This window comes from Pseudorca crassidens, chromosome 1 (genome assembly GCF_039906515.1).
Source record: "Pseudorca crassidens isolate mPseCra1 chromosome 1, mPseCra1.hap1, whole genome shotgun sequence".
Classification (NCBI taxonomy): Eukaryota; Metazoa; Chordata; class Mammalia; order Artiodactyla; family Delphinidae; genus Pseudorca; species Pseudorca crassidens.
The window spans coordinates 26,625,845-26,769,249 of NC_090296.1; the positions used below are offsets into that span (position 1 = coordinate 26,625,845).

The 143,405-nt window shown below is 46.8% G+C and overlaps 2 protein-coding genes and 1 long non-coding RNA gene across 4 annotated transcripts; 2 read left to right on the top strand and 1 right to left on the bottom strand.

The window, feature by feature from the left end:
* Window positions 1-853: 853 nt before the first annotated feature.
* Window positions 854-22,906, top strand: ANGEL1 (angel homolog 1). 2 transcript variants are annotated; one of them, XM_067729768.1, is made up of 10 exons: window positions 854-999; window positions 3,785-4,360; window positions 5,277-5,503; window positions 5,961-6,030; window positions 6,632-7,065; window positions 9,388-9,514; window positions 9,806-9,916; window positions 20,892-20,961; window positions 21,485-21,648; window positions 22,598-22,906. In XM_067729768.1, exons 1-10 carry the CDS (start codon window positions 936-938, stop codon window positions 22,756-22,758), a joined length of 2,004 nt encoding a protein of 667 aa, XP_067585869.1. In that variant the 5' UTR covers window positions 854-935; the 3' UTR covers window positions 22,759-22,906. The 2 variants fall into 2 exon arrangements, with proteins under 2 accessions (XP_067585869.1, XP_067585877.1); XM_067729776.1 differs by lacking the exon at window positions 9,806-9,916.
* Window positions 22,907-30,378: 7,472 nt separating this feature from the next.
* VASH1 (vasohibin 1) lies at window positions 30,379-49,267 on the bottom strand. Its single transcript, XM_067729788.1, has 8 exons — window positions 48,403-49,267; window positions 47,593-47,979; window positions 41,057-41,145; window positions 39,790-39,846; window positions 38,153-38,227; window positions 35,078-35,459; window positions 33,194-33,306; window positions 30,379-32,269 (listed from the first exon to the last, which is right to left on the bottom strand). Exons 2-8 carry the CDS (start codon window positions 47,893-47,895, stop codon window positions 32,197-32,199), a joined length of 1,092 nt encoding a protein of 363 aa, XP_067585889.1. The 5' UTR covers window positions 47,896-47,979; window positions 48,403-49,267; the 3' UTR covers window positions 30,379-32,196.
* Window positions 48,072-77,669, top strand: LOC137220143 (uncharacterized). The gene is made up of 4 exons (XR_010941498.1): window positions 48,072-48,364; window positions 50,818-51,105; window positions 70,246-70,403; window positions 74,140-77,669. It is a non-coding gene; the product is annotated as an uncharacterized lncRNA (long non-coding RNA).
* The last annotated feature ends 65,736 nt before the right edge of the window (window positions 77,670-143,405 follow it).

A 143,405-nucleotide genomic window follows, 5' to 3' on the forward strand; every position in this document is an offset into this window, starting at 1 on the left:
TCTTTACAGTGGCAGAAGATTGAGAGTGGGAAAGGGAAGGAGAGAATTAAAGAGGTCTGGGTAGCACAGAGCTGATGGAAGAACTGGCCTTCTTTTAGTGATATATATTTTGTTCAGTCAACAAAGGTTTATTTGGTCCCTACTATGTGCCTGACACTGTCATAGACACTGGAGAGAAGAGATACCTCAAGGAAAGCCAACCAACCAACCAGACTTGGTCCCGTTGCCCTTGTGGAGGGTTCACCCCCTCCCCTTCTTGGCCCCCTTATCAATGGGACACCCCTTTTTTCCAGATTAGGGGAAAAAGGGCCCATTTGGAACAGGATGAGGAGATAAAATCTTATGTGCTGAAGCAAGGTGTGGACTCAATGTTTGACCTAAATCTGAGCTGGGGAAGAGAGTTAGGAAAAGGAGAAAAATGGGAAAGAGCTGGCTCTCTCCAGTCTGGGCTAAGCCGGTCAAGATCATAGAAGTCAGAGCTGGGTGAGGCCTTAGACAAGGTCCAGCACCTCATTTTACAGATGAGGGAACTGAGGGGCGGAGACATTATGTGGTGGACCCAAGGTGGAGCCGTAATGAGGCGGCAGAAGCGGGAATAAAACTGTGGACTTTAAATAATACTATGGTGCCTCCAGGAGGGGTTTAATTTCAAATCCCGGCGCTTCTGCCGCAGCTGAGAGCCAGGCCCGGCCCACTATGCTCCGTTGCCTTGGGAACTGGCTTCCCCGCCCAGCGGGCGCCCGCTTGGCCCTGAGCACCTAATAAAGTTGTTGTTGAAGCTCAGTGGTACCATGTGAGCCGTCCCGGGGGCGGAGCCGGGGGTGGGGCGAGCTGGGGGCGGGGGCGGGGCCGAACGGAGGGCGACCTGGCGGGCGGCGGCGAGGAAGGGAGGCGGGCACTGGAGCGGGCGCGAAAGCGGGCGCAGGCGGCCGGCCATGATCGCGTCGTGCCTGTGTTACCTGCTGCTGCCGGCCGCGCGCCTTTTCCGCGCCCTCTCAGGTACCGGCCCTGTGTCCTGACGGGCGGGTGCCAGGCCCGGGCGTGCCTCGGCGGGGCCCCGCGGGGCCTGGGACGGCGTGCGTCGCGGGCGGCCTCACGACCACTTTCCCCCGGCAGTGCCAAGGTGTGGGGAGGCGGCCCTCGGCCCCGCCGTGCCTGTCCTGGACTAAACGAGGCCCGGGCCTGGCCGGCGAGCGTCGTGGGCGGGCCCCTCCTCACCCCTGTGACCTGGAGGTGTCGGGCCACAGTTAACGTGAGGCGGCTTGGGGAGGGGCCAGAGCTGCCCTTCTCTGGCCCCGGGGTTGCGGAGAGGTTCCGGTCCCGCTGAGTCACTGCCCTGGGGGTCGGGGAGGGTTGGCCGCTCGGGGCCTAGGCTAATGTCCGAATTCTCTGTGGACAGGGGCCAGTCGGCCCTGGGGGCGGATCTGTGGACTGAAGACCTAGACGTACCTGTTTTTCCCCTGGGTCAACTCCACACTCACGTTTCCCAGCCGCCTCTCACCGGAGTCTGGTTGAAAAAACGGATGCTCAGAATCCAGAGGCACATTGAAACTTCGGCTTTGAAGCAATGTCCCGTGCGTTTAGAGATGTGGTGGGGTGGAGGCAGTGCCCAGCGGGTACTTAGAGAAGAGTTATTGTTTAACTTTGCCATGATCTGCCTGCGCTCCCCACTCCTGGGCTCTTATGAGACCATCAGTTACTCTGGGAGATCCCACAGAACCCCCAGACTTTTCTCTGGCATTTTAGGGAGCAGGACAGACCAAGAAGGACTTTTAGAAATAAGATGTCCAACTGTGTGCATTCTGTGCTTTTCCTTTCTGGAACTTTACACAATATGTGTGTGTGTGTTTGTAATTTCTGTTCCTATATATTTCATATAAAACATTTAATGTATGTATGTGTATGTTTGTATCTGCCACTAGAATGCGGGCTCCAGGAGGGCAGGGCCATGTCTGTTTTGCTCACTGTATCTAGTGCTAGCATACTGCCCAGAATGCAGTAGTCACTCAGTTCGGGAATGTCTTGTGTGTACATACTTCTCAGAAATGAGGAACTCCACAGAAGTCATTGTTTTCAGAGAACTAAGGCATATTCTTCTAACCATGTTGCTGTCATTTCTGGAGCTCTGCCAGTGTCCATAATGGCAGCCATAGTGACATATACTAGTCCAGAGGTTTCTAGACCAGTAGTCAGAGTTTTAGGTATGTCAGAGGAAGGGCCGCCTCCCCCCACCCACTTGCACACAGCTATTAAAGTAGTCCCATTTGTATTTGTACATTTGGTTTCTACAGATTTTCTTTTAATAAAAGAATTCTGCTGCTGAAAAACAAACCACCACCACCAACCAAAACCTGCTGAGTTTGAAAACTAATAACCTCACACATATAAATCAAAGAACTTCTGCCATGCGATACACATAGAGGATGTTTCAAAGGGCAGGGAATTAATAAGTTCCTGAGACTAAGGCCAGCAACCCAGCCCATGGGTTTAGAGCAGGGTTTCCCAATCTCAGTACTGTTGACGTCTGGGCCTGGGTAGTCTCTTGCACTGTTAGGATATTCAGCAGTATCTTCATCCTATAACCACTAGATGCCAGTGTAGCATCCCCACAGTTGTGACGACCACTGTCTCCAGACAATGCAGAAATGTTCCCTGAGGGCAAAATCACCCCTGGTTGAAAAACCACGGGTTTGAGGGATGTAAATCCACATAGACCCTAAATAAGATAGTGTCTTTCAACGTTTGAACCATTTTGAAGTTTTTCTTGCCTTTTAAAAAAAAGAGCTGATAAAATAAATCTCTGGTGATTGAGGGTCATCATCATACATGTCACTTGTCCTATGCTAAAAATAAGTGACTTAGTGTGTGTTGGTGGGCGGAGGTTTTGTTTGCACCAAAATACTGTGCTTGGATTTTGGGGGCTCCAGTTTTGTAGTTTTTCCCACCTGCTTTTTGCCTGTTGGCTGTCACTGTGGCTGCCGTAGCAGAGAGGCGGCAGCTGTCTCTTGCTGTCAGTTGTTGGCACCTTCCGATGTACAGCCGCTAGAGTACTATGGAATGGGAAAGATGATAATGAAGTCTGTGAAGATTTATGAGTAGAATAAATAGATTTGAGAAGAGGACCCAGGGCCTTTGCTAAGAGAGAGATTGTACAGATTTGAGACACCTTTTTGTCTACTTTAGGCCTTTTTCTTTTAGAATGCATTCATAGATTAGTGGCTTTATAGAACTAGAAAAGCTCTTGGGGATTATCTAGTTCAAACTTCCCTTGTCCTCATTTTACAGTCAAGAGTGAGTCCATCTCACTAGGGCCATTGTCCAAGGTCACATAGCTTTGTTAATTTCAGTGCTAGGCCATAACCCACAGTTCTGACTCATGGTCAAGTGCTGGTTCCAGTGTAATGCGGCTCTTAGAACCAGAGAGTTGACGTTAATAGGAATCTTAACCTCCAGATAAAAGGAGTGTGGTTGTATGTGACCATCGCTGTCCTAGATTATGCGGGATAGCCATTCTTTCATTCACACATGAATATTTATCAGATCCCTACTATATGAATTAGTTGATACTTGTAGAGCATTTAGAACAGTGCCTGGCACATAGTAAGCACTTTGCTCTGATGATGAGGATGTTCCAGGCACTAAAATGGGCAGGCTCAGTGATGGTACAGTGATGAGCAAGGTGGACATGATTCTTGCTTGTATGAGACTTACTAGAAGTTGGGAGAAGAGCATGGGTTGGGTGATGCTGTCATCTTATAACATGGTATCTTGGCTTTCTTCTTAGATGCTTTCTTCACATGTCGAAAAAATGCCTTCCTGGCGAAGAGCTCGTCCCCCCAGGTAGACGGCGACTTTGCCATGGCCCCTCGGGGCCCCGACCAGGAGGAGTGTGAGGGCCTGCTGCAGCAGTGGCAAGAAGAAGGGTCAAGCCAGGCACTCTCAACTGTGAGCGAGGGTCTGCTTGTAGATAAGGGAGTAGCCGAGAGCAGCCTGGCGCACCTGATGGATAATCCTGGAGAACAGGATGCTGCTTCAGAAGACAAGTGGTCCAGCAGGCAGCTGAGTGACCTGTGGGCAGCAGAGAACCTGGAGGAGTCTTTCCCTGAGGTGCTAGGAGGGGAGCCACTGCCAGAGGTCGAGGGCCCAATGTGGGCAGAAGTCCCGGTGCAGACTGGCCCCCAGTATGCAGACTGTGCTGTCCTCCCAGTGGGTGCCCTGGCTGCAGAGCAGTGGGAGGAGGACCCCGCAGTTGTGGCCTGGAGCATAGCACCGGAGCCTGTGCCCCAGGAAGAGGCTCCCATCTGGTCCTTTGAGGGCCTGGGGCAGTTGCAGCCTCCCCCAGTGGAAATCCCATATCATGGTGAGTCTGACAACCGGCTGGGTGAGCCGGGGCAGCAGGTTGTCTCGGATGTGCACACAGTCACTGCTAAAGTTCTCTTGTGTGGAGCTCTGCTGCTGCATTCTGTTTTTCTGAGACTCCTGCAGTGGCAGATCCAGAGGGGCCTTAGAGAGCATTTCATCCAGCCCCGTGGCCTTTCAGATGAAGTGATCACGGCACAGAGAGGTAGCAGGACATGCCTAAAGTCACATAGCTAGGTAGTGGCAGAACTGAAAGCAGACCATAGCTCTGATTCTCTACATTATTGGTTCTCTGGAGGTGACCTGGGGTAGCGGTGGAGAGTGCTTAGGGCTCCATTCTCTGCCTCGACCAGGATGACTCCATTTTTATCTGTGTTATATGTCAGGCTTCCATTAGACTTTGGAGAGCGAGTGCTGTGGCTCACATAGGTTTGAACTCCACTCTGCAGCTCCCTGCTCGAGGGCACATGGGAGACACATTATGGTTTCTGGCTCTGTAGGCATTTTCAGGTTTAGAGGTCAGAAAACACCCAAGGCTGAGATTACTCTAGAAATGTCTTTAATCTCAGATGACTGTTAAGCACATTCATCTGAGTGATTCCCCAGAGACCCATGGATTTATCAGAAGTGAGAAATTGTTGGCCATATTTAGTGAACTTGTACTAGGTGCCAGGTACTATGCTAGGTACTAGGGATACAGTGATGAACAGGCCAAGATTATCTTAGGCTTTGTGGAGTTTATTGTCTCATCTGAGAATGTCCTTAGAGTGTTGTTCAAATCACCACAGAAAGGGATGAATGACAGGGAAAATGAAAAAAGGAACTCGTCGCAGTATCATGGAGTCAGGAGTGGAGATGGTGGGCCCTGTGAATAACATGGACTTACCATGGACCTCTTCTTCCCGACACCTTTGCAGAAATCTTGTGGCGAGAATGGGAGGATTTCTCCACTCAGCCAGATGCTCAGGGCCTGGAGGCGGGGGATGGCCCTCAGTTCCAGTTCACTCTGATGTCCTATAACATCCTGGCTCAGGACCTGATGCAGCAGAGCTCAGAGCTCTATCTGCATTGCCATCCAGACATCCTCAGCTGGAACTACCGCTTTGCGAACCTCATGCAGGAATTCCAGCACTGGGACCCCGATGTGAGTGAAGATGGGGAGATGTGCCATCCTGCATTTGCCCTGGACCCTGGCTGTCCCAATGCTCTTAGAAAATGAATTGAACCCCACAGCTGTTCATATGATTGGCCTCCTGCCTAGGACTGGTGCTTGCCTGCCTGGTGTAATGAGTTTGGGGCAGATGCTAAGAAGACTGTCCGTGGGTGCACACTTTCTAGCACCTTTGTGCAGGCAGGGAGACGTGAGGGATTCAAGGAGCAGGAAGATCCAGCGCATGTATCTGATCTCAGCTTAACTCTGGGCCTGTTGTTGCTGGTAGTGGCTATCAGGGAAGAGTCAGCACCAGGGGAAGTTTCAGTGTGACCCAGCCTGAGACCCACAGCAGCTTCCCATGTGGCTTCAGTGCCTGCTCCTGGGGTGGGAGTCGTACTCCAGGGCCCTCCATTACTCTGGAGTGATTGGATTCCTTGTCATTTCCCAGATCTTGTGTCTCCAGGAAGTCCAGGAAGACCATTACTGGCAGCAGCTGGAACCCTCTCTGAGAATGATGGGTAATGCCGCTCCCTGGCACGTTTGCCAGTCTTTCTTCCTGCAGCCCTGTCTGCTCTCTCCTGAATGCACTGTATCTTTCTTTCATCTCAGTAAACCCTCAGTCTCATCTGTGAGCTAGCTTCTTTGTGTGGGTGAGGAGAGTCCTGAAGTTTTAGAGCAATTCTGACATATATTTCCATTTAATCCTTGAAGTAACCAACCCTGTGAGGCTGAATATTATTATCCCCATTTTACAGTGCGGAAACTGAGGTTCAGAAAATTTGTGTGACTAGCTCAAGGTCACAAAGCTATAATATGAAACTCATAGGTTGTGGAGCCTGGACTCCAGCTTGTCTGACCCTAGAGTCCATGCTTTTCCTGTCAGGTTATTGCTTCATACCCTTCTGTCCCTTCTTCCCCTTCTAGCCACTCAGTCATGTGGTTACAACTGTAAGGGAGCCTCTGCAGAACCAAGGAATCGGCAAGGGCAAGGACTCCCCTTATTGAACTGCAGGAGCAATGCATTAGGCACACATGCCTGGGCTACTGCCACTGGGTAGAGGGACCCTAACCCATCTTCAAGGACTCTGACCCATCTCCTTGGTGGGGTGTTCCTTGCAGGCTTTACCTGTTTCTACAAGAGGAGGACCGGGTGTAAGACAGATGGCTGTGCTGTCTGCTACAAGCCCACGCGATTCCGTCTGCTCTGCGCCAGCCCTGTGGAGTACTTTCGGCCTGGCTTGGAGCTCCTCAATCGGGACAATGTGGGCTTAGTGTTGCTGCTGCAGCCACTAGTCCCAGAAGGCCTGGGGCAAGTCTCAGTGGCCCCCTTATGTGTGGCAAATACTCACGTCCTGTACAACCCACGTCGGGGCGATGTCAAGCTAGCCCAGATGGCCATTTTCTTGGCTGAAGTGGACAAGGTGGCCAGGTTGTCAGATGGCAGCCACTGCCCCATCATCTTGTGTGGGGACCTGAATTCTGTCCCTGATTCACCTCTTTACAACTTCATCAGGGATGGAGAACTCCAGTACCATGGGATGCCGGCCTGGAAGGTGAAATGGGAGAGGCCACTGTGGGGTTGGCTTAGGGAGAGATTTTGGTGTTGGCATCTGGTGTTGCTTCTGTGGCAGGGACCTCAGTTACACCTGTTCTGGCTTCCTCTGGCTTTTTCTTGTTCTATTGATATCTGGTACCCAAGCCTGGAAGTTAGGAGCTCGTGAGTGCCTTTGGTATATTGGAATCCTTTCAGTTTTTATCATTAACTTATGTTTAATTTACAAGTACATAAATATATATGTAAGTGCATGTAAGTACACAAGTGCATCCCCTTAAGGATTCAGACATTTTAAAATAAGACCAAAGCCCCCTTTATTACCTACATTTCCCACGTCTCCACTTAGAGTCAAGTAATAACTGTTCAAAGTTTGGTGGTGTTCTTCCAGGTCATTTTCTATGCATTTGCAGTAGTATCTAAGCTGTTGTGATGATGTAATTATAATCTACATTTATTAAGCACTTACTGTGTGCCAGGTGCTATTTTAAGCACTTTACATGTATTAATTCATTAATTTTCACAATTTCTATCATTCCTTCCATTTTATAAATGAAAAAGCTAAGGTGTAGAGAAGTTAGGCAATTTGCTTACTCTAGTTTTTGCAGGTAGTGAGTGGTGGAGCCAGGATTTGTAACCAGGTAGTCTGGCCCCAGAGCTCTTGCCCTCCAATACTATGCTGTGATTGCTTCTAACAGCTGGTATATAATGTACTGTGTGTGTTTATAAATGTGATATATTATGTATATTTCATTTTGTAGCTTGTTTTTTTTCACTCAACAATGTACATATGTATCTGTCTCATTCCTTTTAACTGCTGAATGTTTATAACCTAGGTATCTTATAGTTTTATTGTAGTTTATTTAGCCCTACTGAGGAGCACTCAGCTTGTGCTGATTTCTTTACATGTCACTTAATCTCCTTGTTCCTCTCTTTTGCCCCTGCTGATCCAATTTGTTGCTTAACTTTTGGCAAGGCACAGGAGAGAAAAGACATAAAATGACTGAATTATTGTTGAGCACTTTGGGCTTTTATTTTAATGAGGTTACTCAAGTGCCAGCGATGTCCTGGTTGCTACATGCGCAGAGAAAGGCATTATCCTGCCAGGAAGCTGCTGTTATGAAGGGGCTCAGGGAATGGGAAGAAGAATTTACTAAGTGCCTACCACGTGACAGCTGCCGTTAAGCATAGTGATTAAGAGCACCATCTTGAAGCCAGATAGTCCTGCGTTCAGATGCCTGCTCTGCCACCTTGGGCAAGTTACTTCACTTCCGTAAGCCCCATTTGCCTCGTCATACACTGGGGATATAATGGGACCTACTTCAGAGGGTTTTCTTTGGTGGATTACATAAAATAATGCACACAGTGTTTTCCAGTTTCTGCTTCAAAGGAAGCAGTCAGTAACTGGTAGTAGTTATGGTTACCAGGATTCTTAATTGTATGTGGTATTATTATCCCATTCAATAGTAGAGCATGTTGAACCTAAGAGAGTTAACTAACTTGCCCAAAGTCACACAGTTAGTAAATGGCCATTAAATTGAAGGTGTGTTTTACTTCTGATGGCATTCTGAAAATGTGTGTCCTCGAGGGGCAGAGAGATTGTGTCTGTCACTGCTCTCTCCCCAGCACTTAGCTAGTGTTTTGCACATAGTTGGCATTCAAATATTTGTTGTTGTTAAATGAAATAAAGGGGGTTTTGCTACACACGTTGGAGATACGCAGATGACTGATGTTGCCGAATGTTTCCCCTACTACGTTCTGTCCGTTCCCAGGCTGCTCATTGGCTTTGACCGAGGATGGTGACGTAGATACGGTAAAGTGCTTTGGTGAATTTCCCATTTGGTTTGACCCCGTGGTTTCCCACTAATAGGCTTAAGATGCTAGACTTTGATCCAGAAGATCCAAAGATCAGGATAAACCTTTTCCCACTGCAAATTAAAGCCCCTGAAAGTTGACATTCCCTGGGCAGAGTAGTGTAGATTTTTCTGAGCTGAAATTTAGGGGACCATATGTTCATATAGTTCTGTTCTCTTTGACTCACATACCTCACTCTCTTAACCCCTTATTCCTGTCTCATAGATATTTCAGTGTTTCTAGTAAAAAAAATAAAATAATGGTTTTAAATAGCTCCTTATTTTTAACTTTCCCCTGAGACTTATGTGTTTTGCTTGTGTTACGTACCTAGTATGTGACTCTGTGTGTGTGTGTGTGTGTGTGTGTGTGTGTGTGTGTGTGTGTGTATGTTTGTCTGCATGTCCCAAAACATGGGCTATTTCCTTTTTCCATCTCAGATTCCTTATTCCCATCTGCTCTTTCCTTGTAGGTATCTGGACAGGAAGACTTCTCCCATCAGCTTTATCAGAGGAAGCTGCAGGCCCCACTATGGCCCAGCTCCCTGGGCATCACTGATTGCTGTCAGTATGTCACCTCCTGTCACCCCAAGAGATCCGGTAAGCACATGCCACATTCTTGGTTGGTTGTCCCTCCATGCCCATTTTTCAGTGACAAGAGAAAGTGTAATTCCCTCAGTTCTCTTAGCACGTTCCTTTGTTTTTTTCATTGTCCTCCTCATGGTCACCCAATGAAATGGACAACTTTAAATCATAGCCATTGGAAAATCTCCTTGTCTTCAGAGCCAGACTTCCTCTGTGTCCCTACTTGTAAGCTTCTTGGTATTAAGGAAGTCTCAGCATGTGGCTCCTCTTCCTGTCTTTCACTGTATGGCTTTTCCTGGTTTACAGAGAAACGTAAGTATAGCCGAGACTTCCTGCTACGTTTCCGCTTCTGCAGCATCGCCTGTCAGCGACCTGTAGGACTGGTTCTTATGGAAGGAGTGACAGATACTAAGCCAGGTAATGGGAACTAAGCTTGTTCCCTAACTTGTTCCAACTAAGCTTGGTCCTCTTTCCTCTGCACCTCTGATATTTGTCAGTTATGTGGTTTCTTAGTCTTTTCTAGGTATAATTCTTAGAGATCAGCTTCTGGTAATAAGTATGCTTAGGAGGAAGGTCAGTGGAGTTCACCGGCCATGTGCAGTGTGTTCAGAACATGGACCAGGAATCAAGAGACCTGGGTTCTAACTAGCTCTGAGACCTTGAGTAAGCCACAAGCTTTTTAGTATTAAGTTGCTAATAACTAGCATGTATACAGCATGTTTAAGAGAGAAAATACACTTGATGGCTTTGAAAATCATAAGGTGACAGTACTCCTGGATGTGATAACAAGTTACTCCTACTGAGAACTTCCAGATTGTAAGTAGCAGAGTATGCTTGATGTTCTCCCCTTCTTGTCTCTGAAAACACTCCAAAGCAACAAGGAGAATGAAAAAGAGAAATGCAAACTCCATCTTTGAGAAAGCTAGGAGACCTGAAGATATTTGAAATCATGAACCACAGCACAGGTGGAATGGTTGCAAGAAGCACTGGAGGTCATGCAGGGGTGCTGGAGCAGGTATGGAGAGACTGGTCTGTGGGGCCATATGGATCTCCAAAAGAACCAGCAGTGTGCCTTTCTCCAAGGTGAGGAGCGTACCCCGAGGCACGAAGTCAAAATCCCTTGTTTCATCAACAAGAATAAGATGCACAGGTTGTGAAAGGATATTGTCTGAACCTCTTTTGGTCCAAAGAGGCAGTAGAGGAAAGACTGATCAAGGAATCAAGCCAAATTTGCACGAAGCAGACTGTTTAAGTGGTGGGGGGAGGTGTAATACTTAAACTGCATATTTCTTTTGTCTAGGGGGAAGTAAAGATGAACAGGACTCACACACAACCCTGCGTCATAAGGAAAGATGCCTGTTACTTGGAATGCGTACCCAGGTCTTCGCTTGTATAAGCTTTGTACCAATAGCTTGTACATAAAAACCTCAACTAATTCCAAGCTGGGCTGCCCAAAAGGAGCCAGCGTGAGATCTGTATTAAAATACTATAAGAAAAAGAGGTGGAAGAGCAGGAAAAGTAAAAGGCAGATAAAGAATACTTCGAAGATAAAAATTGTTGCCATGGAGCATATAAACATTATGATTATTTTCCCATGAATAAAAAAAATTAAGCAATTGTCTTTATAACATAAGAGTGCAAAAATAAAATAATTGCTTTTATAAAATAAGTTCAAGCACATGGCAAGACATCAGTAGATGAAATGTAAACTGCAGAGCTCAGGAAAAAAGTGGAATAAAAAATTTAAGAATCACATAATGAATACAAAATTAGAAGCAGTCCAAGAGAGAATAGGCACTGCTGAAAACAAGGCAAGAGGCAGAGGCCAGGAAGGATAAAAAGCACTAGAAAGAAAATAACAGTAGTGGAAGTTAAAGAGATTCAACATACACATAGTTCGAGTTCACAAAGAAGAAATCCAGTATAATAGCACAAAGGGAATATTTAAAGGTATGGTTCAGGGAAGATTTTCCCAAAATCAAGAGATCTGACTCCACATTGAGAAGGATATACCATGTCTCAGTAAAAAATGACATAGGAGAGTCAACAGTAAGACATCTTAGTGAAGTTAACAGAAGTCAAAGATAAAAGAATCGTTTGGGCAGAACCAAAAAAATTGGGCTATTTTTAAAGGTAAAAATAATCAGGTAGGCTTCAGATTTCTTAACATTAACGTTCGACTCTGGAACACAGGAGAGCAAGGTTTCAAAGAAAGACGGTATGGTCAAAAATTTTATACTCAACCCAAAGCCTTTCATGAAGAAACTGCTAGACAACCAAGAAACTTAAGAAACTTAAGACAACCAAGCAATGACTGAAAAAACTATAGTAAAAGGACTGGTGGTAAGCAATGAATTCATTTTTTTCTTGAAGGAATTTAACTTGAATTGGCATTTTGCAAAGAGCAGTGAACATTTCAATGGCTTGGTTTTTTTTTTGTTTTTTTTTTAATTGCAAAGCTAGTGTATTATTACAACTGTGGTGATAGCAATAATAATAGTGGTGGCCACCATGCATAGAGCGACTGGCGTGTGCTAGGAACTGGGATAAGTGCTTGGATCACTTGAGGGAAGCAGTGGCTCAATGTTTTAAGAATACAAAATCCTGGGCTTCCCTGGTGGCACAGTGGTTGAGAGTCCGCCTGCTGATGCAGGGGACATGGGTTCGTGCCCTGGTCTGGGAAGATCTCACATGCTGCGGAGCGGCTGGGCCTGTGAGCCATGGCCGCTGAGCCTACGCGTCCCGCAACAGGAGAGGCCACAACAGTGACAGGCCCACGTACCGCCAAAAAAAAAAAGAATACAAAATCCTAAAGTTAAACAGTAGTAGGATCCCACATAGGTAATTCCATGTTAAGAATAGGTTATTTTTAAAAAATCAGTACTGTACTTGAAACATAAAATAAGCATTTCAATTTAATAACAAAATAAGAACCTTTAAAATACACTGACAATCACTTTGTAAGTAGAATCATTATATGGGGGAAAATATCCAGTTCACTAACAGTACCCAGTAATAGCAGTATTTTCAAAATTGAGATTAAATTTGGATAAACACACCCATCCTCCACATACTGTGAACGTACCCTTCCGTTTGTTTAGTATCCCCATCCAGGGCCGAATAGGGTCCTGATGAATCTCTTTTAAGGACTCCAAATCTAAAAACCTACCACCAGTTTTAGACCATGAGTAGAAAGACTTCAGGTGCAGTACAAGGAGATCATAGTGTGTGATCTTTTTTTCTAGAGGATTTGTTTAGATGTGCTAACAAATAATATTTCCAGTCATCCAACTCAACTGTAGACAATCAAACTTGCCAAGTTGACTGTGACACTGACTTTAATGGGAAGCATCTGAATTGCCAAGGTAGCTACAGTGCTGGGGAGTGATGGTCTAACTTTCCAGCAAGTTGACGTTGCATTGTGCTGGAGTGTTCTACATCACACAAGTTGTATAATAAAAAAAAATTGTGATTCTCACTCTCCCCAACTCCCTTTGTGAAGGAATAATTCATAAGATGGGAATCTAAATTTTAAGTCCCCCTCTTGTAAATATTTTTAATTATTAGTGGTTTATTCTTTCCAGTATGGTTCTTAAAGACATTGAAAGGGGTTACTCTTTTTTCTTTTTCATGAGCACTTGCACATTTCCATTTATCTCCAGAGCTTCAGGTCTTTTAACATGTAAAAATAAACCATGTGCCCAATTAAGTGCATTCTAGGAAAAAACAGTTGCTAATAAATGACTTCCGTAAACTATTGTTAACAAACTGACCAGATGGCCATAGAGGAAAGGCTGTCTGATCAGTTTTTGAACCAGGAAAGTTCTGAATCCAGCTCCTCCACTGGCCCATCCCTGCACAACTTATTATCCTCTTCCCAAGTACACTTGCAGAAGAACTTACTTGCTTGGCTGCTGCCAGTGCTGAATGGTCCAGGAAGATGTTGCAGCTCAGGTAGAGGCAGTTGTGGCCCATGTGCTCATGTGGCCTGGTGGGACAGGCAGAGGCCTTGAGTCCCGTGTAACTGCTGGAGCAGTGCCGTTTGTACATAGTGCTGCATGGGTAGAACCTGGTGTTGAGAGAAGCAGTTTTCTTTCTTTCTTTTTTGTTTTTCTTTTCATGTACTAAAAAAAGACTTGATTTTTTTTATCCTCACACTAATATGAAAATTTGCCAAGTGTAAATGTCTAGTTTGGAAATCAGTCCATTGTCTTGCAGGTTCCAGCATTGCTAATGAGAAGTCTGCTGCCATTTTGATTCTTGATCCTTTCTTTGTATATCACCTATTTTGCCTCTCTGAGACTTTCTGGTTCTTATCTCTAATCCCTTGATTTCTGAAATCTCATGATGGTTTACCCTACTCAGGGTGTTGGTTTCATTCATTATTTTGGATACTCCACAGCCCTTTCAAATGGAAACTAATTTATTTCGAGTCACATAATTTTGCTGGTAATATTTCTTCAATAATTTCCTATCTTCTGCTTTCTCTTTTTGGAATTACTGTTAATTGGATATTAGAATCTACCATCTGTGAGATGCTCTCAGCTTGTTCATTCCTTCTAGTGATTTTAAATTTCTGCCATTTTATATATATATATATTTATTTTTGGCTGTGTTGGGTCTTCATTTCTGTGCGAGGGCTTTCTCTAGTTGCGGCGAGCGGGGTCCACTCTTCATCGCGGTGCGCGGGCCTCTCACTGTTGCGGCCTCTCGTTGCAGAGCACAAGCTCCAGACGCGCAGGCTCAGTAGTGTGGCTCAGGGGCCTAGTTGCTCCGTGGCATGTGGGACCTTCCCAGACCAGGGCTCGAACCCATGTGCCCTACATTGGCAGGCAGATTCTCAACCACTGTGCCACCAGGGAAGCCCTGCCATTATATTTTTAATTTCCAAATCTCCTTTTAAAAGTTCCTTCTTTTTTTATACCATTTTTTTTTTTTTTTTTTAATGAATGCAATATTGCCTTTCTACTACTGAGGATGATAATTTTTAAAATTCCATCTGTTCCTTCCAAGGTTCTTTTAATTAAGAGTTAGTTTCTTCCTACCCCACTGTTTGTTCCCAAAGATTCCATCAGGTGTCCATTCACATTTAGGAATGAGACATGAAAACGTAATGGCTCTGTGTAAGGGATGGTTCTAATTGACTGGTGAGTTCATTGTGCCAGTTTTGATTTTCACCTCCCACCTCTTTTCTGGAGTAATGGTACCTCTGATTCCTGACCTCTTACATGATTCAGAAGCCTAAATTAGCTTGCCTCTTGCTGAAGAGAAAACCATTTTCAATATCCTGCTGGTCACTGTGATTTTTCTGATTCAAAATGAAGATATTAGTGTTAGGAACATTTATGTTCCAAATAACATCACATCAGTCATCACAAAGTGAAACTGCAGTATTTAACAGGAATAATAGTCAGAAAATAACTAATGGTTGAAGATTTTAATTCGTCTTTCTCAGTTCACAATAGTTCAAGTAGATAAAAAATAACTGAGAATATAGAAAAATAACATGTTGTATGGTAAATCTGATGGATACATATCAAACTCTGAGCACTGAAAGCAGAGCAAAGACATCTTTTAAAATATCCACAGGAAATTCCTGAGAATTGACCATATATTAGACTATCACAAAAAAAATCAGTAAATTTCAAACAGTAGAAATAGTATAGCCAACTTTCCGTGATCACACATGCATTAAAAATAGAAGTTAAAAGAATGCTATCATCTGGACATTTAAAAAATTTCAAACAACTTTTGGGTCAAAGATGAAATTTAAACAAACTGCACAGTGTGTAGAAAATAACAATAATGAAAATACCATATATTTGTAGTATATAGCTAAAATAGCGTTCAGTGAAAAATTCATAGAATTATATAGAATATCTTGAATCAGAGAATTATATTGGTAAGAAAAGATTAAAGTAAGTAAATTAAGTATCCCCCAAGTTAGAAAAGAGAACAAGCTGAAAGAAAGCAGAAGATGAAAATGAAAATAATTTAGAGAACAGAAAAACAGTAGGACTAATAAGCTCTAAAAATCGGTTTTTTGGGTGAAAAACAGCTGTCAGATTAGCTAACCTATTTAAGGGGGCAGGGGAGGAGCAAGTAGAAGTATTCAGATGCAGAAGAATTAAGAGGATTATAAGGGGGTTCTTTTCTCAACTGAGTGCAAAAGAAATTGAAAACTTAGATGGCCTACGTTAATTTTAGAAAATGTAATTTACTAAAACTGATTGTGAAAGAGAGACATAACATAAATAGATTACCACAGGGTGAAAAAATAGTGAAAGTTCTCAGAGATACAGTCCCACAAAAACACCATGTTCATGTTGATAGGAGAACATCATCAGACCTTTAAAGAACTTGTAATTCCATTACTGTTTAAATTGTTAAAGAGCACAGCAGAAGGGGGCCAAGTTATTTTTACAAAAGAAGTATTTGACACCAACACCTGACAACAGTTACACAGGAAAAGAAAACTACAGACCTTAATATTCTCCACTTACGAATATTGATGCAAAAAATGTACATAGAAGATCAGGAAACAGAATCTAACATCACATTTCAAGAGCAATATACTATGCCCAAATAGAGTTTATCAGAAATATGAAGGTAGTTCAGTATTGGGAAATCTATTAATGTATTTATCATGCTAATAAATATATGAAATCTATTAAAAAATAGAAATGCATGTCATCCTGTAGATGTCAGAGACATTTGTTAAAATTCAACATCTATTCCGGATTCTTTTAAAAAGAACCTTCTTAAGGAAAAAATAGATAATTCCTTATACCCTTAAAATACATTTATCTTGGTCAGTCAGCGCTTTGGTGCACCATGGAGGAAGGGGCGTGGAGCCGCCAGATGCCTGAAAAAGAAAAAAAAACAAAAGCATTCATCTCAATCCAAAAATGAGCATCTTGCTTAAAGAAGACAGTCTAGTAGCATTCCTGTCAAAGTGGGGAACAAGATAGGGATGACTACTGTCATTCAACTGTGAGAGACACCAGCCACAGAATTAGAAATAGAACATAGAAATATAGACAAGAAAATAGAAGTAAACAATGGAAAGGAGAGGGTAAACTATTACTTGCTGTTAATATGGTTATATAACTGGTTATCCAAGAGAATCACCTAACAACTATTATTAGCATTAATTCTGGAAAGTGGGCAGAATATTAATATACAGAAATCAATAGTATTCATATAATAAAATAATGATATATTTGTTATAAGATGTAATTTTAAGAAGACCCTATTTATAATAGCAACAAAAAGAAAACAATTTAACAAGGAAAATGTAGGAATATTTCATTTCATATAAATTAACAAATTTATTGGCATGAAGTTGTCCATAACATTCTCTTACCTTTTTTTAAAAATAACTTTATTGAGGTGGAATTCACATACCATTCACCCATTTAAAGTGTACAAATCAGTGGCTTTTAGTATATTCAGAGTTGTGGAACCATCATCACAATATAATTTTACAACATTTTCATCACCCCCAAAAGGAATCCCATATTCATTAGCAGTTATTTTCCCTTTACCCTTCCCCTTGTAAAAAATCAACAGTGGACCTATGGGTTTCTGGACTCTCAGTTCTACTCCATTCATCTATATGCCTAGCCTTATGCCGGTACCACTCTGCCTTGATTATTTTAGCTTTGTATAAGTTTGAAATAGAGAAGTGTAAATCTTGTAACTTCATTGTTGTTTTTCAAGATTATTTTGGCTATTCTGGGTCTCTTATACATTTCTATGTGGGTTTTAGGATCACCACGTCAATTTGTGCAAAAAAGTTAGTTGGGATTTTGGTAGGGATTTACAGATCTGTAGATCAGTTTGGGAAGTGTTGCCATTTTAACAGTATTATCTTACGATCAGTGAACATGGAAGTTTTCCCATTTATTTAGATCTTTAATTTCTTTCCATGTTTTATAGCTTTCAGTGTGTCTTATACTTCTTTTGTAAAATTTATTTGTAACTACTTAAAATTCCTTTTGTTACTTTTATAAATGGAAATATTTTCTGAATTTCATTTTTGGATTGTTCATTGCTAGTGTATATAGATGCAATTTTTGTATATCAGTCTTGTATCTTGCAATCTTTCAAACTCAATTTTTTTTAAATGAATAAATTTATTTATTTTTGGCTGCGTTGGGTCTCCATTGCTGCACGTGGGCTTTCTCTAGTTGCGATGAGCAGGGATTACTCTTCGTTGTGGTGCACAGGCTTCTCATTGCGGTGGCTTCTCTTGTGTGGAGCAGGGGCTCTAGGCGCACGGGCTTCAGTAGTTGTGGCTCGTGGGGTCAGTACCTGTGGCACGTGGGCTCAGTAGTTGCGGCACGTGGGCTCCGTAGTTGCAGCTCTCGGGCTGTAGAGCGCAGGCTCAGTAGTTGTGGCACATGGGCTTAGTTGCTTCGCAGCATGTGGGATCTTCCCCGACCAGGGCTCGAACCCGTGTCCCCTGCATTGGCAGGCAGATTCTTAACCACTGCACCACCAGGGAAGTCCCTCAAACTTATTTATTAGTTCTAATAGTTTTTTAGTGCATTTCTTAGGATTTTCTATATATAAGATCATGTCACCTTGCAAATAGAAATAGTATTACTTTTTTCCATTCCAATTTGGATGCATTTTATTTCTTCCATAATTGTCCTGGCTAGAACTCTCATTACAGTGTTGAGTGGTGACAGCAAATATTCTTGTCTTATTCCTGATCTTAGGGGTAAAGTTTTCAGTCTTTCAGCATTGAGTATGATGTTAGCCATGAGGTTTTTTTGTTTGCTTTTTATTTGTTTGTGTTTTGTGGATTCCCTTCACCAGATTGAGGAAGTTCTCTTTTATTCCTAGTTTTTTAAGTGTTGTGGGTTTGTTTTTTGGTCATAAAGGAGTGGATTTTGTCAGATATTTTTTCTGTGACTATTCAGATAATCACGTGGTTTTTGTTCTTCAGTATTCTGTTAATATGATGTATTATATTAATTGATTTTCAGATGTTAAACCAACCTTACATTTTTAGGATAAATCGTATTTGGTCATAGTATATAGTCATTTTTCTATTTTGCTGGATTTAGTTTGCCAGTATATTGTTCTGAGACTCGTTTTCCAACATGGGAGAGGAGGAGTTTCCCCCAACGCCAACAAATAATTCAACTCAATTCTGACACTGTCTCCCCAGCGATAGTATCAGATTCCACAGCTTAAGGGCTCAGTTCTACAAGACCCACCCCTCCAACACTGCAGGTGCCTGTCAAAAGACCAGGTTGTTCCCTGTGCTTCTTCTGACCGACTGGCTATAAATCAGAGGTTCCCACAATCCCCTCCTTCCTTGGGTTAGATTAATTTGCTAGAGTGGTTCACAGAACTTAGAGAAACATTTCACTTGCTAGATCATCGGTTTATTATAAAAGGATATAACTCAGGAACAGCTGTACAGAAGAGATGCATAGGGCAAGGTATGTAGGAAGGGATGTGGAGCTTCCACGCCCTCTCTGGGTGCACCATTCTCCCTCGAATCTCCATAAGTTCACCAACCTGGAAGCTTTCCAAACCCTGTCCTTTTTGGGTTTTATGAAGGCTTCATTACATGGGCATGATTTATTAAATCCTTAGTCATTGGTGATTGATTCCACCTCCAACCTCTCTCCGCTCCCTAGAGGTCATAGGGTGGGACTGAAAGTTCCTCTGATCACATGGTTGGTTCCATTGGCAACCAGCTCCCAACCTTAGGTATTTTCCAGAATTGCCTCATGAACATAACAAAAGGCACCTTGCTCACTCTCAACACTCTAAGGGTTTGGGGAGCTTTGAACCAGCGACTGTGGACTAAGACTGTATATGAAGACTGCCTATATATGAGAAATATACGCTTGGCCATCTGAATGGCCAAGTACACATTTCTTATAAATCACAGAGCTGCAATCGTGGGGGCATTTTGCACCTGCACTCATAGGCGATGTTAGTCTATAGTCTTCATTCTTTGTGATGTTTTTGTCTAGTTTTGATATCAGAATAAAACTCATAGCATGAGTTGGGAAGTGTTCCCTCTTTTATATTTTGGAAGTATTTGTGAAGGATTCATATTACTTTTTTAATGCTTAGCAGAATTCACTAGGAAAGCTGTCTGAGCCTGGGCTTTTTGTGAGAATTTTTAAATTGCTAATTCAGTCTCTTTAATTGTTATAGAACTATTCAGATTTTCTTCTTTTTCTTGAGTCAGTTTGTGTAGTTTTTGTCTTTTTAGGAATTTGTCCATTTTACCTAAGTCATCTAATTTGTTGGTATACAATTGTTTATTGTATCCCTATAATTTTTTTATTTCTTAAGGTTGGTTGTGATGGCCCCCTCTTTCACTCCTGGTTTTAGTAATTTGAGTTTTCTCTTTTTTTCTTGGTCAGTCTAGCTAAGGGTTTGTCAATTTTGTTGATCCTTGTTATCCTTTTCTTAGTTTGGATTGTTATACCAAAACACTACAGCCTGAGTAGTTTATAAACAACAGAAATTTATTTCTCACAGTTCTGGAGGCTGGAAGTTCAAGGTCAGGGTGCCAGCATGGTGCATTTTCAGTGAGGACCCTCCTCTGGGTTGCTGATTGCCAGCTTACTGTTGCATCCATACATGGCAGAAAGGACAGCTCTCTGGGATCCCTTTTATAAGGGCATTAATCCTGTTCATGAGGGCTTCACCCTCAAGGCCAAATTACCTCCTAAAGGCCTCACCTCCTAATGCCATCACACTGGGGGTTAAGATTTCAACATATTTTGGGGAGAGACAAACATTCAGTTCATAATACCTATTAATGTCAGTAAGATCTGTAATAATATTCCCTCTTTCTCTCCTGATATTGGTAATGTGTGTCTTTTTTCTTTGTGTATGTGTGTGTACATGTATAGGTGTGTATAAGTATGGATACGTGTGTGTGCTTACATATGTATACGCATACATACACAGATACATATATGCACACAATGGATGGTGGGTGATAGAAAATCTCTGGAGGAATACACCAGGAATTTGTTAACATTGGTTGCCTCCGGAGAGAGGAATTGAGTGGCAAGGTCCCAGAGTGGGAGGGAGCCTTTTCACTGATATTTTTCTCTACATTTTGATTTTTGTACCATGTGACTGTGTTACCTAAAGAATGAATTTAAATTTTTTAAGAAGTTGCTGAGCCAGGGAAGAGATGTCTGTGTTAGAGACCTCTGTCTGTCTGCTTCCTGAGGTTCTTGACTTTGGTCCATTGTTTTCTTCCTCTCCTCAACTTTTCTCTTTCCCTTTTCCCTTCTGGAACAATCCAGTCAAGGATCTGAGTGGGATTTCAGGGTGCAAGGTTCTAACCCTGCTTCACTGTCTGTGATTGATAAAACCCTTTGTCTCCGGTCTTCTACAGAGCGACCTGCTGGCTGGGCCGAGCCTGTCATTGAGGAAGACATATCTGAGCCTGAGCCTGACTTCCCCAGGTAATCTTCTTCCAGTTCCCTTCTGCTTGCATTCCAGCCCCATCGAGGTGTATTAGAGAGATTCCTGTTGGCTTTCCTGGGGCTGATTTGGGCGAACACATTTTGCTGAGCTCTCTCTTCCCCTTGTGTGTGCTAAGTTTATGGAGGAACATACTGGTGTGCAGAGGCCAGAGGTGACCCACCTAGGTTCTTGCAGATGAAAAGCCCCTGCCCTTTTCCTTTGGGAGTAAGGCCTCACAGAAGAGCTTGCTGACCCATGGACAAGGGTACATTAGGTATACTTCACCAGGTAGCAAGAGGAGGGGGGGGTGAGGAATGTCAGCAGGACTGTATATAAATGTGTCTGTTTCTAGGCTAATTTTAGCTGAGACTCTCAGCCTCTTAATTAGCATGGGAAGGCATTTGCTGAGGTTGAGTTATTTGGGATCATCCCTTAAAAAACTTGATAAAACCCACAGAGAAGTGACCTTGGGAAAAGTTCAGTAATGTTTGTTGACTGACATCTTCCCCTCCATCCCCGAAGGACTGTAGGCACCATCCAGCACTGCCTCCACCTGACCTCGGTATATACTCATTTCCTGCCCCAGCATGGCCGCCCAGAGGTCACCACAATGCCCTTGGGTCTTGGAATGACAGTAGATTACATCTTCTTCTCAGCTGAGTCCTGCAAGAATGGGAACAGAACTGGTAAGCTTGGTGGATCCTGGATTCCTAGAAGCCACCCCCAAGAGTCCCTGGGAACTGATGGTAGGTCAGGCATTTGATCACATGGCTTGGGCTGCTGGGACCTGACCAGCAAAGGAGCAGATCTCATACCTACCTGACACTGGTCATCCTCATCATACTTCCCTTAGGCCATTTGCCCGCCTTCTCTTTTATCCTTGTAGCATTAGAGAGATGTGGGCAGAACAAGCCATCCCTCCGTTTTTTGTTTTTTGTTTTTTGCGGTACGCGGGCCTCTCACTGTTGTGGCCTCTCCCGTTGCGGAGCGCAGGCTCAGCGGCCATGGCTCATGGGCCTAGCCGCTCCGCGGCATGTGGGATCTTCCCGGACCGGGGCACGAACCCATGTCCCCTGCATCGGCAGGCGGACTCTCAACCACTGCGCCACCAGGGAAGCCCCGTCCCTCCGTTTTAAAGATGAAAATAGAGCACCAGGAAGTGCTCTATTGGATTTGTTCAGTGGCAGCTGGTTAGTAAGGCACTTGGTTAGGTTAGAAACCCTATTTCCTGTCTTCTCACCTCTCACAATAGTCACAGTATAGCAGTCTATCAGCCCCATGCCTGTTTTGTTTAAAGCATGTCTTTTAAAATGTTTGGATTTTCTGTTGAGAAATCAAATTTTACATAGCAAATCTGGACTTCGGCTTCTCTTGGAAAATCAGAAGATCTTGTAATGCTGGGCTTGGACGTGCACTCTAGTTTGCTGCAGTCCCACCGAAGCCACCTGGCTTCTTTCATTGACATATCATGGCATATCTGAGAAAATGAGCCCTCCGCCAGAGGCGGCAGGAGGTGAGGGAGGATAGGGCCGCCTAGGAGACGCAGCCTCCTGAGGTGTGGCTCCCACAGGGCCCCCCACCCCATGCAGCTTGGCTGCGGCTGCCTTACCCACCGGCCTCCGCTTTGTGCTCCAGATCGCAGGCTTTGTCACGATGGAACTCTCAAGCTCCTGGGCCGGCTCTCGCTCCTCTCTGAAGAGATCCTCTGGGCTGCCAATGGCTTACCCAACCCCTTCTGCTCTTCAGACCACCTCTGCCTACTGGCCAGCTTCGAGATGGAAGTCACCGCCCTATGACGGTCTCTCAGGGGAAGAGAGCTTCTCTTCCAGAAGAGCCACCTGGATCAGAGACTGTGGAAATATCCCATGCTTCTGGAAACTTAGCTCCAAGAAACTTACGTCCCCTCCCCTCCCCTCCCCTCCTCGTTCCCTTTCTCCCATGGCTAGATTTCCTCCAGGCCTGTCCACATTCTCTGCCTGTGGTCCCTGCCCCGCCCCAGCCTCTTCCTAAACCTGTGCCACATACTGGGTGGCCCTGGGAGAGGCAGAAGGGGGGGTTCCCCTTCCTTCCATGTATCCAGCGCTCCCCCTTGATTTTTAATTACCAGGGTTGCGGGAGCTATTGATCTCATTGGTTATTTGTATTCAGGCCGTTTCTTGGTGGGGTGCCTTCTGACCTGACCTTCTCCCTGCCTGAGACCCCTGGGCCCAGCCCTCTTGCCAGACACACACGCGTGAGATGTGTGTTGTGTGTGCATCCTCTCGGGGTGGGACTGCTCTGCGTAGTCATGCCTGTCTCTGACTAGCCCACTTTCCACACTGGGGCTGTCAGCCTAGGGGCAGGTGGAGGGCGTGACCGGGTAGCTGTGTGCTGCCAGGCACATGGGCACCTGGCTGCCAGCGGCAGGAGCGTGGGCCCGTCTCTCCTTTTATCATCTGTGTTTCGTTAGGTGTCCATCCTGCCAACCAGAGCATCCTCATCGTCCGGGCTCTGGTAACAAGTGGGCCCCACGAGCTGGAGCAGTGGATTCAGGGATGCCCTTGACCCAGAGCTCCCCACAGGCCTGGCATGCTTCCTCCAGGGCTCATCCCTTTCCCCAGGCTGCCCTGTGGGAGGCCAAAGTTTGAACCCTTGTGTGGGGTCGGTGGGCAGGGGTAGTGGACTGAGGTGCCAAACTCTCTAAGCATGAGGAGGAAGAACTGTCAGGGAGCTCCTATCTCACTGGAGGACTGCAGCGAGGGCGGGAGTCCCAGCGGGGAGAGAGCCGGCAGGTTCTGCAGCTGCCTCAGCTGGGACGCAAGACCTCAGGGACTTGTTCCCTTCCCTCTGCACAGCTAAGTTGCAGCTCTCTGGTCCTCTCCTCCCACTGCTTTTTACTCTTTGCTGCCTCCCCCATCCCCTTCCTTTTTTCCACTAGAAAAGCCTGGTATTTAGCTCAGGCCAGACCTTCTCAGCAGAAAGGTGGCCCTGGGCAAACTGGAGGTGGCGGTGCCCCACCTCCGGCAAGGCGGCTCATGGCCTCTGCTTTCCCTCTCCTGGTGCAGGAGCACCCTGGGGCCTCCAGGGGGTGCTCCCTTGCCCACATGAGTCACCTGCATGCCTGAATCCTGCATCGCTGGGTGTAGCTGCTGGCCCTGCAGACTTGACTTGCTGTTGGCCCATTTGGCCTCCAGAATGGGACTGGAGGATATAGCTGAGAGGCTGGAGTTCGGGACAGTTAGCTAGAGGTTAATGTTTTCTCCTTTTTTTTTTTTGAGAGCCGAAGACCCAGCTTGAATAATTCTGCTGCTGCGTTCATGGTTATAAGCTTTCCATGCCTGGGTTCTGGGGAATTTATCTATTCATGTATATTTTTAAACATTGTTTCCTGGGTACTGGGCATGTGCCTGTCTGAGCCCCAGGCCTATCTGTCCACACTCCACCATCCACTCTGTTTGTCTCTCCCTGGGCATCTCCTGAGATGGTCTCAAGACAGTGCCCTATTGGTTTGTAGGACTAGGGCCCATCACTGTTTTTTTCTGCCAGGAAACGTAGTTTAAAAATGGCTAAAGATGGCAGAGGGCAGGAGCTTGATAGATGATCTTTTCCTTGTTTTCTTATTTTCTGTTTTGGAAATGAAAGGGGGTTTTAAATGGTCATTTGAACTCTCTTTTCCAAATAAAGGTTTACCTTTCCCCCCTACTGTTGGTTATTTTATTAGGATCCTGAAAGGCATGGGGGAGGGAAGGCCTGGGGAATGAGGTGGGCAGAGAAGAAGAGACTGATCCTGGGGTGGGGCCTCAAACCTGAGATCTAGACCAGAGAAAAGGGTTATCATCTCCCTCTGGTAACTGAGCAGATGCCCACTACTCTGAGGCCTGGGAGGAACGGCTTGAGCGCAGCCTCCTGCCCGGACTTTCGTGGGGTGCAGCTCTCTTCTCCATCCTCGCCAAGCTAGAGGAGAATACTGCTTTCAGCTGCTCTCATTCTTATTCCATCTGCTGCCCCTGTACCTGCCATACCTCCGCCTAGTCCAAGCAGAGGAGGATCTGTGGCGAAAGCAGGATGAGAAGTGTTTTCCTGGTCAAAGCTATGGCAGCTGCGTGAGGCACGATGCACGTGGCAGATGCCTCTTGCCGCGCTTCTATTTTTGATCATCTCTTCTGTGTTCAGGAGCCAGGGCTGAGCTGTGAGCCACCTGTTGCTGGCAAGGTTTCTCATCTTTCCTGGGCCTCACTGTGCTGGGACTTCTTCCTCCGGCCTTCCTGTGCAGCAGGTCCACCAGCCCCTGTGCCCGTGGGAAGAAGCCCTGAGACAGGTGTGGTTTTCTGCCTTACCTGAACAGAATCCCAGACCCCACACCTCTGAACAGTACCTGAGAAGCTGGGTTATTTAAAGCTACCTGGGTACCAGTTGAACCGCCTGGGCTGGGATTTAGCCAGGGATTAGGAACACCACTTGTCATCTTGGCCTGGTCACTTGGTGATTGTGGGTAAGTTAACCCCTCCCTATGTTGCACATATCTTGGTGAAAGAGAAATTAAAAGTAATATTCTTTTCCACGTGTGAGGAATTTTCAGATCTGAAATTACGTTATTTGAAGGGATGCTAAAAATCCCAGAGTATTATTGGTAATTACAATAATTGGTAATTACTGGTTACAATAGGAATTGAGGGTGGGTAGTTCTCCCTAGTCAGCCTGGACAGTTGGCCCTGGGGGCTTGGAATTATTTTATAGCTCCTAAGCTTTGAGGTATGTTCCCAGAGACCCCTTTCCTGGCCTGGAGGGCTTCCCCCTGGTTGAGGTGAGTCATGTAGCATCTGCACGGCACTTTGATTCAGTTTCGAGTGCTTCCACTTCCATGATCAGTAGACAGTTGCACTACAAGGTGGCAGTTCAGGTGTGCATATCTTACCTTTATATCCAAGGAAACAGAGATCCCAAAGAGGTAAACTGAGAACCACCTTTATTTCTTGCCACCCAACTCCTCAGAACACAGCCTTTCTTGGGAGTAGAGGAGACAGGTTGTCTTCTAAGGCAGATGCATGGGGCTGGGGCTGGGAGAAGAGAAATGACAAACCAGTCCTCTGCTGGCTTGTTTTTAAACCCTGGTTTTTCTCCCCAGTTCTTGCCCTGGTGTAGCTGCTGGACTAGAGGATTGTTTTCTGATTGGTTACATAAGGCAAAGCATGGCTTCCCGTCTTCTGGGAGCAGCAGGGGCCCACCTCCTCTAGTTTCCCCCCGGGGAGAGAGAGCAAAACAAAACTATCCCAGGCAAGGGCCAGGCAGCCAGATGAGAACCTGGTAGGGTGATCTCTCCCAGGTGAGGAGAACGTGACCTTAATTGGGAACTCTGCCTTCTGCCCCATCCCTAGTCAGTTCCTGTGCCCATAAGGCCAGAGGCCTCACACAGCTGCGGAAAGAAGAGTGGAGTCTCCACACTTAACATTCTTGGAGGTTCTGTCTTTCCCGTGACCAGGTCCTTTCTGGCTGGGGGTTGGAGGGAATGCACATTCCCATGTGGGCTGCTCAGAGCGCTGTCCCTCAGCCCACCTGAGGTGGCCCATCTCCAACCACCTGCCAGGCCTCAGCGGGCCCCTCACCCCCTTGGCAAACACTGTAAGGGTTACCAGGCAGCCTGCACGTGGCCCAGTCGGCTTGGTCTTTCGTATGACCAGCACTTCCTGTCACCACTGCCCTCCACAGTCGTGGTCAAGATGTCAGATCCTGGCAGATGTGGGTGCAGAGCTTCAATCTCTTCGCGTCCAGGGCTCTGAGAAGTGCCACCTGCGTTTAAAGGCCCGACCCACTCTAGTCATGTGCCTAAACTAGGCAGGCACATGCCGTGAGCTTGAAAGAAAGGGAGCAGAAGGAAGTGCGGTAATGCCCCCAGCAAGCTGCGTTCGGGTCCTATTGGGAGTCCACAATTGGCACTTACCTCTGCGTCAATTCTAAGAAAGTGGCCAGGCAGTGTCCACGGTGAGCCTGGTTGACTCATACAGACTCACCGCACTTAACCCAGCCCTCCTTCCACGAGAGCACTCCAGGGGCCTACTGTGTATGAGCCCATCTCATTGCAGTCCACCCACAAGGCCCTTTACTTGGTACTTTAGCTGGACTTGAATGTGTAAATTTCAAGACTGCCTTTGTGTAAAGGTGTATAATCCGAGTTATTCACAAACTCTGGTTTATTGAAAGGCTCTTTTTCGTTATCGTTTAAGCTGGATTTAAATGAACCTGTAATTAACATAACTGCCTCTTTTTAATGGCGTACAGTCTAAGATGTTCATGGATTCCACCGGACCACCCCTCCTCTTCCCAGTGGCCATGCCTCACCACCACGCTACTGAAAGTGAGGGACTCTTGCTGTGCTAAACAACACTTCTAGTTAGGACCTTATGGGGATTGGCTGCGATAAGAAGTAGGAAATATACTCCCTCCTCTTATAAATCTAGGTTTTACTCCCAGGCTGAATGAAAGGAGACCAGAGAAACAGGGAGGAAGGGTTAAAGGTGAAAAATGCTGTGGGGTCTAAAAGATATTTCTGTGCAGGTCTGGTTGTAATTGTTTGGACTTGCCTTAAAGCATTGGGAAGAGGTCCAGAGCTGGAGGGACAGTGTAGAGGAAGAAGGGTGGAACCAGCGGTGTTTTCCAAAGCTGTGGCTTTAACCACCATAGATTCTGCACTGGCAACTGTGATGAGAAGGGACTGCAGATCCCTGTTGCTATGGTTTCCTGAAATAGCCTCATCTCCCAGGAGATGAGGCTTCCTCTCCTGTTCCTGATGGACTGCTGTTCCTGATGGACTGCTGTTCCTGATGGACAGCCTTCCTCTCCTGTTCCTGATGGACTGCTGGGGACTAGGACAGGAAGAGCAGGGCTCTGGAATGCATCCTGCGCCTCTGGGGGCTGAACTGGCTGTGTGAGGGAGAATGCATTCATTTACAGCCAGCAGGAAAGATCTCCCAGATTAGGATTAGCAAGAGCTGAGCGGCTTCAGCAGGCTGAGGGTGACAGCCTGGGACCCCAGAAGTTTTATCATGACTGCAGGGGCTGTGAGGTGTCCTGTTGGCTTGTTTGGGGCTCTCCTCACCTCTGGGGAAGGTTCTCTCCGGAGCTGCCGAGGCTGACACTGGTGGGTGGGGCAGCTCCAGCCTCAGCTCCCAGAGAGAAGAAGACAAGGTTTACAAACTGGGGCTTCCTCCCAGCCCACAGAGCTGAGCTGGGGAGACTTTATTCATTTCAAGGAAAAAGTGAGAACAGGAATGAGACGAAGTGTAAAAGTCAAAGGGGGACGGCCAACACTGATATGAGAAGAGGGGGAACAAAGTCCAGTACAACATGGCAGCCAACACAGAGCTCGAGGGAGGGGCCGTGCACCATCACTAGGCCCCAGGCCAAGCGCACCCGATTTCTTCTCTCATCAGACTTGAAGAAAAAGGGGAACTTGGGACTCTGGAGCACCAAGATGGGGCGAGCGGGTCAATACTGATGGACTTGGAGCTAGCACCGCAGCAGCCCTGCCTGGCCAGGGGCAGACCTCACCTCCCACCCCATGCTCCCCCAGAGGATCTCCCTGCCCTTCCCACTGGTTTCTCAGTGGAGCAAGGGAAGTGGGGATTTCAACACAGCCCACTTCTGGCACACAGAACGTGGTCGATATGCTGGGCCCAGCTCACACCTCCCTATACTCAGAGGCCGGGGGGCGGTGCCTGGGGAAGCCACTGTAGCTAAGCTGGAAACCACCCAGGCAGGAGACCGAGGCACGCACAGGCACACAGGCCTCTGGGTGCCACCAGCCAGAATTAGACCCCGTCCCTGGGCCGGGAAGTCCAGTCCGAGCTGGAAGCGTTGGCATAAGATGGGGGCATAAGCGGGGGGCATAAGATGACAGAGTGGGCCAGAAACCAGATACGGCCAACCTCCAGGCTCTTTCTGCTGCTCAGAACCTTGGCCCTAGGCTTCATCATGGCACCTGGGGGCCGGGGGCGCCGCTCTCCCCACTTGGCCACGCCCAGGAAGGATGGGTTGGCTGGCGAGATGGGCGAGGGGACCATGACCGTACTGAGGCCACGGGAGGGAGAGGACTGGCAGGTAGGTGGGTGGGAAGGCTTGAAACCCAGTGTCCCAGTGTTCTGACCCGGCACCCAGCACAGAGCACGAGCAGCCAGGCCTTGGGGAGCAATCACTGCCCGCCCTTGCCGAGCCCCCTTCATCAAGCAGCTTTCTCTGCCCTTCCCTTGACCCCTCCCCAGCCAGCAGCCCCTACCCCTGAGGAACCCACGCTGAGAGCTGGAAGGCAGTCCTGAGTCGGGAGGAGCGAGGCCTGGTCCCTCACAGGAATTGAGATGAGGTGATACTGAGGATGGTGACTAAGGCCCTGAAGTCCCTGCCTCTGCCTCCCCAGAAACTCTGCAGCCAGGCCAGCCCTGGGGAGCAGAGCCTGTGTAAACACGCCCAGGAGGGGAGGAGGGGTTGCTACATCTGTGAAACAGTTAAATTAAAAAGCACCGCTGTATCCTGTGGGTGTCCACAGGCCCGAGGTCTGAGCGAGGAAGGGGGGAGTGCTAGGGGGTTATCAGCTGTGGGTGGTCGGCTCCCTCCCTGGAAGACAGCAGTAGGGGTTGGGGCTTCGTCCTGCTTCCTTCTCCCCAAAGGGCTCAGGAAGGAGCCAGAGGGTCAGAGCACCCTGCTGGGCTCCCTTACCAGGAGCGGCTCCCTCACATCTCACCCTCAAGCCCTGTGGTCCACAGGGGCATCTGGGGTGTCTGCCGATGAGCAGCCTGCACGAGGCACCCACATCCAGACCCACAAAAGTCCTCACTTTCAGCCTCACGCCTCCCAAACGGATCCATCTCTGCCTCAGGCGAATGTGTGAACGTGGGGACCCACCACCCCTCTCCCTGAAAACTGGGATGGGATGGGATGGTGAGTTAGAGCTCACAGTGGCCCTCGGATTGGTCTGGCTGGGGTGTAGTCCGGGGGACAGGTTAGGCACCTCCCCAGGGCCCAGTGACCCATGAGAAACCCAGGGGACTGAGCAGCCAGCTTCCCTGTTGGGCCTGGCTCTGGGCCAAGAGCTGCTGGTGTTAAGAGCTGCCAGCCTGGTGCCTTCCCTGGCGGGCACTTGCGTCAGCAAACACATCCTGTCTCCCTCTCTCCCTTTCTTTGCTTCTCAGGCACAATCCATCTCCCTGGCAGGCTGAGAATTGCACTATTTCAATTCCACTCCACCCCCTCTGGTGTCTCAGCAACCACAGGGAGTTCCTGGTATGTCTCTGGTCCTCAGGGAGAGCGAACATGAACGTGGGGTAGCTGCCCACTCTGAGCAGCGTCAGCAGCGAGGACGCTGCCCTGGCCCGGCCTGCTCTGAGAGGCCTACAACTCTTCACGCTTTCCACCTCAAAGTACCTTGGTGGACCTCTCCCCAGCCCAAGCTTTTTCACGTTGGGCTTTACAATTTTCTGAACTGACTGCCAACATTTAAAAATCAGCATATTTCACATAAAAATTCAGAGTTCTGGCCTCTCAACAACAAAAAAAATCAGGCAATCTGATACTGCAGGGCCTGCGCTCAGAATGGCTGAGCAACAGCGGCTGCTTTAATGGGGTATGTCTTCATTAATTGGCCACAATCCCCACCCAGCCCTGCAGCCCTCCTTTTAGTCATCTGCCTGGCCCCGCAGGCATTTGAGTTTACAACTCTGGCTCTGGTCCTCCCTCTTCCAGGCCCCCAGCCCCGCTGCAGCCTTACTGCCAGCTGCCCCTGGCTGAATCCTAGCCTCTCAGTATTAAGAAAACTTAATGGTCATCTCATCCAGTTATCCTTCCGTAACCTAAATCCTTTCTATAGCTTTCAAGATGACAAGCAGCCATCTAGTCTTTGCTTGAATACCTCCAGCAATAGGGAACTCACTACTCCCCAAAGCCGCCTGATTCTAAACTCTCCCCCACATTCTTTTCTCACTTACATTCCCCAGTTCTCGGGCCCTGCCTCTCCTCAGTGGCCGCACTGCCCCCTTGACCTACACCTCTTTGTTACTTGGGCCTCCAGAACCTTCCCGCAGGCCCTTCAACCTCTCTCCACAACCTCTCACCTGCCCGCCAGGTATCTCACACCTGCCAGGCAGGCTGTGCAGACGCCAGCAGCTCAGCTTCTTCCCTGATGAGCTGCCTCACACAACAGGCCTGATCATCACTGGGCCCTCCACACCTACCCAGGCTGCTGAATGAGGGGAGGTAGGGCTGGGACACAGGCAGCCTGATCTGGTCTTCATTTCCCCAGCAAGGGCTAAGGTAACAGGAAGGGGGAGCAGTCCCTGGGGACTACGTACCAGGGGGACAGACCTAGGCCTGAGTGGCCCACCCCATCCCCAGCCACGGTTCCTGGACCCACCAGGTCTACTCAGTCCCCACAGTCATGCTGAGCCCAGTGCATATCTGGGCCCTTGGCACAGCCCAGCCCCTCTGCAGGGAGGCCCCGGCTTCAGCAACAGGCAGAGCTGGGCTGAGCAAGGAGGCCAGGTAGGGGTCCGGGAACCCTTCCCCCAGTGGTTCTCTCCTGGGCTCTCGTCCAGCCCATCCCAGCACGGGCCCTGCCACGAGGCACTGTCAGCCCACAAAACACTGTCCATGGGGCTGCAAGGGCCCGAGGACCCTCTGAGCCACGGGCTCTGGCTCTCGGGGCAGATGTGGCCTGTGCTGAGCTCCTGATGTGGGCCATACAGCCCTTTCTCAGGGTGGTTCCTACCCTGCTCTCCTTTCCCTGGGTGAAGATCTGCCAGGGCAGACAGGACTGGAGAAACATCCCTCCCTCCATCCTGCCACAGGCCTGGCAGAGCTGGGAGGTTTCCCATAGATGGAATGGACCCAAATCCCAGAGAGACCTTGGGGCAGGGGTACCAGCAGAGCCAGCAACCCCTCCTCACCCAGCCCTGTGGCGCTTAGATCCTCTAAGCACTGGCCTTCCAGCCACTGGCAGATCCATTAGTTTTAAGTTTTTTCCCAAATACCTTAAATTTCAGTTGTTGAGTTAAAAACTCAAAATTAAACTCTTCACTGCCTCGTGGTCCAAAGTGAGGGGGCTTGGCCCAGCGGGAGGGGCAGCATCTTGGGTGGCTGAGCTGGGACACGCTCTTCCCGCTGCCCCTCACCCTGGCCCACCATCAGCCCCAACTTCCCCAGGAGCGAGGCCGGTTCTGGCAGGTAGATGCCGGCCCCCACAAGTGGGTGCGGCTGGGGCACTGCCGCCTGCCTCACACCCGGATCTGGTACCCATTGAGGTCTGGCATGGCTTTGGGCTCCGAAGGCTTCTTCTCACCAGAAGGCCTGCAGGGAGGAGAGAGCAGAGGAGGGGGAAGGGGTGAGTGGCCCATCAGGGAGGTGCGGGAGCAGGGAGCAAGGGGTGGCTGCCCCTGCTGGCTCCCCACCTCCCCAGTCTCCAAGGTGTCCCAAAGGAATCGGTAGAGCCCCTGTGGAAGTGTGCTTCTGGAGCGCCCACACGCCTTGCTGTCCTGAGTGTGGTCCCTGCACTCTCTTGCAGGGTACTGCTTTTCACGGAGGCCAGCAATTCCGGCTGCAGTTAAGTAAGAAAGTAACAGTGTAATGCGTCCGTCTCTGTGAGGGGAATCTGTTCTCTCTGAAAACCTCCTAGGTCAAAGTGAAGGATGCTGGATATTGGAGGCCAGCTTGGCGGCCCTTACACCAGAGAGGTGCTTCCAGAATGACAACGACATTTAAAGCAAGAGCCAGGCCGACGTGTAGGAGACAAATCTGATGAGGCAGCCTGGTGTCTTAACGGGATGTTTCTGCAGAAACCACAGACTCACAGGGGCAAAAGTTTCGTTCAAAGCCAGCCACCAGTTGCCATCTGACGTCAAACCTTTTCCAGTGATATTCCTGGAAGGATTCACTGTAGGCAGGGCCCCGCCCCTCCTACCCTCCCTCCCACAGAGCCCATTCTGCAGCTGGCCTCCAGCCTTCCCTGTGGGTCTCCGGCTTGGCATCTGGGCCCCGCATAGGATGACCAGTGGGCCAGCAATGTCTTCTCTCGAGAAATGGGATCGCATTGCCTCCATATCAACACACAAACAAACACACCATCCTAAGTTCCCTCCAGCAGAGGCAAAAAAGAGAAAGGTGAGAAAGAGAAGAGGTGGGGGGAAGAACAGAGGGATCTGGAAGATGAGAGGGAAGGAAAACGCCTTTTGCTGTCTCCCCAGCCCCCCACCCAAGGCGAAACCCTTTTCTCACCGCCTTTCACTGCGGCTGTTCCTGCGGTGGGGGCTAGACTGGCCCCGCTGTGGGGAGGACACATCCTTCTTGCGGTCCTTGGTTGGGGAGGGAGGGCCGGTCCCTTTGCCAATCTTGGTGGGGAGGAAGAAACAAACACTCATTCCAGGACTGCCCCAGAGCCCGTCCTGCCCGGCACGAGCCACAAGCCCCAAAGCTGCCCTGGGCAGGGCCCAGGAAGCCTCAAGCCATGCTCTGCCGTCCCAGGGTCTTCCCAAACCCGTTTCCCAGGCACTACAACTGCCAGGGCAGTGGTTCCACAGCAGGGCTGCCTAATCTCTGTTGGCCCCTGAAATAGCCAAGGATATGGGTGGAAGTTACTGAGGGTTCATGGTGGCCCTTGAGAAAAGGGCCATTTACCCATGCCAGGTAGATGTGCCGGCTGGGGAAACAGCCCATGTCTGAGCTATGGGCGGGGATCCTACCAGACCCAAGGGTGACACTGGTTATCTCGAGTCAATCAGAAGTTCAGACTAGCAGCTATATCTCTGATTAAGGAAAAAAATGAGAAAAGCAAGTGAATTTATGCAGCACTGTCCGTTTGACCTGAATCTTCAAAACTTGGGGTATACGGGAGTGGTACTGGAAGGGGGCAAATAACATGGGAAATGTACAGCAAAAAACAGATTGGGAAACACAGCACAAAAAACTAGGTAATAGTGCCTCCAACTCTAGATCCAACCTGCTCCCCTGAAGATGCAGTAACACTCCAGCAGCTGGGCACCCAGAGCTCTGCAGGGGAAGAGGGCAGCCCCTGAAAGCGGCAGGGTCAACTACAGCCCGCTTCTGCCCTGGGGAAGGCACTGTTGCCCCACGGTCCTGGCCTAGGGGCTGGCTGGCGGGGCAGGGCTGCCTTAGCTCTGCCACATCCCCGCTGGGACACCTGAAAGCACCTGTGATGTGCCTGGGTTCGCCATCCGGACACTGAGCCCCAGTCCCATCTGCCTCCCACAGCCCGCGAGCAAGTCTCTGGGCTGCCCGCACCTCACTTCCTTACCCTGAAAAGGGAGCACCCACCGCTGCCCGCTGCCCTCCCGGCGTTTTGGGGAGCAGCAGTGGATGCAAAGTTGCCACAGTCATGGCTGCGGCCCCAGGCTACCCGGAGGGGCAGCGCACAGGGCTGCAAGACTGGGCAATGGGGAGGGGCTGGCAGGCCCCAGAGGAGGCACCCCCATCCACGGGAAACCAGGGAGAGGCCAAGATTTTGCTCACCCGTAAGGCTCTGGGGACCAACTCCTCAGCAGCTCAGCCCGACTACTTCTGGGTCCAGCAGCCCTTCCCCCTCCTCCAAGACCCCTGCTCAGTGGGTGTGGGAAAGCGGGAGAAGGGACCACCCCGCCTTGTGTCCCCACAGTCTGAACCTCCTCCTTTTTCTTACTTCCTCCTAGCCCTTCACTGGGGCTAGGGGTCAAGAGTCAGGATACACAGGGGTCATGGCTGCTGCTGCCCACCCCACACGACCATTCCCTCCAGACAGGCTATGATTTCCCTCCAGTCCTTACGCACAGCCCCCTCCACCTGGCCTGTGGCACCCCTGCCCTCCTCTACGTGCTCAGACCCGGCTCGTCTGCTGCCCCCTCCAGAGCCTCCCCTGGCCTGCTCACCGGAAGGGACTGTCTCATGGATGACGACCTTTGAGCAAAGCCCGGAAACTTCTCCCCCTCATCTCCCTTAATCCTGGCACCACCTCTGCTGGGGCGGGGGCGGGGGACAGGGGAGGAGGGAGGGGGCTTCCCTGGAAGAGCGACCCCCTAGGAAGCGGAAGCCCTTCCGTCTCCACCCCTGTCGGCCCCTGGACGCTCACACCCCTGGACGCTCGCGGGCAGGGCGGCCGCTCACACGGACCTTGAGCCGCATGTCGCGGGCGTGCCGCTCCAGCTCCTTGCGGAAGTCCTCGCGGCCCAGCCTCTCCACGTCCAGGACCGAGTGCTTCCACTCGATCTGCTCCACGCTGTGCGGGTCGTGGGACACGCACTGGCCCAGCTTCACCTTCTTTAACACGTGCCAGCAGCGGCTGTAGGCGGCCTCGTAGTCCAGCACGAGCTCGGTGAGGGTGCGGAAGGCCGGCGGCTTGTACATCAGGTCCTCGCGCCGGCTCATGCCCAGCGCCCCGTAGCGGCCGCCGAAGTTCACCCCCAGCACGATGTGGCGGAAGTAGTTCCCTGAGAAGTAGGTCTTGAAGCTGATGGGGAAGCGTTCCAGGGTAGGCATGCTGTTGGTGAGGTAACTGGCCGCGCCGCCCCAGCTAAGGAAACAGCCAGGGAGAGGCCCGAGGGCCAGCGCGCAGGGGCGGGACGGCGACGGCCTCCACCCCAACCTGGGAGGGGCTAAGTGAGCGGCCCTGCACCCCAGCTCCTGAGTGCTGGCAGCAGGTCTTGCTCACCTCCACTTCCTGTCGTCAGGGTTGGGCCTGGCGTAAGTAGGTGCTCAATAAACTCAATCTCTATGGGTCAGGGCGCTCAGTGGTTACCAGCTGCTGCTATGACCTCAAGCAGGGCTCACCAAATAACACCTTAAGAGTGAGGCCGGCACTCCAAGCCACAGGGCCCTCCAGAGTCCTGGGCTGAAGGAAGGGTAAGAGGGCCCTCTGCCCACCACCCCGTCTCCCTCTCTCCTCCTGTCAGTCACACAGCCCTCCTCACCTCTACCTTGCCTCTCACACCGTCTTTCTCTCACACACACTTCCTCACAGATGCACTGCCAATCCTGTTCTCTCTCTCTCCACCCCCTACGCACAGACATACTGCCTGTTGCTCTTCAAATAAAACCAAGCTTGCCCCCGTGGCCTGGGAGGCCGAGAGCCTGGTCCAGCGGCCCACTGCAACCTCCACGGGGGACCTTCTGTGCCAGCTCTTTCCTCTAGCTGCCCCTCCACCCCCCGCTGCAGCTGCCAGCTCGTCCTCAGGCCTCAGGCTTGGCCAGCACCGCTGACCTCCCTTTCTAAAGCAAGTCTGCCCTACGTATTTTCCCCACAGCACATCACCACAATCTGTAATTATTTTTCTTACTTCTTGGTTTACTTGCTTATTTTTTGTCTCCCCGACTAGAATGTAATCTTCTGAGAATGGGGACTTTGTCTGTCACGTTCTTTGCTGTATCTCTGGGGCCCAGCACAGAGGTGGGCACATAACAGTCACTCAAAACTCTTCTTGAACAAACGGGTAGAATGAGATAAACAGGATAAAAGCTTGGAGGAGAGACCACGGAGACACTGCATCCAGCGTCCTACACGCACCCGCTCATTCAACTGTCCTAACAAACTTGCAGGGTGGGATTGCCATCGTCCCCTTCTGCAGAGGAGGACTCCGAGGCTCAGAGATGTTAAGGAACTTGTTCGGCGTCACACAGTGAGGACGCGGCAGAGCTAGGATTCAGGTCCAGGTTGGCCTGACCCCGAAGTCTGTTCTCTCAGTCACCACGATGCTTACGGAGCCCGACTCCTTGCAAGCGAGTGACTGGGGACACAGATGAGCAAGGCGCAGGCTCAGTGTGCAGCGAGGATGAGGCCCAGGGACAAACCCAATACAGTGCTCACCACGTGTGTAGGAGGGACCCGTGGTGGTCCTGTGGGGACAGTGGGGAGGGGTCCCCCCAGATGAGGGCTGCTCCTGTTTTCTTCCCGCCTACATATGAGCCAGCAGGTAACCCCTGAAAAGCCTGCAGGACCACGTGATCCCGTCTGGACCAGCTTCTCTGTGTGCTCAGGGGAAGGGGAACTGAGTCTCCCTCTTACAATGGGGTGGGAACCTCCACTTTGGTGTGTGGCTCTGAAGGGGTTGCTGGCAGCAGCCTGGAGTTCTTGGGCTGGCCTCACACTCGTCCCAGCAAAGAACCCTTTGGACAGGGCCATGCTCGTGGGGCTCTTTGGTCCATAGAGGACTGCCACAGTAGGCTTAGCTCTGAGGACCCCTCAGGGAGGGGGACCGGGGGGCACCCCTTCAGTGTCTTCACATAGTTTAAGGCAGGTATGCCTACGGGGGTGGGGAGTGTCCCCCTCAGATCACAGTCCTCCTCAAAGAAGCTGTGCTCCTGGCCTTTGACCGTTGTCTTCTCCTCCGGGACCTGCCCTAGCGAGTGGACTCCTCCGTCCCATTAGGCACCTGCCACCTTGCCCTGCTCAGCACAGAGCCAGGTGCCTGCACCAGGGGTGGCAAACAGAATATTTAAAAGCCTTGGTAGGTGCAGGAAAGAGGGTGATGTGAGGGGTGGTGGGCAGAGATGGATCGAGATTGGCCTTCAATTGGTACAACTGAGTGACGGGCACATGGGTTCCATTATATTAATCTATGCTTCTACAAGGTTAAGATTTTCTGCAAAAAAACAAAACAGGGTAGGGCTCAGGCAGGGTCCACTTATGACAGAGGACTGGCCATAAACACCTGTCTCCTTACTTTGCTCTAACTGGGGATATTGGGGGGCTTATATGTCCCACTTAGCTACTCTTGTAACCCAGCCATAGGTCCCAGTTCTACCCTTTGGGTGGGGGAGACTGAGAAACCCTGTTTGCTTTTTTTTTAATAGGCAGTTTTATATCAAAGATCCCATCCATTATCTCCACAAATTAACATGTCCCGGAAATGCCAACATCTGGGCATCCAACCTGCTTCTTCCAGACTCTGGTTCTGGGAAATAGCACAACAGCCTTATGAAACAATGTGCCCTGATCTGTGGTTCTGAGAACAGGGTCACCGCGTCCACGACTCAAAAAAAGCTGCCCAGTAAGCCTCGGAAGTTAGCAACAGATGCAAGGGACTGAGTCCCCGTCAAGCTCGTTCACATTGGGCCAAGTTCATGACTGCTGGGAGAGGGAGCTGGGAGGGCCCTGGAGCTCACTCAGCCCTCCTCTTCCAGAGGACGAAGCTGGCCCAGAGGTGCTGAGCACGTGCCTACCCCCACCCAGGCCTCTCAGAGGAAGGATACATTCCCAGGATCACGGCTTCCAGGCATTTGATTGGCAGAGCCTCTTTGGTCATTTCCTTGGCCAGGTCCATCAGCCTGGGGGGAAGGGAGGCAAGAGTCATAAGGACAGAGGCTCCTTCCGGTGAAGGAGTATCACGAGGTGGACTAGAGATGCTAGATGGACAGAGGCTCCCCTCCCTTCCAAGCTGCCTCAGCTCAGGCCCAGCACCTCCCTCTCCTTCCCCTCACATCCTTCCTGAGCCTAAGGGGATGGGAGAAGAGGCAACCACTGAAGTTAAGGAAAGAGGCCTCTTCCCCCTCCCCTCAGGCTCTGCTCCAAGACCTCTGGCGGGGAGGGTGAATGGGGGGCATGCAGTGGTAGGCAGATCTTTGACAGCCACTGGGCTAGGGGCCCTCTGTGAAGGTGGTGTTTGGGGGGCCCATGGGAAAGCATGCCAAGGGTGCTGGAGACATTGGCCTTGATCTTGATCTTGTCTCTTCACAGCACAGTGGACACCCCTGACCCAACTCTGACTTCTCTGAAGAGTTTGTAATTGATTGTAACTGCTGCCCCGCAGCTGGCCAGCTGCCTGGGGCCTGGACATGGGATCTCAGGAAGTTAGCTGCCCAGTGACTCCCCTGCCTGCTTCTTGAACTTGGAATTCAGGCCACTTTAACACAGACTATCCCTGAAGCCTGGTTCCTCCCTCCTCACCGAATGCTGCCCTCTGGGCCTCGGAATGCAGCCTGGCCACTGGCTTTGCTGGGGAGGGTGCTGGACTCCTCCATCCCATGAGGCTGGAGCTGGGCCCCCACACACAGCGGCCACAGGACAACAAGAGCGAAGCTTTGGGGTGAGCAAGGCTGCATTCCACCCGGGGGCTTGGAAAGGGGGTAATTAAGTAATTAGCTAATAGGCCATTTAAAGCATTTTTTACAAGGCAGTGAACATGGACAGATTATATGTGGAGCAAGACATAAAATTCACATTAATTTTAAAAGCACAGGGTTTTAGACGCCTGGACAGCTTTGGGCTGGGCCCCCAGACCCAGCTGTGGCATTCAGTCTCCATTCTGATCTGCCCTAAGGGTTTCTTCGGGGTGGATCCAGTCAGGGGTCAACACTTAGGGTGTAGAATGGGAAGTGAGAGATGCAGTGTTCTCTCCAGTGGGGTCCCTGTTGCTCAGAAACTGGGCCTTGTATTAAATGACCAGAAGAGAGTCCAGTAAGGCCACTGGGGTGACATGCAGGTCCCTGCCGTGGGGAGTGCACAGGCAGCTCCAGGGAATGGAGAGAGGCGGAGGGCTCTCCTGCGAGGCCCACCTCTCTTAAAAAGAAGACGAGGCTCACACCCAGACATCTACCTGGGACTGCCCTCTGTCATCACCAAGCTGGGGGGCTGCCATCACCCTCCTGGCTCAGCGTGGATGTCAGGGTTCCTCATCCTCAAGGGAGCCCCGGCTGCCCGTCTTGGCCAGAGTCCCCTCTTTAGGATGTCCTAAGGAGGGCCCCACGGTGGTACTTGTCCTGCTGGCGGGCTCCCCTGGGAAGAGTCCCTGCCTGCCTCATAAGCTTCCACCCACAGGTGCCCGAGGGGCTCCAACTGGACCAGGCGCTGTTACCTTGGTGCAGAGGGACGAGGCACTCCCCACACTTACCCTGTCAGAGGTCTGCTCTTCTTAATTTCAAAGAACTGCGTCCCTGTGTGATTGTACCTGTGGGTGCCGGTTAAGGGCTTCCTGGCTTGACCTGGAAGAGGTGTGTCCCTCTGCCCTCATCCAGACCCTGGGGATCCAGCACTCCCAGGGGTGCAGGCTGGATAAGGACCCCACAAAATGCTTCTGTAAGGCACCTGGGAGGATACTCAAGACCTGACTGTCTGAAGGGAGAAGGGGACGCAGCACGCGGCTTCTCCTCGCCCCACAGGGCCCCTCTGCGTCCGTCCCTCTCATCCTCTGCTGCCACCCTTGCTCTCCTAGGGAGGGAGCCATGGGGCAGGCAGCCAGGGCTGGGAAAGAGGCTGAGCCCTGGACAGCTCTCTGCAGTACTTCATAGTCCAACCAGTGAGAAGCAGCGCGAACTGGGAGAAGGCTGGGGTGGGATTCCTGCACGACTGCGTTGCTGAGTGCCGCTCCCAAGCCAACCGCCTCCCTCTCTGGGCCCCAACGCCCCCCCCCCCCCACGGCAAAGGAAGGGCTGGACCCAGTTTTCAGTCACCAGCCTGGCTTTTCTTCTGCTCAGGACCTGCGCCTGGTGCCTGGTCCTGCCATCTCTGACCGAATCTGCAGCTAGGAGGGCGGGGGAGAGCCTAGGTCGCATAGCTCCAGGCAGGGCACAGGGGTGGAGGGGCCCAACTCAGGGACACCGGGGAATCCTGGGCTCAGGGGAGGCTCTTCCCATGCTGGGCAACTGGCCTCCTGCCAGGGAAGAAAAAGGTGAAGAAATGGGAGAAACTTCCAAGATGGGGAAGTTACCTCCCAAAGCATAAAATCCTTTTTCTCCATCTACCTGCTGCCCTCCCACCACATACCCATTTTAGACCAGTTTTTAAACAGCCCCAAGGGAAACTCCCCTCTCTCCCTCTGCTGGCGCTGGATGGTCAGCAGAGAAGGTCTGGCCTGGCGGACCTGGACTAGGCTTCCACCAGCAGGTCGCTCAGGAGACATTTACCCCTCACACAGAGGAAGAAGCAGGTGGCAGAGAGGCTGGAGTGCGTCTGGCATTCATCAAACTACCTCCAACACCCGGGCGGACACAGGCTGTGCTTACACGACTCCGGGGCACAGAGATGCCATGGGAACGGCGCCCCTGGAGTTGTGGAGTGAGGCTGCTCTGCCGGGCCCTCTCTGGCCCTGTCCGTAAACAAGCCCCACTTGGCCTTTGGACCAGCCGGACGGTGGCCATGACCCTGACCAGGGAGGATACTGCAGCTCCCTGATGTAGCGCTGCACGGCTTCCAGGCGCTCAGGGACGGGAGTAGAGGGCTGGAACGTAGGCACACTCGGTATGGGAATCTGGGGACGGAGAAAGAGCTCTGGTCACAGAGGGACGCTCACCGTGGAGCTTCCAGCCCACCCAGCACTCAGATTAGCCCCCAGAGAAGCCACATCCCACGGAGGGCCACCCCGGTTCTCTCCTCGGCCGAGCCTCTCTCCTCGGCAGCCCCTTCCAGAGGCTCCCGTCAGGCCCCCACCACAGCCCTTCCTCTCCCTCCTGGCACTGGACAGCATTTCTAATTTGGAGCTTACGTCCATGTGCCAATTTTATGCTTCTTTAATGATTTCAGAAAAACACAGGTTGACTCACCTGACTCACAGGTGTTTGAATTTTAAATTTCATTAACTTCAAGGCCTAACAGGCATGTCAGTATTGGGGTGGTGTTCACTCTGGTTCAAGGGCCGGATCAAAATCGGTTTATCGGGTGTCCCTGTCCTGGGCTGGGGGAGCGCTCCGTGAGAGGCGGACACACCCTCGGCAGGTGGTGTCACGCACCACCCCCCCGTATCACAGCACAGCGACCAGGCCTTCCAGCTCCAAGCTAAGCTGTCCAGGAGTAAGTGCAGGGGGCACGTGGTTTGGGACAGGTCTTGCCATGGAGTAGCCACTTTGAAGGGGTTCCACGGCAGCACAGGAACTCCAGTTCCCCTTCAATAGCCCCCTGTCCTACCAGCTCCACACCTGTAATCAGCACAGGTAACCAGGGAACTGTACAGTCCTCCTCACCAGAAGAGACTTTCCAGAGCCAGACCCAGGAAGGGGAGAGGTGGGGTGTCAGGGAGGGGCCTCCTGAGGGCTGGGAACCGCCAGCCTGGGCTGCCTGGATGCTGGGAGTCAGGTTAGGAGCTGTGGACCCCCAGGGCTGTCCCTCGGCAACCAAGCCGTTGCCAGGAAAGAGGCCACCACCAGGTGTGCACCCCCAGGCCACCCTCTCTGGCCAGGGGAGCCCGATGGCTGGCGGTTTGGCTGCCACAAGTCAGTGAGGCCTCAGAAGCCAAGGGAAGCATCAACCGGGTCCTCGGGGTTACAGAACGGCCTTCACTGGGTAGAAGAACCAGATTTCCAGGGCCAAGGCCCACCCCTCTGGGGTCCCCCTTGGCTACCAGCACTGCCAGCTGTGAGGTGGCCTCAGGCTCCTCACACGAAAAGGTCCCACGCTCTTCCCCCCAGACCTCTGCCCAGCCCCCCAGCAGGCAGGGGCTGCTGAGAGTGTCAGTGTGCACAGGTGGGGAAGGGAAAGGGCAAAGCAGGAGCCCACAGGTAGGGCTGGGCTGGGGGAGGTGCTCCCTGTGGTGTGGTGAAGGCACAGCCTTTTAAATAACGCGGCTACAGCGGCTGGGGCTCTGACATGAAGGGAAGTGACACACCAGTGATCACAGATGGCAGGGGGACACAGCACAGCCTCTAACAGACATCTACTTGCCCCAAGGGGCCAAGGCACAGAGGGAAGGCCAGGTCCAGGAGGCAGCTCTGCGGGAACTTCCTCCCCTTCCCTGCCCGTCCCCTCCTTCCGGCCTGGGCAGTCCCCTCCTTCCGGTCTGGGCAGTCCCAAGCCACTGACACCTCATCGGGAGGAAGCTACTTTCCCTTTCACACCACCCCCTGCTGCCCAAACTGTCGCCACCACTTACAATCAGCAGGGGGATAAAAGCCCCGGACAGTGGGCTCTCCCCCTGCCTGCCTGACCACCCTGTGCCAGACGGGCTCCAGAACTCTCTGAGGGCCTGGCTGGCCTCCCCGTGTCAAGGATATGGGGTGGGAGAGGAATTACTGCACAATTTACTATAAACAGCATGGCACGTGGCTTCTTCAGGTGGAAGATCGATCCCAGGCACGTTATTCCCACTTTCCGTGAGGGCATCCAGTGACTTCGAGGAGCCTGGGTAGGGACTGTAAGTACACCCTCCCGGGAGACACTCCAAACAAGGAGGGCACTGTGGTCCAAGAGTCCTTAGACTAAGCTCACAGGGGCCAGCCCTGGGCCAGGGCCGGGCGGTACCCACGAGGGCATCCCCTGCCACCCAGACAGAGGACCCAGGAACTGGCGGCTCTGCAAAAACTAAACGGCTCCAAAAAAGTTAAAAAAGACCTGGGATCCATGAGCAGGGGCTTAAAGGCCACCATCACTGAGGCTTAGCTGGAGGGAGCTGTCCAGCGGCTCAGTGACACATTAACTCACGTTAACCATTGCCAACAGGCCGGCACCTTTCTTCTGAATGTTCACACAAGCGTACACTCATTCATTCAAAACAAACAGGCAAGATTCTGTACATCCAAATGATCGGGCCTAGTGGAGGGCTGGCAGCCTGGCTTTGCCCACAGCCCCCAACCCCAAACCAGAAGCCAGGAAATGCGCCCTCACTGTTGAGCTGTGGGGTTAAGTGGGGTCACAGTGGAGGTAAGTGATAGTGGCCCAGATCAATTCAGGGATGACTCCTCCTCCACTACCAAGGCCAAGGGTTACCTTTGCTCCAGGAACCCCCTAAAGTCCTGAGTTCTATTAAGACATTCTCCCCCGGCGGAGTCCATCTCAGACTAGAACAGAAAGGAGGCTTGGGGGAGGTGGGGCAGCCTGCAGCTAAGTGTGTGGACAAGATGTACGATGGCCTAAAGGCTGATGGAGCTGGAGCTGGAACCGGTCCATCTCTGTCTAAATCCCAAGCCTGCCGTTCACTGCCTGGCAGCGAGATCCTAGTGGGTTCCATAACAGAACCAACCTCAGAGCCTAGATGAGACACTGCATGTCCAGGCCTTAGGTCAGGGCCTAAAGCCCTGCACACAGTCCTCTGTACACAGCAGAGGCTCGGGTCCTGCCCACTGTCACTGTTATTCCTATGCGTGCCAGCCCATGAGGACCCTGGCAATGCTGGCTTTTTTGGGGGAGATGTCCAGATTCGCATTTTGCAGGAGCTCGGTGTCCAGAGCCCCACCAGTGGCCACTGAGCTTTCACAAAGGTGGTGGCAGGGGCTTCCCTGGTGGCTCAGTGGTTAAGAATCAGCCTGCCAATGCAGGGGACACGGGTTTGAGTCCTGGTCCGGGAAGATCCCACATGCCGCGGAGCAACTAAGCCTGTGCGCCACAACTACTGAGCCTGCGCTCTAGAGCCCGTGAGCCACGACTCCTGAAGCCCGTGTGCCTAGAGCCCATGCTCCGCAACAAGAGAAGCCACCGCAATGAGAAGCCCGCGCACCGCAATGAAGAGTAGCCCCTGCTCACCGCAACCGCAGAAAGCCCACACGCGGCAATGAAGACCCAACGCAGCCAAAGATAAATAAATGAAATAAATAAATTTATTTTTTTAAAAAAAGGCAGTGGCAGCTTGAAACATCAAGGAGACATTCATACAAAGGGGCACAAACTGCTCCTGGATCTGCGATCCTTTTAGAAACTGCTGCCCTTTAACATACTGGCATCATCCTTTTAAAGGACGTTTCCCCAAAGTGCCTGTGGGGTGGTCTGCTGCACCCTCACCTCCTTGCTCCATTTGCTGGGTACGTATTACATGCTCACCCATTTCACATGCTTTACTTCATCAGTTCCTCCCAATAACCCCTCAAAAGTGGGTATTGCTATTATGCCTATTTTATATTTCACAGCTGAGGAAACTGAGGCACAAGGAGTTTGCATACCTTCCACCTACAAGTAGTTACGGAAGAACCAGGATTTGAACATGGTGGATGTGATGTTTTATCACACTACATTGCAGGGGCCGTACAGGTAACCACAGGGAAAGCAGGCTGAGAGTGAGTGGTGGGGACCGTGGCCACCTGGGGGAGTGGAACCAGCCCTCACCTCCAGCTGCCTGCTGCCATGTGGGGTCACAGATTCTCTGTTTCCAGATCTTCTCATTTTCTGAAAAGATGCCAAAAATCTGGACCTTGAATGTGAAATCTCCCTATTTTAAATTTTGGCTCAAGTGGCCTTTTAAAACATTATGCCAGGGCTTCCCTGGTGGCACAGTGGTTGAGAATCCGCCTGCCAATGCAGGGAACACGGGTTTGATCCCTGGTCTGGGAAGATCCCACATGCCGCTGAGCAACTAAGCCCGTGCACAACTACTGAGCCTGCACTTTAGAGCCTGTGAGCCACAACTACTGAGCCTGCATGCCACAACTACTGAAGCCCGCGCTCCTAGAGCCCATGCTCTGAAACAAGAGAAGCCACTGCGATGAGAAGCCCGCACACCGCAACGAAGAGTAGCTCCTGCTCGCCGCAACTAGAGAAAGCCAGTGCGCAGCAATGAAGACCCAACGCAGCCAAAAAAAAAAAACCAACAACACAAAAAAACCAAAAAAAAAACCCATTATGCCATCCCCAAACTCTTAGTCTCACCACAGTGTAATCTCTTCTGTGAATGCCTCTGTGTCAACTCCAAGGGCATGACCACTCAGGGAGGGGCCAGCCCAGCACTGGGTTCATACTGCTGGGACCTGACCCTGCTGCCTCCCGGCCTCCTCCACCCTGCCCAGACTCTGGGGCTCCTTCCTACTCTGGGCCGAGGTGGAGGAGGAACCCTCCTTTGGAGGAGGAACACTTTCCCTGTGGTTTGAGGAGGAGAAGTTTCCATTTTCCCAATCCTCTCACAAAATTCCTTCAGGACCTGCACACGCCTGTCAGTCATGACACCCCCCGACAGACAATAGCTTCATTCCTTCATCAGTATCTTTCCTATGCACGAAGCTTGAAGATGACAAGATGACATTACCAAACCAGTTGCTAATGAGGTTGTCAATTTTTTTTTTTCAGCCCCCAGGAGTTGTGACAGTTCTGCAGGGGTCCATTCACACTCTCTCGTAGCCTGATTTAGACATCAGCAGGATGGCTGGATAGCCATCTGCTAATCCCCAACTTGCTCACGTGGGAGAAGCATGTGGCTCTAGCTTCACTGGAACAAATGCTGAGTGAGATCTAGCCTCCTCTCCTGATGAAGGATGTGAACAGAGGTAATGAACATCCAGTAACCAGTACTGGTTTGAGGCTTTACAGTTTCTTAAATGCTTTAAAACATATTCTCTCATTTAAGCTTCACTACAATCAACCCCATTCTACAGATGAGAAAACTGTGGCTCAAACAGGTTGAAGGGGCCTGCTTGAGTTCATAGCTAGGTGGGTGATCAGAACAGATGTCCATATCCTCTGACGTCACACTTCCTTTTCCAGGCATTTATCCCAAGGAAATAATCAGAGATGGACACCAAAATTCATGTTTTAGAATGTGCAACACAGTGTTCACTTTAAGAGTAAATTATCGGAAACAATGTCCAGACACAGGGAATTTAGCTAAATTCTAAATTAGTACAGAAGGCGATTAGGTAGCCTTCAAAATCAAACCACATTTGATTTCCCCTGGAAATATATGGCAGTTCCTCAACCTTCAACCTCTGAATTCAGCCTGTCCCAGAAGATAGTCTCTGATGGTTCTACCAATAACTTGGTAAAAAGAAAACAAAATAGGCCACCTGTCTCCATGTCTAATCCACATTAACTGTTGCTCTCCCTGGCCCCCTCCTTCTCACCTGAGCAGGCAGGACCTGAGCCTGGGGCTCTGACCTCTGTCCAATTGGCTTTTCTTGGGGGATTTCAGGACTCTGCATTTGGGAGAGTGCTTTCTTAGTCTTAACCATAACGTTGGGGAAAAAAAAAATCAGGCACGTTTTTCCACCTAGCACTATAGGGCACAGAAAGTCTCAAGAACCCTTTCATTCAGCAAACACTTACAAGTGCCTGTTCTGTACCAAGCACACAGGAGGTCTTGGAAAGACAAAGATGAATGAGACAGCCTCAGCCTCCAAGGTGACACAACTGAAGGAGAGCTGTCATGGAGAAGTTCCAGGCATACACAGATAAATGACTGAACTTTGCCCCTCTCCACAGGCCCTCTTCTAACTGCCCTTGAACCTCGTGTCCCCCCAAGCACAGGCCCTGGAACCGGAAGACCTGGGGGTGAGACCCAAGCTCTGCCACTTACTGGCTGTGGGACCCCTAGTTCCTACTTGAGTTTTCAGCATTCTTGTCTGTAAAATGGGTCCCCAAACTGCACTTAATGCACAAGGCTGTTGGAGAATTCAGCAAAACAACACATGAAAATATTTTCTCAACATCTTAAGCCCTGGAGCCTCCTTAGTCATTCATTCTCTCTCTGCCCACAGTTCTCTGACTTAGCAAATAAGATGTCAGGCCACTTTAGTGTACTCGTTAGTTAATTTGCTGCTCTGCCCACAAAACATGGGCTTTTTAGAAGAGACAGAGGAGGGCCTCCTGGAAACAGGGCAGGTGGACCTCACAGAACAACCTCAACGGCAACTGAAAGTTCTTCTGGACAGGTTCAACCTACCTATATTTTTAACATATTACCATGCCAGTAGTTCCCCACCCCAACACAGAAAGTGTCCCTTTGCTCTGGAAGCCCCAAGGTCACTAAGATCTTAGCTCTCCGCTCCCCTCCCACACACAAACCCCTCACCTTGGGCAGGTCCATGGCCCCACGGATCCGCTGAGCCACCTTCTCTCCATCGGGGTGGATCTTAGCCACGTGCTTCCACATCCTCTCCCAGGTGGCCTCGTCGACAGGCAGCCCACCCCGGTTGATAAAGAAGGGGATGCCTCCATCTCGCAGGTCCTCTTCCCCTTCTTCTTCTGGCTCATCATCTCTCTGGGCTGAGGCTCCTTCGCTGGTCTCCAAACGCCTGGCCCCAGAGGGGACAGCAGCGGCAGTGGGGGCAGCACCGCTGCTGCTGCCCCCGACCACCTTCTTCCCCCCTGGCATCCCCAAATCCTTGACGGGGGTGGGAGGATGTCTCAGCGGACAGGGGTAGAAAAGGTGGCTCACAGGAGGCCTCCCACACACCAGCTGCAGAGATAACACATGGCCAAACAGAGTGCAAGGCGCCTTTAAGAAACCAGGGCGTGGCTCCCGTACAATAAAATACTACTTGATGGGGGGGAAAAAAAATCAGTGCCTCAACGTGAAGTGCGGGGCAGAGAGGGTTGGTTGTCCCGGATGAGCCTTAGAGGCCTTGTTCTTTATGAAAAACGGGATCTAGAGAATACTTCCCAACTTGGCAGCTTTCACAAAGCACCCCCATTTGACGGCGAGAACAATAACGGACAACAGTCTGGGCTGGCAGAGGAAAGTCAGACGGAAACTGAGGCCAGGCAGCTCAGATCTGCGGCCACGAAAGGGTCAAGGCACGGGTGCCCACGCCGACTGGGCGCCCCAGCTCCCAGTTTTGAAGGCAAGCAAATTCCACTACAAAATATCGTACTCTCACACCTGCGCGTGCTCCGGGGTGGGGGACCGACCCGACTCCAGGCCGCGTCAGCTCCGAGCCGGGACCCCCGGACCGGAGGGCGGTGAGGGGGCGCGATTTCTCCGACGAGACGAGTCTGGGAGCCAAGATTCGCAGCTGGCGGGGCGCGGGGAGGGGGCGCGCGCCGACGCGCACATTCCACGCCCGCAGCCAACTCCCCGCACAAAGTGGGCTTTGTCTCGGCCCCCTGTGCCCTCGCCCCCGGGAAGGAGCGGAGGAGCCCCCAGAAGGGGGAAGGGCGCGGCGGGGAAGAGAAGCGGGGAGCGCCAAGGCCCCGTCGGTACCCAGCCGGGCGCGTCTCAGCGGGCGGATGGCGGGCACCCGGCGCCAACCTGCGCCAGCCGAGCCATCACGGGGCGCGGGTCCCGCTCCCGGGCCCGGGGCTCAGCGGGGAAGGCTCGGGCGGGGCGCAGGGTCACCGAGCGGCGGGCTGCGGCCGCAGGGTCGCCGCCCTGGACTGGCTGCAGCATGGGCGGTGGCGCGGCCGGGACGGGCGAAGGATGCTCCGCGGCTGTTAGCTCGGGCTCCAGCTGCGTACCCCACGCCCCCAGCTAAGGGCTGGAGGCAGGACAGCTGGGCGGGGAGAGCAAGCCCGGAGGCTCGCGCAGCCACGGCCGCGGATGAAGCTAGAGGCGAGTGACAAAGCCTCGGCGAGAGCGGGCTGCGCTAGTCCCCGGAGAGCAGCCCGCCGAGCGCGGGGTCCACGCGCAGGTCGCTTCTCCGAGGCTCGGCGAAGATCAGGCCACCGCCACCCCCGCCGCCTCAGGACCCAGCAGCTGCCGGCGGGGTCCACTGCCGGCCCGCCGCCCACCTGGCGCGACTCCGGCCCGCGCCGCGCATGCGCTCCGTCCCCCCCTTAAAGGGCCAGTGCGTTCCCGCCGGGGCCTCCGTCTCCCTCAGCCATTCCTCTGCCCCCAGTTACCACTAGGATGCCGGTGGGCTTGCGCTCCCCTCTCACCCCTCTCTCAGGACGCCGCGAAGCCGGTGCAGAGCTGCAGGCGAAGTTCGCAACGAACTCAAACTCCATGGAGATTCCGGGCTCGGAAGGCCCGCGGTCGGGAATTTCCTAAGGGGACTGCCTGACTGAATTTCCCTCAGGGTGTAGAAACCAGACTATGGTTTGAAAATCCAGGGTTCTAGATCGTGTGGGACATGCAACAGATCACTGCCTTCTATGGGCCTTGGTTTCCCCATCTGTCAGCCGAGGTCTTCACACTGGGTGAGCACAGAGATCTCCCGGCGCGCGTGTTCCTTAAAGGAGGCTATCAAGGGGTCAGGGTCACTACCCCTTGAAAATGAAAGGGTTAAAAGTCACCCATTTCCACCCCATAACCTGCACCAGTGATAGCGGGGTGTGCTGACTTCGCCCCTGTGGGCCTCCCAGGACCCGGCTCTGGGCGCCGGGCGCACACGGCAGGGGGATGCTCCGCCCGAGTCTTAGGACCATGACCCAGGCGAGGCGATGGCTGGGGAGGGTCAGCCGGTCCAGAAAAAGGCGAAAGTACGGCTCACTGTTGTATGCGGGGCCCAGGACTGCGGAGACTCAAGGCACCCTCCCCTTCCCCCTTTCACAGAGTGGTGGAGCGGAAAAGCCTCGAACTGGGAGCAAAAGCAAGGAACTTGACTAAGGTGAGACAGCTGGGGTACGTGCTTTAAGACTCCTCCCCTCCCCCCAGCAGCAGTTAGTGTGAAAAAGTAAATGCAGATCCCTGGGCCCCGGCAGGCAGAGTCAGATTCCTCAGGTCTGTGACTGCTGCGTTTCTCACCTCTCCTGGGCTGGGACTGAGAAGACCTTGGAGAATCCCGAGGTCCTCAATGGTTCAACATCTGTTCCTTAAAGTTGCCCCTGGTGTCTGAATCCTAGGTCCCCTAGCTCCAGTAGCAAACTCTTGCTGCCTCCACTGTCAGAAACCAAGGGTGATCAATGATGGGAAGGGTCAGTGGATGTCAAGAAAGTTACGAGGGAATCCTTTTAAGATGACTGAGGCAAGAAGACTCCAAGCATGTAAATACCACCAGGGACCAATAACTGCAACCTACTGATTGTTTAGATAGGGAAACCCAGTCTCAGAGAGTCATTTCCTCACGTTCACACAGCTAATAATTTGACCTGAATCCCTGCTTCTTCAGACACTTAGCTTTCACCATGCATTTTGCCTCTTGTGCTAGCTAAATGGTTGTAATGGTTTTAAAATATGTTTGCAAGCTCTTTACCACTTCTCTCAAAAGATGGAGTCTAATCCCCTTCCCTTTTAATGTGGGCTGGACTTAGTGTCTGGCTTCTAATGAATAGAAGGTGGTGGAAGCGATAGGATGTACCTCTCAAACCTAGGTCATAAAAAGGAGACATTCCTCCTGTCTCTTTCTTACTGTCTCAGGACACCCACCCTTGGAACGCAGCCACCATGTTGTGAGGAAGCCCAAGCCACATGGGAGAGGTGACATGAAGTGGTCTGGCCGATATCTCCAGCTGGGCTCTCAGGCAACAGCCTGCCTCAACCACCAGCTAGGTGGTGAACTGAGACAATTCCGGCCCCCAGCCTTTGAGTCTTTCAGCCAACGTTCCAGATAAGGAGCAGAGACAAGCCAACCCCACCGTACCCTGTCTGAATCTCTCTCCCACAGAAATTGGGAGATAAGAAGTGATCGTTGTTGTTTTTAAGCCGGTAGGTTTTGAGATACTTTGTTACACAGCATTAGATAATGAATACTGTGGGTTTCCTGCAATGATAAATAATGAAATAGATAGATTTGGGGTATTCATTCAAACAGTAAGTACTTACTCAGCACCTTTTATGTGCCTGACCCTGTACTAGGCACTGGGGATACAGTGGTGAATAAGAGGGACATGGTCTTTGCCCTAGTAGGGCTATGGTTTACTAGTAGAGGAGATGTTTAAACATGTTTCCAGTAAAGTGCCTTGCCAGACGCTTAGTACAGGAAGGTACGGGAGTGCTTACCCCGGGCAACTTTCTGGTCAGGTGGGTGTCGGGGAAAGAAGAAATGAGTTGGCCAAAAGGCCAGCATGGTCTTGGCTAGAGAGTTTTCTGGGGGGTGTTCTTAGAAGTGGGAAGGGATAGGTGTCAGTCCAGGTGGGAGGGGCATGCAAATAAGTTAGAAAATGGAGAAACTGGAAAGGGAGTTGTCTAACTCAATCTCATTTTAACTGAAAGCCCAGAAAAGACAAGTGTCTTGCCTGGTGTCACACAGCTTGTAAACTGGGCCTAGATACTGTGTCCTGCATCAAATCCTCTCATGATTCCCCCACACTAATGCCCAGAGAGGGAAACCTTGGGTAACTCCTTATTTGGCTCAAAGCTCTTATGGACCTGATCTGTTTTCACAAAAACGCTGGAAGAGGTTAGGAGGAGTTAATTCCCAATTTACAGATGAAGAAATGATGCACAGGGAAGCTAGGCAACTTAAGTACTTAGTTCAGAAGCTGGCACATCAGATCTTCTAGGTACCAGGGACTTTGATGATGACAAGGATGGTGATGATAATGCCTAGCCCATCTCATATATCACTGTTGTGATCGTCAAACTCTGGACTAATGTTCTGGAAACCGATACACAGTGTCTTAATGCCACTACTAACATTGGTATTTATCTACTCCAACTCATTTTCTATTCTTTTTTTTTTTTTTTCTTCGGTACGCGGGCCTCTCACTGTTGTGGCCTCTCCTGTTGCGGAGCACAGGCTCCGGAAGCGCAGGCTCAGCAGCCATGGCTCACGGGCCCATCCGCTCCATTGCATGTGGGATCTTCCCAGACCGGGGCACGAACCCGTATCCCCTGCATCGGCAGGCGGACTCTCAACCACTGCGCCACCAGGGAAGCCCATCATTTACTATTCTTGTGACACTGAAGCTAGAGTAAAATTTCTGGAGAGGTTGATGTAGCTTGTGTCCTGGGCTCACCCCTTGGCTGGAGAAGGGCAGGGCAACTTCATTAGCTGTCCCCAAAAGACTGCAGGTGGTGATGACAGGGGGCTGCCCTAAATGAAAATGGGGTGCTGTTGGTAAAAGAGGGACGTGGAAGCACACAGCTGTAGATGTGTTCATGAAAGGTACATACTCTTCGTTTGCACTGTCCAGTGTGGTAGCCAGAAGTCATGTGGCTATTTAAATTTAATCAGCATTAAATAAAATTTAAAATTCAGTTCCTCAGTCACACTAGCCACATTTCAAGTACTCAGTAGCCACAGACCGTTTGTGGCTACTGTACTGAGCAGCACAGATTATAGAACATTTCCATCATTGCTGAAATTTCTACTAGACAGTACTGCTCTAGGATTCTTACTTGGAATTCAGCTCTTTTTATTTTCTTCTTTCTTTTGGTGAATATGGAAATAGCAAAAAAGATGAGTCAGAATCTTCATCCATTTATTCAATAAACATATACTAAATGTCTACTCTGAATCATACGTTATTGTACACACCAGGATGCCTGGGGGGGGGGGATCATGGAGATCTCTTGGTCCAGTGGATCTCACATGAGAAGCATCCAGGGAGCTCTTTAAAGTACTGATACCTCACCCTACCTGGCAGAGATTCTGGTGAAATTGCTTTGGGATGGGGCTTGCACACCCATAGGTTGGAACAGCTCCTGGGCTGATGCTAATGTGTAGCTGGGCTTGAGAACCATTGTAATCTGGTCAGACCAGTGAAGTGAGCTGCTTGAGATAACCTGAAAACCTGAATCAGCATGGGTCCCATGACCTCCATTCTGGGCTTCCTACAACAGAATCAAAGTTCTCCATGCATTTGGCATCTGTCTGAATTGAATGAACGATTCTTAGAGAAGAAGAAGTCTGCTCTTCCTTAGTCCAAAGGGAATCCGATTCACTTCCAATAAAGTGCCAATAGAACTCTGGTTTTCAAATGCTTCTTTTACAAATTGTTTTGAGTGTTTTGTGCCTGGAACTGTATCGCTCAGCCAAGTTGGTGAAACCCCTTATAAAAATAGCGTTCTTTCCCGAGCACCTAGGGTAGGTCAGTTCATTTAATCCCCAGGACACTCTTGTAAGGTAGGTTTTGCTAATATCAGTTTACAGATCTGCAAATTAAGATGCAAAAAGACTGAGGATTATAAATTGTCCTACTTGGCACAGCTGGGATTCCCACTCCGGAGTTGGTGTCCTTTCCGCTTCCCCACCCTGAGCCTCCCCCGTAGCCAAGAGTGCAGGGCAGCTGGCAGACAGTTGTGTACTGCTCTGCATCGCATAGGAAAGAAAGCTTTGTGCAGGTGAGATGCAGTCCTTTGTGTGTCAGGGGAAGCCCCTGAGCTAATGGGACCCAGACACTGTACTCAGAGAGGGTACTGGGGCCTGGAGGGAAGAAGATTCAGGAATAGGACAGGAGAGGGGATTTGGAGTGGAGTTCTCATTTTTGTTGATGGTTGTGCCTAGAGTCCTTTTATCAAGGGATTTGGAGAAAGCAGCCTAGAGCAATGTTATACCTGGAGCAGTTAGCTCTTAGACACCTAGCAATTATGGTGCCTGCTTGGTGTCAGCATTACCTGTTCTTGGCCAGGATTCCTGGAGGTTGGCAGAGTGTCTGTGTCACCGTGTATCTTTGCAATCTGAGTCCCTGCCTGATACTTCCTGGGCAGCCTGGCCTGGCCTCCGGGGTGGGGGTGGGGTGCTGAGGAGGGGCAGGACTATTGTGTCCATTCCAAAGAACTCTAAGAGAGGGGGAGATAGGGCTCCCCTGCCGTTCGCTGGGGGCCACCTGGTAAAGTAATAGGAGATCCAGGCCTTGGAGAGCAGCAAGGGCTGGACTCGGAATGGGTCAGCGTTTGTCTGCGTGGTATTCAGCAGGTCTATGTGGGAGCAGAGCCACGACTGGCCATAGAAAGAGCATAGGATATCACAGCCGGAAGGGCCCTTCTTGTCCAGGTTTCATTTCATAGTTGGGAAACTGAGGCTCAGAGAGGTGACAGGACTTGTTCAAAATGACACAATGTGCTATTGGCAGGGATCACACCTGCATTCAGGTCTCCCCCCTGGTCCAATATGCCTTCCCTGATGTCTTCTCTAGCAGGGGAGAAGCTGGTGGTAGATGAACCCTTGAAAGCTTTTCAGTGGAAAGGGATAGAGATGGTCTTCTCACATCTGCTTCCCGCTCTGGCCGAGCTGTGTGTGTCAGCGGGTGGGTGTGGGCAGGGTGTGTATTTAGGAAGGCTCTGTTCAATCTGGAGGACTGGGTGATGGCCCCTCTCATTTTCCAAGCAAATCATACTCATCCAGACTTGCATCCCTCCTTTGTTAGGAAACTGGCATTTCCTTTGACTTATTTCTCCAGGTACTGTGGCAGGTATTTGGCTAATGGCAGGTTATCGAGTTGGTCGGCTGGGAATGGCTGGACTGTGGTAGTTGCTCCCAAGCAGTGGCCAAGGCTCTGGCTGTCCCTGAAAGAATCAAAGGCCAAGCTCAGCCTCCCTGCTCACTGGAAGGACCCAGGACTTGGTGACAGGGAGAAACAGATCCTGTTCTGAGATACGGGTGCATCCTGAGGACTGAATTAAAACCATTTACAAGTGGCAGGACTATAGGTCCATGAGGTGGGCTAGGTTTATTTCCTGAGCCTTGGCTTCCAGGCAAGACTTCACTGTAGTTCAACAACTTCTGAGCACCTACTGTGTGCATGGCATAGCCTGAGATGCCGTAGGCAATGTAAAGATACGCAAGACATCACTGTGGCCCTCTGGGTTGTATCTAGGAAGATGTGACCCTATAACTTACTGAGTACTTACCGTGTGCCAGGTGCTCTACACAGGGTATTTTGTCTAATCTTGACCATAACCTTGCAAATTAGGATTCTAAGTTCCATTTTCAGACGAGAAAATGGCCTCAGAGAAGCTAAATGACTGTTTCTGGGTCCCAGCCAGTGGGTGGCTGAGCCAGGTTTCAGAGCCTCTGCCCTTTCTGCTGTTCCAGGAGGCCAGCAGCTAACCACCACACCTGGCAGAGTCCGGCCAGTGCCCCAGCACAGGCTCAAACGAGGTGTCTGAAGAGCATAGTGGAGGGAGAGACTCGCTTAATATGGGCAACCATGTTTGGTTTTAGGCACTGTTGGCGCTTGGGGCCGCACCATTCTTTATTGTGAAGAGCTGTCCTGTGCACGGTAGGATGTTTTGCAACATCCAAGGCCTCTACCCGCTAGAAGCTAGTAGCAAGTTCCCACTGGTGACAATCACTGCCGGTTGGGAACCACTGGTTTTAGGTAAGCAGTGGCCTTCCACCTGGACCTAGGAGGATCTTGTTAAGACAAGTATTTTGGCAATGAAGAAAGGAGGAAAAAAATCATTTCATTAGTGTTTTCCTGCTTGACAAAGAGCGTCCACTCAGATTTCCCTCTTCCCACTGGCCCTGTGGCTCACTCTTGTCGTACACAAAGCAAAGGACAGTCACAAGAAGTTGCCACGGGACCTCAGTGCAGGCTGGGGGCTTCTCATTGATGGAGCGGGTCCTCTAGAACCAGCTCCTTCCTGGCCTCAGTTAGTTCAGCCTGCTTTTCTTCCTATGGCCCCTACTCCCCTTCCAAGGGGCTGTTAGGGAATCTATTTCATCATCACACCCCACCACCAAGTACAAACACCCACACTTATTTGGGGAGTGGCTCTGTGTTAAGGGCGTTATAATCATAATCCTCAGTTCATTTAGTCCTCACAGCACCCCTAGAGGAAGGTGTTTCTATTATTTGCATTCTACCAGGGGAACAGAGGCTAGAAGAGGGGAAAAAAACGTGTCCAAGTTGACCCCTCTGCTAAGTGGCAGAGTTGGGGCTGTGGTAGTGAGGAGTGGCTAGAGTGCCCTTCCCCATACAAGCCCAGAATGGAGGTCAGACCCATGCTGATTCAGGTTTTCAGGTTATCTCAAGCAGCTCACTTCACTGGTCTGACCAGATTACAACCATGGTTCTTAAGCCCAGCTACACGTTAGCATCAGTTGTGCAGATGAAGGGGATCCTCCCCCCAGTGAAGGGCAATTATCGGGCTTGTATGGCATTTGGCTGTCAGGGAGGGCTGCCTGTGAACAGGGCAGAGCGCCCGGTCAGGCTGCAAGACAAATGGGTGGCATATGTGCTCCAGATCAGCACACAAAGGGCTTGTTATTTTGCATCTGTCAGCAATGAAATAACACTCTATTATTATTGCAGGAGGCAGAGAATAAATAAACACAACATTTGGGGCTGGGTTCTGAGGTAGCTTTTTCCTTCATGCTCATCCCTTCTCTTTGGGGTAATGGTCCCTTTGGGACCATTAGTTCCTAAGCTTGAGGGTTTTAGTCCCACAGAGTCAGACCAGCAGGTGCCAACGGGCCCTAAACGAATCCTCTCAAGGAATCTTGAATTTTATGTTCTGTCCAGCTCACGAAGGACCCTTGTTCCATCTCTTGGTGCTGCAAGGAGACAGGGAGTGAGTGACGGGACAGCTGAGGCATCCCTGGAGATGAGAGAGAAGGATGGCCTGGCCTGTTCTCATCTGTCACAGGCAGAGCTATGTTAGAGACCACGTAGACTGTCAAGTTCCAAGGTTTCAACTGAGTCAGGACTAAGGTAGCATCTTGGTAGCGTTTGATGGAAGTGCTAAAGCAGTGCTTCTCACACTTGAGTGTGCATTAGAACCTGAGGGCTCCTAACAGCACAAGTGGCTGGCCCCCACCCCCAGAGTTTCTGATTCAGCAGGTCTGGGTGAGGTCTGAGAATCTGCATCGAGTTCCCAGGTGACGCCCCGGTGGCCCAGGACTTCACTCTGAGAATCACTGTGCTAAAGCATACTTTTCAAAAAGCTGAAAGTAGCTCTCATACATGTGTAAAATGAATTTGTGTTAAAGATTTATTTATTTAATTAATGAGAGAACTAGGAAGTCGTTAAAACCAGTTAAGGGGAAAATTTGAACAGACCTATGTAATCAGTAATACTGAAACGAATTTGCCGATGGATGTAAATCTAGTTAATATGCTATAGGGCAATGAACTGGAATGGGGTTATTGTTTTCTAAAAACCAATGTATCTCTACTGGAAAAATTAATTTGCATTTCTATGGCCAAGAAACATTTGCATTGCTCTCAGTTTTTCTACAAGTAAACTTTTATCCTTACAGGGTTGTAAACTAGCCAAGGCCATAGAAAGACAGCTGTAAATGCAACGTGCACCCTTGTGGGATTAGATAGTCTCCAGCGAGCCCCTCGATCATTCGGAGGGCTTGTAGAAACAGCTGGCTGGGGGCCGCCCCCAGAGTTTCTGCCAGGGTTGAGGAGGGGTTTGAAGCTCTGACTTCTTAAAAAGACTTTTGGCCAATCTTCCTGTTCTTTGCCCCACCTTCACCCTCACTGCCAGAGGTGTCTGGTGCCTAAAGTTTGGGGCGAGCTACGTTCCTTCATTCCCTAGCACTATTTTAGTATTTAATTTGCTCTGCTGGCTAAGCCATTTGCTAATTGGCCGTTTACTTTCCGGCTTCCCGAGTTTTGTTGCTATCGTTTCCTCTCCTGTTGCCGTGTCATCATGGGTTTATGATTCCCCCCCCCCTTTAAAAATCCACATCCCTTTTTGTCATTTTTGTAGAGTTTCAGAAGGAAGTGGCGCACGCTACATCCATTATCTTGCCTCATGAGCCCCATCACAGCACTCTGAGACGTGTCGTGGCCTGATTATCATTGTGCCTGTTTTATAATTGAGGAAACACACACACAGTTGACTTGACCAAGAATCTACTTTTTCAGACCACATTCCATATTCCAGGCTTTTTCCACAAGAAAGATAGTTCTAGCATGTTCTGGTGTTCCAAAGCACTTTCACTGCGTTTCTTTTATTGGCGTCTCATCACAGTCCAATGAGGCAGGCAAGGAAGTTGCTAGAGTCTCCTTTTTATGGCTGTGAAGATTGAGATTGGAAGGGGTTAGGGACTTGCCCAAGATCATTAGCTTAATGTGCCTGGAGCCCACTGTTGACAAGTTCACGTTCAGGGCCCTTTCTCCTGCTGACTCTGGGACAGCTTTAAAGGCATCTTCAGGTGATAAGACACCCAGTTACTCCACATATATTTATTGAGTGCCTGCCGTGCACCTGAAACCACACTAGGTGCTGGGCATGTCATGGAACAAGATGACTGGGAGTAGCGGATGCCAACGGTGCCACCCACATCCCCGGAGCGCATCTCAGAGGTGACCTGCAGACAGCTCCTGTACATGCTCGTGGCCTCCAGCCTCTCTCTGCCAGAGATGCCAGGGAGTTAAGATCCTAGGAGTGACCCTCGACTAATCAAGGGTGGGAGTTGGTGGATAAACCCCTGAGCTTCCTTGTCCTGCAGAGGGATACTTTTGAGGCACATTTTATATCTCTATGAGGGACACCCAGGACTGGGCCTCAGTCGCCCACAGCTTTACCCCCCTCATTAACAAACTATGGCTTTCCTTCTTTGCTGTCACTTCCCCATTTGCTCACCTATACTTCCTGGGATCACTCCCTCAATAAGCAACCTGCTCTCAAATCCTTATCTTAGCGTCTGCTTTGGGGGGAACCCAAACTATGACCTCGGGCTTCTAAAATCCTTTCGATTTGCAACTGATGGCCCTGTTCCCTGCCCCTCTCCTCCTTCCCTGGGGACACGGTCACCCCTTCCCGCAGTGGTATAATCTGCACGAAGGAAGGGACTTTAGTTGTGCTGTTCACTGCTGTATCTCGGGTGCTTAAAATACTGCCTGGCATGTGGCACATGCTCAAAAAATATTTGTTGATTCAGTGAATAATGATTATTGCTACACTGATGAATGGAGAGAGGAGTCCGAGAAACTGGAATGGAATGATCTGGGGGTAAATAACAGCAAAGTCTGTCTCCTTTTTGTATTTTATAAGTACTCTTAATATCCTGAAGATTTCATGCTTGGCCACTGTCTCCTCCAGACTGGGGGAAGGAGGAAGGAGGTGAGAACCCGAGCTGTGTCTGTGGCAGGCAGCGCTTGGCAGGAGGGGGAGGGTGCCTGTGAGGCTGGGCTCAGAGAAGCGGCTGTGAGTCACTAGTTCAGACTCAGAGGCAGCTGAAAGTGAGAGCGTCAGCATTGCCAGGGACTGTGCCCAGGAAGAAGCTAGATCTGCCCTTCGTTGGTTCTGTGCAGAATTCCTGTGAAAATGAGAAGCTGAAGCAGGACCTCAGCTCCCACTGAGGGCTGGTCTATGCTAATTTTCAGCAACAGTGTCAGGAGCTCATAGACTGAATAAGATCTTGTATCAAGTCCCTGAGTTTTGAATGAAGGATGTGCTTTTTGAGCTCTCTTCCCCCCTGAGGCCATCTGATGGCTGTTGGGTAAAATTCAGACTCAGACTGAGAAGTTGTTTTTTTCTAAGAGTTTATTCCAGGCCAGTAATTCTCTTCTTTGGCCTCTGATGTCACTTTTTGGCAGTTCCTGGTTCTAGAGCCTTAGCGTCTTGGTTAATCCATAGCTACTGGGAAAGATGCCTTACGGGTGTGTAGACTGGCTTTCCAAAGTGATGTGCTCAGTAGTGTTGGTGAGAAAGAATATCTTGGATTTGCATAAAGTTTTACATTTTGCAAAGTACTTTCCCCAGACATTACTTCCTTTAATTAGCATCTCTAATATTTGCCCATTACAATCACCTAAAACATCGCCTATCTAGGAATAGATCTAACAAAACATATGCAAGACCTCATCACTGGAAACATCATATCATTATTGAAAGAAATTACAGAAAACCTAAATAAATGGAGGGCTAGACCATGTTCATAGATTGGAAGGCTTAATACTGCAAAGAGGTCAGTTCTTTCCAAATTCATCTTTAGATTCAATGCAATCCCAATCGATATACTAGCAGGTTTTACATTGTGGAAATAGACACGCTGATTCTAAAATTCATATGGAAATTCAAATGGCCAAGAAGAGTAAAGATAATCTTGAAGAAGAAAAAGAAAGATGGAGGGCTTCCCTGGTGGAGCAGTGGTTGAGAGTCCGCCTGCCGATGCAGGGGACACGGGTTCGTGCCCCCGTCCGGGAAGATCCCACATGTGGAGCGGCTGGGCCCGTGAGCTGTGGCCGCTGAGCCTGCGCGTCTGGAGCAAAAGAAAAAGAAAGCTGGAAGATGTATGCCAGCAGGATCAGAGGTATGATAAGTCTGTAGTGCTTAGGACAGTGTGGCATTCCTGCCTCTACTCCATTTTGTTTTAAGATGTCCTTGTTTGTATGGTTCTGAAAGCTGTGATGGGGAGTGTGGGAAGCATAGAAGTCCCGGTGGGCATCTCTGCTTCCTTTCAGTTGTCTAAACCAGGCTGCAGTAAGCCTTTCCATAGGGTTTATGCTACACAACAACCATCACTCATGACTCAGGGCCACTACTGGAGATTCAGGCAATCCATTCTCCACCTGGGAGCAAAGCACCCCTTTGCTTAAAACTCTGTGATGCTTTCCCATTGGAGTAAGGACAGCCTCAGTTTCTTAACTGGACTTAAAATAACCCTTCACATTCTGGCCCCTGCCTGCCTTTCCAGCTTGACTTTCGTCCATACTCACCAACCCTTTCGGACGCCTTCAGTTCCTTAGCTACGCACAGACTGCAGTCCTAGGTTCTGGCCATTAACACATCCTTCTGCCTGACGCATTCTTCTTCCTCCTGATCCGCCCCCCACCCCCTGCCCTTTTTGGCCCACTCCTACTTACCTTCCATGTTTGGGTTTAAACTCTGACTCTTTGGGGAGCATGGATCCTTGCCTCCTTAGACTGGGTGCAGCCTCCTTTTCACACACACAATGCACCCATTGCTTCTCCCTCTTCAAAGCCCTCTGAACCCTTGTTCAGTGTCTCTCCTTCCAGCAACATGAGAACAGGGCCAGTGTCTGTCTTGTTCACCACCATGTCTCCTGCTCCTAAAACAGTGCCTGGCACTGAGGAGATGCTTAATCCATATATATCAAACACAGAAATAAATACGTGAATGTATAAATTAAAAATCCATACTTGAAAGGCTGACTTTGTAAAATCGAACCTCTTGACAAGCTTCACAGTTGGGCAAACATCACCGGTTTATGACACGTTCGTGCCACGAGTGAAACTCTAAAAGTGCTGGTTAGTGCCTTTCCAGAGTTACCAAAGCCTGCCCTCTTTGCCTATATGCTTGTCAGACCGGGTCAGAGAGTGTGGCTAGAACATGGCTAACCATCTCCACCCCGGAAGAAATAAAGCCAGTGTGCATTGGTGGTGTCATCTTTGTGGGTGAAGGACAGGGCGTGGACCCATTCTCTTTGGTAAGCAGGAGAGTGACGTTTTCTGAAAACCAGAGGTTCTGTCTTGTTGGTTGGTTATAGCAGGAAGCCATCCTGCTGGGCTAGACCAGCAGTGCTGTGGATGCCAGGCTGTGTCCAATGGGGATGCTTTAAAGTCCCTGGAAGGTTATAATGACGCCTGTAAGTCACCCTAGGACTTTATCTTACCGTTAGTGACCGTGTAGCAGCCTCTCCTTGCTTTAGGATGGACACATCTGACTGTTGATCACGGGAGCCTGGGGAACCACCATGTCCTCAGGTCCCATCTCAGTGTATGATGTGTTTTTCAGATGAACAAATGTATAGTTGAATGTATGTATAGATGTGTAAATGAATGTATAGTTGGTGTGAATGTCAGCTCACAAACTCAGATGTTCAAAAATATTAAACTTCTTTGTATTAAGTCATCTTGGGTTTATCCCACGTGTTGAACTGGTGGGAAGTTAAGTTTCAGTGATAACTGGGTCTTCCCCACAGTGTCCCACCTTCTCCAGGTTACACGAAGACCTTGAAACCTTAAGCTCTAAAGCCTCATCTGAAATATTCTGCTTGTCCTGAGTCCCACTGGCTACTCTGGGACCCCTATGTCCCTGTTGCATGTTCCTTTAGGCCCTTGCTGTGTCTGTGCCACATGTGGGGCAAGGGACTCTTGAGAAGACTTGAAGCCTTGGTGTCTGGGGCTCAGCACCCCTAGGTGCACCAGATAGCTGGCTATCCCTTCAGATCTTGCTGGAAAGCAATGCATGGCTCCCCAGTGCAGGCTGGAAGATTCTCTCTTGCTACTCTTACTCCACTCTGTGGACACACCTCTTTACTACATTTCCGTAGCTCTTGTCTCTCCCCTCCCCAACCCCCCACCTCCCAAAAATGTAAAGGAGTCATTGATTTGCAGCTTCCTTGCTTTCTGCTCAGCAAAATCCAGAAAGTAAGCCATTCCAAAGGGCCTGGCGACTGGCTCGAAATCAGAGGAAGGACAAAGCGGAGAGCAAACCCGAGCTATAATCTGTTGTAGACGGAATCACGAGATGTTACTGTTAACAGCGATATCTTAAAAAAGAGACTCCTCTTTATAGTAACTGAACTGCCTTTGGGACATGCTCAGTAGTACTGCATCTCAGCGCTGGAGAAGGGAGAAGTGGAACCCTGCGGTCATTTAAGTAACTTCTGCATTTCGGTAACAAGTACAAATTCCACAGATGCATAGTTAAGCAAGAAAGGTATTTTTCCTTGTTCAGTTTTTTTTTGATCTCCCCCTCGCTCCCATTTTGGGATTGATATCCTCCTATGCAAAGCAGATCAACATACCTCTATTCTTGCAGATTTCCTCTGGCTTTGAGTCATGCAGGGGTGAGACAGTTGGAAACGGTATGATTTTGAGAGGAAGCTGGCTTTTCCGAAGGCTTCGGTTTGGGGTGAGCCTTAACTGCACCTGGATTTCTTGCAGTTTCTTACAAAGAAACTTCCTTTTGAGAGTCAAAATGTTTCAACTAAAGTTATTTTCAACCAGAGGGAAATGTTTGAGAGCTCAGCCTTTGTTAGCCCAAAGAACATTGTTTCATCCATAGTGATTGAAATAGTAATTTCCTTTGGGAAGCCTTTGCCATTGAAACAAACTTTGATTTTGGAAGCAAATATTTTGACTTTAAAGATGGCATCCAACAGTTACAACTCGTTCTAATAGCTCCCCAGCCGTTTATTGTAGTGCTGTGACAGTAAGGTTCTTTGAGTTTGAACAAGGAAACTTGCTTGGCTGATGTTAAGAGGAGGTGTAGTTCAGTGGTGGGGAGCAGACCCCTCACAGCCAGGCTGCCTGGGTCTGCAGTCCTCACTGTGCCACTTTCAAGCTGGAGTCTTGCCCAAGTTATGTAATTGTTCTGAAACTCAGTTTCTGCATCTATAAAATGGAGGGTGATGGTAGTATTGGGTTGGCCAAAAAGTTAGTTCGGGATTTTCCATAACATCTTAGGGAAAAATCCAAATGAACCTTTTGGCCAACCCAATATTTACTTCCCAAGATTGTTATAATTACTAAAGAATTAATGTAATAAAAAGCCCTTAGAGAAATCCAATAAGGGCCGTAGCTTAGTATTGTATCCATGTTAATTTCTTGGTTTTGACCATTGTACTGTGATTACATAGGGTACTGTCATTGAAGCAAGCTGAGCAAAGGGTCCACAGGAATTCTATAGTATTTCTAGGTGAATCTAAAATTATTTCAGAATAAGAAGTTAAGAAAAAAGCACTTAGGGAACTATATTTGATTGTGTGATTCTTTGAATAAGGTTTGTCTTTGACATGAGGCAGTAAGCTCTCTGAAGTTAAGCTACGTGACTGCCTCTCCCCCAGCACCTAGCACAGTGCCTGGCACGTAGCAGGCCTTCAATAAATATTTATTGACTGACTGAATAAAGAAGGTGAGATGCTGAAGGCCCTGGCCAGTAAGCAACAAAAGAGAGACAAACCACTTCCTGTATCTGGGGGGTGGGAGGAAAGAGGAAGCAAGAGGCCATGCACTGATTTATTTTCATTTATTTATTTATTTATTTATTTATTTATTTATTTTGAAATGGTCCCTTGGACTATATTGGTTGTAATACTGAGGTAACCAATTGACCTTGCTCAGTGAAAATACCTCTAACACAATGAAAAAAATCAACTAGTTATAACATCCAATTCATATATACAATTCAAATAAAAATAGATATTATTTGCTTCAATGTATAGCAAGTTTAATACATTAGTGTTTACAAAATAAAAACTGTATTCTACTGAAATTTTTCTTGTGCTTCCCCCTTATCACTAAGCATGAAAGACCAGAAAAGTATGATACTTAAGGAAACTTATTTATGGATTTAAAGATGCAGTTTGTGCGGTCATGAAAGACAGATAAGTATTAGTTGGAAGATTACCACATCTTTAAACATTTTTGCTTATTAAAATCTACAAACTTGAACCATAAGACACAATTAAAAAAAAACCCACAGAATTTCTCAAAATAGATGAGAATACAGGAAACGTTTCATTGAACTACTGAGATACTAACCAGTTCTATGGCTAATATTAAAAACTGAACAATCTATGTAAATCGTATTCATACTATTTCTACGCACAGTGAACAATACAATCACAATAATCAACCTGAAGCTAGCAACAAAGTTGCAAGGTCCATAAAAAGCTTCTTGGCACAATTAAAACATTTAGGAAGGGAAGAAAGCCTTTTAATAGTCTAAAAGTTGTTTGCTGGTGTTTCTACTGTAAAGCTATTCTACAAATCAAAATGAAAAAGGAATTATACATGTGACACATGCACTGATTTTTAGTAGAGCCTTCAACACACGCACACACACCCCAAACTGGGAAAGTAGTTTGAGTATGTGGGAGGGGGAAATTTCTCCCTTACCCCTCTTGCAGTTCTTTGGCCTGGTCATATAATTAAATGGACACAAGACAGATTAACAGGAGAACAAAACCAATTTAATTTGTATGCATGGAGGTCTCATAGAAATAGGACCCTTGAAGCGACCAAAGCAGGCTGTTTCTATATCATTTTTCGACAAGGAAACAATTTTTTGTGTGAAGATTTAACAAAGGGCCTTGTGCTTGGGATAGCAGACTAATGAAGAAGTAACAACGTTTGTTTATACAGTTTTCTCAGCCTTGAATTCCCTAACTCGGGTGATGAGGATACTTTCTACCCTCCTGATGTAGGGAGGTTACTTTTACATGGGAGATTTATTTCCTACTTTCAAGGGGAAGGAGGGGGTGTCATTGTGTGTTTTTATATCATTTTTCCCACGGGCTGTTTCTTAAGTAACTTTAACTCAAAATAATCAATGTGGCATGTCTTGGGGCAGCCTGTTATGAGTCCCAGCAAGTCCAGTGCCTGGGTCAGTGGTATGCAGGGCACTGGCAATATGAACAGGACAGCCAGATTATTCCGAAAGTCAAGTAACGCAGCTGAAGCATCCCAGAGGCGAGTGACCACAAGAACGTGGGATGGATGAATGTCACCCAAATCTTGGGTGGCTCGGTTTGGTAAATAAACGTAGATCATTGTAGGGGAGGCATAACTTTATCTCTACCCTTCTAGGGTCTCTGCTGGTCCTGAGAATTAAATTGACATAATACAGAATAAGAGGAGACAAGCATATAGATTTTTGCATGTACATGGGAGCCGCCAGAGGAAAAGGAAGACCCAAAAACGCTGATAGGCCCAAGTGCTCATATACTAGGTTGAATAAAGAGTAGCAATTGTGGAAAAGTTTACTAAAATATATGGGGATACTAAAAGGAGATAAGAGTAATCCTAACAAGGTCTGTTTGTATGGATTTCTCTCTGCTTTGACTCCCCATCTCTGGTGATGATAATATTTCTTTCCTCCTGGTATAGGGAGTGTTACCAAGTCCAAACTCATACTGCTTGCTGCAAGACAGGCCAATAAATTGAGAGATGAGTTGGTGGGGCGAGGAATAGTGACTTTATTCAGAAAGCCAGCAGACTGAGAAGATGGTGGACTAGTGTCCCAACAATTTATCTTACCCAAGTTAGAATTCAGACTTCTTTTACACTAAAAGGGGCAGGAGTGTGGCCGATTGTTGCAAACTTCTTGGTGCTGAATCCTTCTTTCTTGCAGCTGTCTATGTAGGTCTGGTCACAATGTTCCTATAAACCTCCAATAAGACAAATATTATTCCCTGTTCTGCAACTTTTTATCTCTGTGAATGGAAGAGTGTTATACATTTAAAGGTCAGAGCCTTGAGAATGGGCTATCCTGTGTATATCCTGTGTACTTCCGTCTATAGGCAACATTCTTTTACAAAAGCTGCAGAGCCAGCATGACTAAGCATAGGCAACAAAGCACAAAGGTTAGAGCTAAAGGAATAGATCCAATATGGAGGCAGGTTTATTCTTCTCTGTTACAGGAGGGCATCTTTCACATGGGAGTATTAACTCCTGCCTTCAGGGAAAAAAGGGAGGTCAGAATGACATTCTTGCATCTGCTGTTCTTTAGCTCAAAATAGCCCTTATGCCAAGGTGGCATTTTTTTTTTTTTTTTTTGCGGTACGCAGGCCTCTCACTGTTGTGGCCTCTCCCGTTGCGGAGCACAGGCTCCGGACACGCAGGCTCAGCGGCCACGGCTCACGGGCCCAGCCGTTTCGCGGCATGTGGGATCTTCCTGGACCAGGGCACGAACCCACGTCTCCTGCATCGGCAGGCGGACTCTCAACCACTGTGCCACAATGGGGCATATTTTGAGGTGACACATTCTGCCACCTTTCACCATCTTTTTCTGTACTCAAATGTTAAATGCAATCACAATTATTTTAACGCTGTCTACGGAGTGATGGGATGCTACCTATGTTGCTAGAATATACTGGAAAACAGGGAAAGAAGGTCAACCTCCGGAACTAAGTTGTGCCGCGGGCAGCATCAGAGTCACACCAAGTGAGCGATAAGCCAATCAGAATATCACAGAGTTTCAACTGATAACACTTTCTATGATTTGAAAGTATTTTAGATATCGAGAGAGCCTTTGATGTATTTGTGCCTCTGAGAAATACAAAGTGTTTTGGTGGGAACTAGGTTTCTATATTATAGACGGAATGTTAAATCAGACTTTTCAAACAATTCCCAGGCAAAAGCCTGGAAAAGAGCCTGAAAGCATTTCCTAGAAGTTATTCACAATGCCTGAATTACGTACTCTGTCTATACCACGTACAATACAAAAAGTTTTGTTTAGAGTTATTTTCCACAATGTCAAATAGTTACCACTCAGTGTTTTGCTCCAGTATACATCCTATCATTGGGGAGGGTGAGATGTGTGATGAATATTCTACAGCTCATAGAACTGGACAGAACCATTTCAGAAACTGTCTGAAACCATATACAATCCCATGTCCCTGTCTTTTGAAGTAAAAGGCTTTAGTCTCCCAGGCCTCCCATGAGTCTCAAAAGGGTGACTCAAGAGTTAATAATTAGGAAATGTAAAGATGTAGAAACAAAGAATAGCTCCTGGGCTGGGAAACTGGTATTTAGACTATAAATCTGCCACACAGCAGAATCACTGAACTCCCAGTTCCCTGAAGGATATAGATATACAGGCCTGGCACACACTCCTAAGTTGTTTTTACAGGAAGCCAACCCCTACCATATGAAAACTGCTGACTGTAAGCACATAGACCCTAGACCAGCTGAAGCCAGAAGGTTGATGATACTTGGAACCACATTGATGCCAACCAGTCGGAGAATTGTTCATGAGCTGATCCCACACCCTGCAACCCCTCCCTCACACTGCCTTTCAAATCCTTTCCCTGAAAGCCATTGGGGAGTTCTGCTCTTTTGAGCATGAGCTGCCCATTCTCCTTGTTTGGAGCCCTGCAGTAAATACTCTACTGTTCTTTACCACCACCTGGTGTCAGTAGGTTGTCTTTACTGCATATGGGTGAGTGAACCCAAGGTTGAGTCCTTAGTGCCCCCAAGTTGGGACCTGGTTCTTTAAAGCCATGAACTGTGTCTGGGACTGTGAATCATCTTTGTTATTCTAAACCTCCCTCCTCATATACCATATTGTTCTGCAAATTGTTGGTAGATTTTGTAAAGCTCTCCATGGTGTTCTATTAGTATATAGAGACTTACTGATCAGTTGCATTTCTAAACATTCTGAGTGGACTTATTATAAAATAAATATGTGTTTATTGCAACGAAAGCAAAAGATACAGAAAGGCATAAAGAAAATAAAGCTCAATCATAATTGCACTATATAACAATAAGCACTGCTGACAGCTTCACATTTAACCTAGACTCAGAGATGTTTTTCTGCACAAGAGTGGATTTATTTAATGCACAGTTAATAACCTGGTTTTTTTTTTAACCCAATTTTTGTTTGGAGAATGCCTATAATTAAGTATAGATCAACATCATCATCTTTAATGATATTATGTATGGGCTGTAATTTCAACCTCTATTGTTGAACATTTAGGGTATGTCCATATTTTCTCTATTATATGTTAAAGTTCAGTGGATATCTTTTAATATACTTTGGGGGAAAAATTCCTGGGAGTGGAATTGCTGTGACTTCAGTTTAAAACTTGATTATATTCAAATTGTTTAATTTTTAAGGACATGGTACATGTGTACATATGTCTAGTTTCCCCACCTTGACCGTAAACTTCTAGAATAGAAGGAAGAGACTGATGCTTGGATGTCTCTGTGTCCTTTACAAATCCTAGCACAGCCCTGAGGGTTGGCAGTACTTTTGGCTGCAAGTTATAGAACACCAGCATAAGAGTAGCTTAAATCAAAAAGCTGCTTAGTTAAATCTCCCATAATTAGAAGTCTGGGCATAGACAAGTAGGGGTTGGTGCAACAGCTCAGCAATGTCACCAAGGACCCAAGCTCCTTTTTCCCTCCATCTTCAGCACGCTCCAAGGACACTACATCCTTGGGCTTGCATCTCGCCATGGGGGATGCTTGCCCCAGCACCAGGCATGTTATCTTCCCACTCCCTCATTCAGAGAGGAAAATATTTCCTAAAAGCCACTCAGGAGAATTTCCCTTCTCCCTTTTTGCCCAGAACTGGGTTGCAAGGCTCCTTCTAGCTACCAAGGAGGCTGGGAAAGTGAGTCTTTGGTGTTTGCAACTCCTCCTATGAGAGGAGGGAGTCAGGGAAAGGCTGTTGTGTGGGTCACCAACAAATGGGGGCACTTTGTCAGGGCTCAAATCTTCTCTGAGTTGGCATCCCAGAGAATGTCTTTTCTCCCCTCCTCTTAGTCTCTCATGAAGAACTAATTCACGTGGTGTCACAATAGCTGTGGGACCCTCTGGGATAAAGAGGCTGTGACTGACAAAGACTCCTTGACCAAACTTGAGTCAGGCTCCTCTGAGCCCACTTCACAACTATGCCTCGACCTCAGCCTGTCCTTGCTGGGCCTGCAGAGCCCAGTTGCAGTAGCAAGGATCCTGCTAAGTCAGTTTAGGGAGAATACCGCCACCCTTGAGGGCCTATCACCCTGGCTGCCTTGAGCAAGAATCCTGTTTAAGTTGGTTTAGCAAGAATTCCTGATCAGCACCCCATGTCTCCTCTTAGTAATTCTCCATCCACTGATACCCCCTCCCCCTCCCGGCTCCTTGGCTATAAATCCCCACTTGTTCTTGTTGTATTAGGAGTTGAGCCCAATCACTCTTCCCTCTTGCAATAGTCTTGACACCTACTATGATAGTCCTAAATAAAACACTCCTTCCCATTTAACAGGTGTCAGAATAATTTTTTCTTCAACAGTTATGGTGCCCTGACTGCTTCCTTCCTGAGCGTTTGGAGGGGCTGTCCTTGTTCTCGTGGGCGACCTCCAGGGGAAACTCAGGCCCCATAGAGGCTTAAGGCTGTGAGAGGTGGTACCACAGCCTCTCAGGGACTGAGGGAGACTTGGATCACTTCTGGTTTTAAAGCCTCCCTGTAAATTAAAAAACAAAGAGCAGAACCCTAACAGCATTATAAAATTTGCGATTTATTTTAAATGTTTGCCTTCAACAGATTAGTCCGTTAAATACAAAGAAAACATTGCAGTGAAACTGGACAGGAGGACCATTGTATCGGTTAGCAGTACTGACTCATGGCACACGGCATCTGGGGTGACCAGGATGAAGACAAGCTTCAAGCTGAAGGTTGAGCAGCATCTTCTTAAAACGCAGGTCTGTGCTTCTCAGTATTTCATTTGGAGGTCTTTGTAAATCTAAATTTGAGCTACTACATGAATGAGCGACACCGGAAACAGCCCTCCTGAGCTCCCTGTGATAGGACCCTGGGCGAGAGTTGACCAAAAGGGCCCAAGGCCTCAGGTGCCACCATTTCACAATTAGTTACTCATTTTGTTTCCTCCTGTCTGATTTCCCCTTCCCCACCAATGCCTGCTTTGCTCCTTGCCTAAACCCTCCATTCTCTTATGAGCCCTTCTTCCCCTCCCCTTCTTTCCTTCCTTCCTTCCCCCTTTTGAAAGTTGGGTCCTCTTGGGCACTGGAAAGGACTGGAATCTGGGATCTGGCTGGAGGCCAGCAGGGGAGAGGGGAGCACCGGGGGGGTCACACCGGGGTCCCATCCGCTGCTGCGTGGGAAGAGAGGAAGTGAGGCTGTGTGTGCTTCCTTGCGCCTCCCCCCTGATCCCCTCTGGTCCCAATTCCTGGCTGTGGCAACAGTCAGCAAACACTGACATAAAAGCACTGACAGTGTCCACCATCCCAGCATCATTCTGCCCAGGATTTCTCTTTGTTGAGAAGTTCCTTACAACCTCAACTCAGGAAGAATTTTTTTCTTTCTCCTATGACCAGAGTGGGTTGGAGGGTGGGTGGCCCCCACTTCGGGAGTGGCCACCCCCAGTGCTGGTTGGGAGTTTGATTAGTCTGGGCGGAGAGTGAGGAAACACTGTCCTCTTGACCCGGATCTGGGGAGAAATCCTGGAGCCTCCTTGGCTCTGAGCGCCCATCCCTCTGTCTGCAGCACCAACTCCCCCTCCCCCCCTTTTTAAAAAAAATTTCAGAGTCTTAATGGAGCCAAGACCCTAATGGTGCCAGGTCATCCAGTCCTGGTATTGGTTCCCCAGGTCACTCCTGAGCTGTCCCTCAGTCTTGTCCGCATGGCCTTGGGGAGGGTGGGGCTCTCCACCGCTTTGTGTCGCAGAGACTCGGAGCCCTCCTTGGGGCCCTGTCCACACAGGCACTCCCTCCTGCGGCTCTGCTGTGGGCATCCCTGGGGCTTTGCCCCAGACCAGGGCACAGCCACTCCTTTCTTCTCCCCTCTGATACTAGCTCAGGGAAAACCTTTGCTGGACTTTTCAGTCGTTACCTATAGGCTTCTCTGTTCTTCCCAAGTGTTTAGACTTCGGGGATTGGAAGCTGAATGTTCTCACAGAGGCAGTTCTCAGCTTCCTCCCCTCTCACTACTTTCTTGAGAAAAAAAACATGGAGTCCAAGATTTGCCTAAAAGGGACAGAGGGCCACGGGGGCAGATATCTCAGAAATGAGACCCCACTTCCGAGCGTTCATCAGATGGCACAGTGCCCAGCCTTCAGGAAATGGCTGTTGAAAAACGAACGAGTGAGAGAATAAATGAATGCAGGGCACCTGGCCCGGAGTTGCAGGGTCGAATTCATATCCCAGCCCCTAGCTGACCTATTTCTGTGGGTCCCAGTGACCTCATCCATAAAGGAAGGAAGGAAGGGATGAGATCATCCCCTGGATCCCTTCCAGCCCCCTAAACTCTAGATTTTGTATCCACATGGGAAAACAAATGCCACCATCCCACTGAACTTGACCCGGGCAGAAACCCTCCTGAGGGATTTAGGCTTAGTGCACAATTGCCTCCACATATATTTTCCCTTCTCTCAAATGCCATCTCCCCAAAATCACCAAAACAAGCTGTTGATAGGGAAAGGCTGAGTTTATTGCTCACGGTGATGGGGAGAACCACAGCCATAGAGGGAGGGCCAAGTTGGAGGATTTACTGAGACTTTGAAGACTGGCTTTGGGTGGCCCTTTCAATGTGGAGGTTACACATTTGATCAGGATTGGTAAGAATTGTGATATAACATTAGAACATTTTCAAAATATGGTAATTTTCAAATAAAGCTAAAAATCATGACACTCATACAAATATAAATGAACACATGTTAACGTCTTTATTTAGCTCGTTATTAACGAGAGCTAGTGAGATGTTACAACCAGTTCAAATGAGAAGTTAAAGAAGCCTCAATGTATATGGAGTAAAGGAATGTTGAAATACATTTACAAATAGATGAAAAATGGCTTTTCCCTTGGGGGATTGGGAGGGAAGTCAATGGCATTTCCATAGGACAGAATTTATTTGTATGTCTATAAACAAGAATTATTTGCATTGCTATCACTTATCTACAATTTACAGAGTTGTAAAATAGCTCAAAGACAGTGAAAGAGTCCCTGTAGCATCACATTCAGGTAACCTGGGAGTGCATATGCTCTAAATGATGAATGGTTTTCCACTGAAGCACATTTCTTTCCCTACGCAATATTTATAAAGCACTTAATATTTGCAAGGAGTGATTGAATACATTGGAACTGATAGTCTATCTGGAGATTTAAGTTACAAAGACTTGAGCTATTTCCCTTCATCATTCTGATACGTGACATATTGACTATAGTTCCTCCAAGTGACATAGGATATTTACAAATTGAGTTCCATCATAAAGGTTTCCTCAGGGGAAAAACGAAAGGTTCCACTGCTTTAAAAAGTTTGAAAACACGGATCCTTGTCCAACGGCTGCATTTTTGTAGAAGACAGAATTAAGGCTCAAAGGGGGTAAGTGACCTGCTCTAGGGCACACAGCTTGTTAATTGACCTCTGGTTGCAAGATGGGGTTTGAGGGCCAAGAAGCGTTCCTTTTGGCATTATTAGGTGACACAAAGAACTCTCCTGGAAGGAAGGACTTAGGAAGCAGGCTGAAACAGGTGGTTTTCATCTCCTGTGCTCTGGGAAATCTGCTCCCATCCCTCTAATTGGATGTTGGGAGCTTCAAACTTGCCATCTATGTTCTATCATTGCTTAGAACCCCTAATTATACCTTGGAATTTGGCTCAAGTGCAGCTTAGAGGATGTTCATTAATAGTGCTGACAGGGACACTCAGCATTTATAAAATTCTTTACAGTAATCTAAGTCCCAACATTGTTCTGGTGCGTTAAGGAAGCATGTTCGCTCCCAGCTGAAAGATGACTTAAATTCAGAGGATGGAGACTGGCTGACCGTGAGTTGTTCTTCTAGTGTCCCAGTTTGAATTCAAAGCTTTACAGTCCTTGCTTTCATCAGCCCAAGGAAGCTCCTTGCTGAATTACATCCAGGGCTTAATTCACCAAAGTTGGAGGGATCTGTCCTTGGCATTTCATAACCAGTCTCAGTTTCCTATCTCTTGGCCATCGTGTTGTCAAAAACCTCATATTCTTGTTTGCATGACCAGTTTATAGAGAAGCTTTGTTTCCACAGACAGACTGTGGTTCCATCTGGCCCTGCCACCGACAGCCTTGTGATTCCAGATGGAAAAATCCCCATCCCTCCCCCTATTTCCAAAGCGGCCCCTACCCTGATTGTTTTATCTACAGCCAGCAACACAAATCCTCCACAAACAGTCTCTGTAGGGGTGGAAAGAGCCACTAATGAGGGAAACAGCTCATCCCTTCTTCCATCCTTAAACCCTGTGCTGTGTGAATAGAAAAAATCACACATCTGGCTGGATTGGTTGAAAAGAGGGGCTTTAGGGCAAACAAGCAGGGTAGGGCTTGCTTTCATCAAAGAAGATGTTAGGAAAAGGGCTGTTTGTTAAGAATAGCAGTAACGCCAAGGAAAATGATAACTTTCCATCGTGGCTGTAGCTATTCAACCATGTAAACTTTTTTTTTTTTCTTCAGAAGACATCCTTGAGGAACCCTAAGTATTTAGCTGGAATCTTGTGCTGGTGGCCAATTGTCTCCATGTGTGTGCTTGGGAGAATAAAAGGAAACGAACTGGTTTTCTTTCAACACTGTCCTCACTCACCTGGCACCTGAGAAAGAAAGAGGGAGAGAGGAACAGGAGGGGAAAAGGAGAAGCTTTCTGAATTTGAGGAACAAAATTTCAGCTGCCCAGAGACTGTCTAGAGGGGTGTCCGCTTCTCCCGCCCTTCCGTCTCTCCCCTCACCACCTCCCCGGAGGCATCTGGGGCCTCACTCTCACCACTTACCTCCTCCCCTCTCTGCTACAAGCGAGTCCAGATTTTTAGTAATCTGTTGACCATGTTGAAGTTTATCTGAGCCCCGTGCTCCCAGAGAGCCGGGGAGCTGGGACAGTGGAGAAACTGCAAAGGACAACCCTGCCCTCACGTATTCAGCTTATTCCCATCCCACTCTTCAGATGAGACCCACCCCACTACAGATGAGATCCATTCCAGCCTTCAGATGAGACCTGCTGTCCACTCTCCTCCCCACTCTCTTGCCTCTGTAAAACCCCTCCTGCCTTTTCTCGGAGATATTCTGCATTAATGAATGACCTCCCTCTTGCTAGACCCTGAATAAGATCATCTCTTTAATTATCCAGTGTATTTCTTTCACACTGTGCTGCCCATCCTGGGAGTCTGAAATAAACCATAAGCACATTTGGAGTTAGGAAGGGGAATAACCCCAGCTGGTCTTGGGAAAGATGTGAACAGCACCCAGTTAATGGACTGGAGGTAAGGGTTCCTTGAAGCATGCATCCTCCTTCTGGCCATGTTTTTCACTTCAAAACCTCAGAAGCAGTTGGCTTAAGACGGAGTTTATAGTATGCCTATGAAGCAAAACATAAATGCTCACTGTGAGTGTGTGGGGGTGGCAGCGCAGGAGAGGAGGGGTGCCGGAGACCCTCTTGGTGAGGGGCAGATGCAGTTTTGTTCCCTTCACAAAGACTCCTGTTTGCTTGCTGACCCGCTGAACGCCAGACCACTTCCCATTCAGTACTGGTTCTCTTCAAGTGTTGCTACGGCCAGGGCAGTTGTGTTTTGTACAGATTTGCCATTCGTCAGAGGTTGTTCCCAGAGGCCTGCGAGACAAGGACTTTTGTTGGGGGTCCGCTGGAGGAAGTTGGCTTTTCAAAATCAGGAACCTTTTTGGCTTGTTAAATGGAAAGAGGCGATGGCCTCTTTGGCCCTAGTGTGGGAGACCTGGGGAAGCCAGGTCTTAAAGTGCTCACTTAAAAATGCTGTTTTAAAAAATATGCAGTGAAATGCTAATAGCCAATAGTTTAATTAAAGAAAGACAGCACCTATAGTCTCAACATCCCAACATAATATAATAGGTGTTTACTGTTCTCATTTTATATATCAGATTCCAATCTCATATTTTTACAGTTAGTGGCAATACCGATTTATGTTTTTACACTCTTAACATGATGTCATATAATCATTTTATTGTGCAATACTATATGATATAATTCCATTGCCTTAATGGAGCATATGTTATCATATTAGACATTCAGCTTGTCTTTTTTCTTTTTCTTTGCTAGTGTTGATAATGCTGAAATTAACGTTGTGAGATATAACTTTCTGTTTTTGAAGAATGAAACATAAATAACCGAGAGCTAATAAAGGGATTAATTAAGCTCCTACAACAGCAGTTCTCAAATCTTTTGTTCTCAGGGCCCCTTTACACTCGTAAAAGCAATTGAGAACCCCAAACAGCTTTTGTTTCTATATTCTGATATTTCCCATACTTTATTATAAATTATAACAGAAAAATCTAAATACTTAATATATTTTAAAATAACAATAAGACTCCATTGCATGTTAACATAAATTACATAATTTTTATGAACAATATATTTTTCCAAATTAAAGAAATTTATAAAAATGACATTGTTTTACATTTTTGCAAATCTCTTTAATTTTAGTTTATACATTCTCATATCCACTTCTGCATTGAATGTCTTGTGATATATTGTTTTGATGGAAGTATATGAAGAAAACCATCCTCCCACCCTGATTGTTTTATCTACCGCCAGCAGCAAAAATCCATGAGGATCTGTGAGGACAGTGTTGAAAGAAAACCAGTTCATTTCCTTTTATTCTCCCAAACACACACAAGGAGAAAATTGGCCACCAGCACAAGATTCCAGCTAAATACTTAGGATTCCTTAAGGATGTCTTTTGAAGAGAAAAAAAAAAAAAAGTTTACATGGTTGAATAGCTACAGCCACGATGGAAAGTTATCATTTTCCTTGGCGTTACTGCTATTCTTACAAACAGCCCTTTTCCTAAAGGGTTGGGAAAGGGAAGGGGAACCCTTAGGGGTCCTTGGACCACACTTTGAGAAACACTGTCTTATAACATTTGCAGCACTCTACTAGGTATTTCTCGGATTTATTCTGTACTCAGAGATTAGATGATAGTGTAATTCAGCACTGAATTTTTGAAATTGAGGTCCCGAGGAGCAAGTCCCTTGGCTAAAGTCACCCAGCTGGTTGCAGTCACTTTAATTTATTCCAAACAATTCAGATGCCTCATCTGTCCTTTTGTCAGTTGTTGCATAAGGCTTGTGGGAGCACAGAGCTGCATAAAGGATCCCAGACTTCAAGTTGCTCACCAGCCAAGGGCTAGCCAAGCTCACAAATAAACAAGACCAAATCTAGGCAAACATCCCACTCCATTTGTGGAAGAGTTACTCTCTCTCTCGCTCTGTCAGTATTACGTACACACAGAAAAGTGCACAAATCATAACACGGCTCTACGAATTTTTCAGAAACTGAGCATATCCAGATCATATCTCTTTTTAAGTCAATTTTTGGATGGCTTTTGTCAAGAGGCAGGGTGGCCCGGGAGAATTTGTAAACCTGGGATCTACTGATCTCTTGGGCTCTCTCTTGTTCTGTTAATGTAAGGTCTGGCTAAAAAAACCTCACCAAACTGTCGGCCCGTAACATTCTGAGTCTCTATGAGGGTACTTTGGAGGATTGTTTTGTGGCAGGGCTGATTGCGGATCATTTCTCAATTTAATTGGACTAGCTGTGGAATAAAGCAGGAAGCCTGCCATCTAGTGGCGAAAATAAATATTGGTCTCTTTCTCAACCCTTGGGCTGAGCTTTCAGAACCAGTCCTTTTTTTCTCACCCCCACTTTCCTTAATTACATGAGTTTTAATTGTGCCACAGTCACCATACTTAACTGTCTTAGCTACATTATAATGAGTGAAGGGAATACACTTGCGGTTTGGCTGACCACATGGGAGGGGAGGTCTCTTGCGTTCATAGTTAAGTGCTCCAAAACTCTGCCTTCGGGCTCAGGCATGCCCTCAGGGTGCACTTGCAGCAGACCAACAGGAAGCCGAAATTATAAGTATCCGTAAGATTCTGTCTGTGCCGCAAGGCTTCAGCTTCCAGGGAGGGACGCCAGCTGGAGTTCCTTCCTACAGCATATCTTTAAAAGTGGGACTGCCCACCTGCTGAGGCAGGGGACATGGGTTCGTGCCCCGGTCCGGGAGGATGCCACATGCCGCGGAGCGGCTGGGCCTGTGAGCCATGGACACTGAGCCTGCGCGTCCGGAGCCTGTGCTCTGCAATGGGAGAGGCCACAACAGTGAGAGGCCCGCGTACCGCAAAAAAAAAAAAAAAAAAAAAGTGGGACTGTCGGAGCTCTCCCCCTGTCCATCGACATAACAAAGAACAAAACTCTGGGCAGAGGCCCTGGGCATGGAAGAGGTCTGAGCTGGGGAGTAGCACTGAGAGCTGGGTTTCAGTGGAAGAAGCGGCCGGGTGCTGGAGGTGAGTGTGTGCAGTGACTGCGGAACAAACACACATTCTGTGGGTTCTTGAGAGTTATACCTCCTTCATGTGTCCCTGCTCAGGGCCTTGTGGTGAATCACAGAGGGATGAAATCTCAACAGATAATCCATTCCTGGTTGGTAAAGAAACTGCACGGCATGACCAAGGTTCGGCAGGGGAAACTGCAGTTGTGGTACCCAGCCTTGAGACTCGAAAAAAACCAGCCTATATAATATCATGTGCCTGGCCCCAATTTATTTATTTTTTGGCCATGCTGCCTGGTTTGTGGGATCTTAGTTCCCCCACCAGGGATTGAACCTGGGCCACGGCAGTGAGAGTGCCAAGTCCTAACCAGTGGACCGCCGGGGAATTCCCAAAAACTTTTTTTTTTTTTTTTTTTTTTTTTTGTGGTACTCAGGCCTCTCACTGTTGTGGCCTCTCCCGTTGTGGAGCACAGGCTCCGGACGCTCAGGCTCAGCGGCCATGGCTCACGGGCCCAGCCGCTTCACGGCATGTGGGATCTTCCCGGACCGGGGCACGAACCCGTGTCCCCTGCATTGGCAGGCGGACTCTCAACCACTGTGCCACCAGGGAAGCCCCCAAAAACTATTTTTTAAAATAAGGATAAAAGATGCTTTTATGTCTACCTATCTCTTAGGGGGATAAAACAGGAATCGGTGGGTTATGAAATATGAAAGGCTAATAACCACTGGCCTACTAATTATTAATTTAAAATAATTATTGGACATTTCCTAGGGGCCAAACCCTGTACTGGGTCCTGGGGTTAAGGGTGGCAGAAACGCACAGTCTCTACTGTGGTGGAATTTATGGTCTAGAGGTGAAGACATTGAATGGATAATTGTATGTATACATCTGTGGAGCTGATGACACTGGTGATATGTGTGAGTTAGGGAGTGTGTGTGTGTGTGTGTGTGAGTGGTACAGGAAGTAATAAAAGCAGGTGTAAGGTGGTGACACAGGAAGGAGCAGGGTGCATTCAGGGAACTGAAAGACAGTAGGTTCTTCCTGAGAGGGTGGGAGAGTGGAGGAGATGAAGCTGGAGGGGGTGCAGTGCTCACACAGGCTTGTACCACTTTATTCTCAGAAGAATGGGATGAAGAAGAAGGGCATGATCAGATTTGCATTTTGAAAGCTCACGCTGGCTGTAGTGTGCTGGACAGACTGCAGGAGGGCACAGGAGGGGAAGGAGGAGAGGAAGGGAAGCCAATTGGGAGGCCACTGTAATAGACTGGGAACAAGGTCATGGGGGCCTGAGCTAGGGACATAGAAGAGAAAGGAGTGGAGAGAGGCCTCCCCAGGGACTGCAGCTCCGGGCTATTGTAGGCTCCTGGAGTGAAGGGTTGTGATGGTCAGCGTTACTGAGTCTAAGCTGGTACTGCTCGCTGCCTGATGGGCCAATAAATCGAGAGACGAGTTGTCGGGGCAAGAAATAGTGACTTTATTTGGAAAGCCAGCAGACTGAGAAGATGGAGGACTACTGTCCCAAAGAACCATCTTACCTGAGTTAAGAATTCAGGCTTTTTATGAATGGATAAAGAAGATGTGGCGCATATATACAATGGAATATTACTCAGCCATAAAAAGAAGCGAAATTGAGTTGTTTGTAGGAAAAATAAATACCATATGCTAACACATATATATGGAATCTAAAAAAAAAAATGGTTCTGAAAAACCTAGGGGCAGGACAGGAATAAAGACGCAGACATAGAGAATGGACTTGAGGACAAGGGGAGGGGGAAGGGTAAGCTGGCACGAAGTGAGAGAGTGGCATGGACATATATACACTACCAAATGTAAAATAGATAGCTAGTGGGAAGCAGCTGCATAGCACAGGGAGATCAGCCAGGTGCTTTGTGACCACCTAGAGGGGAGGGATAGGAAGGGTGGGAGGGAGACGCAAGAGGGAGGAGATATGGGGATATATGTATATGTGTAGTTGATTCACTTTGTTATAAAGCAGAAACTAACACACCATTGTAAAGCAATTATACTCCAATAAAGATGTTAAAAAAAAAAGAATTCAAGCTTCTTTTATACTAAAAGGGGAGGGGGTGTGGTTGATTGTTGCAAGCTTCTTGGTGCTGAATCCTTCGTTCTTGCAGCTGTCTATGTAGGTCTGGTCACAGTGTTCCTATACACCTCCAACAAGACAATTATTATTCTCTGTTCTGTAACTTTTTATCTCTATGTGAATGGAAAAGTGTTATACCTTTATAGGTCAGAGTCTTGAGAATGGCTATCCTATATATTTCAGGCTACAGGCAACATTCTTAACTTGTAGCAAAAGCAATAGAATACAAAGATTAAAGTAAAAGAAACATCCAATATGGAGTCAGATTTGTCCTTCTCTATTGCATCAGGACCTTGGTAACCTCCTGGGTAGGGGGCTACAGGACACAGGCTCCTTCTGATTCTGAGCAGTGCCTGAGAGAGTCGTCCATGTAATATCAGTAACAGGACAAGTTTGTCTGTTATCACTGCTAATGATGAACAGTTTTAGAGATTTTCACTAATGAAATAAGACAGGAAATGAAATAGTCCATATGAACATTATTAAAGAAGGGAAAATTATCTTTTTGTCAGGCCAGATTGCAAACCTAGTCTCATAGCAAATGATTAAAATGAATAACTATTAAAATTACCAATAGAATTTTGAAAGGGGGCTATATACAAGATAAATATACAAAAATGCGTAGCTTTTCTCTATATTAACAAATGGAGAGATTCGCTCCATACTCATAGATGAAACAGCTTATTATAAAAATATAACTCCTTCTAAAATTAATATATAAGTTTAATGCCCTTCTAATCAGAATGCCAATATGTGTGTGTTTGTGTGCACATGTGTGTGCTCAAATCAGGATTAAATGGTTTTAAAGGCCTACACTGTTGATTAGGTTGTTTAGATTTCTATGTCTTTGCTCAATTTTTGTCCATTTGATCTGTCTTATACTGAGAATGGTGTGTTAAATTCTCCCTACAGTGTATTTCTCTCCATTTTTCTTTTCTGCTTTACATAGGAGGAACATTCACTATCCCCATCCAAGGATAACTGCCATCTTTACTTTTGACACCATAGATTAATAATTTTCCCTGTTCTGTTCTTAAATAAATGGACTCATATAGCATGTGAGCCTTTTGGTTTCTGTTTTTTTTTTTTAACTTGGAATTATGTTTGTAAGATTCATCTATATTTTTACACACAGTTATAGATTGTTCATTCTCATTGAGGCATTTTTTCCCATTATGTTGACATGTCACAACTTATTTATCCTTTCTACTCTTTGGACTTCTGGGTAGTTTCAGACTTCGGGCTATTGCAAATAGAATTGGTATGGACATTCTCATATGTATCTTTTGGTGCATGTTTGTGTGCAGGTCTGTGGAGTGGAGTTTCTAGGTTTCAGGGTACTAACTGACTTTTAATGTCTTGCTCCTAAATGGGAACAGACAGCCAAGGTCACCAAACATTTGAGGAAAGCCTCCTGTGTAAGGAAGACACAAGCAAACACACATGCAGCAAACCAACCAATAAATACAAATGTGTCTAGTTTTTCTATCTCCAGCCCCAGAGGTTTTATCCTCTGGCATGGCCTGACCCTCCTGTTGTCTTCCTCACACATGATAAAAATCAACATGGTAGTGGGTCCAGTAGCCATCACTGCCCATGTACAGTTTTTGGACAGTTGGACCATAGTGCAGGTTGGTCACATTTCACCACTTCTTTTGGAACTGGAGGTGATGTACTGTTCCTTTTGGGTTTCGGTGGCATATACTTAGACTATTTCTTCAGTTTTGGTGGACACCATCCTGGTCATAGACAGCATACCACATATCATGAAGGCATTGCTGGCCATTGTTTTCCCAGAACAGGGATGGTTAGAAAATGGTCTCATTGATTTTGGCTGGGATGGTGTCACCTCTGGCTTCTTCAGTTGCATGTATGACCCAGAGGCTTGACTTATAGACAGAGATGTTCAGTTCTGGATAGCAGGAAGAATCATAGGCAAAGTGATTGTTATAAAACTGCATTTGGCAGTAGGCTGGCTTGGACCTTGTTAGAAGTGACATTCGCCGGCACATACAGTTATAGTGAAGCTGGTTCTTGTCATGACCATTCCGGAGCCATGTCCTTGAGAACAGGAAGTTTATCTGCAGCTTTTATAAACATTGCTCTTCTACCACCTAATGTAAAACTCAACTCCTAGCAATTACATAATACACATTGCTGACTGAAAGACCGGGGGTTACATGTTAGGAAAAAATGATGTAGGAAGTGAACACCTGGAAAAAAAGGTCAGCCTCATTATTTAAAGATAAATAAGTTAGAATAGGTGTCCCTATATACTTATTAAATTTGCAAATATAAAGTAGTAAAATCCAATGCTGGAAAGCTGTGAGGAAATAGGTTTACTCACAATACTTACACATTATTGTTGTATCGTATATGTGCCGACTATATGTATGTATATAACTGTTCATATTGTAACTCAGTGTTATCCTTGAGGAGAACAATTTAACAATGTTTAGCACATGCTCTAAGACCATTAACAGACTGTGACCTCTATCTTATTTTTCTGTCAAATTGTGAGTTGCTTTGCAGGAACAAACAAGCAAAAGCAAAACCAGTTTGCCAGCTGTCTCTCTTACTGACGTTGGCTCTCCCGGCCCTGGGGTGTGTGTGAAGGGGGTGAGGGGTGTCTTTGCAGTTTCTCTTGCAGTTTGGTGCATTCATTTTGGAGCTCCAAGACATGCTTGCTGTCAGAGCATTCTGGTGCTTCTTGCCTCTGAGTGAAGGACAGTTCTGGGGGGAATCTCAGGGCCTGGGCAGAGGAAACCAGGACCCTCTCCATGCCCTGCTTTGTCACTGGCCCCCAGGCCTGCCTGGACCCAAGCTAAAGCTTCAGAAAAATGATACTGGGCTCTTTGAACTGAGCGAAAACCAAGGGATCTTGAGTTAGTCTTGGGACCTCCTGGACTTCAGTTGTTTCTGGTCCAGATGCCTCAACAACCAACATGGAAATAGCAGCAGCAGATTCCTTACTGAATGCCAGGTGTGGTCCTAGGGACTTTATATATATTGATTTATTGATTGAATGATTGAATTCTCTCAACAACATTATGAGGTTAGTAATATTATCTTCCAGATTTTATAGATGTTGAAACTGAGAGGTGAAATAACTTGCCCCCAAATCACACAGCTAGCAAGTGGCAGAGCCCAATTCAAACTGAGGCCATCTGACTCCACACCCTTCACCCTCAGCCACTAGGCCAGGGGCTTTCAGACTTTTCTGAGCATGGTGCACAATGGGAATCATTTTAAGGTGATCACCTTCTATGAATATAAGTTTCATCAAACATGAGATGCACATTTTTTTAAATTATTAAAGTGTAGTTGATGTACAACAGTAGCAAGTTATTTAGGCTCCATATAATTGTTTTTTTCTCATTTCTCTTTTTGTGGTTGATTTCTAGTTTTATGCTGTTGTGGTCAGAAAAGAAGCTTGAAATAATTTCTATCCTCTTAAATTTGTTGAGGCTTGTTTTGTGTCCTAGTACGTGGTTAATCCTAGAGAATATTCCATGTGCACCTGAAAAGAATGTGTATTATGCTTTTTTTTTGATGTAATGTCCATGATCATCTCAATAGATGGAGAAAAAGCATTTGATAAAATTCAACATCCATTCCTGATCAAAACTTTTACCAAAGTGGGTATAGAGGGAACATATCTCAATGCAATAAAAACTATTTATGACAAACCCACAGCCAACATAATACTCAATGGTGAAAAGCTGAAAGCCTTCTTACTAAAATCTGGAACAAGACAAGGATACCCACTCTCACCACTTCTATTCAACATAATATTGGAAGTACTAGCCACAGCAATCAGACAAGAAAAAGAAATAAAAGGTATCCAAATTGGAAGAGAAGAGGTAAAATTGTCATTATATGCAGATGACATGATGCTATATATAGGAAACCCTAAAGACTCTGCACAAAAACTACTAGAACTGATAAACAAATTCAGCAAGGTAGCAGGATACAAGATTAACATGCAGAAATCAGTTTTGTTTTGTTTTTGGCGTTTTGTTTTTTAATTGAAGTGTACTTGATTTACAATTATTTTTCTTTTTGGCCACACTGAGCAGCCTGTGGGATCTTACTTCCCTGACCAGGGATCGAACCCGTGCCCCCTGCAATGGAAGTGCAGTGTCTTAACCACTGGACCACCAGGGAAGTCCTGCACTTCTTTACACTAACAATGAAGTATCAGAAAGGGAAAATAAAAAACAATCCCTTTTAAAATAGCATCCAAAAAATACTTAGGAATAAACCTGACCAAGGAGGTGAAAGACTTGTATGCTGAGAACTATAAAAAATTGATAAAGGAAGTTGTAGGGAATTCCCTGGTGGTCCAGTGGTTAGGACTCCATGCTCTCACTGCCAAGGGCCCAGGTTCAATCCCTGGTCAGGGAACTAAAATCCCACAAGCCGTGTGGTGAGGCCAAAAAAAAAAAACCAAAAAAAAAAAAAAGAAGGAAATTGTAGATGATTCAAGGAGATGGAAAGATATCCCAATGCTCTTGGATTGGAAGAATTAATATTGTTAAAATGGCCATACTACCCAAAGCAATCTATAGATTTAATGTTATCCCTATCAAATTACCCATGACATTTTTCACAAAACTGGAACAAATAATCCTAAAATGTCTATGGAACCATAAAAGACCCAGAATTGCCAAAGCAATCCTGAGGAAGAAGAACAAAGCTGGAGGCATAACCTCCCAGACTTCAGACAGTACTACAGAGTTACAGTAATCAAAACAGTGTGGTATTGGCACAAAAACAGACATATGGATCAATGGAACAGAATAGTGATCCCAGAAATAAACCCACATGCCTATGGTCAATTAATTTTCAACAAAGGAGACAAGAATATATAATGGGGAAAAGACAGGTTCTTCAACAAATGGTGTTGGTAAAGCTGGACAGCCACATGTAAATCAATGAAGTTAGAACACACACACCATACACAAGAATAAACTAAAAAAGGCTTAAACTCTTAAATATAAAACATGACACCATAAAACTCCCAGAAGAAAACATAGCCAAAACGTTCTCCGACATAAATCATACCAACATATTCTTAGGTCAGTCTCTCAAGGCAATAGAAATAAAAGCAAAAATAAACAAATGGGACCTAATCAAACATAAGCTTTTGCACAGCAAAGGAAACCATAAACAGAACAAAAAGACAACCTATGGACTGGGAGAAAATATTTGCAAACAATGCAACTGATGAGGGCTTAACTTCCAAAATGTACAAACAGGTCATATAATTCAATAACAAATAAACAAACAACCCAATCAAAAAATGGGCAGAAGACCTAAATCGACATTTCTGCAAAGAAGACATACAGATTGCCAATAGGGACATTTGTTTTATTTTTAGATTCCACATATAAGTGGTATCATACAGAACTTGTCTTTGTCTGACATTTCACTTAGCGTAATACCCTCCAAGTCCATCCATGTTGAAGGAAATGGCAAAATTTCATTTTTTTTTAATGGTTGAGCAGTATTCCATTTTATATATACACCACATCTTCTTTATCCATTTATCTGTTGATGGACACTTAGGTTGCTTCCATATCTTGGCAATTGTAGTAATGCTACTATGAACATTGGGGTGCATGTATCTTTTCAAATTAGTGTTTTTGTTTTTTTCGGATATATGTCCAGGAGTGGAATTGCTGGGTCATATGGTAGTTCTATTTTTAGTTTTTTGAGAAACCTCCATACTGTTTTCCACAGTGGCTGCATCCATTTGCATTTCCACCAACAGTGTACGAGGGTTCCCTTTTTCCACATCCTTGCCAACGTTTGTTATTTATGTTCTTTTGGATGACAGCCATTCTGACAGGTGTGAGGTGATATCTCATTGTGATTTCGATTTGCATTTCCCTGATGATTAACGTTGTTGAGCATCTTTTCATGTGCCCATTGTCCACCTGTGTGTCATCTTTGGGCATGTTGAGTTTTTGATGCTATTCCATTTCATATCATTCTAAGAAGTCCTGGTCTTGATGCACTATATTAATCTCAACTGGTTTGAGGGTGCCACACGATGTGAGGAAGTCACTGTACTGTCCCGTACTACTATTCAGAGACCACAAGTCTTGTCATGAATTGTTCAAAGTCACATACCCAGAAATGGCAGAGCTAGATCAAGAACTCTGGTCACCAGGATCAAAGGCCAGGGTGCTTTCCCTGCATCATTTTGGAAGGCCTGCGAGTGCATCTTGTGGGTGTGAAATAACCTCTTCCTGAGAGGTCACTGAGTCAGAGTGCATATGGCAGAGGTCAAGGCTCTGCAGAAACAAGCAGTGTATGAAGGGCCCCCATTACCTCACTGAAGGCCTTGTAGGGGCACCTGCTCCCAGCCCCCACTGCTTTGCTCAGGGTCAGGCTCAGGTGCTGCAGCAGCAATAGGTCTGCTCTGCAGCCTGGTGTTCACAGCGGGGAGGGTGTCTGGCTTCATTTCAAGCTCATCCACATGCTTAGTTAGGCTAGTGATCTTTTGCACATATTGAACAATTATTTTCTCATCACTTTCCAGCTGTTAGAGAAATGTGCACCAGACCCTTCAGTTGGCTAAGGTGCCCTGAGTCAGCTGAGGCCAATCTCAGGTCTTTGCCTGGGTGCTCCGGACCTCATGGATTCATTCACTGTCATTTTTGCCATCCTCCTCCCCTCCTCCATCCTTCAAAGTCCAGCCAAAGGCCCACTTCTGCCATAATTTCTTCCCTGCCCATTCTGGCCTCACAAATCCTTCCCTTCTCTGAAGAACTTACTGTTCCCACTATGCATGTGATATGTTTCAGAAACTGTCTTGTTTCGTGTTACATTTTATTTTATGAAGGTTGAGACCTGAGCTTGTTTCCAGGATCCACCACCTACTGTGTGTCTTAACAAGTCACTTAACCTCTCTTTCCCCATCATAAATTGCACCTTTTAGGGCTTTCATGAGGACTGTAGGAGCTAATGTCTGTAAATGTCCAACATGTTGTATGATCCTTATTATTCACCCAACAAACATTCATCAAGTCCTTACAGTGTGCAGATACTGTGCTTTCCTAATTGAAAAATTAGGGTGCTGGGGTTGTGTTAAGGACTGTGGAAACACAGTGAAAGAGATCCTGGTCTCTGCTCCCCTGGGGTTTATAATCGAGTTGGCATTCCCGAGCTTCGTACTGCTCGCCTCACGACAGGCCAGTAAATGGAGAGATGAGTGGGTGGGGCAAGGAGTAGCGACTTTATTCGGAAACCCAGCAGCCTGAGAAGATGGTGGACTCGTGTCCCAAAGGACCATCTTGCCTGAGTTAGAATCCAGGCTTCTTCTATACTAAAAGGAAAGGGAGTAAAGTCAAACATTTCCCGGTTCCGGTCAGCCTCCAGAGGCCATGTATTAATTTCTTCCTCCCTGCAGTCGTTCACAGGTGAGCCTGGTCTGGATGTTTCCTGTGAACTGAACAAAGGTATTTTAGCTTAATGCTCATTGCCTGAAAGGCAGGGTTTCCAGAGATGGGCCATTATGTATAATTTAAGCTTATAGGCAACATCCCTTTAGTGATTAACTTGTAATAGAATACAAAAGGTTCTTCCATATTACATTGGCAGGTCAGTTAAACTCACATGACAGGCGGTGTGTGGTTACGTGCAGAAAGCAGCCCTGTCTATAACAGGTGTTAGAGAAGGTCAGAGCTCCACATGCTTGGGAAGAAGGTGAAATGCCAAGAAAATGGGGATTTTGCTTCATTCAATGCTGTCCCCAGTGCCTGGAGACATGCCTGGCCCCTGTGGGTGCTCAATAAGTAAAAGTGAATAAATGAATAACTTGGAGAGACATTTGATATGCCTGGGCCATGCTCCTCATCTTACAGGTCAAGAAATTCAGTCCGGGGGGGACGGATGGGGGCTGACCCCTTACGAGGTCCCAGGGAACTGGGACAGCAGGGGTGAGAGCCTCCTGGCCATTTTCTCCAGGACACTCTGCCCTCTGCCACAGGCTGGGGTGGACAGGTCAAGCCAGATGTGCCCTGGAATCGTAGTACATGGGTTCCATGAATTTGTGATAACTTGGATAAGGGTTAAGCTGCTTTCCCTTTTAAACTATCAAAGGATTTCCCCAAATGGTAAGGAATATGAACAGGATTATATGGAAAATGTTTAGTCCATTTGAAAGTAGTTCCAGAATTTTAGAAGCACTCTTTTCAGAACAATCAACTTGCTGATCATAAATTATTCGTATCTATTTTATCACCATTAATTAATTGGCAGCTACAATAGCCCAGTAAGTTCCACACGGCTTTCTCTATAAACACATTGAATACTCACCTTCAAGACTTAAAAAATATTCTGTGTTCATATTGATATTTTCTTGAGCTTGGAATTTGAGAAAGACACCTTCTGTTCAATCCTCTCTACCTCATCACACACAGAGAAAATTTGGAAAATGTAAAAATCATAAAAATAGCCCAAATCCCACATCCCCACATTCTCCACAATCTCATTTTCCTGTGACTACTATTGTTAACCTTTTGGCCTAATTCTTTCTAGTCTTTCCTTTTTCCTATGCTTTCCCCCGCAAGTTTAGTTGAGTTTACCCTGCATATTTAATTTTGTCATCTGTTGCTTTAACTAGCGTTAAAACATAAGTTTTTCTCCCTTCACGTCAACCTCTTTGTAAGTCTCATGCTAAACAGTGGCACAATACATTGCATGCGGCCAGTGCAAGGATTTTAAAGCCATGGGAAGACAGTTTCATCTTTGCTGGAGAGATGGCTTCTCTTACCTCGTGAGTGGGGGGCCCAGAAGAATTTTGAGGATGCTTCCCTTGGTCCGTGGGGGAAGCTGATCCTGGGAAGGCAGCTTTGCACAAGGAGTGTCTCTGGCCCCCAGCATCCCCTTCACAGGGCTGGCATGCCCTTCATCTCCCACAGCCTGAAAGGACAATGCAGTGACTAGGATGAAGCCAATAGGACTAGCTTGGGAACAGAGAGGAGCCTGTCAAGCCGGGTATAACACAAGCTCTTGCTGGAGAGGGAGTGGAGAAAAGGGAATCCTTGTACACTGTTAGTGGGAATGTAAATTTGTGCAGCCACTGTGGAGAATGGTATGGAGGTTCCTTAAAAAACTAAAAATAAAGCTACCATACGATCCAGCAATCCCACTCCTGGGCACGTATCTGGAGAAAACCTTAATTCGAAAGGATACATGCACCCCAATGTTCGTTGCAGCGCTGTTTACAATAACCAAGACATGGAAACAACCTAAATGCTCATCAACAGAGGAATGGATAAAGAAGATGTGGTACATATATACAATGGAATATTACTCAGCCATAAAAAAGAATGAAATAATGACATTTGCAGCAACATGGATGGACCCGGAGATTATCATACTAAGTGAAGTAAGTCAGACAGAGAAAGACAAATATCATATGATATTGCTTATAAGCAGAATCTGAAAAAATGATACAAATGAACTTATTTACAAAACAGACTCACAGACTTAGGGAATGAAGTTATGGGGGGAAGGGTTGGGGGGAGGCATAGATTGGGAGTTTGAGATTGACATGTACACACTACTGTATTTAAAATAGATTACCAACAAGGACCTACTGTATAGCACAGGGAACTCTGTTCAATATTCTGTAATAACCTAAATGGGAAAATAATTTGAAAAAGAATAGATACATGTATATGTATAACTGAATCACTTTGCTGTACACCTGAAACTAACACAACACTGTTAATCAACTATGCTCCAATATAAAATAAAGAGTTTTAAAAAAGAAAAGAAAATCTCAAAAAAAAATAGTACCAATGAACTTATTTACAAAACAGAAATAGAGTCACAGATGTAGAAAACAAATTTATGGTTACCAGGGAGGAAAGGGGAGAAGGATAAATTGGAAGCTTGGGATTGACATATACAACTACTATATCTAAGATAGATAACTAATAAGGAACTACTGTATAGCACAGGGAACTCTACTCAATACTCTGTAATGACCTATATGGGAAAAGAATCTAAAAAAAGAGTGAATATATGTATATGTGTAACTGATCCACTTTGCTGTCCACCTGAAGCTAACACAACATTGTACATCAACTGTACTCCAATTAAAATTAAAAAAGAAATAAAACAAGCCCTCAAAATATATTCAAATGAGCAGGAAACAGCTGTCCATTAGAATCCTAATATTCAGAAAGCACAAGACACCAGCACTTTATGTTTCTCCAACAACTTGGGTGAACTTGGGAAAATCACCTCATCCTGTCCTTCTGGGCTTTTGTTCTCTCATCTGCCAGGTGATTGGTGTTTCTCAAACTGGGGTACCTGATGGCATGCCAGGGGGTCCGTAAGGCCACGGAGCACATCCATGGCCAACCTTTTGGAGCATTCATTTAATGTGATTATTCGGAACGTCATTTTAAACATGAAAGCAAATATGGATATCTCGGGGAATTGAATGCAAAATCTGCTTTTGTTTCAAAGCTAGAACGCACATCTTCAAAAAGCAAAACTTCTAGAAACTCTGGGGATATGTTGTTATTCTCCTTTGTCAGAGAGAGTTCCTGAGTTTGAGACACACTGGACCAGAGGCTGGCTGAAGACCCTGTCACCTGTGACATGGGAAGTCCCTCTAGGCATAGGTGATAAAGATCTTTCGGAATCACTGTTGACAAGTTCAGCCATTGTCAGTGCACGCGAAGTGTACTTTATTGTTATCTAGTACTCTCGATTTTGTCCCGTCTCCTCCCCACTCACCATGCTCCAGCTGGCCTTCTTCCAGTTCACTAGGTCCTGCCTCAGGATCTCCACTTGTGCCTTTGCCTGAAATACTCTTCCTCTCTGTCTTTACAAGGTGGGTGGGTCCTTCTCATCACTCAGGCCTCAGGTGACATGACCCCTCCTTTCCTGACTCCCCACTAACACACTGCCTGGCATAGCATTTCCCAGTAACATTTATCAGTATCTGATATTTTCTTGTGCATTTGGGGTCTACTTGTTTGCTCTCTGTCTCCTTCTACTGAAAAGTAAGTTCCATGAGAACAGGCAACTCTCTCTCTCTTTCACTGCTGTCTCCCAGCACCTAGAACAGCGCATGGAGTCAGGCACACAGCAGGCATCCTGTAACTGTTGAGTGGGTAAGCAAACAAGGCACCTTCAGTAATGGTGGCCATTCTACGCATAAGGGTCTGCAACATGTCAGGACACTGCATTCCTTGAGCATTCTAAAGAATTGGGACATGCTTGTATTGGCCTTGAATTGTGGGATATGCTGACCACAAAGGACACTGGGCAGATTCTAGTTTCTGAAGGCTCGAGAAACACAGAGCACCCTCTTGCCTATTCAGTTCTCACTTTTCTTCAATTTCTGCCATTCTGTCCCTTGTGGTCTAAGAAATACTCCCATCTGAGAGGTGGGCTGACAAGAGAAGACCCAAGATCAGGCAGAGGAGCTGCAGTTTCTCTTCCTGTCTAATCCCTTCTTTGTGTTTCCCCATAGATCAAGCCCCTTTATCCTGTGAACCCAGCAACTGCTCCAGAGCCCTCTGGCAGGCAGGCTCCCGATCATGACAAATGGGAAGGGAAGACAGAGGTCACACTTGGGTGCATCTCTTTCTTTGGCAACCCCTGCCAAGGTCATGGAGCCTTAGGAATAGAAGGGTCTACAGGTCAGTGACCCAACCAGCTCCCTTGTTTCTGCATTGAGGAGATCCCAGGGCCCTTCACTTCACACAGCCAGTTGCAGCATACAACTCAGTTTAATTCCCAATTATTTATGCGAAGCACTGGGCAAGGTATTGAGGGTTGGTGGGAGCCACAGATGAACAGAGTGTAGTTACAGAATGAGTATGAGGAAATGCAAACTCACAAATGACTATAATTCAAGACAGAATACAATGAAAACAAGTTGTGAAAAGTTATTCTTTTGGGGCTTCTCTTTAACCACAGAAAGAGTGGTTAAAGACAAGATCTCTATGCAATTTGGGGATAATGACAGTGTGGTGAGCTCAGAATGGGACACCCTAATCTCAGCAGACCTCAGACCCACTTTGTGACTTTGAAAGAGTTATTTCTCCTGTCTGGGTTTAATTTTGGGGGAAAATGCTGGATCCCTAACAGTCTTCACACTCAAAATATTTTATAAAAGTTCTAGAAGAAAGTAAGTAGTAGGGGAGCCATTCTCAGTAGGGCATAAAACCCCAAAGCCATAAAGGAAAGACATTAATAGTACATGATTACATAAAAATTAAAAAACATCACTCTGGGAAAAAAATACCATAAACATACCTCAAAGACCAGGGGCAAACTGAGGAAATACACTTGCAAATATATCGTGGGCAAAGAGCTAGTTTCCTTCTTTCACAAGGAGCAAACACAAATCCACTAGGATGGGACTCAGTTTCCTCATCTGTGACGCAGGGGATTGGGCCAGTGTTCACCAAGGCCTCTGCCTTCACCCTCTGAGTCTTCCTGGGAGCCCCATGTTGCTCACACATGGCTTGGAAAAGGAGGATTCCCTTTGAGGTCTCCTGGGGGTAGTCTTCCAGTTGACCCTTGCCACCTGGTTATCCCCAAGCCAGAGTGGCTTCTCATGGGAAGGTAAAGTGGGGCAGTGTGGCGTGAACAAGACGAGGGCTGTACCCGGGTGACTGTCTCTGACTTGACCTCCCACCCTGCTCAGGGCCCCTGAAGATGATTTTCCAGCGGAGCCTGAAGCTAATTGTTCTGGCTTGTTGATAAGTTCTCCACACACGACACATGTCTCTCCATTTATCAAGCTCCTACTCTGAGCCAGACACTGCTGGGTGCCAGAGTGATACAGGGTGAGTAACACGTGGTTCTCAGCCACAGGGAGCCCACAGTCCTTGCGAGGAGACTGAAGGGCACAACTTACCTTCCGAGTGGGTGGTCAACTCGTCCCAGTTTGCCCAGGATTTTCCCACATCCTGGGAAGCTTCTTAGTGCCAGACAAATCAGGATGGTTGGTCACTCTACTAAGCCCGGCTGAGCACCCGTACCACCTGGACAGGTTTTAAAAAATGACAGACTCCTGGGCCCTACCCCAAGACATTCCAATTCATTAGGCTAAGAGTAAGTTATCCTGAGGCTAGCCAGGGTTGGGAGCTCCTGCTGTAGACACACAATTAAAATACAATATGGGAAGTGCTCCGAGCCATATAAAGTGATGGTTAAGAGGCCAGGGCTTAAACTTCAGAACTGCTACTCACTAGCTATATACCCTTGGTCAAGGCATGTAACCTCTCTGGGCCTCAGTTTCCTCAGATGAGCTAACAGTAGGACTGAGCTCACAAGGTTGTAGGGTCAGTGAGCTAATACAGTAAAGTACTTAGCAGAAGTTCTGGTGTGTAATAGGTACTCGGAGGCTCAACTTGTTTTTTACAAGAATCCATGTAGGTTTGATGTGCTTTGAGAGCCCAGAGAAGGGGGTGCATAAATCTGTCAGAGCAACCTAGGAGTCCGGATGGCATTCAGGTGGGGAAGGACATGTGTCAGAGTGTGGAGGTTGGAGCGTGCGTGCGTGGTGAAACAGAGGCTCTGTGCACAGGGAAGAGGGGACGAGGATGGAAACTTGGACGGGACGATGTCTCCAGCCTTTGCGTGCACAGGAGAGGGCTGGCAAGTGGGAGTCATCAAAGGTTATAATCCAGGGGAAATGCATCAGACCTGTGACTTAGAGAGATCACACTGGTGGCTGGGGGTGGGACAGGTGAGAGGCTGCTGGGAATTTCCGGGTGGGAAGGGATGGAGGCACGAGCTTACTCTGGTCAGTGTAGCCAAAAGAGGCACAAAGAGTGTCATCCTGCCAACCAGCCCAGTGTGAGCTGGTGAGCCAGAGTGCTGCCTTGCCCTGGACCACATCACGGAGAGTGACCGTCCCTCTGCCAGCGAGTGCCCCGGGCCTCTGTGATCCGGGCTTGGCTGGCCCTCTCCCTCCATCTTGGTGCTCAACCAGCATCCAGTTCAAGGCTGTTCTCACCATTTCACTTCTCACCCGATGGCTCCATTCCAAGTGCACCTGTGGGGTGTGTATATTTCCCTGAAGGAAGAAGGCTTGCGTCACATTCCTCGTGATAAAACTCATGAAATCTCCTTTTAAACATCTCCATTCCTTCTTCAGTTTCCTTCCAGGTGCCAGGCACCTGTTTCCTCTCTTTCTCTCTTTATGCTTTTATGGCCTCTCAACTCTTTTTTCTTATCCTGAGCAATTGAACTCCGGCTCTCAGCTTGGGTGCCGTTGGGTACCCTTTGACTGTCTTTGTACACTCAGACATGTGTCATATTAAATGATTTCCAAAACACACAGAAAGGCAGATGAACAGCAATAGTGATGACAAAACCCTCATGCTCTTCCAGGGGTGGGGATGGAGAGTAGCGACATACTGTCCTATATCTATGCATGCTCCCAGCTGGGCCTTGCACTCCAACTGGCAAGATCTTTCTCACCATGTGGGGTAGGTTTGTCAGAAGTGTGTCAATTTAGAGGAGAACTTACTGTACTTACGGGAATTTTTTTACAAAACTGGTTTTTAGACCTTGTAGATCTTGAGAATGAACCATATGTGTACCAAAAACAGATAAATCGTAAAATGAAGGTGAAGGCCAGTCCAAAGAGCAATTTGCATTTTTGTCTCCAAAAGGACATTGTCACATTTCAGTTCTGTGTTTTGTGAGACTGAATCAAGACCTCTGGAGTGCTGACCTTCTCCTCACAGTAAGCCCACTGTCAGGCATGGAGGTAACTCCAGAGGCAAAGCCAGAACTCTTTCAGCTAAAAAGTTCACATTTGGGGTCCCCTTTGGGGGGTATTCATTTCCTGTGACCCTTGTAACAAATTACCACAAACTTGGTGGCCTCTCATAATTCTGGATGCTACAAGTCTGAAATCAGTATCACAAACAGAATAAAAATGTTGTTGGCAAACCAGAAAAAAACTATTTGCCACAAGCATGACAATTTGGTTACCAATTCATGAAAAAAAAAACCTAATAATCTAAGGGCAAAAATGGCAAAGGACATGAAAAAAATTCATAGAAGAAATAAAGTTGATTGCTGAGATTAAAAGAAGATTCACTCTAATAATCAGAAAAATACATATTTAAAAAAGACAATTTTTATCCATCAACTTGACAGAAATTTAAAATACAGTGTAGACAGGCTTCCTGGGTAGCACAGTGGTTAAGAATCCACCTGCCAATTCAGGGGACACGGGTTTGAGCCCTGGTCCAGGAAGATCCCACATGCCACGGAGCAACTAAGCCCGTGCTCCACAACTACTGAGCCTGTGCTCTAGAGCCCGTGAGCCACAACTACTGAGCCTGCGTGCCACAACTACTGAAGCCCAAGTGCCTAGAGCCCGTGCTCTGCAACAAGAGAAGCCATCACAATGAGGAGCCTGCGCACTGCAACGAAGAGTAGCCCCGCTTGCCACAACTAAAGAAAGCCCGCGTGCAGCAACGAAGTCCCAACGCAGCCAAAAATAATAAATAAATTAACTAAATAAATTTTTAAAAATAAAAAATGAAATGTAGAGAAAGATGATGTGAAACAATTTTGTAGGAGTGTGAACTGCTGTTCTTTCTGGAGAGACTCCTGGCAGTATTCATCCAGAGCTATTTAAAAAATGGTTTCCGACCTAGTAACTCCCTCCATTTCTCAGAATGTTTTCTAAGGAAGCAATTAGTCATTCCAGTGAAGATGTTCATTATATTGTTTGTGAGAGTAAAAAGAATTTAAAACAGTATTAGAGAATGACTAAACATACCACAGCATGTTCAGATAAAGGAATATTTCAATATAAGAATTTTGCTTTAGGAGAATGCCTAATTACATGGGCAATGCTACTTACATATATAAAATCAAGTGAAGAAAGTGAGATAATAAAACTGCATATAGCAATAGCAAAAAATGTGCATAGGAAAATAATGGAAGGCAATAAAGCATTGTCATAGTTTCCATCAGAGCAGTTTATATTTGCTTGTTTACTTATTTCTTTTTCTTTCATCAGACTATGAGGCCCCAGTGGTTAGAAATCAGGCCACTTTTGTTCCTGTTAACCAGCACCTTGTTCTATATTAGGCATTCGTTAATAGTTGAATGATTAAATGGGGTGGGATTTAATTTTCTTCTTTATATCTGTTATTTCCCTAATTTTACGCAATCAACATTATGTTACAACACTTTCTGCAGCAAATAGTAGAAATGGAATTCCAGCTAGTTAACAACACCCCAAAATGGGCTGAATAATGGCCACCCAAAGATATCAGGTCCTGATCCCTAGAACCTGTAAACATTACTTATTTGGGAAAAGGGCTTTTGCAGGTGCTAGTGAATTAAGGATCTTGTGATGGGGAGATTATCCTGGATTATCCAGGTGGGTTCTAGTTGTTATCACAAGTGGCCTTCTAAGAGGAAGGCAGGGGGAGATTTGATGCAGGCTGGAGAGGGGGCAATGTGAGCACAGAGGCTGAGATTGGAGTGATGTTACCACCAGCCAAGGAATGCCAGCAGCCATCAGAAGCTAGAAGCAGCAAGGAACAGACTCTCCCCTGGAGCCTCTGGTGGGAGCACTGCCCTGTTGACAGCCTGATTTTGGTCCAGTGATACTGATTTCAAACTTTGGGACTACTGAATTATGAGAGAATAAATTTCAGTTGTTCTAAACCATTAAGTTTGTGGTAATTTGTTATAGCAGCCATAGGAAGATGATACCCCCAAATATGTAGACTTTGGGGATTCCCATGCTAAGAAGACTTGAGTGGAGCTGGCTTTAAGGTCCTCATGCAATGTGGTCCCACAGTGCCTGTTCTCCCTTCCTCCCATTACCTCCTGCCTCTGCTTCTCTTCTACCCTAGATAAACCTCCTCAGTGAGGTGGAAAATTGAGGAAATATCTATATGGAAGGGTGGTGGTAGTAGGGATGAGGGTGATGAGAGAATATTTCCAGTATATATTTATCAGTCCTACAACCCCAGGAGTCAGTTCATTTCTTCCCCCTGTATCCACCCATAAACATTGAGGGAAAGATTCTGATTGGTTTTCTTGAGTCATGTGCCCAACCTTTGGGCCAATCACTTAGGCCAGGGGTAGGGTCGGTACTGTGATTGGCAGCCCCATCAGAATTCCATGGAATGTGGGAACAATAATGCATCAAAGGAAAGACAGGGGGGTAGGAGCAGGGTGCTAAACTCAGGACACAAGCGGTGTTGGTAACGCAGCAGAAATCCAGACAAATATCTATGTGCTCTGTAAATGGAAAACTATAGTCTTTCTTAGGCTTCACGAGCTTTCCTAGAATCCCTCTATGAATTTTCGAATCCTAGCCAGGATCATAGACTTTGAATATGAAGCAACGGCAAAGATCCCTCGGACCCGTCTCCTCATTTCACTAGGAAACTGAGGCCCAGAACAGGAGATTAACTTTCCCGAGGTCACACAGCTAGTAGGCAGGCTCTAGAGCTGATTTCCAGGGCACTTTTGGTTTCTCTGTCTCTGCCAACAGTTAGCACACTACCTACCTCCAATACCTGCTACCCTGAATCTGGCCCAGGGTCTAGGCTGGTTCTTCCGGGGTCTTTGTCTCTTTCCTCATCTCCCCACCTAGGAAGGTAGCTGTGGGAAAGATGCACTAGGACCATGCCACTCCTATCACATGACTTTTGGACCCAGTTTCTTTACCTGCAGATTAAGGGATAAGAATTTTTACTGGAAAACATTGTTGTGAGTGGAATATGTCTGCAGTTGCCAGCACTGCAAACATAATAGTAGTAATCCATACATGTTTGTTGAGTTTGCAGTTGCCGGCAACGACTGCACTTAGTTTCCTAAGATTCATGTCTCAGCTCATTCAAATGAATTTTCTTAGCTTCTGACCTAGCTTCAAGCCTGCAACTTTGTCCTTCCTTTCTCCAAGTCCCTGTGTTAACTCTGCTTTTCTGCACCTTATCATTTTTTTTGATATGGATCAAGCTCATACCAGATCAAAATATTATTTCATATTTTTTTCCTATCATCTGCTACTCATTCCTCTCTGTCCCCATCTAATAAAGAAGCAACATTTTCCTTTATTCTCCTCTTTCTTGCACTATCTTTGAAGACTGTTTTTCTGTGACTTTTATGTACTCAAGTTCATAAATCATGTGTCATTTTTTGCTTTGGTTTTCTGGATTTTGTCTTCCCAAGTCATCACCCATGTACCTTTTTTTTCTTTTGAAAAAGAAGGTTACACTTAAAAAAAAAAGTCATTTCTAGGGTAATGCGTTGCCTAAAACAATAAGCAGTTCATGGAAAACAACTATTAATTGGTGATAATGACAGTTAATTTAGGTTTTTTGGTTTTCATGAATTCACTTACTCAGCCCTGAATTTACATCGAAGTTTTCTTGGTCTGATTTAGGGGAGAAATGTATTCTCATCTGAGGTTTTAGTTGCAAGCTACAGAAAGTGGCTCTTTTGGAAGGGATGTTGGGAAACCCCTGGCTGTCTGGGAAGGCTGGGCAGTCATTTTGGGCATATATGGAGACCAGGCACCCAGAAGTGCAGAGATAGCACCATGGACAAGCCCAATGATGACAGAGCTGTCACCACCACTGTTAAACACTGGGCGCCCCAGTGCCAGACACGGGTGTGGGGCTGTGGGCATGGCCGTCTGCTGGCCCTGGAAACTGGATGTTGCCACCAAGGCAGGATCTCCATGGTTCTGACTTCTCTGTATCCTCACGGGCCAGAGATTAGGTCGCACGTCCTCATTCCAGCTTCCATGGTGGGAGGTGAGCCTGGCTTCCCCCAAGAATAACTATCAGATACCCATGGCAGATGCCCCATTATTTAGTGGCGAGTGGTGCATTACCTGTTACTTCTGTGTGTCTGTGTGTTGGGTCGGGGAGCAGTGGATGTGTAAATTGGTCATCTCTCAGAAGGGCCAGTTAAAACTTTCTGCTCTGTTACTGAGGGGGTAGTTCAATGGAAACATTTTCACAAGTGTGACCTAATAGAAACACTTCTTCCAAAAAATTTTTTAGTTTTTGAAATCGGAGAGCTGATCTCTAAAATTTGCAGGCAGTCTCCTGTTACTGGAAGGTAGCTGTCAGTTCCTGAGGTCCAGCTGTGCAGGTGTGGGACCCTACTGCCACTCCCATGTATGCATTGGTGGGTGGAGCTTAGCAGTTGCTGCCTGAGACGTGGCAAAGTTGGAAAGGAAGGGATCAAGACTCAGCCCTCTTTACTTTGAGATTTTGACACGGGTTGGGATGGACTGGGGCAGCCATGATCGCTGGGGTGGCAAGAAATGGAAATGGGAACAGGTTTTAAAAGGCCTTATGATAATAATTCACTGTGCTATTATCTAGTGATGCATAACAAATTGTATCCAAAACTTAGTGATTGAAGACAGCAAATATTTATTACCTTAGATTCTGTGGGGGAGGAACCATCCACTTAGCTGGGTGGTTTTGGCTTATGGTGTCTCATGAGGCTGTGGTCAAGATGTCAAGTGGGGCTGTATTGTCTGAAGGCCTGAACGGGGAGGGAGGAGCTGCTTCCAAGATGGTTCACTCAGGGTCATTGACTGGAAGTCTCTGTTCCTTGCTGGCTGTTGGTAGGATACTTCAGTTCCTGGCCATGTGGGCCTCTCCTCACAGCCACCTGATGTATCTTCACAACATGGTATCTGGTTTCTCTCAGAGTGAGTGAACTGAGAGAGAAAACAAGAAGGGAATCCCAATGTCTTTTAAGACCCCAGTTTCAGAATCACACTGTTCACCAGTGATTGGCTCAGTTACCATTACACCTTGTTCCTCCCTGCAATAATTCTAGTCATAACTGCATACTTTAAATTTTTTTGAGGTTTTATGAGTATATGTGGCATTCATTTGAGTCTCTCTCTGAGCCTCAGTGGGCTCATCTGTAAAACAGGGATTTTAGAATGGATGATCTCTTAAGGGGTGGTGAATGTGCACCTCACACCACATATCCATGTATCATAGCTAACATTTGTACAAGGCATTAATATTTCTAAGTACTTTCTTGAACTGATCTTGGGCCCACAAGCTCTGTGATCTATTACTCTGCTCTTTACACTGGGGGCTGATTCCTGCTGTTTCCCAGGGTACCCCAGATGTCAATGGAAGCAGAGTGAGAAATCCAAACTTCCACTCACACCTGGCAGTATTGAGGTAGTACCCCTTTTTCCCCACTGGAGCATTGCCTTCAAAAACAGAGGAGTTAAATACGATTTAGAGTCTCTCTTTTCTCTTTAAATTTATTTTATTGAAGTATAGCTGATTTACAATATTAATGTTAGTTTAGTTAGTGTTAGTTTCTGGTGCACAGCAAAGTGATTCAGTTATACATGTATATATTTTTTGATATCTTTTCCATTATGACTTATTACAGGATATTGAATATAGTTCCCTGTGCTATACAGTAGAACCTTGTTGTTTATCCATTCTGTATATAATAGTGTGCAAGATTCAGAGTCTCTTAACATTAAAAAAAAAATGATGCTGGAGCAATTGGACATCCATAGGCCAAAAAATGAAGCTCACCTTGTTTCATAACTTACATAATTAATTCAAAATGGATCATATATTTTAATGTAAAGTCACAAAACTTTTAGAAGATAACATGGGAGAAAATCTTTGGGACCTAGGGCTTGGTCAGGGTTCTTACATATGACACCAAAAGCATAACCCATAAAAGAAATAGTCAATAAGCTAGACTTCATGAGGATAAAATATATATATATCTCAAAACTCAACAGTAGAAAAGCCAACAGTTCAATTAGAAAATGGGCTAAATACACAAAGAGACATTCCACTGATAATTATATACAGATGGAAAATAAGTACATGAAAAGATATTCAATAGCACTAACCACAAGGAACTGTAAATTAAAACCACAATGAGAAACTTTTGCACATGTATCAGAACAGCTGAAATACAAACTAGTGACAATATCAAAAGCTGGTGAGGATGCAGAGAAAGTGGACTTTGATAAGATGATTTCCAGGCAGAATGTGGACAGTCTTGATTAGTTTCTTTTGGTTGCCTATGATAAGGTATGAGAAGAGGGAGATAAGCTGAAGAAAGAATTATTCAGTTTGCAAGAAGAGTTTAGAGTGACTATAGAGAAGCCAGGACTTAATGGACTGGGAACCAAAACTACATCTTAATTCCAGTCCCTGAAGCCAGTAAATTATTTTCAAAGTAATGGCTTCAGGGTAAAGATTGAGTCAAGAGTGTGGCTATAGGACCCTTAGATAAGACTTCTGAAGTTTATGATGATTTTATTAGACCAGCTCAGCTAGACAAAAAGGTTTTAATTTTCCAAAAATAGGGAGAGCCCTATCTAAAAAAGAATTGTGAATGTAGCTCTATGGCATGAAGCAAACCAGAATCAAATAAACTGGAAACCCACAAAGTCTTTATGAGAGTTTTATTGGCAAAAGCACTGCCAGCTAGAACTAAAAGGCACTAAGTTCACAATACTCTACATTAATAAAAACTGATTAATTGTAGCTACATACATTAACATAGATAATAACTATTGGGTTTTTCCTATGAATGCAAGGTTGGTTTAATGTTAGACAACTGAATAAGGTAATTCACCTTAAGGAATTAACAGATTCAAGGTGAAAAAATCATACAACTTTTTTTTTAAGCAGAGGAACTTTTGGCAAATTAAAAATTCAATCATGATAAAAAAAAACCTCTTAGCAAATTATGAATAGAAGAAATATTCTTTAACCTAATAAAGGAATCTTAATAATGTATTCTTTAAAACCTACGATAGCATAATTAATTGTAAAATGTTGAAAGCATTCTCTTTAAGATCAGGAGCTAGACATAGATGTCAGCTATCATCACTTCCATACAAGTTCATATTAGAAGTCTTAACAATTGTAGTAAAATAAGAAAGAATATATATAAGAATTTGAAAGAAAGAAACAAACATCATTTTCAGATGATATAGTTGTCTATAAAAAAATACCAAATAATTTACAGGTAAAATTCTCTAATTAATGAGAACATCTAGCAAAGTTATTGGATATAAAATCAAAGTTTAAGCCAACTGCATTCGTACATACCAGTGACAACGTAATAGTTCCTCATGCAGAGGACATATGTACCAGGGGACTTATAGAAGAATGTTCATAGTGTCCTTGTTTATAATAGCAAAAAACTGGAAACAACCAAATATCAATAGTTACTAATGGTGAAATGGATCAATAAATTAGGATATTGTTCATACAGCAGACTACTATACCTCAGTAAAAACTAATTAACTGTAGCTACATATATGAATGTAGATAATTCTCAAAAAACCCACAAAAGGTTGAATTAAAAAACTCATAATACTGCATCACTTCATTTATATCAAATTCAAAACCAAGCAAACCAAAAAAGTATATAGTTTAGTGAGATATATATGTGGTAAAATTATAAGTAAAAACAAAGGACTGATTAATAAAACATAAGTATTATATCAGAAAGGGGCACGCAGAGGGACTTCAAAGGTATGGAAGCTGTTCTATTTCTTAGGCTGGGGCATAGGTTCACAGATGTTCATTTATTATTTTTAAAAGGAACATGTGCATCATTTATATTCATTTCTCTATGATGCATCACACAGTAAAAAAAAAGTTTTAGGAATGATCTATTTTATGGGACACTCCTATTATGAGGCCTTCCCCAAACCAACTTCCCCAGTGGAACAGGTGGGGACCCTTCTTATCTATGTTCCTATAGATTTACCTCTGTTAAAACGTGTGACGATTTTTCTGTCATAATGTGCTTGTTGACGTTGCTACCTAAATGGTGAGCTCCTTGAGGACAAGGATTATTATTTATTTGTCATAGTACCTTTGGCACTTAGCATGGGGTCTAGTTCATAGTGTGAGCTAATAGAGGTTTGTTTTTGGAGAATGAGAGGATTAGTTGTTGCTGAAAGTTGTAAACAGTACACATCACATGCATACATGTACACACAATGTTTTTCCTTTCAAATTTGCCCTGTATTCGAATCTAGTGGTTTTTCAAATCTTGTTTATTACATCATAACCTTTTCTTTTTTGCTTTTTTTAATTTGGAGGTCTAGAAGCTTTGAGGGGTGTGTGTGTGTGTGTGTGTGTGTGTGTGTGTGTGTGTGTGTGTGTGTTTCGGGGAGAGGAGATTGGATAGAAGATATAGGGAGGAAAAGGAGGTGTAGATATTCAAAAGCAAATAATCCCCTCTCCAAGACTAAGGGTCAGCCTCAGCAAAGCGGGGGTGTGGGTAATGTTAAACACTCTCAGGGTCCCCCACTTTGTCTTTTAGCCCTTTTTCCTCTTCCTCTCCCACTCTATCCCTGCTCCCCACTCCCCCTCTTGGCTTTGATTTCACTCTCAAAAGACTGACTTGTAAATCTCTTTTTAGATGTTAGTTGAGACCAAATGAACTCATGAATATTTGTTTTTCAATAGGGGACACCTTAAGTTGAAAACCCTGCAAGAACCCCAAAAATGCACCTCCAAAGTGCTATTTTAGGCACTATAACAGACAGATACAAGATTAAAACATGGAAAGATTTCACCTAAGGGTAGCTGCCTTTCTGATCTTCCCACCTTCCTACAAGGCTACTACTGCAGGGCGCTGAGAAGTAGCCACTCCTTTAGACAGGTGGTCCACCTGAGGCCCTCTTCATCCCTGTGCATGACCTGTCTGCTGGAGCCGCTGAGGCCCGGCCCTACAGCATCCATACAATGTAGGAGAGAGGAGAAAGTTCTGAGAAAGTGCATCCAGAGAGCTTTAAGCCCTGCAAGAAACTCTTATTGTCTCTTTTAAGGAGACTTTGGTTTTGTTTGTTTGTTTCTAATCTTCGGTGATTCCATAATTGCTGTAGACTCTGTTGGAAGGGATCGTAACTTATTGCTGGTTGATGTGATGAAGAGGATGAGGATGAAATCTCCACCCAGTGCCAGGCTCTGGGATGGGCAGTTTAAATGCTTTATCTCTAGTCATTAGAACAACCTACAAGGTGAGAAAACAGATGAGAAAACTGAGGATCCAGGAGGTTAAGTACTTGCCGAGAGTCCCTCACTTGGGTGGTCTCCAGACTTTTATGGTTGCATACCCTACCAGTAAGAATGTTTTTGAACTTGCATGCACCTCCACTGATGTCTATTTATTTATCCATAAAGCATAAATTAGTCCCATTTATGGGACTAATTAGTTAATATCTCAAGGCACAGAATATGCCCAGGGCAAAGTTTACTGTGAATAATAGTGGCTGTAAATCCACACTTCAAATAGTCTTCCGGATAATTTTTCACACATTTTTTTTTGGCCAATTGCTTGTCAAATGTGATTAGGGCAACATTATTTTTACCTCATAATATGGTTGACAAAGAGCTTGTACCGGGACCGGGAGAAGGTTCAGCTCTGTCATTTTTCATGTCAACTTGCAGTTTAAGCTACAGTTTCTCATTGTGGTTTTTGTGAGAGTAATTCAGGTAAACCTGGATTATATTCCCGTAACTTCACTGAACGAGGCAAAGGTAAACTGAGCGGACAACACACAGAAAGCCGAGTGGACACGGCTGCTGACTTTCCTCCCTCACCCCTTACTCTGAGTCACAGGGGCCCTTGGACACGCAGACCAAGGCAGAGTGAAGGTGTGAAACTTTCACTACACATTAGCAAAGCTTAATTTCCTATTTTTTGGTTTAGATTTTAGAAATGTGTAAATAATTCTAAAAGCTTCCAACATTTCAGTGCTTCATCCTATACCCTCTCCTTTGAACCCCACGGCAAAAGGTGCTAAGACCCAAACGTAGTTCTCTCTCTCTCTCTCTCTCTCTCCCCGTGCTCCTTCCTTGGCAGATTACCTGTGTGTGAGTTTTGATTTTAGAGCAAAACTCTTTGGAACCAGGAGTCAAGGCCCATCTGAAGTATGTGTCTTTCTTTCTCTTCCCTCCCGTATTTTGTTTCTTGCCCCCCCAAAATGATGGACTTGAACTTGAGAGTAAAACCCTTCAGTGGGATGGAGAATGCAAAGCGTTTAAGTCTTTTTTCCTAGAAAGTATCTGTGTCTCACTTGACTTCATCCCCAAATACTTCCTTGATTCTGAGGGGCTCAATAACTGTTTGTTGAATAAATGAAGAGAGGAAGGAAGAAATGAATGGGTATTTGGGGAATGCCTATGGGAGATGGTTGGAGGAAAGAGGCAAGTTGAGAAATGATTGGGTGGCAGGACTTGGGGGCCTCAGAAGTCCTCGGGGCACCTACCTTTGAGAATTACATGACATCTAACCTTGGTCAGCATTTGGAAGGACACTTTTTGTTCAAAAAAGAAAAACGTTACAGTACACGGTGATAAGACCATTTCCTTTCTCACAGCGTCTCCTTTAATGTCAGGTCTGAAATATGAAGTCATTAGGGGCTATTAAAACAGTGCTGACAAACTAATTAACAAAAGACATTACGCCGGATGGGCTCAATTTATCCTTTTTAATGGTTCTTATAAATGGGTACCGCCAATTAAAATTAATAAAGATTTACCAGCGATTGCCGGGTGTACATTGCTAAGAAGCGCTGCTGAAGGTCGGCTTAAAGTCAGCTTTGTCGGAGCTGCAAGTTCGGCTCTGCAGCGGCAAGCCCCACGGAGTCCCCCCTGCTTTTTTGTTTCCCCCTGGCTGTTTCTTCTGCTTCTTTCTCTGGCCTTTCTACCTTCTGCTCTGAGCCATGAGTCCATCTCCCCGTAACCCTGCTCCGCTCCAGCCCACCCAGCGCTGACTGAGATGCCCCAAAATTAAGCACATAAAGGGGAGAATAATACGCTGTGCCTTGTCTTACACTCGCTAGTCTGATTTTTCACAATTTGCATTGTGGCATTTCTGCCGTCACCTCCGGAAAGCGCCTTCTGGGTTTGTTTCGTAGAGCTCGTGTCTTGAAATCCACCCAGCCTGGTTTGCCCTGAAACCTTCTGGGTGTCTTCGGATTCCTGGGAGCCCCAGCAGCGTGGGTGCACCAATGCCATAGGCGTGGGCCCGGAAACAAGGCCGAGAGAACTGACCCCAAACTTGAGTTTGCTTTCACTGGAAGCGGGTCTGGAAAGAGTGCGGGTAGTCGCTACTCAGAGAACCCTGTGGTCACTCTTTCCTTTTTTTTCTTTTATCAAGTGCAGTTTCTTTTTATTATGAGTAAGACAGCCCCTAATTGATCTCTCTGAAAGCACGGGATAGCTGCAACGTCCAGGGGGACTGTGCCTCCGTTCTGAAGCCCTGCCCCCTCCTTCTGACTGCTTCTCCAGCCCAGGGCTGAGCAGCTGCTCGGCTGGAATTCTTTTTACCCCCAGATCCAAGCCTCTTTCATCCTGCAAGTGGGCTGGGCTTGGCTTTGCTCAAAATCAGCCCTCCTCAGGGATGGGCCCCCTTTACAACCCAGCGTTCAAGGATTGGGGCCAGATGAGCTCCTGAAGGAGACCTTCCTTGGCTGGGAGGGCGGGAGATGGGCAGGGCTGAGTTTGCACCCCCTCTCCCCAGGGCTGGATATGGTTGGGAGTAGCAAGGGCTGTGGATGAGAGAGAAGGGGAGTCCACAGAAGACAGAGAATCTTGGAGGTGATTGCCCCAGCATCCTGCACAGCTGTCACTGGCTGTTGGTGGAGATAAAGACCCCAGCACTCTGTTCAAACCTCAGAGGAGCCTGTGTCAGAGGCCGAGAGACAGTAAGGGAATCCCTTAGGGCATAAGCCGACAGGTAGGAGTCACAGGAGCCAGAAGTGGCATTCCCTGAGCTGCCAGGATGTGGTGTGAAGGGTGCCAAAGAGCCCCTTCTCCCTGTGGGCTGGTTTCCCCTTGTCTTGAAGTTCCCAAGTAGGGGTCAGTGAGGGTGCATGCCAGACGCTGATCTCAGCTCCAGAAGGCCCCAGTTAACGCTGCTTCCCTGGCTCTCCTGCTGACCCCCAGGACCTCAGGTAAGTTTATCAGATGGACTATGTGGTACCTGGTGTCCTGAGGATCAGGACAGGTGTGTCAACAGGGTACACGTGAGGCAGGAGGGAGCGTGAGACAACCAGCCTCGAGAGAACAGAAGAACTAAAAACCAACTTTCTCTTCACAGTTTACCCAGTACCTGATTTTTCCTTATGTGCCCTTGACTTGGGATTCTGTGTAGGGGCTCCTCCAAGAGTCAGGGAAGGGACACCTGGGCAGGTACTTCGATGCAGCTTCTTGAGCAAGATCTAGTTTTCCGATTACAGTCCCCAGCAGGGCTGTGTCCCACGCTCCTATTGCCAGTGGTGCTGTTGGACTTTCTCTTACCTGATGGGTCTCCTCAGAGAAGGCCACTTAGGGTCATCCAAGGGCAGGTACAGTGGGAAGAAAACTGCTTTAGAGTCAGCCGGACCGGGGCTCCACCACCCATCTGGCTGGGTGAGGTTGGAGATAGCCATATAAATGCCCAGCACGTGATTATATGCAATGCATGCTGGTTCCCTTCTTGTAGTTTTCTCCTGGGTCCCTGCCACCCCCATCTCTTGACAATAGGGGGGTAATATTGCCCTAATATCTGGGACTGTGTGGTTGGAGGGAAGTGACATTCTTGTTAAGTCAATTGTGTTTGTTAAAAGAATCCAAGAAGACCTGAATCCTTTAGTCTCTCCAAAAAAGGAAAGAACCTGGAAGACTGGGACTTACTAAAAAGATCAGAGCAATAACAGCACAGTGGGATCTATTTGTTCTAGGTCATTTGAGTCATAAAAGCCAGAGCTTGCCTCTTTGAAGCAAGGGTTGAACTCAGGATGAGGAGAGACAACCCCACGGAAAGGGTGAGACAGGTCCATTCTCACCTAGAGGGTCGCTGGGTGGAGTGGGTCCCTCTACCTTCTCTATTCTCCCCTCCCCACTTTCCACTTAACCCCCAACTCCATATGGAAAAGAGAAAAAAAGGGCAAGATAGGCACCCCACAGCAGAGCCCCTCTGAAGGCCGTGGGGAAACTGTCCATGGACGATGAATTCACGGGGAAATGTGACCTCCAGAGAGTCCGGCTCCCTGGGAGGCATTAGCTACACTCTTAATCGTGCATTTCATTGTTTCTAGCATTGCACAGCAAGTCACTTGTGTGACAGTACATTAGAGGCGACAGAGCAAGTTAGAATAAATAGACTCTGTCCCCTCACAGAGCCTCCTCTCTCAGAAACCAGGATGCAAATGCCTTCTGAAGGCCAGAGGGGCAAAGAGTCCACGAAACAGACTTGAGGAGAGGATTTCAAGAGAGTTCCCAGGAATGCCTTCAGCCCAACCAGTCTTAGACAGCAAGATGTAGACACGTAGGAGTTGAATGTTCAAATACTTCCAATTGTAATTTAGTAATAAATGTAAGGGACCGACTTAATTTTAGCTGTGACCCCGCCATACTCCCAAGCCATGTCAAAGGCGATTTTCAGGTTTCATGTGAGAGCACCCTCTTCTGGAGGAGGCACTGGGGAGTAGTTAAAAGGCCACTGGACTTCGAACCCAAAGAGGCGCTTGAGATCTGTAGTTCTCCAACCGTTGCCAGGGTGACCTTGGATAAGTGGCTTGACTTCTCTGCATTCTGATTGCCTCAACGATCTGTCAGTTGGGAATTATAACCGCCAACCACCTCACAAGAGCCACACGCTGTTGCGGGACTCAAATAGGACCTGAAAGTGGTGTGTACATAAACGTGAGCGGTAATTAGATCCCCCTTAAGGATTTCAGATCAGGTAGGAAAAAGAAGTGAAGACTGGCAGTTGTGTCCTTACCTGGATAAATTAGCTAGCATTTATTATACTTTAGTAGTTAACACTCTTGTGGGTTGGGCACTTTTATCATCTTTTTATAAATGAGAAAATCAAGGTTCAGTAAAGGTGTGAATTCCATGTGATCATACACCCAGGGAGTACAAGGGCTTAGACTTACTTGGACACGTATTCTAACTCCATAGCTCACACCCTTTCTATCACACAAGTTGGCTTTGATCAGTGTCCCAGAATCCTCTGGCCAGCGCTCCAGAGCTCAGTGGTTCTTCCCAGAACCATGCTAAGGAGACAGTAATGACAAACAAGTTTAGGGCCCCAGTTTCTGTTATGCACCCACAGCCTTGTGGACCTATGTGGAGGAAACTGTCGTTCACTTTGTCCATCCATCCATCCATCCATCCATCCATGTGTCTATCCATCCTTCCAGGGGAGCTTAGGATGATAGAAAAAGAACAGAATTTAGAGTCAGAAGAAGTGTGTTTCAGTCCCTAAGGCAGAATTTCTTTCACCTGCATCAGAAACATCTGTTAAATGTGTGGATGCCAAGCCCTACTGAATTAGATTTTCTGGGGCTATAGCCCACTAATCTATATATTTAACAAGCTCTCTGGGTGACACTGAGGCACATGTAAGTTTGAGAATTGCTGCTCTACAGCATTAACTTCCAGTATGTTCCAAGCTGCTCAAAGAATAAAAAATCAAACATTCCTCTGGTTTAGGTTGGGAGACTACCCTATGGGCTCTGTTCTGGAGGTCGGATTATCTCTGACTCCCTGTGAAGTGGGGCTCTCTGCTATGCCCTCCTCTTTCATCCCTGTTGCCCCCCATCATATCTTTTCCCCTCAGCAAAGGAGCAGTCCTACCTGATTTATGACATTCAGAATTGCTCCTGCTCTAGGGTACCCTTTTCTCCTTCCTTACACTGCAAGTTGACACATTCTGGAATGCTAGAGCAGGAAGGAGCCTTGGAGATGCAAACCGGGCTCTTCTGACAGCAGAGTCTATGCTCTTGTTGCCACACAAATCTTCCTTGCATACAGCTGGAGCTTAATAAGTGCTTGAGTAATGAGTCAATTACTGAATATTTCTCCTAAGCTATTCTAGGCCCAAAAGATTGCCTAGGACAAGCTCCTCATGATCATTGGGAAACCAGACCTCTGTAATGAGCATTATAATAATTCTTATTGGTTATAACAGTAACTATTGCTACCAGCACCATTTATTGAGCACCTATGTGCCAGGTGCTATATTAGATGCCTTACGTACATTATCCCCAAAAAAAAGGTCTAAGAAAGTCTGTGTTATTATTTTCATTGTACAAATGAAGAAATTGAGGCTCAGAAGTTGAGCTGGCTTGTTCAAGGTCACAGCTAGGAACTGGCAGAATCAGGATTTAAAGCCATATCTGTTAGTCTCGGAAGCCCATATTCTTTGCAATATTCCCTCTTTATGGCTTAATAAATGTTAATCTGGCAGATCTCCCAGGAATTGTATGAACAGCTTGGCTTCCCCTCACACTGAGGCTGCCTAGTCTTAGTAAGTCCACGTGGGACCATGGAAAACAGTGACAAGGACTGTGTCCAAGGAGGAGCAGCTATGGGTGCAGCTGCTATCATTTCAGTGTGACTGTGCACTAGCCTCACGTCAAAAGGGAAATAGGGTGCTGTCCTCTTGGCCCACAGAGCATTGGAGTTACTTGAAAAAATGCATACAGTGGAAAGAAATGGAATGTTACATTTATCTGGCACCTAATACATTACAAAACACTTCTACGTACATGCTCCAATAATCCTCGTAAGAGATTGGAGAAGGGCATTATCATTGTTTTTAGCTGTTTAGCTGAGGATGCTGAAGCTCAGATATAAGTAAATTTTCCAAGGTGATGCAGCCAGTAAGTGGCTGAGCTGGGATGCAAACCCAGTTCTCCAGACCTCAACCCCGCCACTATATCTATCAGAGCGGTGTTTCTCAAATTTTTAAAATATGAATGAATCACCTGGGCTTCAGATTCTGATTCAGTAGATTTGGGGTGGGGCCTGGGATTTTGCATTTCTAATGATCTTTCAGAAGATGTCCATGCTGCTGGGAATGGGGTCTACATGGCCTCAGGGCACACCTCCCCTCCACAGCCCCATGTCTCAGATGAACCAGATGTGGGATTATGTGGTCTTCCTGGCAGCTGAAGAGGGGCCCAGATGCACTAGGACTCCAGTTTCTGAGTGATGGGAGAGCATGTGCACCATCATGTTCTCCACCACCCTATTAGCAAAAATAGGTATGTGAAATTACAACCTCTGAAGTGCTGTGTATGTGTTCGTTGATTATCATTCTTAGTGAGCAGCGTCAGCATTAGTGTGGTCAATGGCTGTGGGATCCTGCTTCTGGCAGGCGAGTCATCCTCAGTGAGGGTGGGGCCCACGTGGACCTCTGATTTTGGGAATCGGTTGTTACTCTTTAAGACCCATATGACTTGTTCTTTCCTTCTGCGAAAGAACAAACTGAGACTGTTAATTAAGCTTATTGCTTATCCAATGACAAAGTAAGCTCATGGAACACAGGGTTATTTTATCCTTGAGCACAGGTAATGTTCAAAGACTTAACATCTGGCAGGCATGGGAACTGGCCAATTAGAAGTGTACCAGAGGTAAACAACAGTACAGCTGTACTGGAGTCACCAGGTGAATAGCTGCCCTGCCTTTGGGGTCTGAGTTTCACGAAGTCCCATGAAAATGTTTGAGACTTAACAATAACAACAATGACAACACACCCAAATATTAAAGTTAATAATGTTTTAATTAAATGTCTGTAAATCATAACATATGTCAATAACTAATTGCATATCAACTCAGATAGTCAGGTATAAATTTTTTTTTTTTTTCAGGTATAAATTTTGAGTAGGCTATGGGAGCATTTGAATATGTTTGGTAAGCAGTGGGATGGGGTGTCTGGAGGTGAGAGTACCTAGGGTTTACAGAGACCCTGAAATCCCTATGCAGGAGGGAAGGATGATTGGAGCCAATGATCACTCACAGGTCAAATCTCTCCTTTCAAATCCTGTTCAGCTTCTTATGTTTTTCTCCTGCATACTTCCCCTGTGGTCATCAACAGGGTAAACAAATTCTCTATTTTCCAAAGAGGGGTGAGGGTAGGATGTCAGTGGAGTAACAAAATACGCACTGACCTGTGCAGCAAGACGTCTGTTTCCTTCCCCAGAGCAATTGTTTACTCATTCATGGTGCATGTATTTACTGAGCCAGGCTCTGTGCTAGACCCTGCAGATATTACTGAGCAGTGGTGTGGCTAGGCAAGTCACTCAACCCGTCTGAGTCTTAGTTTCTCCATCTGTAAGATGAGGGGTTGGACTAGATGGCATTTCTGGGTCTTAGTAGCCGACATTGCCCGGAACTAGAATACGTCCAAAGGCTGTGGTGGAAACCACTGCATGGTCTTCACGTATACCGGGGAACATGGGAGCATCATTCTTTATATGGCCAGCTGGGCCCAGGTCTTTAGGAGCTGTGGCCCCTAGAACCTAGGCTTCAGGGTTTTCATCTGAGGCTGGTGGACTGGCAGGAAGTGCAAAACTTTGGCCCTGGCGCACTTCTCATGCTGAAAGGTCCCTGGCCACATCTGGAGGCTCAGTGCTCTGTGTCTGCCAAGAGGCTGTGACATCTTCCTGGTGCCTGATCAGGGGCCTTCTCCCTTAGGAAGGTCCCTACCTGTTCCCAAGCCTCCTTTCAGCCCTGGGCGAGGTTGATGAGGAAGGGAAAGGCCTAGGGAGCCCTGCCTAGCACAGCCACCTTGACGACATCAGGAAACGGGGCAGTAGGGAATATGGGGAGGCAGAAGCTAAAGCAAATATCTGTAATTTGGGAATCCAGAATCTCCTAAGGCTGTGAAACAGGTGAAATTAATTTTAATAATGTACTTTATTTAACTTAATATATCAAAATATCATTTCAATTTGCAATCATATAAAATTATTAACGAGATAATTTACATTCTTTTTTTCATTCTAAGTCTTTGAATATCAGTGTGCGTTTTATACTCTGGTGTATCTCAATTCCAACTAGCCACACTTCAAGGGCTCAGTAGCCACATGGGGCTTGTGGCTACCATCTTGGATGGTGCAGCTCTAGAGCATTCATGGATAAGCTTTAGGGAAGTTGTGAATCCCTTGAAAATGGTTACAAATGTTTGTTTCTGTGTACACTGTATATTTGTTATGAGGGGGTGTGTAGCTTTATCAGATTTTCAGAAGCACCAAAGGAGGAAGATCCACCAATCCAATAGAAAAATGTAAAATTTCTCAGAGTTCAATCTTGTGATATCCAAAACTTGGCATTGCAGTGCTGGGTGGGATACCCTGCCTACCCTGCCCATGGACTTCCAACACCTCTGGCTGCCTCTGATTTCGGATAGTTTATCCCAGTGTACGTGGATCAGGAAATGTGGTTGCCAGATATATGGGAGGGGCAACCCAGGGCTTGCTGAAAGGCAAGGAAGACCATAATTGGAGAGAGGGGACATTTCTTGCTGTTTGCAGGCCAATATTGTTCTGAGGATCTGTGTTTTAGAATGAACTTCCAAATTACCAAGGAAATGGAAATACTGTTAGATTCTCCATATCATGAGACAGATGTAAAGAAAATAAAGTAGCTGGTTGAGAACTGTATGCAGGTGTCTTTTAAATGTCACCCTTCACTCTCTCTCAGACCCCTTCCCTTCAAACAAAGATATCAGCTTTCGAATCACATGAGATGATTCAAAAATAAAGCGACTTCTGTGTGGCTGTGACTTTTTCCTTAGCCCTTAAGTCTGATTTATTCCTGGAGCAAGTCCAATCAGAGGGCTCACTCTTTGCACCAGGGTGACTAGTGACTATGGATAGCCTGGTGACTATGGACGGGCTTTACAGCATGCCAGCAGCTATGTACACACCTGTGAGATTTTTTCTAGGGAGAGCATTCTAAGATTTAATCAAATTGTCAAAGAGGTCCATGACCCTTCATAAGGTTCAGACTCTCCAAACTGTGAAGATTAGAGCTGAGATCTGGGTCTCCCTCTGGTCCTGGAGTGTCTCATGAAATTGGAACCCTCAGCCTATGGAGAGGCAGGCAGAATAGCCATCTGCCCATCCTGGGTATTCTCAGAGAAACCATAAGGGCTTCTGTGTCCTCAGAACCAGGCTGGACTCAAGTGAATAGCCTCCAGAGTCATCTCCAAACCCTGAGCTCAGTCACCTGGGCCACTGGCCTTGTGTGACAGCTAACTTGTGATGTAGTTCTAATCTAGGGTTCTGTGTCTCTAGTGAGTAGTGAGGGGAAACTAAAGCAAAGAAAACATAGTCTAACTTTTTAAAGGATCCCTCATAAAGTGAGGGGCAGAAAAAAGAAGATTTTTAGGTTTCAAGTATTTCTTTCCCAATGAGCATTTCAGAATTTGTGATATGTTTAGTACATTTGAAGCTATCAGAAAAGACATCCAGAAAGAAGGGTCTGGTTTTGTGTTTCTAGAAACTGATCTGAAAAATGTGAAGAGATGCTGTATGGGACAGGATGCTCAATGTTTGAATTGAGACCAAGAAGGTAGAGTCCAGTTCATTGAGAAGGAACTTTCTGGTTGTCAGAGCAGACCAATAGCGGAGTGGGCTTCCTGGTCTGGGAGAGAGGACATGGCTGAATGGCCACTTGGGGGAATGTTAGAAAGAGCAGTCAAGTTTCTGAAGGAGGAATGATCTAAATGACATTTAAGCTCTCTTCCAACCCTGAGAGTCTATGACTTCTAAGCATCCAAGAGAAGAAGAATATACTCCTTAAACTGAATGCAATGTATCTGAAACTTTATGTGTCAAACAATATAGCATTAAAATATAGTAAAAAATGGACAGACACAGTATCAGTAGGAAACTTTACCACATTTCCTTCTATAAAAGTAAATAAGAAAAAAGCCATAATTGAGAAAATTTCTATAAATTGCTAAAGACAGAAATAAGACAGAATATATTTTCTGTCCACAATGTAGTAAACCCAGAAATAAATAAGAAAATAAACGGTAGTGAATACCTTTTTGTGTGTCCAATCTGGTCACAACTACTCTTCCCCCATTTCCCAAAACTATGTCTCCCAGCTTTGGGCTTCCAACAACGACTTATTGCAATTTAACCCTACCTCACAGGCTTTGATTGATTGATTGATTGATTTTTGGACACCTGAGCCAGCTGAGCCAGAATTCTTGAGAATTTGTAATTGAGGCACAGAGAGGGGAATATCATCTCTCAAGTGGCTGGACCTGTAATAAACAGATTTGAGAATCTGAGTGATCATGAGCTGCCATGTGAATTTAAGACAGAAGAAATATGTTGGCAAAAAAGAGAATGAAATAGATGCACAGGAGGAAGTAGAGATTAGACATGGAGAGAGGCTCCTGATGACTTCCCACTCACTGGTTTGTGGCTGTTAAAACGTTTCACTTGCACTCTTGCCCTTGGAGTACACCAAGCCTTATATCCTTAGAAAAACTTCTCTTTTACTAAGTCAGCTGGAGGTTTTTCCTTGCAATCAGAGACTTCTAACTCATAAGAACAAACAAAGAGAAAAAAACCTTAAATCACTTGAAAAACCTAAAACTCTTTTCTAAACTACTATTAGGTTAACAATAAAGTCAAAACTGAAGTTTTATAACATTTAGAAAATTATTACAATGAAAAATGTACAAACTGAAGTGAGGAATATAGCTAAAGCTGAAATAAGAAGAAAATTCATAGCCTTAAAAACTTAAGAGTATGCAGCTATAGAGCCAGATGGGTTGTTGAAAATCCCTTTTCTACCATTTAGTAGCTGCAGAATCTTGTGCAAATTAATCATTTTGTGCCTCAATTTCCATACCTGAAAATGGATGTAATAATACTGCTTATCTCATAGGGCCTTGTGAGAATTAAATTAATTAATACAAGTAATATACTTAAAACAGTGCCTAGCATATAATATTATTAATGCTAGCCACTGATTAAAATAATAATATGTAATAAAGCATGAATACTGAAGCCATCTTTAAGCAGAATTGGGCAGCTCCAAGGGCATTTTAGGGTACTCGGGTCACCCTGTAGAGTAAACGCAGTCTCTTCACATACAGAGATGTTCCCGGCTTGGGCCAAGGGCAGGAAAAAAACTGGGCTGCCACTGAGCATCTCAATGAGAGTGTAAGAAGGGAAAACGTGAGGCCACCTTGGTGTGGTGATTCCCTCCTCACTTGACTGAGGGGTTCCTGAGGTGGGAGAAGGATTTCTGTGGCTCCCAGTGGTTCGTGATGTCACATGTCACAGAAAGGGACCGCTAGGCCTGAAGATACCCCCCTACCCGCACTTAGCACTGATATTCCAAATTCCATGATCAGAGGTAGATCATTTTTCTCTGCTGACTCCTGGGTTAACCAGGCCCCTCACCTAAAGATGCCAGTTACCTTCTTATCTTTGCAGATGGAAGACGGAGTGACCATCAATGATATGCATTTCTAAGGGCAGCCATGTGGTCTGGTGGGGCGTGGGGCCCTAGTGAGGGGTGGGGTCCCAGGCAGTGGGCATCTCATCATGGAGAGAATCTGTTATCTGGTAAAAATAGGGTGTAGGAAAGAGCACCTTAATCCTTCCTGGGCAGCTTGAAGTTCTGGCCGCGTTCCTGTGTTTTAGCTCATTGACCTGGCATTGGAGGAGATGTGGCCCTGCTCTGTGGAGGTTCCTCCCCACTCAGGAGCCAGATGTACTGTGCTCTGCAGAGTGTTGGAATCTAGGTATACTCAGGAAAGCACCGCCGTGCTCCTGTGTCTCACGGCAGCCACCTGGTTGCCTGCTACCCTATGCTTGGTGCTATATTTTGGTTCTAAAGACTACTAATCAATAATATAGTAATAACAGACAAATTCATTATCTATTGATCATCTACTGAGTGCCAGATGCTGGGGATACAGCAAGGCAAAGTCCCTGCGTTCACAGAATTCACATTTCTGTGTGGGAGGTGGACAAAAACAAGAGAACAAGCACGGACGATGTTTCAGAGAGTAATCAATCAGTGCTCTGAAAAATGGAGAGAGGGGTAGGAGGCATAGGAAGGAATAGGAAAGAAGGGACAAGTCTAGGTAAGATGGGACTTTAGAGCAGAGACCTGAGTGATCTGAGGAGCTATGCAAAGAGCTGGGAAGAGTATTCCATCTGAGGGCAGGAACTGACTTTGCACGATAGTAAGAAAAGTGAGCCTGAAAAGTGAGGCAGAGAGGCAGGAGGTGGGGTCTGACCCTAATGGACAGATCCAACAGAACTCAGCTTTCAGTAAGGTGGGGAATGGGATGTAACGGCTTCATTCAATTATGTGGTCCTTAAGCCCATGGATCAATTCAACCAAATGGCATGCCGGCATGGGAACTGGATGGAGAATCGTGAGACTGAGAGTTAGTCTGGCTCAGCTCAGCTACTTGTTTGCTGTGTGACCTTAGGCAACTCCCTTAACCTCTCTGTGCCTTAATTCCTCATCTATAATATTAGAGCAGTAGGGCTTTCAGTTCCAAGTCCTTGGAGTTTACAACTAGGCACTATTTTTCAGATGCAGGAAACTAAGCTGTTATTTGAGAAAGAAGTAGAGGGAAATGAGGAAGAGGCAGAGTCCCTTCCAGATGCTAAATTCCTTGCCTCTGGAGACACCCAGCAGAATGGGAGCATGTGAGAAGAGCTGCCAGTGCACCAAAGGAGAGCTCGCACAGGAAGGAGATGAGAGCACATTCTGTTCCTGATCGCGGTGCCACACAGCAGTGCCAACAAGTCATTCGGAAAGTGAATGGGTTCTGAAATTCCAGTCATCCTGAGAGCATTCAGGAATAAATGAAGGAAACAATAAAAGAGCCAACCAGGAGAAACAAACATGCTCATGGAGTACGGTCTTGGAACTACGTGTCCTTGAGGGCTTGGGATATTTTTGCCAAACAATGAAAAAGTGGAGAGAAGCAAATATGAAGATGGGCAAAACTCCTGAGGGTGAGAGGGAAGCTACAGGCCAGTGGGCCAAGCCAACAGACATGGCGGGTCAGCAAGGCCTACCTTGGGAAGCTAGTCTGGCAAGTCCGGGTCAGGGTCCCCTGTGGAGAGAACCCTAATGGTCCTCTTTTCTCTCTTCTCATGAGACTCAAAATCCATTTTTCTGCTAGTGATGGGGGGCACAGAAACTTTCCACTGAGGGGTACAGCATAGGTAAGAGCCATTCTTTGGAGTCAAAAACACCCGAGTCTGAATCCTAGCTCATCTAGATGTGTGACCTTGGGCAAGTGACTTAACCCCTCTATTAAAAAAAAAAAAAAAAAGGATAATGTTACCTGCATCTACATCACGGGGTTGGTGCAGGGATTACGTTAAGGTTGAACAGAGAGTCTCCACATGGGTCTGAACCAACTCCTGAAGAAAACAAAAGAGTCCTTATAGGGAGGCCCCAGATCACCTTTATTACTGATAAAGGCCAGGTAACACGTAGCTTGTGTTTACAAGGCCAGAGGATTTCCTCACACTGAGCCCCAGAACTGACAACTTTATCTGGCCACCAGCATCCATGGACCTGTTCAGCCCCAGTTAAACTCAAAGGATGGAAGAGCCAAGGAGCGACCCCCCCAAAAGGACGGAGGTTGGTGGGAAGAGGGTCTTTGGCGCATGCCCAGTTTCTCCTTCCAACTCGCCCATCAGATGAGACGCGCCCTAAAGGAGTGAGGGGCTGGAGAGAGCCTCAGTGTTTCTGTGGGTGGAGCTAGCTCCACCCAGACGGAAACCTCAGAAACAGGGAAAAATATAAACGGAACAAATTAGGAAATCTGTATGACGTGCTCGGCACAGGAACTGGAATCTGATAAGTGCTCAATAGACAACAGCTTTAAACAGCATCTTTGGCCTGGCTTGGTTTCCTGGTTATTTCATGCAAATATGTTTTGAGCATGCGCTATGTGAAGAGCTTTGTGCAGCTGCTAGGGAAGTGCAGGCGGCGTTGGAGCCCAGGCTCCTCACCACCCACTGTTCTCCTGCTATAACTGCTGTTTCCAATTCCTGGCTGAGAGTTATTAATTGCATGCTGCTTACCAGGAACTTGTGTCGGCTCCTTCCATGGCATGATCTCATCTAATCCTCACGTCTCGGCTCTGAAGTGGTTATTGTTATAACTACTTTGCAGTTGTGGAATCTGAAACAGACAGCCCAAGTGCCTTACTCATGGACACACAGAGGCAAGGCTAAAGCCCCCAGGGGTGAAGTAGCAAAATATGTCAATGCAGGATGCCAGTTTTGGCCCTGAGCAACCACCCTCCGTGGCCTATCACAGTAGGCAACAAGGGCTGAGAGGTCCCCGGGGGTGGCGTTGCAGTGATGAGGTCTTGCCATCGGCATGAGAGAAAGGCAGGTGACGTGGAAAATATGTATTTCTTCAGGACATTTTCCAAACCTTCTGGATGTGACTTCACTTCCCCATGAGGGACATCAACTCGGAGGAAATAGAATGGTCCTGGGGAGGGAATGAAAGCAAGGTAGGCGTAAATTCAAGGGACGAAGGACCAGCTGCAAAACCAGCCCTTCTTTACTGCAGCTTGTGCTCCCCGCTTGGAACTCACCGAGAACTGGTGGCTTTGGGATTGCGTTTTTGCTTGGTGTCCCTTTGGCCTGAGCTTTGTCTCCTTTCCGGAGGGCAGGGTCGCTCACCTTCCTCCCGTGTGTCCCCTCGGCCAGCCTCTAGCACTGCTGTGTTCCGGAGGGACCGCTTGGCCGGCGCAGGTTGTCGTGAACGCGGGGGCAGTGGATGCCTCCCCAGACACAGCCCTTGCAGGTGCCCGGGCCCGCTCTTCTCCTGGCTGGGGGGTTCTCAGAAATTAGTCCCGAAGCAGTGCTCACATTGTCTGGGAAAGAATTATTTTCAGTGTGTGGGGTTTAATGGGCCACCCTCCCCACTCGATTTTTAATAATGTTGCTAATGAGCCAGAGAGAGGAACTAACATAATTCACAGGACACAGTTACTAGCGTGAACAGGACCCACGCAAGAAGACACGCATCCTCTCAAGATGGGAGCTTTAGGCTGAAAAGTCATGTAAACCAACAAGGGCACAGAGGAAAGGGACTAATATTTAACTCTTCGGTGTGTGTCTTAGGTAGTGTTTCCCCAAGGAGCAACCAGAGACAACGATTTGAGAGCAAATGAATTAGTTGGGAGGTGGTCTCAGGAAGCCTGGGGGTGTTGTAAGACAGAGGAGGAAAGGATGCCGTCACCACTGCAGGGAACCGGAGGTTAGTCCTACTGGAGAACTCCGGAAATTGTGCAGAGCTCCAGCCTCAGACTTCTCCCTCTGAGGGGTGAGGTAGCCGGGGCATTTAAACACCAGCTCGTGCCGGTCACTGGTTGAGGGCATGGTGTGCCTCAAGCTTGCCTTGTCCAGGAAGGGTAGAGGGTGCTTTCACGGTTCTCCTAAAGAAAGATGCAGATGCTGGCAGGTGGAGGTGAAGCCAGCCAGCTCAGAAATGGGACGTAGCCCAAGGGTGTGGTTGGAGCTCTGACAGTGTCTGCTGCACTGTGGGAGCTGGTGCCTTCCAGATGTCGTGGTCATTTAATCCTCCTTGTAACGTGATAATGCAGGTGATATTGTTTACACTGTAGAGGTGGAGCAGCTGAGGGTCAGAAAGTTCCACTGTTTCTCAACCAGAGTCTTGTCTTTACAACATAGGGTGTTTAGCATTTTTGGCTTGCCCAGTAAATACCAGAGGGGTTCCCCATCCCCAGTCATCCAAGTGGAAGAAAAAACCTGTCTTCCGCATCCTCTCCCCCATCACACACATACACACACACAAGTGCCTGGTGGGGAGGATTTCCTGTAAGGCAGGTCTTCCTTTGAAACCACTTCACATTCTACCCCAGGGTCATATTTATTGATTAGACTGGGATTGAGCTGATCTGAGGCAACGTAATTTTCAGAGCACACTTTACTAGACCTCTGTAAAATGGGCATCCTTAAACTGAACTCACAGGAGTGTTGGAGGATTGAACAATGAACGCGCACACAGTGCCTGGTATAAAGTAAGTGCTCAGGAAATGGTAGCTATTATTGTCCACTGAGGAGCTCTATTCTTTCTCGGCAATCCTATTACCTAGTTCTTATTTTATTTTTCTCTTATTTTATTCATACCTATTCCTTATTTCTTCCCCACTCTTTCCGTGTTCCTGTCCAAACTCCTATCCCCTATCCCGCACCCTTCCATCTTTCATGAGATCTTCAGGGCAGAGGAAAGAACTGATGCTTGGGTCTCTGTCCTCAGGTGAGGTCGGTCGGGCCAGAGTCACCTGTAAACCGCAGTGAAGAAGGCAGAGAAAGGGTGGCCAGGATTTGGCCTCTGAGTGTTAGGGAGGCTATGTGAGTGTGTTCAGGGAAGCAGGAAGGTCCATGTATGTAACTCACACACCAGGCCAGCTACCTGCACACTCATTAACAGCAACGTGTAACGAACGTGTGGTCGTCCCGAGACTCTACACAGATTTCTTTTTTTTCTTTTTTACCATGGAGACGGATCTTTTATGTTTTTAGTTATGTTTGGCAATTTTTGTGGTATGCAAGTCATGCCTCTTCCGGAAGCTGCTCTATTGGGCAGACCGTCGAGATGGGGAACTCAGTCTGGCTAACTTTTGCCTGGGTCAGGCCTGGGTCAAGGTTACAAGCTGGGTATGAGCTGACTGTAGAGAGAGGAGCCTCAGCTTGTGTTCGCTCTGGTGGCAAGTCTGGGGTCATTTGGACTCTGCACTGCTTTTCTCATCCTCAGTGCCGATGGGGGGAGGAACCAGACCAGTATGAGTATGATTGCTCTCTGTGTAAATGGTGGGGGCTCAGAGTGAGTGAATTTGACCTTCAAAGTGACACGGATCGAGCTCTATAAGCAGGATTCGGCCTCAGTCATTCACCCAAGAGGGGAGCCTTTATCTGTGTTATGCATCCCTTTGCGTGAGAGTAATTACTAATCACAGAGGTATTGATAGATTCAACACAGCCCTGCTGTGTGCCAGGGGCTGTGAACACACCGTTCCGTGCCTCATCACAACCCTCAGTTGGTATTAATGTTCCCATTTTCCAGATAAAGAAGCGAACTCAGGGAGATCAAGGATTTGACTGATACAGCTACAGAGCTAGTGAGAAACATTTGGGATCAGAATCGTCTTTTAGACTCCTAAATCTAGCTGAGGGCATCTCAACATCTGCACTGTGGACATTTGGGGGGCAGGTAACTCTTCACTGTGGGGTTGTCCCATGCACTGCAGGATGTTTAGCAGCATCCTGGACCTCATCCACTGGATAGCAGTCACGCTTTCCCCACTCCCACCAATTTCAAAAACCAAAAATGTCTCCTTCTAGACATTACCCCTGTGGAGAACCACTAATCTAGTCCTTTACAGGGAAAAACCTCCATGGTACACTTCTAAAAAGAACACAGTTAGAGGGTGGCCTTCAGCCCCTAAATCTGGGCAGCAACTGAGCCCAACCTCCTGGTTTCCCTTTCAGACTCTCCCTCAAACAGATCCTCTGTTCACCATCCTGTGGCAATTACTTCATTCATTCATGTATTCACTCACTTATTTAGTGACTACTGAATGCCTATTCCACACCGGGGGACAGAAATAAATGCAAAGTCCTGACCTCATGGAGGTTTATATTCCAGGGAACAGAAAGCACTGAATAGATGTTATAACCCATGTACCTGCACAGACTCTTTGCATTCTCACAGCAGCCACTATTTTCATTTTATAGGTGCCCTGGCTGAGACACTGAGAAGTTCAATAGCCTGCTGGGATCGCAGCTAGGAAGTAGTGGACTTGAGAGTTAAAACTAGGTTGTTGGCTCCAGACCTGTGCCCCTGACCCCTGCATTCCCCTGCCTTTCCAAATCTGTATCTTCACTTTGCATCTCTTTCCAGCTGCTTTGGGTGTTGCCACATAGCGTCCTGGTGTCTTTTCAGACTCATAAGTAAATCTGAAGTTGTCATCTTCTCCCTTAAATCAGCTGCCAGCTTTCCCCTCCGCCGGTGGCACTGCCATTATCCCTGTGCACCGAGCTCAGCATCGTGGCTCCATCATGGAATCGTGACCTTCTCCATTCCTGTAGCATCTCCATTCTCAAGTCCTGTTGGCTTTTCAAACAAATCTCGGATCTTCATCCCAGTGATCCAGAAAGGCAAGCCCTCTCTTTATAGATAAGGACACTAAGGATCGAAGAAGTCAAGTGCCATGCTCAAGGCCACACAACTAACAGAGGTTAAAACTTACCCGTATCTTCTGATCACAGGCTTTGCGCTATGAACAAGTTGTTTCAGGTAGAAAGTTATGTCTCTGAATCTGCCTCCAGAGCTCCTAGAAGGTGAGGACCACAGCTTAAGCCATGTCTGGATCTCTTACACAGAGTCTAGCATTCGTGTTGACTCAAAGAACTGGAGCTATGAAGTCCAAATGGCAAGCATATAACCCAGACTTGTGTCCTAAAAATTAATGCTCTAAAATTCCACCAGATGGCAGTGTTTTCCCCGTGAAAGGGGACATCCCAAAGCCAAAGTGGTGTGTTCACTCAGGGGTTAGGTTGAAGTGGCCAAAGAATTTGAATTTGAAGTGATTTCCAACCACACACACACACACACTGTTTAGAATCTTGCTGAGCATTCAAATGCTGATGAAATCTTGAGGACTATTAATAGGCAGTGGTAGAGCATAAACACGATTTGTGCTCTAGTCGGACTTTTGGCATTCCCTAGCTACATGACCCCAAGGATGTCTCTTAATGTCTCTTAGCTTTTATTTTTCTCGTCTGCAAAATGGTTGTAAGAATATCTGCTTGGTCTCCCTTACAGACAGGGCTATCACGAGGCTGAAATTGGACACGTGTGAAACTATGGATGGCTTTACGGATATAGGCTATTATAATTATGGATGTCATGAAATTAATTTAACTGTTAGTTCAGTAGTTAATTTTGTAGAAACACTTTACCTAAATTCTTGCTACTCCATAGACCAGCAGAACTGGCATCACCTGAGAGTTGGTTAGAACTATGGAACTCATCCTGGACAACTGAATTTTACTACTGTATTTTAACAAGATCCTGAGGTGACTCACGTGCCCAGTAAAGTTTGATACTGGCTAGAAAATTCCTAGTTTTAGAGAATTAAGAAAATAGCAGGAAAAACAAGCTCTGGAGTTTGTTCAGGAGTTAATACTGAGTTAGTTCAGTTCAGTGTCCCCCAAAATACGAGAAGTGTTCGCTATGATGAGCCTGAGGCATGTTAAGCAAATTGTTCCCAAAGCTCAAAAAATGTATCTGTATCCAAGTTATGCCTTAGGGTGAGTGACTTGAAGTTGAAATTAAACATTCCCGTGTTGAGATCAGTCAGGGCGGGCCAGGCTATGCTGCAGTGACAAACAACCTGACGATTCAGTGGCCTGAAAACCCGAGATGTATGTTGGCATTACACGTAGGCAGGGGGCTCTGCTCAGCCACGCAGGGGCCCAGCTGATGGAGCTGCCCCCGTTCCAAACACTGCAGGAAAAGAGCTCCACAGGGTCTTGCACTGGCAGTGAAATGTTCAGCCTGGAAGTGACTCATGGGGGTGGGGTGGGGGGCAGGAAGTGCAATCCTGTCCTGTGTTTGGAAGGTAAAGAGCTAGAAATATTCAGTGAACAGTGCTAATAAACGACCACCAAGGTTATCCCTGAGCTGTTCCGAGCAGCAGCTCCCAGAACAGGTTGTGCAGGAGGATTGACTGGGGACCACTTGTTAAATGTACAGATTCCAGAGCCTCCACCGCAGGGATCTAACCAGAACCAGGAATCTGTTTTAACGAGAGCCCCGGGTGGTTCTGATGCACTCTCTCCAAAACCCAGCGTTTGGAAACCACCGACTTGGAGGCCTCCTAACCCTCAACCCCATCTTGAACATAAAAGGCACTGTATTCGTGTCCCAGGACCGCTATAACAAGTTACTCCACACTTGGTGGCTTCAGACAACAGAGATTTATTCTCTCGCAGTTCTGGAAGTCAGAAGTCTGAAATTAAGGTTGGTTCTTTCTGGAGGCTCTGAGTGAGACTCTCTCCCAGCTTCTGGTGGCTGTTGGCCATGCTTGGTGTTCCTTGGCTCGTAGCCATGTAACCCGATCTCTGGCTCCATCTTCACACGGCCGTCTCCTCTGTGTGTCTGTGTCTTCTCCTGTCTGTTATAAGGACACTTGTCCATTGGATTTAGGGCACAGCCCAGGTCATCCAAGATGCTCTCACCTTAAAATCTCTAATCTATCTGAAAAGACCCTTTTTCCAAATACGGTCACACTGGGGGAACGTATCTTTGGGGCGTGCACTAGTCAACCCACCGCAGGCCCATGTTCACACTGAACCCAGTCTTCTGCCCGTCCCCTCTGGACAGCCAAGAGCGGGCTTTGAGAGCCACACACCACAAGGGGTCAGGCAAACCTTATTTTCCCGCTGCTGTTTTCTGCAGCACCCGGTGTTTCCTCTAAATTTTGGGAAACATTTCACACTCCACTGTGAGGGTCAACCAGGGCGAGCTTCCGGGCTGGGATCCTGGACGCAGCAGCCAGTTCTCCCCTCATTGTTCCGTGCAAGACAGAGGGATTGCACGCAATGAGTGCCTGTGAGGGGCAGCTCTCGGATGGCACGGCTCCCTCTGCCAACCCCCTGGAGAAGGTCACTTAACGTTTCAGTAGCCTCGGACCATTCCAGGCCCTGGATGTTGACTCCTCAGCCCGAGGGCTATGGTCTTGCAAACTCAAGGTTGGAGAATTCCGGGAGGATGGTCGTGAGAGATTATGAGGGAAATAGGTGTGGACCTCCAGGTCCTCAGATGAACGCTCATTTTTATACTCTCTAAAAGATGAGAGTAATGACAGAACATTAACTGGAACACCTCAATGCCATTTGACACATCTTGAATTAGTAATAATGGCCCCTCAACAATTATTTTCTATTTAAGAAATTCTTTTGCTCTCCAGAAGCATTCGAGCTCATTCAGGGAGGTGTTAGACATTCATCTTGCTGGGTTTTCGAGATCGTGCCTGGGAAGGGGCACACTCCTTTCTGCGTGTGGCTTTCCAACCAGGAGTAATGATTTTGGAATGCGGCAACACTGAGCCCCCACCCCCACCCCGCCCCCGTCACTCTTCTTAAGTCACAATCTGGAGAGAGACTTGTGGTTTCTCACTTGGGTGACGGCCGAAGGGGCATGTGGAAATGCGTCAGGGGCGCTAGAATTTGCCTCAAGTGGACTCACAGCAAAAGGACAGGATTAGTAGGAGCTTGGAAGGTTTGACCCTGGTCTTCCGGTCAAACTGACCCCAGGGCCTCAAGCTGTCAGCTCTGTGGTCACCTCCTCAGAGCTCTGCCCTGGCAGTCAACCCGTCCTCCGTTTTATTGCACTTACTGTGATTTCAATCTGTGGTCAAGGATGATTTTATTGTTTAATTGGTTTTGTACTTGGCATCTTCCATCCTAGAACATAAGCTCCCTGAGGGCAGGGGCCTTGCTTGTCTCTCCCTCTGTGGTTGCCTTGGAGCCTGGCACATACCAGGCACTGAGTCTTTGGTAAATGGTTTTTGGAAGAATGAATGTCCACTTGGTTTGTGCCTGGAGCTGACCTTCAAGGGGACCTGCTTTCAGGACCTGTGGACTGGTCATGTGCAGAAATGTTTCTCTCTGCTTGTTGTTAACCGTTTCTTTGTGACCTGGGGAATTTTCAGAGCCTTCGGTATGCAGACGTGAATTGTAATCTCCAAGAAGGGAATTTAGTGTGAAATATTCTCCAAAATACTGACCTTCTGTCTTGACTGCCTGGAGCTATTTTTCCAGAAAGGGCCTCAGGAAGGCCCGAGTACCATCCCCCTGTCTGGTTGTGCTGGGTGGCCACGGTCTGCTTGCTGGGGTGCCATTGTCACTCCTCTGCCAAACAGAAGGGGAATGAATTCTGGGCAGAACCTTGAGGTTTGTGTTCCTAGCTCAGCGCGGTCGTCTCCAGGTCGTCTCACTGTGAGGAAGTCACTTCTGTTCTTTGGGCCTTGGTTTCCTCACTTCATTTATTCATTCAACAAATGTTTATTGAGAGCCTTTTAGGTGCTTGCACACCGCTCGGCACTGGCGATAAAATAGTGAGCACTGAAGATGTCCTGCCCTCCTGGAGCTGACACTACAGTCAAGAAGAAAGATGCCACCGGAACCCATGGACCGGTATAAAAATGCAACTGTGACAGGAGCCATGGAGGGGACAGCTTGATGGTCCTACGTTGAGGGGATCCTCACCCCGTGAAGGATGGAGGGCCGTGTCAGAGGAGAGCTGAAGGATGAGCGAGGAGGGCTGAAGGAGAAAGGGAGGACCGTTCTGAGCACGGGAATCTTCTTGGGCTCAGGCCCTGTGCTGGGAGCCACTGGGGCAAATGGGTGGAGCTGAAGGGAGGCCAGCGGGGCTGGAGCAGGGAGAGGGAGGAGGGAGAGGAGCAAAGAGGCCACGCAGGGGGGACCGTGTCAGGGGGATTCGACTTCAACCCAAGAGCTGTGGGAAGCCATGGATGTGTCTGAAGCCTGTGCATGCAGGTGGCAACAGCACAGAGCAGGCATATGATCAGCTTTGCATTTTGAGAAGACGCCACTCTGGGGGGTGCCTGGAAATGGACCAGAGTGGGCAGCGGTGGGCCCAACGGGAGCCTAGTGTAGTTGTTCAGACGGGAGATGGTGGTCATGGAGAAGCAGTCCATGAATATTTTCTGAGCACCTACTCTGTGCCAGGTACTTTTCAGTGAACAAAACAGGCAAAGATCCCTGTCCTCACAGAGCTGACATTTTAGTGAGGGAGAGACAGACAGTAAACATAATAACACATAAGCTAGTATGCTGGGGAGCATTATGTGCAATGGGAAAACAAAAACAAATCAAACAGCGTAGGGAGATTGGGGCTGGGGGTAGTTGACAGCAGAGATTCTTGGGAGATAAAAATGGTAGCGTTGGGCTTCCCTGGTGGCGCAGTGGTTAAGAATCCTCCTGCCAGTGCAAGGGACACGGGTTCGAGCCCTGGTCCGGGAAGACCCCACATGCCACAGAGCAACTAAGCCCGTGCACCACAACTACTAAGCCTGTGCTCTAGAGCCCGTGAGCCACAACTACTGACCCCATGTGCCACAACTACTGAGCCTGCGCTCTAGAGCCCGTGCTCCGCAACAAGAGAAGCCACCGCAATGAGAAGCCTGCGCACCACAACGAAGAGTAGCCCCCGCTCTCCGCAACTAGAGAAAGCCCGCACACAGCAACGAAGACTCAGTGCAGCGGAAGGAAAAACAAATGGTGGCGTTCTATGATGGAGGGTCAGGTTGGGGGGATTATGGGAGAGAGAGCTGTCAAGGTCAACTCCTAGGTTTCTGGTTCATGCAACTGAAGAATGGCTTAAAAAGAGTGTTTAGGCCAAACACTACTCAAGTCTTTCTGATTCTGTAGCCCTGTGGGCTGTAAGACGGGGTCCCTGTCACCTGTAATCTGGTCTCTGAGTCCCCAGAGGTCATCCTGGATTTGCCACATAAGGATGTGCCACATTGCTCTCTGTGCATGGCAGGTCCACGCTGTGGGCACCCGCGGCAACTCCATCAAACCCTCTCCCTGGGGCTGCTGGCATCTGCCCGGTGTCAGCTCAGGGACGAGGGCTCAACAAAAGTGCAGTGCTGTCCATTGCTGCCCTGGACGCCTGCGGCCAGCATCCTCTGTGTGTCCCAGCCCTTGCCACTTTCTCCACCCACTGTGTCCTCTGTCTCTTGAAACAACTGCCGTAACCTTCCAGGGAATGGGATGGTTGCTGAATGGATTTTTTTTTCTTTTTAAGTGAAGTCTAGTTGATTGACAATGTTGTGTTAATTTCTGCTGTACAGCAAAGTGACTCAGTTATACACATATATACATTCTTTTTTATATTCTTTTCCATTATGGTTTATCCCAGGAGATTGACTACAGTTCCTTGTGCTATACAGTAGGACCTTGTTGTTTATCCATTCTATATGTAATAGTTTGCATCTGCTGACCCTAAACTCCCAGTCCATCCCTCCCCACTCCCTTTTGACAACCACAAGTCTGTTCTCTATGTCTGTGAGTCTATTTCTGTTTCATAGATAGGTTCATTTGTGGCATAGTTTAGATTCCACATATAAGTGATATAATATGGTATTCATCTTTCTCTTTCTGACTTAGTTCACTTAGTATAATAATCTCTAGTTGCAACATTTGGGATGGATTTCTTGAGTTGGCCTGGGAGCTGGGGCCCTGAACTTTAGGAGTTCCAGGGTCTGCCTCTTCCTAGGGTACTGGGTCACTTGACAGGGCTTCCTTGGTTGGTGATTTCCTGTGGGATTCCAGTGACAGCCCTGAGAGTCAAGTCTGAACAGTCCCCGCTGTTCCCTCCCTAGTCGAAGGCCGAGGCTTCCTGTCCCCTTGGGCACTTGCCTGCTGTGGACAAAGGAAGATGATGGAATAACAACCACAATTAACAGGTACTGAATGCTTCCGATGTGCTGCAGAGCTTTCCGTGGATTATTTCATTTAAGCCTCAGAGCACCTCTATGAGGTAGGTGTTATTAGTGTCACCTTTCTCATTTTAGAGATGATGTAACGAAGCTCGGAGAGCTTGCACAAGTTGCCCAAGGTCGCAGAGCTAGCAAGTTCTGGAGCTGGATTCTCACCCAGGCCAGCCCTTGCTCTGAACCACTCTGTTCTCGAAGCTGATGGATGGGCAAGAAGGTCACCCGGCGAGGTGTCTGGGGTTGGGACTCCAGTCCTGACGTTGCACTGTGTCATGTGGCAATTTGGAGCAAGTCCATCTGTTCATTCATTGACTCATCGAATACTGATCAAGCGACTTCTCTGCCGCGGCTGGGGGCACAGTGAAGTAGTGCCTCCCGTGAAGAGCTCACGTGTGGCTACCGAGACGGACATGCACGTCATCTGTGTGGTAGAGGGACAGGTGCTTCATGGAGCAGGACAGAGAAGGGGGTGACTCTTCTTGTCTGGTGTAGGGGTCGGGGGTCTGGAAGATGTGGCCTTCATGCAGAGCCTTGAGAGAGAGAGCATTTGTCAAGGCTCCCCAGGCAGACAGAAATGTGAGAGCAGAGGCACGGCAACGTCTGCAGTGGCTCAGGAACTTCAGGTTCACCCCATGGTTATTAGAGCAGAATTTCATGAGGTGTGGACCTTGACCTACAATCAGAACCTACATGAGAACCCCTGGGCTGTGTGCAGTGGATGTTTGTTCAATGCAGATTCCAGGCTCGATCCCAGATCCACTGAACCAGAATGTTTAGCTAGTGGGGTCCAGAAATCTGCATAACCATTGTATAACCATTAAAAAATGTAAGAGCAGGTGATGGGTGGGCCTGGCCCACCTTGTCTGACTGCAGTCTGTCGGCTCCTGTTTAGAGAGTGACCAGCAGCCCTGGAGAGCGGGACCGGGAAGGTAAAAGTGGAGAGAGTGGAGCTGAGGCCAGGTCCACGGGAGCGATGAGAAGGTCTGGGTGAGGGCCGTGGGGCTCCCAGAGGGGCCGGGAATGTTAGGAGGTGCTTCAGTGGAAGAAAGGATGGGACTGGACAGGAAGCGTAGGGCAGAGCAAGGAGTCGAGGATAACGGAACTGTTTGGCTCGCGCTCTTGGGTGGATGGGATGCCATCCGCTTACAAGATGTAATCACATAAGTAAAGGTGCTCGGGTGCGGAGCAGAGGTCCTGATGGTTGAGGACTGAAAGGGGGTCTTTGCCTTTGGCCATTTGAAGGTAACTGATGACCTCTGTGGGATTAGTTTTAGGCAAGTAGTGGGAGTCAAATGTCATCGGGTTCAAGGGGACTAGGAAGACAGGAAATGGAACAGGTCAACCCACTGTGTCCCCTGAGTTCTGACCGGCATGTCCAGTGAGGGCTGGTCTCAGGGACAGAGCTCGGGGAACATGCAGTCTCTCCTCAACCCAGAGTCCCAACTCCATGGGCTACTGCCCCGTGCTGGGACAACTCCTGGGGCTCCTGGGTGGGGCGTTTGTTCTTCTCACCACATAGGTCCTCAGCACCTTCAAGATCTGGTAATTGTTCATGCATGTTTGTGGAAGTGGGGGGGGGTCTCTTTTCCCTGGAAGTGTGTCCTTCCAGGACCTTGGAGAAGGTAAACCACCATACCCCACCTTTACAGGGAGATGCCCTTGTAGATAGAGTATAGCTTCCTTTCTGCAGAGTTTTGTCCTCTGGCAGGTACCAGTGATGTGGTGGAAAATGTACTGGTTGGGAGGATGGAGTTAGAATTCTGGCTTTGCGACTGGCAGCCTCATGGTTCTGTGAAACCATTTAACTTCTCTGAGACGGAATTTCTTTCTCAGCAACATCAGGGGTTGGGCAGCACGATCTCACAGGTACACTCTAGGTTTGAAATCCTATTTCTCTAGGATGCCTGGGCAGATGCCTTGTGTGGATACAAGCATCTGACATCTCCGGTATCTTGTTTGGGGGCCTCCCCAGGTTCTGTCCTGAGTGTTGGCCCAGGTGTGTACTGGGGGCGGGGGCTTGGGGCTCTCCATGGCAGGCATGCCCACCTCTGCCCCCCACCGAAGCTTTGCTCAGTACTCCTGAGTTCCTTTCCCTGTAGTCTACTGTAGGGGCTCCCTAAACCCATCCTACTCCATTTCATGTTAAATTTTTCTTTGATTGCTGGGGAAATGAGGAAATTAAGGACAACGTGATGGTTTCTTTTAAAGTTAACCTTTTTTTAACATAAAGAAGTGTTCTTGGGCTTCCCTGGTGGCGCAGTGGTTGAGAGTCCGCCTGCCGATGCAGGAGACACAGGTTCATGTCCCGGTCCGGGAAGATCCCATATGCCGTGGAGCAGTTGGGCCGGTGAGCCATGGCCGCTGAGCCTGCGCGTCCGGAGCCTGTGCTCCGCAACGGGAGAGGCCACAACAGTGAGAGGCCCGCGTACCGCAAAACAAAACAAAGAAGTGTTCTTAAAAAAAAAATTGTTCTTTATTCAGAGGCTCTTTCCTCTCAACCTTCTTTTAATTGTTAACATGTCCATTCTTCTATGAAATAAGGGTGACGGTAGATGGTAGTTTTGCCTACTGACCTTACCAAAGAAAATAGATGTTTGCAACACCTGTATGGGTGCCCTCCCTGATTTGGGGGATATCTTATTGATCCATGAAATCCCAAAGTCTCTAAGCCTGAGTTCCATCACCAAACGGGGATAATAACAATATGTACTTGGACAGAATCGTTATATAGATTAATTGAGATACTGCAGGCAGGCACTAAGTCTGGGATATACTAATCACTCTTATTAGACACTAGCTCCACCCCCGACCTCCACTGCCCCATTTCCCTCAGTCAGTTGGTGAACCTGCTTTTGAGAGCTCAGAGAGGACAGGCAGCCAGAATTTCACAAACATCCTCTCCCCAGGGTGGGCTGAATCCCTCACTCTCTCTCCCACTTCCTGTCTGGAATCCCTCTCAGTTAGTTGTTAAAAAGAACAGGGAAATAAATACTACCATTCCTGCATCCTTTCATCCCTTCGTTCCTTTGTTTGTTAATTTCACACCCCTTTCTGTGTGTCTGACAAGAGCTCTTAAAGAATTGGGTATACAGACAGGATGAGATACAAAGTTCCCATTTCTCTTGGAAGACAGACATATTGAGCTAACAGAAACTATATGGTGTGGTCAACGCTCTAATAAAGGTAGATGCAAAAGAGTAAGATGAGATAGGTTACAGAACCCTGGATATTACTGCAAATGGGCACTACCTTTAATCCTGAGCTTCCCAGCCACCATGGTAAAAAGGAAAACATGTTGTTCCTATTGTCCAATATGGTATCTCCCAAACTTCTTTCATTCTTGAACTGCCATCACTATTTTCTTGTAGATCTACCCAAATTGTTACTTACTTGACATTTAAAAAATCATTACAATTGTTTCATTTAATTAAATTAAAAAGAAAATTTGATATTTTCATAAATGGAAAACCACCATCACTGACCACAAAGAGGGTAAACACATACATAAATGCGTAATCATTAAAATGAAGAATTGTCTGGGATATCATTTAAAATGATCTACAAGTTTTCTGTCTACCACTTAATATGCCAGCTACACTGGGGTAATATAATGACGTATTTTAGGCCAATTGAAGACAAACTTCTTCCCTGGCATAATATTCAAGAAAATATTTATTGCAAAAGACACAGAAATTCCGTTCAAATGGATGTTTCTTATGAATCCTACAAAAGCTTAGGGTATAACATTAAATCTCAACACACTGAATACTTTTCTGTGGGGAGCTGAGCAAGTAGAAAGACAAGCAGGTTGTTTCTAAAGATCTAACTCAGGAGTCTGCACACTTTTTCTGTGAAAAGGACAGGTAGTAAAGAGTGCTGGCCCAGGTGCTCAGAATTGCAATTGCTCTGTTCCGACTTTGTATCTTGAAGCAGCCAAGCTTAATTACTGGACAATGAAATTTGAATTTCATATCACTTTCCCATGTTACACAATATTATTCTTTTTTTACACTTTTTCAACCATTTAAAATGTAAACACCATTTTTAGCTCGTGGGCTGTACAGAAAGAGGTAGTGGGCTGGATTTGGCCTGTGGGCTGTCCTTTGCTGACTCCTGATCTAACTGAATCCTCCACCAGGGCTTGGAGAGCTTGGCGGAGTGAACTGATAGGATCTGTCCATTGTTCTTCCCTCTCCAGCCGGTGCGGAAGGGTTTCACAGACCGTCAGCACGGTCTTGGAAGGGGTTGGCAGCTGTTAGGACTAGAGCCCACATTTTTCGGTTTCGAATTCCGGGCCCTTCTCCTTTCTAGAAGCTGTCTCCCTGGATGGAGAAATCATTTACTCCGTACCAGGCCTGATGTATGTCTCTTTATAAAGAGACTCTCACTTAATCTTCCCTGCGTTCTTTGTGTGGTATTATGATCCCGTTTTGCAGGTAAAGAAGCAGAGGTTTGGAGAGGTTAGGGATTAAAAAACTGCTAAGTCTCGGAGCCAGAATTGACACCCAGGTCCGTTGGATTCCAGAGGCTTTGCTAAGGAATTGGCTTGACTTTGCTGAAGAAACCTTTGCCCGTCTTCTTTCTCTCCCCACCCAGGCTTATCCCTTATAATTAATTATAAGTGATTGGCAGTGGGGGCAGAAAACACGGCTCCCACTTTTCAGTCGCAAGTAAGCTCTGTGATGAATGGGGAGAGTGACAGCACACAGGGGAGAAAGGCCCTGTTTGGTTTTGTTTTTTCCTGGATTCTTCTTTTTAAAATTAATTTTATGTTACTTTATTTTACTTTTTTCAAATTGAAGTTTAGTTGATTCACAATATTAGTTTCAGGTGTACAACATAGTGATTCAATATTTTTATAGATTATACTCTGTTAAAAGTCACTATAGGGCTTCCCTGGTGGCGCAGTGGTTGAGAGTCCGCCTGCCGATGCAGGGGACACGGGTTCGTGCCCCGGTCCGGGAAGATCCCACATGCCACGGAGCGGTTGGGCTCGTGAGCCATGGCCGCTGAGCCTGCGCGTCCGGAGCCTGTGCTGCACAACGGGAGAGGCCCGCGTACCGCAAAAAAGAAAAAGAAAAAGAAAAAGAAAAGTCACTATAAAACATTGGCTATACTCCCTGTGCTGTACAATACATCCTTGTAGCTTATTTACTTTATACATAGCTGTTTGTACCTCGTAATCTCCTACCCCTACCTTGTCCCTCCCCACTTCCTTCTTCCCGCTGGTAACCAGTAGTCTGTCCTCTATATCTCTTGAGTCTGTTTCTGTTTCGTTACAGTCATTCATTTGTTGTAATTTTTAGATTCCGCATGCAAGTCAGACAAAGACAAATAATTTTATTGAGGTATAAAAAAAGGACACATGCTTAAAGTGTGCAATTTGATGTTTCAACATGAATCCATCACCACAAACAAGATAATGAGCATATCCACTGTCCACTCTACCAAACTTTCCTTATGCCCTTTTGTAATCACCCGCTCCTGGCCCTGTCCTCCTCACTCTGTCTCCAGGCAAACACAGATCTGCTTTTCCTTACTACAGATTAGTTTGCATTTTCCAGAATTCTACGTAAACGGAAACATACAATACACATTCTTTTTTGTACTCTTTCACTCAGCATAATTATTTTGTGATTCATTGAAATACACATGAAAAGTCCATTTCTTTTCCTGCGGGGGAGTAGTCCATTGTATGGATATACCAGAATTTGTTTATCCATTCACATGTTGATGATATTGGGTTGTTTCATAAATATTCTATGAACCTTCATGTAGGAGTCTTTGCGTAAACATATGATTTCATTTCTCTTGTTATTGTTTGGTTGGTTTTTGTTTTAGAAAGTACCAAGCTGTTTTCCAAACTGGTTGAGAGTTCCATTTGCTACACATTCTTGCCAACATTTGATGTGGTCATTCCTTTCCGTTTAAATTTAGATATTCTAATAGGTGTGTGGTTTTAACTTGCATTTTCCTAATGACTAGTGATGGTTTAGACTTCATTAATTATCCTTAGTGACTAACGATAGTTTAGTTTTCAACTAAAGATAGTTGAAAATCTTTTCATGTGCTTATTTGCCATCTGTATATCTTCTTTGCCAAAGTGTCTGTTCAAATCTTTGGCTAATTTTTTTTTACTGTGTTTTTTGTTTTCCTATTATTGAGTTTTGAAAGGTCTTTATTCTGGACACATTTCCTTTATTAGACATACGAATACAAATATTTTCTCCTAGTTTGTGGCTTGCCTTTTCTTTCTCTTAACAGTGTCTTTCAAAGACCAGAAATCTTTTATTCTGATAAAGTCTAACGTATCTTTTGTTTTTCGGTAGTATCTTATCTAAAAAAAACCTTTGCCAACTCAAGATTGCAAAGGTTTTTCTCATATTTTTTCTTTTAGAAGTTTAATAGATTTAGGTTTTACCTTTAGGTCTATGATCTATTTTGAGTTAATTTTTGGATATGATGTGAGGTATGGACTGAAGTTCAGTTTTTTTCCATGTGAATATTCAATTGTTCCAGCATCGTTTGTTGAAAAGACCATATTCTCGTCACCGAATTACATTTATACCCTTTTCAAAAATCAGTTGTTCTTGTGTGTGGATCTATTTATGGATTCTCTCTTCTGTTTCATTGATCTATTTTTGTATATTGATGCCAATATCACACTGTCCTGGTTACTGTAGCTTTGTGATGAGTCTTGAAATCAGATGGTGTTAATCCTCTAACTTTGCTCTTCTGGAAGACTTTCCTTCCCTCTCATCAGAAAACAAAGCTAGAGTGGGTGTGGAGAGTTCTGGTTCTTGTTCTTTGCCTGGTCAGGGACTTGAGAGAATCTCTAAAAGCAGCTGTCCTCCATCCTCGGCCATCTCTGCTTAGTTCCAGTGGCTGTCCTGGAGACACCTGAAACCCTAGGTCCCAATCAGTCTGCATCAGGGACCATGTCTTGTCCTGCTCCTTGAGAGCAGGAACCAGTGCCCAAGGAAAAGATGGTCCTTGGGATGCAGCAATCACAGGGGAGGCCATGAGTCGCCTGGCATATGACTGCCCCTGGAAGCTCTGTGTTGGATTGTGATAAACTGACCCAATCATAATATCTTTTGGGGAGTAAGGATATGAAATGTAGACGGAGCTGGGGTTTGGGAGCAATGGATGGCCACTTGTGAAAGGAAGCTGGGCCACCTGGTTCAAAATTTCCACAGGGATCTTTTGAAAATGCAGATCTCGGCAGGTGACACCTCATCCTCCGGGCTCAACCTAAGGTCAGCAAGGCTTCCTCTGGATGTGTTGGAGCCCCTGCTTTGTACTCTTCCTTTCCAAACAGCCATGGTTTGGGTAAATAGTCCATCAATGTTGTCTTACTTTCCAGATGGGGAAGCGACCCTGTCTTTCTTGTTCAACTTTTAAATTTCTGGAGCTGAGCACTTGGCACATAGAAGATATTTAGTGAATGTATGAATGAGTGAAACAATGATGTAAGGTATCTAGCATAGCAAATTACACCTGGGAGATGTTCAAGGTATGGCTGATGGAAGGAAGAAAGGAAGGAAGGAAGAGTTCAGTACTCTGTAGCTTTGGGAACTCTGAGACTGAAAATAATGCTATGGCCACAGAGATGCCACCCATTGCCCTCCATAAACTCCCATCCCTAATAGCTTTGAGTCTTAAACTTGGCTGTGCACCTCAATCACTTAGGGAGACTTAAGATAAAAATTCCCAGCTCCTACTTTTGGTCTACTGATAATCAGAACACCTGAGACTAGAGTAAATTTGGAAATCTGGATTAAAAACAAACAAGCACCTAGGCTATTCTTAAGCAGCCCATCCTCGAAGGGCTTTTGAGAACTTCATATTTACAGTAACCAGGGTGTACATATTCCTTGTGAATTAATAGCTGTATGTGGCTAGAGACTTCCATATAGGACAGTGTGGAATTCCAGCCCTTCTCTCTCCTACGGCTGTGCTGTACAATACAGTAGCCACTTGGTACATGTTGCTATTTACATTTAAATCTAAATTAATTAAAATTAAAGTTAAAAATTCAGTTTTTCATTTACACTAGCCACATTAGAAATGCTCAGTAGCCACATGTGGTTAGTGGCTGCCACACTGGACAACACAGATAGGAATATTTTCATCACCACTGAAAACTCTGTTGGGTAATGTTGTCCTGGAGGGAATCACTCCTCTCTCATTCACAGTCCACAGGCTTTGGTGGAATTGGTTCTTTCCACAGCTCCACGGATGAGCGTGTGACCTACAACTCACCAGTCGTGGTATTACATGTGACTCAAGTCATAATCAGAACAAGTGTCGGGACTTTTGCTTAAATGACCATCAAAAGACATTCTTTCTTCTACTGATGTAAAGTTGGGTGTGGAGCAGTTTAGGCTGGAACTGTTGGCAGCCACTTTGTTCTCATGTAGAACCAGAGAATGAAGGCAGCAGAGAGGGAAGCAGAGCTTAAAAAAAACGGGTCTTATGATACTTTTTGAATCTTTAGACAGAAGTTGAACTTGAAGAGAGAGTTTTCATTTCAGTGAGCCAAAACAATTCCCTTTTTTTTTCTACTTGAAGCAAAAGGACAGTGATTAAATACACAGAATGACCATTGCAAATCACTTCCTCTCTACCCCTCAGTTTCCCCATCTGTAAAATAAAGAGGTTGAAATAATTAGTTCAGTTTTAATTCTTCAAACATATATTGCACATGTATTGCCAGGTGCTTGTTCTTAGTACAGAATGATAATTTAGACCCAGCCCTTCCTGCGAGAGTATTAACCTAACTGTAATACACTCTGAGGATGGCTTATTATTGATATAGACAAAGTGCTCTGGGGCCACAAAGGATGTGCTTGACTTGGCCTTGGAGAAGACTTCATTGTGGAGGTAACGTGGAGCCTGGATCTTGAAAAATGAGTAGGGTTTTTCCTTGCAGAAAAAGTAGAAGAGGACATTTTAGTTTAAAAATGAACATGAGCAAACTTCCAAATTAAGAAAGCTCATGTTGTGTTTGGAAAAGGGTAGTTCATTCTGCCTAGAGCTTAAAATATAAGAGGGGAACGGATGGGTTACAGACTAGGAGAGGTTGGTGGGACCGATTACCATAGCTTTGAAAGCCATTCTGGGTTTTTGAGGCTTTCTCCTGCAGGAGAACTGGAAGCAGGAGGCTATGATGATCAGCCTTGCGTTTGGTGAGATCACACTTGTGAGCAAGAAGGACAGACTGCTGATGGGGAGAGACGGGAGGTGGAGGGACCCGTTGGGAAGTTATCGCAGTTGTGGAGGTGAAAAATGAGGAGACTTAACCATGCATTCAGGACTAATTTGCAAAGTGTTATGAGCTGGATATACTGAACTGGCATAGGGTAGGTGCTCAAAAAATGTTTGTGGAATAACCATTGCTGAGTCATGAGGAGCATGTTGTGGGAGAGGATGGATTGATCATCTGAAGGTTATGAGTCGGGTGATGGGTGAAAGAGGGTAAAGAAGGGAGTTGGTGGAGGTGTCAAAGCCTAAAGAGCAGCCAAATTAGGACACCAGTGACTTTTACAAGAGAGATTGTAGCAGAGTGGCCGGATTGGAAACTGAATTGCAGTGCATTGAGTAGTGAAGACAGCAAATGTAATGTCTTCTTTTTTTTTTTTTGCGGTACGTGGGCCTCTCACTGTTGTGGCCTCTCCCGTTGCAGAGCACAGGCTCCGGACGCGCAGGCTCAGTGGCCAGGGCTCACGGGCCCAGCCGCTCCACGGCATGTGGGATCTTCCCGGACCAGGGCACGAACCCGCGTCCCCTGCATCGGCAGGCGGACTCTCAACCACTGCGCCACCAGGGGAGCCCTGTAATGTCTTCTTAAAGGAGATTAGGAGAAAAAAGAGAGAGAAAGCAGTAGCTGGGAGTGAGAAAAATGGAACAATGGACCTGTCAGTTGTCTTCCAAGCTTCTGTTCCTCCACTTCTTGCTTTCTGAGAGAACCCCAACTTTGTTAAGGCTTCCATCCTTCCCCGATGCAACCTTTTTGACTTAAAGTCTCAGGGATGGATACTGATTAATCTAAGCCAATCACGGTAATCTCATTCCTCTCTGCCATTGATAGGCTCAAGAACATAAGCTTAAGTCCATCAGTGCAAGGCATTCCCTTGACCACTGTTTTTTATTGTCCAGGGATGGGCACTTGACTTTGTGGTCCAATCAGACTGATCAAGGAATGGCCATGCCTGCTACCAGCAACCATATAACCACCTTAAGAGAAGCCAGTCTGAGGACAGAGAGCTGAACTCTGATCTTAGTGATACCTGGAGACTGCCCTACATGCAGACCTCTCATTAATGTGAGATAATACATTTTATGATTGTTTCAACCATTTTAGTTGAGTTTTCTATAATGGTGCTGAAAGCATCAATGATGGATATCACTGGATTTTATTTTATTTTAAGGTTGGCAGAAACTCAGCATAAAGGGAGAAATTTCAGAGAAAAGAAAGAAGTTCAAGACCGAAAACAGAGAAAGGAGAATTGATGGGAGAAGTGGGAATGGTTGTGCTCAGGACTGTTGGTGGAAGAGCTGGTTGGAAAGAAATAAGCAAACTTCTGCCTTATGTTACAGAAGGGAAAGAAGTATGAGATGATGAGCAAATTTGGAGGTGCAGGCGAGTTGACAGAAGGATCTGTAAGGACCCTTAGAACTTTACTGTCTGCAACTGATTCCCCTCTAGTCAAGGAGGTGAGTGGCATCATTTGACAAAATCAAGCACACCTGGTGGTATGTGCAGAGAAGAGAGGAATCACCTCCCCTTGGAGTAATCAGAGAGGTGTCTCCATAGGCGAGGAGGACTCTGAGTCAGTGCATATGGAGTTGGTGTAGAGGCCAGAGGGGTAGAGTGTCGGTGCTGTACTTTCATTTCTATTATCTCAGTTAAATGCCACATCCCTGAGAAATGTACTGAAGGGACAAGGAGAGACCAGTTTGGCTGCAGCAGGGAGTTCAAGATGGAGAAAGTCAGGTTGGGATCAGATCCTAGAGGGCCTTGTGTGCCAGGCTGGGATTATTAGCTTTAATGGGCTTTGATCAGTGTTTTTCACACTTGAGTGAATCAAAAACTTCTTGCTACTACCTAGTTTTGACTTAAAACTTATTAATATAATAGTACCTAAATATATACAGACATAAAACTAGGTGTACACCCCTTATGCGTATGTCTTTTATATGAATCGTGAAAGTAAACCCAATTTACAAATGAACTACAAAAAGGCGTAAAACCAATAAAATTCCACATTAAGTTAGTGGACTAGATAATGATGTTTGCTGAAACTAAATTGCCGCTCACAAGGCAAATATGAAATTGACTGTTACTGAGAGTGATGTGCTGATAAATTGGCTTCCACAAGAAAAGAAAGCCTGTTTCATGGTGTTTGCTGATTTCCATGGTGTAAATATTCTTGCTCTGGATGCCATCATAATCATTGTGTTTAACAACTGGCTCACAAAATACCTGAAAATTTAACAATTGGCTCTTGTGAGCCACAACAGGCTGGTTCCAGCACACCGTTGCTCTCTAGGTTCTTTTGAACTCACGTGCCTACTTTTCTTTTTGTGCTGTAATAACTCAGTCGCTCCATCCCTTTCCTATTCTAATTCCTACGAACGCCGTGTTTGTTCAGGCCCAGTGAAGTAACACAAGTTGATCTTTACTTAGATGAATGTATCATTTACATATTAAATTAGTCATTATTCTTTTTTCTTCAACCCAAGACAAAATGCACGTATTCCTCACAATCCAAATCTATTCAGTTTCAAAATCCACATAGTGAGATTTTATATAGTAAGTGATGCTGAATTATCCAAAGCTATTTGGTTTCTGAGTTTTGGATAGGAAATACCAAGAGTTCAGATAGCAAAGGATATTAACCCCATTCTTAAAATTTTTGGATTTTATTCAATTCCTGAGTTCAAATGGCAAGTATTTGGATAGCAAAGGATACCTGTACTATTTGGTACCAAAAAATTGTTGATTAATATAAACATGAGAACTAAACTATCATGACAGTATTCACTTATATAAGGTGGACGACCCAGGATATGCTTACATTAATTCTTAGATAATCATGGAAGTTAAAGCACAAATTTAAGAATTTGTGTTTGGTGGGAATGCTTGTAGCTGCAGGTAATCGAAAGCCAAAAGTGGCGTAAACCTTGGATATTAATTGCTTACTTATTAAGAAGTCCTAATGTAGACAGACTTCAGATTGGTCTGCAATCTCAAAATGACACCAAACATCCAGGTTCTTCTACCTTTACCATCCGAGAATGTTGGCTTTTTAGCCTGATGTGTGTTGCATCAAGGTCATGAAATAGATGCTGTGGTCATTCACGTCCAAGATGAGCAGGAAGAGGCAGCTCCAGACCCATCTATCTCTGATGAAGAAAGTTAGTTTCTCTAAGATCCCTCTAGCAGTTCACCCATCTCAACAGCCAAAACTTGATCACATGGCCACCTCTAGCTGCCGGAGAAACTGGGAAACATAGTGCCTGGCTTTCCAGACTCTGTAGTGGAAGGCAGCAAGGGGATCGTAGGAGAGGCATGGGAATGACTTTTGCATGCCAGTGAAGACAATCTCAGTGAAATTTGTAGGACCTTTATTTGTATGTCTGTGGAATACTCAGCACCCGGGGACCCCAGCTTGGGGATTTGTACCACACAACTACTCACAGTTCCAGTCACTGGTGTTTTGGGAGCATTTGTACAGGACATAGAGTAGATGCTCTGGGGGAGGGGATGACCAGGGAAGGGGACACACACACGCACACACAGCCTCTGCCTTTGAAGGACTTAGCGGGGGGGTTACTAACGCATCACTGTGTGGGGCTAAAGGTTTTAGGGGTGTCTGGATTCTTCATGGAAAACTTCCTTGTCTGTGTGTAGTTTTCTGTCTTTGAATCATGAGGATCGACCACTGAAGATAGCACAGAAGGGGTTCCAGGGGCTCAGTTTCACTGGAATAAGAAATTCCGATGATGAGCCCAAATCATCTGTCAGAGGTCAGATGTCCCACGTTGGAGAGCCAGCTGGAGGCCACAGAGCCGCAGGCCTGTGGTAGACTCTCCTGAGGCACGGGGATGGCCGGGAGATAAAGGAGCCCTGAGGGCGCTGTGGGTACCCTGGTCCCTTGCACTTAGGGGCAATGGAAGTCCCATTGGCCTGGGAGTTAGGAGACCCTGGTTCTAGAAGAAGTCCCAGGTGAGTCCTTTCCCCTTATTGGATCTGAGTGACCTTGCACAGGGGCTGACACACAATTGGTGCTCAGTAATGCTGGCACAAGCTCACTGATCTGTAAACTCACACCTGTAATGCTCATCTCCTAGATTTTTGGTAGAATGCTATATATGGAAATAAGTTTAGAATTTAAAAGCACTATAGAATCTCAAGGTATTTTCACAGTTATAACAGGGGAAGAAGGAAGAAAGAACTTGTCCTGGGCGGTGGGGGGGGGGGGGGGGCGGGTCTTCTGTGGGCCTGGCACCAGGCCAGACATTGTCACATAGCCTCTCTCTGAATTCTTACGGCAGTAATCCCAGCTCAGGAATATTATTCCTATCCTTGTAGCTGGGTTCACTGGGCCTCAGAGAGGTAAAATAACTCTCCCCAAGTCTCATACCCTATGAGAGGCAGAGCTGGGGTTTTGGAAATTCTGACTAAGAGCCTGGCCTCAGGAGAGAGAGGATAGAGATTTCAGGGAGAGTTAACACCAAGAAGGGACACCAAGAACTCAGAAGCTGGGGGAGGCTAAGAAGGAGCTGGATAGGCCCCAGAAAAGTGTGGGGACTGGTTATAATTAACTGAGATGGATGCAAACACTGAACATGTTCCCCCAAAGCAATTTCTCCAGGCCTCCTTCCCTGTCCTCCACCTTCCCCTCCCCGCAGCCCAAGGCTGGACTGG

Excerpts from the sequence above, each read along its gene's own strand:
- ANGEL1 (XM_067729768.1), top strand. The coding sequence starts at position 936 with ATGATCGCGTCGTGCCTGTGTTACCTGCTGCTGCCGGCCGCGCGCCTT. Across the intron at positions 9,917-20,891 it reads AGTGACAGATACTAAGCCAG|AGCGACCTGCTGGCTGGGCC; the intron begins GTAATGGGAACT and ends GGTCTTCTACAG. Across the intron at positions 20,962-21,484 it reads CCTGAGCCTGACTTCCCCAG|GACTGTAGGCACCATCCAGC; the intron begins GTAATCTTCTTC and ends CCATCCCCGAAG.
- VASH1 (XM_067729788.1), bottom strand. The coding sequence starts at position 47,895 with ATGCCAGGGGGGAAGAAGGTGGTCGGGGGCAGCAGCAGCGGTGCTGCC. Across the intron at positions 35,460-38,152 it reads GAAGCCGTGATCCTGGGAAT|TTACCTCACCAACAGCATGC; the intron begins GTATCCTTCCTC and ends CGGCGCGGCCAG. Across the intron at positions 32,270-33,193 it reads AACAGCCGCAGTGAAAGGCG|GCCTTCTGGTGAGAAGAAGC; the intron begins GTGAGAAAAGGG and ends TCCTCCCTGCAG.